Source organism: Bactrocera neohumeralis, unplaced genomic scaffold (genome assembly GCF_024586455.1).
Source record: "Bactrocera neohumeralis isolate Rockhampton unplaced genomic scaffold, APGP_CSIRO_Bneo_wtdbg2-racon-allhic-juicebox.fasta_v2 cluster09, whole genome shotgun sequence".
In the NCBI taxonomy this organism is placed as follows: domain Eukaryota; kingdom Metazoa; phylum Arthropoda; class Insecta; order Diptera; family Tephritidae; genus Bactrocera; species Bactrocera neohumeralis.
Window position 1 is genome coordinate 27555489 of NW_026089622.1, and position 120463 is coordinate 27675951.

The 120463-nt window shown below is 37.6% G+C and overlaps 3 protein-coding genes and 3 pseudogenes across 4 annotated transcripts; 3 read left to right on the forward strand and 3 right to left on the reverse strand.

Moving 5' to 3' along the window:
- The first annotated feature begins 488 nt into the window (after positions 1–488).
- On the forward strand, positions 489–2536 carry LOC126764253 (jerky protein homolog-like; annotated as a pseudogene).
- A 28508-nt stretch (positions 2537–31044) lies between these two features.
- Positions 31045–33436, forward strand: LOC126764692 (uncharacterized protein K02A2.6-like). Its single transcript, XM_050482345.1, has 4 exons — positions 31045–31443; positions 31591–32323; positions 32396–32559; positions 32843–33436. Exons 1-4 carry the CDS (start codon positions 31330–31332, stop codon positions 33434–33436), a joined length of 1605 nt encoding a protein of 534 aa, XP_050338302.1. The 5' UTR covers positions 31045–31329.
- A 3115-nt stretch (positions 33437–36551) lies between these two features.
- On the forward strand, positions 36552–37147 carry LOC126764693 (uncharacterized; annotated as a pseudogene).
- Positions 37148–56546: 19399 nt separating this feature from the next.
- Positions 56547–57680, reverse strand: LOC126764694 (uncharacterized). The gene has a single exon (XM_050482346.1). The coding sequence runs from the start codon at positions 57678–57680 to the stop codon at positions 56547–56549; it is 1134 nt and encodes a 377-aa protein (XP_050338303.1).
- A 6584-nt stretch (positions 57681–64264) lies between these two features.
- On the reverse strand, positions 64265–65046 carry LOC126764695 (putative nuclease HARBI1; annotated as a pseudogene).
- A 13281-nt stretch (positions 65047–78327) lies between these two features.
- LOC126764056 (uncharacterized protein K02A2.6-like) lies at positions 78328–84980 on the reverse strand. Of its 2 annotated transcripts, none has more exons than XR_007667798.1 (3): positions 84867–84980; positions 79691–80116; positions 78328–79626 (listed from the first exon to the last, which is right to left on the reverse strand). XR_007667798.1 is itself a non-coding variant. In XM_050481812.1 (3 exons), exon 1 carries the CDS (start codon positions 82269–82271, stop codon positions 80619–80621), a length of 1653 nt encoding a protein of 550 aa, XP_050337769.1. In that variant the 5' UTR covers positions 82272–82526; the 3' UTR covers positions 78328–79626; positions 79691–80116; positions 80178–80618. The 2 variants fall into 2 exon arrangements, 1 of the variants encoding a protein (XP_050337769.1); XM_050481812.1 differs by lacking the exon at positions 84867–84980 and adding an exon at positions 80178–82526.
- Positions 84981–120463: the final 35483 nt, after the last annotated feature.

The following is a 120463-nucleotide window of genomic DNA, read 5'->3' on the forward strand; positions in this document are numbered from 1 at the left end:
CAGTTTTCGTATTTGGAGCAAGCCGAGGATTTAAAATTTTCCGGAAGATCTGATTCGTCAGATTCTAGAATTGCGTCATACGCAGCTTGGAGACGTGTCCAGAAATTGCCTAGATTTTCTTTTTTGATTTCTAGTACCGATTCAGAATTGTCCTGAATCAGTGAAAATGAAAATCGAGTGCAGTATCGAATTAAACTGTCACTCTCAGCGATAAACTTAGTATATGAAATGTCTTTAATTTTTTTTTGCTTTGTAGCACCTTGCTTTGAGCGTGTAGCTTCAGCAGGTGTACATGGGCTCTTTTCTTCAGAAATCATTTTTTGTACCTTTAGATATTGAATCGATTTAGATTCTTTAGAATCTCCGTTCATTTAGATAATAGGTAAAAATTGAAAATATGAGACAGAAAAAACTTCTCTCAGTGTATTTATGGTGTTAATAAATACGTTTGAATCTTTAAGATACGCGGTTTGTATGGTTGTTGTATACACAAGTACAGTAGAATCCCGATTATCCGAACACCGATTATCCGAATATCCGATTATCCGGACTCATTCGTCTCGGCTCTAATTGTCAATTTGAAAATGTTTTAACGGTGCAATGAAACATGTTACGACAAGTTTATTTTCGCGTCTGATCGTGTTACGTGTACTCCCGCTTTCATTTGTTTGCGGGATAGTGTTTGTTATAGTTTCATTTTCTTAGATAGCGTTCAACTGAAAGGTTGTCTCTTATTTTTGTCTGCCTTTTTGTGTTAGAAGTTTACAATGTCCAAGCGAAAAAGAGTAGTGTTGTCTCTTAATGACAAAGTGAAGATAATTAAAAGTATAAAAAATGGTGAATCTGGCAGTAAGTTGGCACAAATATATGGTGTAGGAACTTCTACGATATCAGACATTAAAAAGAATTCTGATGCCATAATGAAATTCACCTGCGCGCTTGAGAAAGAAGATGGAAGTTCGCAACGTAAAGTTATGAAAAAGTCTCAAAATGAAATTCTGGAGAATGCAGTTTATACTTGGTTTTTACAAAAGAAAGCATTGGATTTTAATCAAAAACTTGGTGGTGATAATTCTTTCAAAGCGAGCTGTGGATGGTTAGCAAGATTCAAATCTATACATGGCATTCGAGAACTGGAGATTCAAGGAGAGAAACTTTCTGCTAACGTTGCATCAACCGACTCTTTTGTAGACGAGTTAAAAAAATTTCTAGATGAAAAAGAATACGATTTTGATTTTGTATACAATGCAGATGAAACAGGTCTTAATTGGAAAGCTCTACCAAGCAGATCGTTAGCATCGCATCGTGAAAATTCAGCACCTGGGCACAAAGTGAGTAAGGACAGAGTTACAGTTATGGTTTGCGCAAACGCTAATGGAACTCATCGATTGCCACTGCTACTTATTGGTAAATCAAAAAAATCCGCGCTGTTTCAAAAATGTTAAAATCCCCTTAACTTACGCTAACCAAAAAAAAGCATGGATGAACACAGATATTTTTCTTACTTGGTATGAAAATACGTTTATTCCTGAAGTGAAGAAATTTCAAAAGGACGTGGGGAAAGAGGGCGACGTATTGTTGTTGTTAGATAATGCACCAACGCACCCTTCCGCTGAAACACTAAATCGAGAAAATGGGAAGATCACAGTTAAGTTTTTACCCCCTAACGTAACATCGATATTGCAACCAATGGACCAAAGTATCATTGAAACTTTAAAACGTTTATACAGAAAGCAACTATTGCGTCGTCTTTTGACAACAGAGGACAGTGAAATAGAAACGACGTTAAAGTTTTTTAAGGAAACAAATTTGAAAGATTGTTGTTATATGCTGGTAGAAGCGTGGAACTCTGTGGAAATGCAAACATTAAAAAGAGCTTGGAATAAATTATTAAAATTAACACTATCTAATTCCTCGATTAAACCGCATGACGATTTTAAAGAAAAGAACAGAAGCAATGAAAATTCTTAGCATTGGTGAAGGGTGCGATGAAGAAAATATTAAGGAATGGCTGAACTGCGATAGTGAAGACCCTGGATTTCAGATATTAACTGATGAAGAAATCATTGAGGATTTGAACAATAACGAAAGAGAAGATGAAGATGAAGAAGATACTGAAACTGGGGAAGTATGTCAAGTACCATCTCACGCAGAAGCTTTTGAAGCTCTTGATATTGCTTTTAAGTGGTTTGAAAGACAGGATGTATCGGATCCCATACAGTTGTTACAACTGAAACGCACCAGGGACTTGGCCGCAATGAAACGAAATGATTCTTTACGTCAAAGACCAATAACAAGTTATTTCCAACCAAAGTTTTAAATTACATAGGCATTATGTAATACATTATTTATCGTTATAGCTCGGTTGTTATATATCGTACATATGTATTATCTGAACTACACTTGTAAAACTTATTACATAATAAAACTTTATTATATTTTAAATATTGTTTGATTTGCTTTGAAATCGATTATCCGGATTTTCGATTATACGGAATACCCCTGGTTTTAATTGATCCGGATAATCGGGATTCTACTGTATCTAATAACGAACGCGTATTTCGTTTTCCTTAATATAAAATTGTATTTTTGTTGTATCCGCAAGGTAGGAACCAACGAACGAGTGTTTCGTTTTCCTTATTATAAAATTGTATTTTTGTTGTATCCGTATACGCAATGGCCGAACCAACGAGCGAGTTTTTCGTTTTCGTTATCCCTAATAGTTGTGCTATTAGTTTGTTTTGTTTTCTTTCTATTTTATTTATTGTTTTTTCGATTTTATTTATTGCTTCGCACTCGTTCGTTTATAATTGCGTATACGGGCGATAATAAGGAAAGAGAAAAGGGTTAATGACCTTTGTATATAAAAGATTTTTTCCGTTTGCAATCCTGCTTGCTTGTGCTTTAGCAAGAACAAGAGGTATTGCTTGAAATATGCCGATTTGGCCTTTGGATATATGTATGTGAGAACAATTAGAGATACTAACACGTATGTATGTATGTATGTAAAGTATGTGCTGGTTTTGTCTTTCATTATTATTATTTTTTTTTTGATTTGACCGTATATTTTTTTTTTTTTGGGGGTTAAATTAAAATATTTGTAATTGCAATTAGCGCTCCGTTTAGTTTTATTAAAGTTGCAAATTAATTCCCGAAAGTTTGAAATAGTTTTAGTTTAAACGTAGGAAATACAGTCAAAGGCAAACTGTATGCCATATGTCTGTACGTATGATTTTACAATACGAATGACGCGGGAGAAGAAAATTGGTAAGATGCAGGTATGCACCTAAGTACACATTGGAATATGTGCAATTTTGTAGAAATTGATATTTATTAATATTTATACATACATATGTGTGTATGTTGTTTTCCAACATTGGTTGGTACTTATATGTCAATATATGTATAATTAAATATAAAATATGAATATAAGTATTTGCATATATGTACATATGTTGTATTTTCTTATTTATATTTTTCCTTTACTGATTGAATTTGTCCATGCTTTATATTTGCGCAATCGTGCTTATACTTTTTGGAGTATAAGGGGTATTGCCGGAAAATGGGGTCAAGTGTATACTTGAATTTTTTGTTTTTATACTCTCGCAACAATGTTGCTAACGAGAGTATTATAGTTTTGATCACATAACGGTTGTTTGTAAGTCCTAAAACTAAAAGAGTCAGATATAGGGTTATATATACCAAAGTGATCAGGGCGACGAGTAGAGTCGAAATCCGGATGTCTGTCTGTCCGTCCGTCCGTCTGTACGTCCGTCTGTCCGTCCGTCCGTGCAAGCTGAAACTTGAGTAAAAATTGAGATATCATGATGAAACTTGGTACACGTATTCCTTGGCTCCATAAGAAGGTTAAGTTCGAAGATGGGCAAAATCGGCCCACTGCCACGCCCACAAAATGGCGGAAACCGAAAACCTATAAAGTGTCATAACTAAGCCATAAATAAAGATATTAAATGAAATTTGGCACAAGGGATCGCATTAAGGAGGGGCATATTTGGACGCAATTTTTTGGAAAAGTGGGCGTGGCCCCGCCCCCTACTAAGTTTTTTGTACATATCTCGGAAACTACTATAGCTATGTCAACCAAACTCTACAGAGTCGTTTTCTTCAGGCATTCCCATATACAGTTCAAAAATGGAAGAAATCGGATAATAACCACGCCCACCTCCCATACAAAGGTTATGTTGAAAATCACTAAAAGTGCGTTAACCGACTAACAAAAAACGTCAGAAACACTAAATTTAACGGAAGAAATTGCAGAAGGAAGCTGCACCCAGGCTTTTTTTAAAAATTGAAAATGGTCGTGGCCTCGCCCACTTACGGACCAAAAACCATATCTCAGGAACTACTTAACCGATTTCAATGAAATTCGGTATATAATATTTTCTTAACACCCTGATGACATGTACGAAATATGGGTGAAATCGGTTGATAACCACGCCTTCTTCCAATATAACGCTATTTTGAATTCCATCTGATGCCTTTTCTGTATAATACGAGTATATATGTATGTACATTAGGAACCAATGATGATAGCGGAATAAAACTTTAAAAAATACGGTATTTGAAAAATATGTAAATGACGTATAATGAAATCTCGATTATCACTTTATCATGCGAGAGTATAAAATGTTCGGTGACACCCGAACTTAGCCCTTCCTTACTTGTTTTTTTTCAAATTTGTGTGTTTGGATACACAATGGTAAGCGTAAATAGGACCTTTTTTCTTAGATATGTATATGCCAATATATATATATAATTATATATTACATTATATACTGTTCATACATATATTGGAGGTAAATACATATATATGTATAGCGAACCAAACTGCTTTTCGGTTTCCCGGAAATTAACCGTAAATTGAAACAGTTTGTCGGCAACCGTTTCCTTAAAAGGTTTACCCGACTTGAATACAGTTTTTATGAATATAAACTGTACCTGTTACCAACATACATATATGAAAATAAAAATTTTTTAAATAAGAAGTGGAGTCGATACAACTCACTTTGAGCCGCTTCAAGGGGCTAAGGGCTGTGACTGCAATAAAGATGGGGGGATATGCCGATGCCTGTGATCCGTTTCCTTTCCGTTTGTTTTGTTTCCGAACTGCTTCTTGTTGTGTTGTTGCCGATGTTGGTTTCCTTTCCTCGTTTTGAAATATATATATATATATATATATACATATATATTTCTTTTGTTATTTATTCTTTACTTATTGTAAAATTTTTTTGCTTTTTGTTTAAATTAATTTTTGTGGTATTCGCGCCCGATAATTACACTATCATTAAACGCGCCCGTTTTGATATTTGAGCCACTTATATTTTTCGCGCCCGGTGTTTGAAGGGATTTTTATTTTTTGTTTGTTTCCTTTTAACTTTCGGCTTTTGCCACCCAATCTTCTTTTGTTTTGTTGTTTTGCTAATTGCACTTTGGGTTTTTTTTTGTTCTTTTATTTGCTTTTGTAAACAGTTTTTTTTTTTGTTTTTTGGTTTTGGTAACTGCTCTGTTGGCCCATTTTTGAAGTTTTATACTAGTTATACTTTTACTGTAACTGCACTTTATGCTTCACATAAATGCATACATATGTCGGTGTGTATGTAATGTTTTACCTTTTTGTGGTCACCGCAAAATATATGTATATCAACTCTCACTGTTTGGATTTTTTAATGTTTTTTCTCAATAGTGCCTTTCTTTAAGGCTCGAAGGACCATAGATATAATTTGCACCCTTGCACTTACCATTAAATTTTGCAACGTTCACCTTATTTGGAAGTAGAAACGCTCGGGCTTATGTTCTAAATTAAAATTTATTTCCAAAGAGCTGAGTCACGACAAAGGCTTGTCCACTACTTAAAACTGTATGTACCTCGGATTTATATAGAATATCTTTATTATAGTTTATAAAAATTATTATAGTTCATAAAAAGTAGAATACAAAGGGTTCACACGCTTAAATGCTGGCCCGCCACTGTTTTGTTCACTGTGTTATTCACTCTGCTCAGAAATCGAAGCACGCAACTGTCTGGATCACTAAAGGACGGCGATCGAAACGGGCGATAAACGGGCTCGAGAGTAGAAACTGAACTGCTGTGCAGTGGGGACGATCCCTTTTGTTGGCTGGTATCCCGCTGTGTGTAATCGTGTGGTGTGTATGTGCTTGTGTGGGTGTGAGATGCTCTCACCTGTGGGTTGTATTGATGTGGACTGTGGTGTGGTGATGTGGAAGTGAATGTGGTGAGTGTAGCGTGTTAGCGATGTGTGTAGATGTGGTGTGGGGCAGGCGACTAAGGCTCATTTAGCCACACTTATTTAGCAGTAATTTATAATTAAGATATGTTTCGGGTTCCTTACTGTTTTTAACATATTGCAATTTTAGAGATAAAAATATTGGAAAGTGATCAGTAAGCGTATGTTTATATGTAATTGAGTTAATATTATTAATGTTAGTCTTAACGAACATATTATCTATACAAGTTCCATTGTCGTTGTTTGGTCTAGTGGTATCATTGAAATATGAAATGTAATTTAAGTTTGAGAGTTCAGATATGAGTAAGTCCGCGTGATAGTCCATGTCTTTTAAATTTATATTGAAGTTGCCTACTATTATGTGATTTTGATTTTGATATGACTTTCATATTAGGTTCAGCATACTTTTTTATGTTGTCTATAAATTCGTCATGGCATCTATAAACTCCAGTTATTTTTAAATGTGAGTTATTATTAATATTTATATTAGTAGAGATAAAATTGAAGCGACCATTAATATACATACATACTGCGATTATAGTGTATGCTATAATCTTTAATTCAAAAAATTGATAAGTTATTAAATTCCACGTTTCTGTACATACTATAACATGTGGTTTGGATTGTAAACTGTTAAGAAATACCTCAAGTTTCTCATAATTAGCATTTAAGCTTCTAATATTATATCAATATTATCACTAATTTTTACGTTTAGATCTTCTAAGCTAACCGCAGATTCTTCAATTACACATTTTAGTAGTATTAGTAGTAGATAGTTTTGTATTGCGATGTTGGCGCCCTCTCCGGCACTGGTAATTTACCAATATGTGTCGGTATCATGGGCTCACCGGATAATCAGTACACTTAATAATTTTATTCAATTTAAATTTAAGAAATTCACAGGCGCTGACATCAGTTGCTTCATGCCCTATACAGCTACTCTTATTATGCTGTTTATTGTAATACATACAATTGACGCATCTCTTGACAGTACTGGTACACTTGCTGGTGTCATGATTTCCAGCGCAGATTAGACACACAGTTTCATTATTACATTTTTTGCGGCAGTGATTGGCGCGGCCGCAGTTGTAACACATACTTAAGTCAAAAGCATCAAAGACACGACAGCTTTTATACCCGATGTAGACTAGTCTCGATGTCATGACACTAAGATAGATATCAGGAGACACTTCCAATATTATGCTACGCTTGTTTTTGCCAAAGTCAGCAACGATATTATAATCACCGTCAAAGAAAGCACTGTTTCTATTACATAAGTTTTCAACCAGTTCTTCCTTATTCATGTCACTTTCTATATCAAATATTTTTATTTTAGGCGAGTTTAGTTTTTCCTGATCAACTTCATAATTATCACCAAGTTTTTCAGCAAGCACTGTCTTGGTTCTGGAGACATCTTCTTTATTTTTACACTTTACAATAATATCACCTGCTTTTGTTGATCTGAGCATAATTTTTAGTTACTGACTTGTTTTTTGTTCTTATAACAATATCAGGGACCTTTGCCATAACTTTTTCTTTAGTGTTTTCTTTAAGAATTTCAGCATAAGATTTACTTTTGTTTACTCCAGCTTTGCGCAATTCTAAAAGATCATTTAATATTTGATTCTTAGATTTTAATTCTGAGTTTAAGTCCCGCAATAGTTCAATTTCCACTTTGTCGTTGATCAGTTGGGCTTTATCAATACTCCTCACTGTTTTATTTAGTAGTTCTTGAGGGTTTGATGTATCCAACAAAACACTAGCACTGAGACATGTTTTAAGCTCATCTTTTTCACGCAGTTTTACATGTGCGATAATTTTCTTAGCATTTTCATCAAGTCTGGCGTGATCGGCAGAGGTTATGTTTTCAATGTTATGATCAGAACACACCACTAATCGTTTTCCGACATATAGACCCTTTTTACTTTTATACTTGTTAAAATCTCCTTCATGAAAAACACTTTCACAAATAATACAAATTACAATTTTAGGTACTTTTATATTAGAATGACACTTGAAAGTTTCGTCACATTTTTCCGTAGGCTGCACGTTCGCCGCCATTGATCCGCTATGGTTACCATGTATTTGTCGTATTTGTAAGTATATCCAGTAGTTTTTTTCGATATGTCATTCGAATGAAAAATGCCAATCGTTTAGCTTAGTACGCAGCTCTGAAGAAACGTAAAAACTTCATATAAAAAAACGCTTAAGAAACGGTCAAGATACTTTGCTGCGACAAACTTACTTGTGCTAGTACGCAGCTCTCAAGAAATCTAGTACCAATTTTTGATACTTTTTTTCAGTAAAATGTGAATATGGCAAACCTTGTTTTGCGAAGAAACATCAAATCAACAATTGTTTCTTGAAGGAAATTCGAAGTAATCGTCAAATTCATCCTAAATTAGTTGAAATCATTATTATAAAGTATATTCCATATTGAAATGTTGTATAAAACCTACCAATCATCAACAACATTTCTTAAATCTCAATGAAAATATTTATGTTACCATATACATACACACATACATATTACGCACAAAGTTTGTTTTCTTTGTTTATTCTCTCTTGCTCTTCTAATGTAGATCATTCACAATGCGTAACCAGCTGCCAAAATTACTTGAGAAATAATGTATTTTTTTTCTTGAGCAATTACTTAAGAGCTGCGTACCAACCTTAATAGACAAATTTATGAAAATGTGAGTAAATATTTTCAAATTTTAAAGTTTTGTTATAATTTTTAGTAATAAAGAACAAAAACAAGAAATCAATGAATAGAATACCTCATTAAAAAAAAATTAATTTATATGAACAAAATGTTTGTATTTCAGTTTACATTGAAAAAAAAATATTTATAAGGTTAAAGACATATACATTATCAAATAAAATTTAATAAATAATATTTTAATTTGTCTCTTTTCTTTTTTTCAATTGCGCTTCGATTTAGGCTGATATTATAGATATTATGTAATGCTGCACAAACTTTAGCAAATCTTGCCACTTTTGTGGGATGATACCTTTCTCTTTTTAAGATTTCAATGCTACGTTCGACGATACATCTACAAAGAAAATTTTGTTAATGAGGTTTCCTTATTTGTTTTTTTTTTTTAATAACGCAATGGCTACGATCTCTTAGCTATCTCTGCACTATTTTGTTTTATCCCGATCACTTTCACTAAAGCTCAAATAAAAAAACAAAGTCGAATCAATTTTGATATTTAATTAGCTTTTGTTAGTTTATTAAAAATTTGCAACAGTTTTTACAGTTCCACATCTATTGTGAACTGAAAATACAATCCAAAGCAATTTGGATTTTTAAAACTATTGTGAATTGAAAACAAATTGCGATCCATTTGCTATGGTATGTCATAATGCCAATCACCTTGTAAGATTGACGTATCACGGAATTTTCTTTCGTATGTTTGCCGATTCGTGCACGGATGTAACGATTCGACTCCATCAAACCTTCCAGTGGTCAAATCTGACTACACAGTGACTCCTATGCTGACGATCAAATGGAACATTGGTACAAGGGGCGTTTCAAAGTAAGCAGGATTTTTTGATTATTTCGATTCGAAGTGTTAGTGTTATCGGCGTGTAAATGAGCTTCGAACAAAGAGCCAACATTAAATTTATTGATAATTGACTGACGGCCAAAAATTGCTCAGAATCCAACACTCGAAAGACATTATTAAAGAGGTCAAAAAGGACAAAAACTTCCTTTACAATACTGTGACTGGTAAAATGAAACGCCATAGTGCTGAATGGAAGGCACCGGATGAGCCGAAACCTAAAAAAACGGCACGGGGAAGTGAAAAGTGAAGACAATGCTGATTGGTTTTTATGATTCCAAGAGTATTGTCCACAAAGAATTTGTTCCAGCCGGCCAAACCGTTAACGCGGTACTCTCCCTTCGAGTTTTGAATGATTTAGTGCGCCGTATTCGACATGTTCGGCCCGAATAGCGCGAAGATGAAAATTTGCGTTTGTTGCACGATAATGCGCCGTCTCATCGATCGACGCTTGTGACCGATTATTTGACCAAAAATCACATTTTAACCATTTACCACTCCCCGTATTCACCTAATGGCACCGTGCGACTTCTTCCTTATCGGAAAAATGCTTTTGCCCATGAAAGGAATGCGTTATGTAGACGTAGAGACCATTCAAAAGGCTTGTACCGGCATACTGGCGGCCATACCGGCCAACGAGCTAAAAGATTCGTTTGACATGCTTTTGGACCGCGCAAAAGGCTGTATTGAAGCAGAAGTAGACTATTTTGAATAAAATAAATTGATTTTGCCGAAAACATCATTTGTTCTGTTTTTTTAAGTCCTGTTTATTTTGGAGAGTTCCTTTGCTCAATTGTTACCAATAAAACAGATGTGCAAAATTTTTTGTAATTAAAATTGATAAGAGGAGCACTTGGAAATATTACGTAAAAAGATTGAAGTTGGCGCAGCTATTCTGGCTCCTTAGTTCGAGATCCCTCCTCAGTCTGATGATTAAGTTGCTAATTTATAATGTAAAACTTAAGCCGATGTGGCATTTAAATTTGGGCTAGTGCAGCTAATTCAAATTTAAAAGTACTTTAAACTTCTAAGCACCATAGTGGGGGCTACTTTCTATGTGAGAAACGATGTCATCCACCGTGATCTGAAGAACAATCGAAGAATTTAGTAGACGTTACCTCTTCCGCCTGGAGAATCATGAAAATATATTTGTGATTCAAGTGTTGGACAATAGTTTACAACGTAGAAGATTGAAAAGATACCACCTGCTGGACCTCCTCTTTTGATTCAATTAATGTTTAAAATTTTATTTTATTTGTTTGTCATTGTGTTTTCATGAAATTGAGTTATTGGTTTTTATATTTTAACAGATTTTAAATATATTGAAATAATTACAACGATGAAGAACGATGGTTTCTATACCGCAACTATACTCGTTTCAAAAAAGGGAATCCCAATTTATTTTCGGTTAATGTCGACAACATCAACAGGAATGTCACATAGAAGTTCTTATGTCATTTTAAAACAATAAAGGTAATGGGAATAGTGAATACTCTTTCCAACAATAGTCAGATCGAGGTGCTGGTAATTCTTGAAAATAACAATTTTGTTCTTTTCGGTTTTTTTGAACGATGTTTTATATTTATTGTCATCAAATTTAGCACCAAGCTTTTTATCTTTTGGTGTGAAATTATTAATGTTTTCAATAAATTTTACTGGCAAGGTTTTGAATTTACTTTGTCATAAAATTTGATTATATAAACTGGTCTATGTCTTTTAATGTTCTCTTGATGCCTACTGAGATTCTTGTTTTGGCTCACTCATAACCCAGAAATGTGTATGGATGACTTGCCGATCTCCTTAACTTAATTGTTTAAAACAATCATTGCCATAATTTTTATGACGACGGAGATTGGGTTGGACAAATTTAGTTGAGTGAGCTCGTGGAGTTTTTTTTTATTGTAATCTCGTTTTCCAATGCAAATTCTCTTACGACTTTTCTCTATTTTCGATGCATTCTCATAAAACACGATGTTGACGCCGCCCACGCCCAATTTCACTGCAACTTCTGTGTCGGGAGAGCGGTCGCTTCTTCGAAGTTTTAATTTGAACGCAACCAAATTTTGATTTGTAAAAAGTTGCGCCCGGGCTTCTTTTGCGACAAATTAAACTAAATGTGTTATAAGGAAGATTTTGTTCTTTTATTGATTATTTCGCTGAATTATCATTCGAGCCGCATAACGGAAAGTGCATTGATTCGCCTGACTTAGCAACACGCATGATTACAACATATTTTGGACTTGTGCTCTGCAAGCTTTAATATTAACATTATTGCGAAGATAACCCAACAAACCAATGTAAAGGTGAAGTAGATGATAAAGATCAAATAAGTGTTTGTGGATTTTTATTTGTAATTTGATGTAAATAAAGTAACTAAGCACAAATTAATCTTTGTTTGCGTAGATATTCGAAGACTAGGTGTGCAAGTGCATTGAGACGATTACCCAGCAAGCACGTTACAAATAAATTTGCACGAAAATTATTTGATTGCTACTGTACTAGCCTAAAGTGTGATACTGTATATAAAAAATATTAAATGTATTAATTTTTTTTCTTTCGAAAAGTTTGTACGCTTCACAATGAAACAAAGCACTACCTATCATCGCCTCAATTTGTAGTTTGACCGTGATTGGTCCCGAAACTTTCAAACTTATTGTAACATATTTACAAATATTTTTATACTCTTCCAACCAGTTGCTACAGAGTATTATAGTTTAGTTCACCTAACGGTTGGACTTATCACATAAAACTTAACCAGATAGATATAGGGCTATATGTATTATATATATAAATCATATAACCTCCACCGACGACTGAAAATGGATGAAATCGGTGGATAACCTTGCTCTATCCCCATATAACGGTACTCTTAAAAAACTACTAAAAGCGTCATAAATCAATAACTAAGTACGCCAGAGTTATAAAATTTTACAACCGAGATGGTATAAAAGAGCTTAATGGAGGACGGTGTGAAAATTGGACGTTCGGCGTGGCACCGCCCACTTTTTGGTGAAATCCCATATCTCGGGACACGACCAAACCCATTTCGACAAAATTTAGTGCAGAATACATTTTTATATCACGTTGCGAAAATAGGTGATATCGGACTACAACTACGCCTACTTTCCATATAGCACAATTTTAAATTCCACTTGATTCGTTCAGTTCCCAGTACAGAAATCAAGAAGCAATTAATATAACGGGATAAAACTTTGCACGAATAATATCTTTAGTGTGTGCCACCGTATGACCAAAAGTTGTTCAATTCAGACAAAAACTGTTCAAGCCCCTAAGAACCGAATATTTAGACCCCATTTGATCGAAAATATCATTCTCTTATAATGGCATGTCTATAGGTTAAAAATGGGTTGAGTCGGACCAATATGTGAGTTATCCCAATGAAAATAAGAGAGCGTGTTTTATTCATAACAGTGTATCTTTGTGCCTAAAATAGATAAATTTGAGCGAAAACTTGGCCTAGTCACTATATAACTAATATCAGGATTTTCGAACATCCGGCTGACTTTACTTTGTATGATTGGTTTTACACCTTAAAGTATTTCCCTGGTTTTGTTTCTTGAAAGTTGCAAAATATAAAATGTTCGGTTGCACCCAAAGTTAGCCCTTCCTTACTATTTAAATTTTAATTTTGAAGTTTTAGATCCGGTTTTGTGCAACATATTTGCAGTTCCGATTCAATTTATTCAATACAATGATACAATGTATTCCATCAAGGCCTTTACCAGAGCTGCAGATAAACTGGATTTTGAAGAGTCTTTTGATTCCACAGCAAACAACCAAATAGCTCGAGGCCACCTCCGGTGGAAAAGTTATTCCACCTTAATCGAAAAAGCCGAGGTAAGGCAAAAGCTATAGTTTCGAAAGCACTTCTGACGAATGATGGGTTCGCATTGCCTTGGAATAATTTGTTGTATAGTTATGAAAACAAGCGAGTGCTTGTCAACACCCAATTAAATTTATTGTTCAAACTTCCGCATATTTCAACACAATCTGAGGCCGAACTCAGAAATTTACAGCGAGAGATAAATAGCTGCATCAGCTTTACAAATACATGACATCAATATAGATAGCTGGGATGCCATATTTACGTATTTGTGATCTATCAGACTGTCCGACTATGCACTGTCGCTTTGGGAACCATCTCTGGTTTCCGATTCAGAGATATCAAAATGGCTAGAGTTAGACGATTACCAACCAAAGCAGTTAAAACGCTAGAGATAGTATCAAACCTCGAAGGGGAGTTGAGTAATCTACCCAAGGTTGAGTCTGCTGACGATGAAGGTCGGATACCAACCTTGCAATCAAGGATTGGATCCAAAACAATTAATTCCCATCACGCCAAGACAAACAATCTTAAATGTAAACCGTGCTCATCTCAATCGCACCTTTTTAAAACTTGTCAAATATTCATTGAGATGCAGCCAAACGCACGCTTAAAGGCTGCAGAAAACTCCACGTTTGCCTAAACTGTGTATTGGACTCATGTGAAGTTAAAAACTGTAAAAGTATGTTTAATTGTTCTGAAAGAGAGACATCACTCTATGATTCATTGGGATCAGAGGAGGAAATACAGGGTTTGTCAGGAAAGTAATAGGACTGATTTTTTTCCACCGCGACTGTACATCGAAGCATGCGTGCATCGATTGGATTCGGTAGAGAGCATTCCTAGCTAACGAACGAGCGGCTGGAGAGTAAGGACACACATATTAGTGCGACCTGTTTCTGTGAGTTGTGCAAGCCGAAAATGCAGCATTCGTTAGAGCAGAGATACGCGATTAAATTCTGTGAAACTTGGTAAAGGTTGGCGGATGTGTAGAAGTTCACGCAAGTGAGGAAAGTTCTCTGATCGCCATTCACTTGGGAGTGTCCAGAAACGATTCTTTTACATATGGCTCAAGCAGCTCACGACTTCCGGTCTTTGACCAAGTATCCTCTGGGTAGCCTAAGAACATCCGTTTGAAGGCAAGCTAAAGTGAGAAGGCGAAACATCCCCTACATAGGGTTGTGCGCTGGGTTTGGTACCCGCCACGTAAACAACAACCCCAATGAAAGGAAACAACAAGCCTTGGATGACGACCATGGCAAACGAAATAAAGACTACGATATCAGGGCATGCACCTGGAATGTCCGGTCTCTTACTTGGGAAGGTGCCGCTGCCCAGCTGGTTGATGTCCTCGTGAAAATAAAGGCTGACATCACCACCGTCTAATAAATCCGATGGACGGGTCAAGGACTGAGGCGAGTAGGTCCTTGTGGCATTTACTACAGTGGCCATATAAACGAGGGATTCGTGATGGAAGAGAGACTCTATGAGCGCTTGGAGCACACCTATGAGCGCTGCCACCCCCACGTTGTCCAAATCGTGCTTGGCGACTTTAACGCCAGGGTGGGCAAAGAAAGTATCTTCGGCACAACGGTCGGTAAATTCAGCCTCCACGAGGAAACATCCCCAAATGGGTTGAGGCTGATTGACTTCGCCGAGGCCCGGAATATCCGTTATCTGTAGTACTAGATTCCAGCATAAGAAAATTCATCAAGCCACCTGGCTGTCTCCGGATCGAAAAACCCCCAACCAGATCGATCATGTTGTGATAGACGGAAGACACGTCTCCAGTGTTTTAGATGTGCGTGCGCTCCGAGGTCCTAACATCGACTCGGACCACTATCTAGTTGCAGCCAAGATTCGCACCCGCCTCCGTGCAGCAAACAGCGCAGGTCAACAAACACAAGGAAGGTTCGACGACGAGAAGCTGCAATCACAACAGATAGCCGAACGATTTTCTACTCGGTTTGGTAACTCGGTATAATGAAACTGTGGACGGCATTTCAACCTCCTTACGTACAGCTGCTTCCGAAACCATTGGTCTTCGGAAAATGCAAAAGAACAGCTGGTACGACGAGGAGCGCCGTGTCGCAGCGGAGAGAAAACAGGCTGCCTACCACGCGACGTTACGATCGACCAGAACACGTGCGGGATGGGATTGATACCGAGAGTTGAAGAGGGAAGCGAGACGCATTTGCAGACAAAAAAAGAAAGAGGCCGAAATGTGTGAGTACGAAGAGTTTAATAAGCTGACCGACAGGGGTAATTCTCGAAAATTTTACAAAGAGATGCGGCGGCTAACTGAATGTTTCAAGCCCGGAGCATACTCTTGTAGATCCCCCAAAGGTGATCTAGTGACCGATGCCCAGAGCATACTTAAATTATGGAGGGAACACTTCTCCAGCCTGCGGAATGGCAGTGAACTCACAACACCAGGAAAAGGCGAACCCGATTCCTCAATCGATGACGATGGAGCAGACGTTCCATTGCCCGACCATAAAGAAGTTTGAATAGCAATTATCTGTCTGAAGAACAACAAAGCAGCGGGGGCCGATGGATTACCGGCCGAGCTATTCAAACACGGCGGCGAAGAACTGATAAGGAGCATGCATAAGCTTCTTTGCAAAATATGGTTGGACGAGAGCATGCCCAACGATTGGAATTTAAGTGTGCTCTGCCCAATCCACAAAAAGGGATACCTCACAATCTGCGCCAACTACCGTATTAAAACCCACCGTCAACAAATTGATTGGACCTTATCAGTGTGGCTTTAGACCTGGCAATCAACAACCGACCATATATTCACCATGCGCCAAATCTTGGAAAAGACCCGTGAAAAGATAATCGACACACACCACCTCTTCGTCGATTTCAAAGCTGCTTTCGACAGCACGAAAAGGAGCTGCCTCTATGCCGCGATGTCTGAATTTGGTATCCCCGCAAAACTAATACTGATATGAACTTAAAAATGTACAACACTGGAATTCAGTGTTCATGGTTGTCAACCCTGACAGTTTGTAAAACGCAACTTCCTTCTTCTGGATTGCGCTTCCGTCGAGTACAGACGTGCTTTTATATTCGGTATTGTATAATACTTTATTTTAATACACATGTAACTATAATGAATTATAATTAAATAAATACAAACACAACATTTATTGGCGACGAGGATTTAAATTCATCATCTGACCATTTTAAATGAAAAAGCAAAGTGCCGTAGTGTTTTTGTAAAATCTTCAAAATTACAAACGACAGCCTTATACAAGAGCTAGTACAGCAGCAACAAAGATTCGCAGCATCGTTGCTGGAACAGCAGAAACAGTGGATGCAGTCAATTCAGCAGTCCATGTTCAACGCGGACAATCCTAATCGTGTAAAAGAAGCAACACTGGTTCCACCGTTCCACGCATTTAATAAAAACCATCAGAATTGGGAATCCTACCTGGAACAACGTTCTCAACATTTTATGGCCTATTCGGTAAGCAGTCCAGACAAGCAAAAATCGTTTTTTCTATCATGGGCCGGTATGGAATTGTTCGAACTTTTAAAGAATTTATTCGGCGTTGCATCCCTGCAATCGCAAACATACACTCAGTTGACAGACAAATTAACGGAACATTTCCAGTCGAAACGTCATGTAGTCGCAGCTCGTTATGAATTTTTTAAGCGAGAAATGAAGCATACGCAAACGCACCGTGAATGGGTTGCCGAACTGCGTGGAATTGCAAGGGAATGTACATTTAATTGTTCCGCCATGAACTGTTCCGCAAACTTTGTAGATGAAATGATTCGCGATCAAATCATACTTAACACACCATACGATCAAGTCGGCGCAGCTGCTCTTCAAAAATTACAACCATCACTAGAAAACGTACTCTTAATAGCTGAAACATACGAGACAACAACAAAAACAGTAGCAACCATCAAAGAGAATACGAGTTCATCCACCATGCAGGTGAACACAATGCAGACACGCAAAAATTGGAAAAAAACAACTAAAGATGAAATGAAAAGAGAACAGAACATAAATTCTAACGTCAGTCACCGACTAAACCTCGTACTGAGCAGTTGTGTTAGCGTCTTTCTCTGAGTTTATAGCTATTAATATAGCTCTCTTTTGGTGTTCTTTTTTTTTGCACTACGGTCTGCTTACTTAAGTAACGCGATTAATACTTATTTTAAGTGAGAAATATAATCCAATACTTATATCAGTGTATTATAACTTTTCCACTATGCCCCCGGCGGGCTTCCAGTTCGGGGACAACAGGTTTGCTGCGCTGGCCCAAGGTCCCCAACCAAAACGTAAAAAATCGTATCAAAAACTGCAAGATGCTTTTCCTGACTTACCGCCAATAAAAAGTGATGATCCAAAGTATATTGTGATTAAATCCGAGGAGAATTCTACACCCCTTTCGAAGGTTTCTTGTTTTCGTGTTTACAATGCCTTACTTACCGTGAGCAAAGATATAAACAAAATTAGTGAATTACGCGACGGCAGCCTATTACTGCTAGTGAAAAATAAGCAAGTAGCAGAAAAGTTTATAAAAACGAAATGTCTTTTCAACATTGGCGCTGTTAGCGCTAGCTATCATCAACATCTTAATTGTAACAAAGGCACCATTTATGCACCGTTTTTAAACGATGTGCCTGAAAGCGAAATAATAGAAGGACTGAGTTCTTACGAAGTTTCCGCGGTTTATAAGTTCACTCGCAAAGTTGAAGGTGTTATAAAGCCTACTGGTGTTATGCTAATATCATTCAACAGTTATTCCCTTCCAAACAAAATAAACATCGCATGGAGGATGACCTCTGTGCGACCATACGTGCCTAATCCAATGCGCTGCAGGTCATGCCAAAAATTGGGTCATACGCAAAAACATTGTAAGGGTTCCCCAACATGCGAAACTTGCAATTTCCCTTCTCCACACGATAATGACTGCATCCGTTCATCAGTTATGTGTGCGAATTGTTCTGGCGAGCATCGTTCTTCGGACTATAAGTGTCCAAAGTATATGCAAACCAAAGAAATTTTAAAAATAAAGACACTAGAAAAGTGCAGTATGCACGAAGCCCTTAAAAAGTATAGAGAAAATACTTCCCTCCCTTCCCTCACTGCTAGCTTTTCACATGTGCTTCAACCTACAAAAGAGGTATCCTCTGTATCCAACACACCAACAAAAATTTCAGCCATCAACAATATCACAAAATCTAAAAATAATCATAGAATTGCCGACAATGACTTGCCTAGTACATCAAAACAAAACGCAGAGGTCACCTCTGCTCCCAACTCATCAACAAACTCTTTAACTAGAAAAAATCACTCATCAAACGCCAACAACAAACTTTCTTCCATCAACAAGCCTGCATCGATCAGTTCAGACTACAACAACGTCTCACATTCAGCTAAAAATATCAGCGACAACTGTACCCAACAAGCCTCTTTCGAAACTTTCTTAAATCCCAAACTTTTCAGTCCAACAACAGCCTCTCTCATTTCTAACTTAAACAACTCCTTAAACTCGCTTAATAAATATACTGACTTCAACAACGCTGCTACCAACACTACCGTGCAGTCTAATCCACCTAATCACGAAAATCTCTTTCCAACAACAAGCAATTCCAACGATAATAAATACTCTACTCAACATACTGAACAAATAGAAATTGACTCTGAATAAATACGCTTAGCCTTTACTCTCTTTTGAACTAGTACTCAATTGGTGACACTCAGCTTCAACTGACTGCTCATACGAGTTGATATTCTAGCTCTCTTCTGTTTCCCTTTTTCTTTTTTTCCTACATAGATCTTATGATTCCATTATTGCAATGGAATTTAAACGGCTACACTAATAATTACAATGAGCTTCAATTATTAATACAAGATCATTCCCCAGCTATTATACTCTTAAATGAAACTCACATCTCTTTCAACTTGTCGGCTTTTACTCCTAAGCAGTACATTGGCATGTTTCACAATCTTCCACATATTAGCACAGGTAAAAGAGGTATTGCGATTCTCATAAGAAGAGATATTCCACACAAAATTAATGCCATTCAATCCAACTTGCTGGCTATGTCGATCGAAACTATCTTAGTTAAAAAAATCACCATTATCTGCACCTATATTGCACCAGATGAACATTTTACCAGTACAGACATTCTGCAATTAATCAACCAAGCTTCTACTCCTTTAATTTTCGCTGGTGATTTTAATGCATGGAGTCCACTATGGGGCTCTCCAATAGCCAAAAAGAGGGGCAAATGCATTGAAGACGCTTTACTTTCCTCTAACTTAATATGTTTGAATAACGGATCCACGACACACTTTTCCACTCACTCCACTTTTTCCCATGTAGATCTTACAATGTGCACCGACACACTTGCCACACAGTGCGAATGGAGTATACTCGATCACCTGCATGGAAGCGATCACTTCCCCATTGTACTAAAATTGCACCTAGGTTCAACAACTAAAAACCACAAAATCGCTGAATTGCGGGCAAAAAAACAGACAGCTTGGTATGAATACAAACGCGCTCGATCACTAGTCAACTTAATATCTTTCAGGAAAGCCAATGCTCTTTTCCGTCGTTCCGCGAAACAGGCCAAGCGTAAATGTTTTCAGGATTTCACAAGCAAAATAAATCCTTCGTCTAGTCCTAAGTTAATATGGAACGCTTTAAAAAAACTTTCTGGAGTGCCTAGAAATCTAACCATTCAATGCGTAAAGGGGCCAACAGGTTTGGTAACCAATCCATCCGATATTTCCGAGTTATTTGCTAACCACTATTCTGAAACAAGCTCAGATATTTCATTCAGCACACAGTTTCAAACCTCTAAAACCACCACACTGTGCGGCACTTCCTACTCTGTCTCCCCTCTTTCTTTTTCTGCTAAACAAATAGAAACCAGCATTTCACTGTCTGAATTCGAGTTCGTTGCATCTACCGTTAAGGGTAAGTCCCCGGGGCAAGATAAAATTTCTTATCCAATTATCAGACATATGCCAAAAAGCCTCAAGCTCCGATTGGTAAAGCTTTATAACAAAATTTTCAATACTGGTGTCTACCCCCAATTTTGGAAAACGTCCTGTGTCATACCAATACTTAAACCACACAAATCCTCCGATGAACTTGCTAACTATAGGCCGATTTCCCTCCTTCCATGTATGGGCAAAATTTTGGAAAAGATCGTGGCTAACCGCTCGATGTGGTATGCTCAGCGAAACAAGTTTATATCACCGAATCAAGTCGCCTACAAAAAAGGTCAAGGCACGTTAGATGCTTTAATCCAACTAGACTACTTCATTACTAACGCTTTGTCCAGCAAAAACCACGTGTCCGTACTATCTCTGGAGTTTCACAGAGCTTTCGACAAAATTGGAGCCCATATTATTATTCGACAACTAAGAAAATAGGCCAGAATATGATACGTTTTATTACTAACTTTCTCACAAACAGAAAACTCAAAGTCAACGTAAATGGTTTTCTTTCTTCAACACTCCCGCTTTCTAATGGTACGCCGCAAGGCTCACCTCTTTCAGCCTTCCTTTTTATCATTGCTTTCTATGATATTAGTAGGATGATAAAAAATTACAAAGGAGTTAAGCACCAGATCTATGCTGACGATGTCCTAATCTACACAAAAGTCTCTGACGTTAATTTAGCTCAATCCTTATTTACTAATATACTCGCCAGAATTGAGACTTGGTCACTGGAGTCTGGTGCTTCACTTTCCTTAGACTAAACACATATCCTCCATGTATGTAGGAAGCAAAATTGCAACGGTATTTCACTAACCCACAACCAAACTAACATCGAATGTAAAACACAGCTGAAAATACTAGGATTAATTTTTGACTCTAATTATAATTTTAATGCTCACTGTAAATATGTCAGAAACTCGTTAATGTCACGATTAAATATTGTTAAATATCTCTCGTCTAAGCATTCATTTATTCATCCGAACACACTAGTCAATGTTGTCAGAGCTTTGCTAACTTCAAAAATAGATTATGGGCTCCCCATCTATGGCAATTGCTCCAAAAGCAGTATCAACCTTTTAAATGCACCTTACCATTGCGCAATACGGCGAAGTCTCCGGGCCTTTCCAACCTCGCCAATAAAAACGATAATGGCTGAATCTGGTTTACCAACTATTCAAAATAAAATTATAGATTCTTCGCTTCAAATTCTTGCGAAAACGGCCGAGAACACCAACCCATTACTAAATACAACTATCACGCATGCCACGAAAAAAAGAAAAACTCCAAGAATACAATCGGCTATTTCGAGATGCTTAAGTTTCGCTGCAGAAAATAATATTTTACGTAACGCAACACGCAAATTCACCACTCGACATCCTCCCTGTCTGATCAATGATAAAATACTACAGAATAAGCTTATGTTTTTGTCCAAGCAAAACACACCAAACGAAGTCTTTCAACAAACCTTTGCTGAACTGGAATCTAATTATACAAATAATGGCTGGAAGCTATTGTTTACGGATGGCTCCAAGTCCATCGATTCCACATCGTTAGCAGTTGTCACTGCCACAGGAGAAATTATTTGCAATTGGCTTCTTCCCTCAACGACCTCTGTATTTACCGCTGAAGGATCTGCTATCCTTCATGCAGTTAATTACGCAAAAAAGACTAAAGGAAAGTTCGTCATCTGTACAGACAGCAAATCGTGTATGTCTGCAATAACGTCTCCTTCCAATCGCAATCCCATAATAGAAGTTATCAGAGACGCGGTCATTGGTGCCCCTCAGAAAATCCAAGTAATGTGGATCCCTGGCCATGCTGGTATTACAGGCAACCACTTTGCAGACCTCGCTGCGAAAAATGTAGCCAGGACTCCTGCCTTAACATACTACGTCTCATCCAAGCAAGACATTCTTAACCTTATTAAGCACAAAAGGCATCAAAAAAACGCAAGCGAATGGAAAACATTTAAACATCACTACGCGGTCATAAACCCAGCCAGAAATCGTATAATCTACTCGTCAACAGTTCCAACTAGCGCAATGAAGACATATACTCGATTAAGGATTGGACACACTATCATAACACACGCCCACTTACTATCGGGTAAAAGCCCATCCATTTGCCCCCTTTGCGATGACACCGCTACTATCAAACACTTACTCACACTCTGTCCGATGCTTCACCCAACAGCCCACAACTCTGGCAACATTGATCTCATAAAACTACTAAGTGAACCTTCAGAAAAAAACGTGATGATTGTATATAGATTTTTAAAAACCAACGATTTGTTAAAATATATTTAAGCAACTTACATCTTTACTAACCCTTAGCAATTAGAATTTTTCACCTAGTTATAATTACAAGACGGCTGAAGGCCTCGTAGCCAGTGCTGCGTTTATGTATTTATATAATAAAACTCTTTTTGTTATATGAATTATTATAAATAAAATAAATAAATACATTCTAACGTAATGAAACAAGTGAAATTAAAGTCATGTGCAGGTTGTAGCATTTCGCACAATAGAGAACAATGTAAATTTCGTAAAGCGATATGCAGAGAACGTATAATATAGAGAAGGTTCAGGGCGTGCCAATTGTCATTTTCTTCTTCTTAATTGGCGAAGACACCGCTTACGCGGTCCAACCTGGTCCTTCCAACGGAGTGGAGGTCTTCCTCTTTCTCTGCTTCCCCCGGCGGGTACAGTTTCGAATACTTTCAGAGCTGGAGTGTTTCCGTCCATTCGGACAACATGACCTAGCCAGCGTAGCCGCTTTCTTTTAATTCGTCATATATCTCGTACAGCTCATCGTTCCATCGAATGAGATATTCGCCGTGGTCAACGCGCAAAGGACCATAAATCTTTCGCAGAACTTTTCTCTCGAAAACTCGCAACGTCGACTCATCAGTTGTTGACATCGTCCAAGCCTCTGCACCATATAGCAGGACGGGAATTATGAGTGACTTATAGAGTTTGGTTTTTGTTTGTCGAGAGAGGACTTTGCTTCTCAATTGCCTACTCGGTCCGAAGTAGCACCTGTTGGCAAGAGTTATCCTGCTTTGGATTTCGAGGCTGACGTTGTTGGTGGTGTTTACGCTGGTTCCAAGATAGATGAAATTATCTACGACTTCAAAGTTATGACTGTCAACAGTGACGTGAGTTCCAAGTCGCGAGTGCGACGACTGTTTGTTTGATGACAGGATATATTTCGTTTTGCCCTCGTTCACTGCCAGACCCATTTGTTTTGCTTCCTTGTCCAGTCTGGAGGAGCCGATGATATCAATATCATCGGCATACGCCAGCAGCTGTACACTCTTATAAAAGATTGTACCTGCTCGATTAAGTTCTGCATCGGAAATTGTTTTCTCCAGCAGCAGGTCGAAGAAGTCGCACAATAGGGAGTCGCCCTGTTTGAAACCTCGTTTGGTATCGAACGGATCGGAGAGGTTCTTCCTGATCCTGACGGAGCTTTTGGTGTTGCTCAACGTCAGTTTACACAGCCGTATTAGTTTTGCGGGGATACCAAATTCAGACATCGCGGCATAAAGGCAGCTCCTTTTCGTGCTGTCGAAAGAAGCTTTGAAATCGACGAACGGACACTGATAAGGTCCAATCAATTTGTTGACGGTGGGCTTTAATCTTTCACACAATACGCTCGATAGAACCTTATATGCGATGTTGAGGAGGCTAATCCCGCGGTAGTTGGCGCAGATTGTGGGGTCACTTTTCTTATGGATTGGGCATAGCACACTTAAATTGCAATCGTTGGGCATGCTTTCGTCCGACCATATTTTACAAAGAAACTGATGCATGCTCCTTATCAGTTCTTCGCCGCCGCGTTTGAATAGCTCGGCCGGCAATCCGTCGGCCCCTGCCGCGTTGTTGTTCTTCAGGCGGGCAATTGCTATTCGAACTTCTTCATGGTCGGGTAATGGAACGTCTGCTTCATCGTCATCGATTGGGGAATCGGGTTCTCCTTCTCCTGGTGTTGTGCGTTCACAGCCATTCAGCAGGCTGGAGAAGTGTTCCCTCCATAATTTAAGTATGCTCTGGGCATCAGATCACCTTTGGGGGTTCTACAAGAGTATGCTCCGGTCTTGAAACCTTCTGTAAGCCGCCGCATTTTTTCGTAGAATTTTCAAGCATTACCCCTGTCGGCCAGCTTATCAAGCTCTTCGTACTCACGCATTTCGGCCTCTTTCTTCTTCTGTCTACAAATGCGTCTCGCTTCCCTCTTCAACTCTCGGCATCTATCCCATCCCGCACGTGTAGTGGTCGATCGTAACGTTGCGTGGTAGGCAGCCCGTTTTCTCTCCGCTGCGACACGGCGCTCCTCGTCGTACCAGCTGTTCTTTTGCATTTTCCGAAGACCAATGGTTTCGGAAGCAGCTGTACGTAAGGAGCTTGAAATGCCGTCCACAGTTTCATTATACCGAGTTGTTGACGAGTGCTCTCAGAGAGCAGGAGTGCAAACCGAGTAGAAAATCGTTCGGCTATCAGTTGTGATTGCAGCTTTTCGTCGTCGAACTTTCCTTGTGTTTGGTGGCGCGCGTTTTTTGCTGCACAAAGGCGGGTGCGAATTTTAGCTGCAACAAGATAGTGGTCCGAGTCGATGTTAGGACCTCGGAGCGCACGCACATCTAAAACACTGGAGACGTGTCTTCCGTCTATCACAACATGATCGATCTGGTTGGTAGTTTTTCGATCCGGAGACAGCCAGGTAGCTTGATGAATCTTCTTATGCTGGAATATAGTACTACAGATAACCTTATGCCGGGCCCCGGCGAAGTCAATCAGCCTCAACCCATTTGGGGATGTTTCGTCGTGGAGGCTGAATTTACCGACCGTAGTGCCAATATACCTTCTTTGCCCACCCTGGCGTTAAAGTCGCCAAGCACGATTTTGACATCGTGGCGGGGGCAGCCTTCATAAGCGCGCTCCAAGCACTCATAGAAGGCATCTTTGGTCACATCGTCCTTCTCTTCCGTCGGGGCGTGGGCGCAGATCAGCGATATGTTGAAGAACCTCGCTTTGATGCGGATTGTGGCTAGACGTTCATTCACCGCAGTGAATGATAGTACTCGGCGACGGAGTCTCTCCCCTACCACGAATCCAACACCAAACTTGCGCTCCTTTATATGGCCACTGTAGTAAATGTCACAAGGACCTACTCGTCTCTGTCCTTGTCCCGTCCATCGCATTTCTTGGACGGCGGTGATGTCAGCCTTTGTTTTTACGGGGACATCAACCAGCTGGGCAGCGGCACCTTCCCAATTAAGGGACCGGACATTCCAGGTGCATGCCCTTAATTCGTAGTCCTTATTTCGTTTGCCATGGTCGTCATCAAAAGGGGGGTCTCTCATCCGAGGCTGGTTATACCTATTCACTGGGGGTGTTTTTTTACGTAGCGGGTCCCAAACCCAGCGCACAACCCTATGCAGGGGATATTTCGCCTTCTCACTTTAGCTCTCCTTCAAACGGAGGTTCTTAGGCTACCCAGAGGATACTTGGTCAAAGACCGGAAGTAGTGAGCTGCTTGAGACATGTGTAAAAGAATCGCTTCTGGCCACTCCCAAGTGAATGGCGATCAGAGAACTTTCCTCACTTGCGTGAACTTCTACACATGACTCCATCCTCCATTGTCATCACGTTCCTCTTTTTGGAGGGGTTGAGTTTTCTATTAGTGGATTTCACCACCAAAATATTATTAGCGGATTTTACCAATATTTAACATGAAGGGGTCGAAAATAGCAGAATTGAGCATTTTCAGTGTTAAATGAGAAAAGTGATGCTAATTTCGATGTTTCCAAATGTACGCTTACAGATTCGCGTGTTTACAATGCGCAAACGACTATGGATATCATTTATAGATATTCTCCATATATTTGATAACAAAGCTCATATGTACTTTTATACTTATCTATGTACATATGTATGCGCAATTTGACCTATTTAATGATAAATTCTATTAAATCTGTTGGAATTTATAATAAAGTCATATATACATATGTATATGGGTCATTAGAGGTTTTGATAACATTTTGAAGACCAAGCCGACACACATATTCGCATATGGATGTATGTAATTATGTACATGTACATAGAAACAGATTTTTAAAAACCATACCCTTAATGATAAACATTTTTTTTTTGATAAAATCCCGTTTTGATAAAATCTTAAAGGTCATATAATTATGTGTGCATGAAAACAGATTTTAACAAGTAAGGAAGGGCTAAGTTCGGGTGTCACCGAACATTTTATACTCTCGCATGGTAAAGTGATAATCGAGATTTCATAATACGTCATTTACATATTTTTCAAATACCGTATTTTTGTAAAGTTTTATTCCGCTATCATCATTGGTTCCTAATGTTTATACTCGTATTATACAGAGAAGGCATCAGATGGAATTCAAAATAGCTTTATATTGGAAGAAGGCGTGGTTGCGAACCGATTTCACCCATATTTCGTACATGTCATCAGGGTGTTAAGAAAATATTATATACCGAATTTCATTGAAATCAGTCTAGTAGCTCCTGAGATATGGTTCTTGGTCCATAAGTAAGCGGCGCCACGCCCATTTTCAATTTTTAAAAAAAGCCTGGGTGCAGCTTCCTTCTGCCACTTCTTCCGTAAAATTTAGTGTTTCTGACGTTTTTTGTTAGTCGGTTATCGCACTTTTAGTGATTTTGAACATAACCTTTGTATGGGAGGTGGGCGTGGTTATTATCCGATTTCTTCCATTTTTGAACTGTACATGGAAATGCCTGAAGGAAACGACTCTGTAGACTTTGGTTGACATAGCTATAGTAGTTTCCGAGATATGTACAAAAAACTTAGTAGGGGGCGGGGCCACGCCCACTTTTCCAAAACAATTGGGTCCAAATATGCCCCTCCCTAATGCGATCCTTTGTGCCAAATTTCACTTTAATATCTTTATTTATGGCTTAGTTATGACACTTTATAGGTTTTCGGTTTCCGCCATTTTGTGGGCGTGGCAGTGGGCCGATTTTGCCCATCTTCGAACTTAACCTTCTTATGGAGCCAAGGAATACGTGTACCAAGTTTCATCATGATATCTCAATTTTTATTCAAGTTACAGCTTGCACGGACGGACGGACAGACGGACGGACGGACGGACAGACGGACGGACGGACGGACAGACGGACGGACAGACGGACGGACAGACAGACATCCGGATTTCGACTCTACTCGTCGCCCTGATCACTTTGGTATATATAACCCTATATCTGACTCTTTTAGTTTTAGGACTTACAAACAACCGTTATGTGAACAAAACTATAATACTCTCGTTAGCAACATTGTTGCGAGAGTATAAAAACCGTACGTATAAAGTTCACATATTCACATATGTATGTATGTAATTTTGTGTTCATGTAAACAAATTTGAAAGAATCATTCCCATAATGTTTGTAAATTTGTCTACACACAACTTTGTATGTAAATATGTATATACAACCATTGTTTCATACAAAAACTCCGTTGTCACGGACAACCAATGAGCTGTGCCGAAAAAAATAAACGAATGGCCGCCGATTGTGACCGCTTTCCTTGCCGCTGTACAGCTTCGCCTACAAACCAGCGTAAATATGTATGTTTGTGTGTGAGCTTGCATACATATCGACGCAGCTGCGTAAAAATATTTCAGAATTACAAAATATTTTTTACATTCTTTGACAAATACAGTCAATCCTGGTTATGTGTCACAATCAAAGATACAGATATTTATAGTTAGTTAAAAATAAAAATATAATATGGTACATAAGCAGACTGCGGATACTTAAATGAGTCGTACTTAAAACAGTAAGTTCTAGGTATTTCAAAAAACAAATCGTGAGATGCAGCAAGATATAATATAGGCTGTAAGAGTGATGAGGGAGGGATTTGATTATCATTTAAGCGGAGTACTACTTAATCGGGATTGACTGTACACAAAAATCAGACGAATATTGAATATTTTCTTTGAAAAATTTCTAGACTTGGAATTCAACAAATAAACTATGTTGTTTATTTTATTCTAATATTTTTTAATACTTATATTTCCGATGTTGTCACTTTTTCCTTCCCATACATTGCTGAAATATATTCAATTTATGATTTTTAGCTTTTGAAATCGTCGCGAAAAGACGCTTGTAGGCAAGGCATGCTCGGGGAGATGTAATGGCGTCTGCTTTTATGAATGAATCGAATATGCTTTTTGAAAGTAAGTTTGCGTTCATGAATGAAAATTTTGTTGTTGCGTAATTTACTATAAATTTTGACGTCGACAATTTGGCTGCCATATTGGTTTCTGATGCTTTTTCAAACGATTGTTGTTTTTGTAAAACAATATTTGTAATTTTTGCGGCTGACATATCCACATGTGAACGCATGTAAGTATGTATGTTGTGCATGCATCGTTTGTGTGGGAAAGTCATATGCACATATTTACATGTGTACTCATATTGTAAGTATGTATGATGATTTTTGAGACTATTGTTGTTTTTCCAGAAGAATGTTTGTATTTTTTGATTTACATGCGTACGCATATATTATTTGTGTGAGAATGTCATACGTACATACATACATATGTGTGTACGTAAATATAGAGAAGCACGCGCTTTTTATATTACTGATAAATGATAATATCTTGATTTGAAATTGATTTGTACTTGCATACATACATATCTGCAGGATAGATGTGTATGAAAGTTTTAAATGATAAGAGGTATGATTTCATATATTATCATGGTAATATATTATGTTTTTAGGATATTACGATAATATTTCATATATGTGTATATAATATATATGCATACGAAATTATATAATATTATCAAAGATAAGGAATGTTTAAAAAGTAGCTCATTTGCCCATTAACTACAAATATTACCATGAAAATAGCATGATTTAATAATAATGCAAAATTATATTCATATCAATTGATATGATAGCATGTAAAAGTATAAAAATATAAGCCAAAAGGCCAACATGCGTCTGTAAAAGCAATGTATATTTCTGAGCATAATTTTCATTCAATGCTCAGCTCTGTTCACTCATCTCTGTTAAAATTTCTCCTGCCGAGCCAAAAGTGGTGAAATCCACTAATAGAAAATTCATGGCTCTTGACAGTTCACACGCTTGTCCGTAGTTGAACCTTCTCTATATTATACATTCTCTGCGATATGTAATAAATGTGCCAAAAAAGGACACATTGCTGCAGTTTGTATGTCAAATCAGAGCAAAAGTATTATAAGAAGCACAACGATTCCAGATCGAGAATGGAATCAAAACAAACAAGAAAATGAACAATATGTTAGTACTTTGGATGCAGTGAACATTGTAAATGGCATAATAGAAGATGAAGCAAATAAAAAATATATCAATTTAGAAATCTTTAACAAAGTAAAACAGTTTCAATTAGATTCGGGCGCAACCGTTTCAATAATCAATTTAAAGACGTAGAACATATTGTACAAATGAGCATCCTCCCCCAGGCATCCACATACACACCACACGATCACACCACATCAACTTCACAACATTGACACGCACCTTCATCATACCCACGTCACAAACCACCAAAGCTTACATTCCACCCTCAACCAACCACATCACACCAGCTGATTCCACACACAAAAGAAAAGAAAAGGGGACCAAAAGGACAACCGCAACTCACTTCGCTTTCGATATTAGCAGCAACCGTTCCACGTGTGCGAACCATTTTTGAACGGCGTTTTTTTCCATCCTCCAATTTCAACATTTTTCATCAAGTCGACGTTATGCGTGTGCGAACACTTTTGAACGGCGTTTTGTCCATCCTCCAGTTTGAACACATTTTTCATCAAGTCGGAGTACGCGTGTGCGAACCATTTTTGAACGGCGTTTTTGTCCATCCTCCAATCTCAACATTTTTCATCAAGTCGACGTTACGCGTGTGCGAACATTTTTGAACGGCGTTTTGTCCATCCTCCAGTTTCAACACATTTTTCATCAAGTCGGAGTTACGCGTGTGCGAACACTTTTGAACGGCGTTTTGTCCATCCTCCAATCTCAACATTTTTCATCAAGTCGACGTTACGCGTGTGCGAACATCTTTTGAACGGCGTTTTTACCATCCTCCAGTTTCAACATTTTTTCATCCTGAGTCGGAATTATCAACCGCTACAAGCATTTCTTTAAAATTTTTATAAAACCAAACTTGGTGGTCATCGAGAAGGTGAGTGTGAAGATTAAGAATTCGAAGTGCGCCGCAAAGGGTGAGGTAGTGAAAAATACACATATTGAATAGACCGAAATTAGAAAAGTGTACAAAGACATTATATGCATTTGAACAGCAGCCTATTCCAATATTAGGTGAATTGCACACCTAAATGTGGAAATAAGCAAAAGCGCATTGCTGTAATAGTTGCAAATATAGAAAATGCTAACAATCTATTTGGGCTAGATTTATTCAAAGAATTCGGTTTTGAAATTACGCAAATTGATAACGTAGTTGATAAAGGCGAATATATCAAACAAATTGAAGATTTATGCAATAAATATGAAACAGTATTTAACAATACAAATGCTGGCGTGATAAAAAATTTTAAAGCAAGTATACGTATGTAGACCACTGCCATACCAAAATTTTATAAAAGCAGGCAAATACCGTTCGCGCAAATGTCAAAATTCCGTGAGGAAGCAGATAGGCTTATTAATACCGGAATTTGGAAACCGGTAAAATTTAGTAACTGGGTGTCACCAATCGTCTTAGCACCAAAACCAGATGGGTCGGTAAGAATATGCGGTGATTTTAAAGTAACAATTAATTCACAATTACATATTGAGTAACATCCATTGCCAACACGAGAGTCGCTATTACATACAATACGACACGGTACACATTTTTCAAAATTAGATTTAAAAGATGCTTATTTACAGATGGAGTTGGATGAAGATTCCAAACAAGTAATGGTAGTCAATACACCTTTAGGATTGTTCCAGTATCAACGACTTCAATATGGTATTGCCAGCGCACCCGCAATTTTTCAGCGTTATCTTGAACAACTCCTCAATGGTATAGAAGGATGTGGAAATTATTTGGATGACATTATTATAACCGCACCGTCATTGCAAGAACATGTAAAACGAGTAGAGCAAGTAATAAAAATTCTCGAAGACAACGGTATCAAGTGCAAAAAGGAAAAATGTTTCTTTTTGAAAGAAGAAATTGAGTACTTGGGTAGAAGAGTAAGCGCTAAGGGAATCCTTCCAGACTATTCAGGCATTCAAGCAGTTAAGCAACTGAAACCACCTATGAATATAACGCAACTAGAAGCTTTTATAGGTAAAGTGAATTACTATTGCAATTTTATTCCAAATTTTTCTCAGTTAGCCGCTCCACTAAATAAGCTACGCCGCAAAAATGTACATTTTACATGGAGCTCAGAGCAGCCACAAGCTTTTAAAGATCTTAAATTACATATAATTAATGCTACGCAGTTGGCACATTTCAATGAACAATTACCAAATACGCTAGCAACCGACGCCTCATCTTTTGGCAATGGCGCCGTTCTTTCGCACATTTATCCTGACGGAAATGAACGTCCAATAGCATTTGCATCTAAAACTATGGATAAGCATCAACTTAAATATAGTCAAATTGAAAAAGAAGGTTTAGCAATAGTGTTCGGAGTTAAGAAGTTCCACCAATACTTATATGGGAGAAATTTTTTGCTAATTACAGACCATAAACCTCTCATAAATATTTTTAATCCAAGCAAGCATCTACCGCAAATGACTTCGCATCGTATTCAGCGTTGGGTAATCATACTTATGGCATATCAATTCGATATCAAGTATCGTAATACACACGCACATGGTAATGCGGATGCATTCTCTCGTTTACCTGTAAGTACCGATATTCAATTTGATACATCGGAAGCATGCTACAATGTTACACACATACATACAATTACCAATAAATGCTGATATTATTCGTAAGCATACAGAACGAGACGAAATACTACGTAAAGTTAAACATTTTGTTAAATCAGGTTGGCCTACAGAACTATCGCCAGGTGATAACGAAATTAGACCATATTTTCATCGGAGATTAGCTTTAACTTTTCACGAAAATCTTCTCTGCTTACACGCATACGTAAAACGTATTGTTATTCCAAAATCATTACAGCAAAATATTCTAGAACTCTTACATGATGGACATTCGGGAACCGTAAGAATGAAGCAATTAGCACGACATCACGTTTGGTGGCCAAACATCGATGACGACATAGCCAAAGTGACACGTCAATGTGAAATTTGTAAAGTTGGCAATCCAACTCCTACACGTCAATACCTTAGTTGGCCAGAAGCAAAAGCACCATGGGAACGCGTTCATATCGACTTCGCTGGCCCTATATTCGATTCTATGTGGCTTATATGCATAGACGCTTATTCGCAATTTCCATTCGTAACACAGTTATCTTCAACTACAACAGATAATACTATACATTCTTTAAAATCAATTTTTGCCATAGAAGGTTTTCCCAATACACTGGTTAGTGATAATGGACCTCAGCTAACATCCGACGCATTACAACAATTTTGCAAGTTACATGGTATTACGAACATAACAACTGCACCGTTTCATCCAGCATCCAGCGCACCATCGCAATTAGAGGAAAATGTTGCTGAAGATCAGAATTCAAGCAATCCGATTCGTAGAAGCAACCGATCGCGACAACAGGTTACTCGTTTCACAGCTCCTGATTTTAGAAATAAATAAATTAGTCTATAATTAAGAGGGGGGATGTGATATGAACTTAAAAATGTACAACACTGGATTTCAGTGTTCATAGTTGTCAACCCTGACAGTTTGTAAAACGCAACTTCCTTCTTCTGGATTGCGCTACCTTCGAGTACAGACGTGCTTTTATATTCGGTATTGTATAACACTTTATTTTAATACACATGTAATTATAATGAATTATAATTAAATAAATACAAACACAACAAATACGGCTGTGTAAACTGACGTTGAGCGACACCGAAAGCTCCGTCAGGGTCGGGAAGGACCTCTCCGAGCCGTTCGATACCAAACGAGGTTTCAGACAAGGCGACTCCCTATCGTGCGGCTTCTTCAATCTGCTGCTGGAGAAAATAATTCGCGCTGCAGAACTTAATCGAGCAGATACAATCTTTTATAAGAGTGTACAGCTGCTGGCGTATGCCGATGATATTGATATCATCAGCCTCAACACCCGAGCCGTTAGTTCTGCTTTCTCCAGACTGGACAAGGAAGCAAAGCAAATGGTTCTGTCAGTGAACGAGGGCAAGACGAAATATCTCCTGTCATCAAACAAACGCACTCGCAACTTGGCACTCACGTCATTGTTGACAGTCATATCTTTGAAGTCGTAGATAGTTTCGTATATTTAGGAACCAGCGTAAACACCACCAACAATGTCAGCCTGGAAATCCAACGCAGGATAAATCTTGCCAACAGGTGCTCGGACTGAGTAGGCAACTGAAAAGTAAAGCCCTCTCTCCACGAACAAAAACCAAACTCTATAAGTCACTCATAATTCCCGCTCTGCTTTATGGTGCAGAGGTCTGGACGATGACGCCAACTGATGAGTCGACGTAGCGAGTTTTCGAGAGAAAAGTTCTGCGAATGATTTATTGTGCTTTGTGCATTGGTCACGGCGAATATCGCATTCGATGTAACGATGAAATATGATGTATGAGATATATGACGACATTGACATAGTTCAGCGAATTTAAAGACAGCGGCTACGCTGGCTAGGTCATGTTGTCCGAATGGACGAAAACACTCCAGCTCTGAAAGTATTCGACGCCTTACACACCAGGAGAAGCAGAGGCAGAGGAAGACCTCTACTCCGTTTGAAGGACCAGGTGGAGAAGGACCTGGCTACGCTTGGAATATCCAATTGGCGCCACGTAGCGAAAAGAAGAAACGACTGGCGCGCTGTCGTTAACTCGGCTATAATCGCGTAAGCGGTGTCTACGCCAATTAAGAAGAAGAAGAAACTTGGTAAATCTGCTACAGAGACGTTTGATAGGATCAAGCAGGCTGGCCCAGATGTTGTTTCAGAAAGAAGTAGGATGTTTCTGTGGCGCCAGGCCTTTTTGGAGGGCCGGGAAGAGGTGGCTGATGAAGACCCTGATGAGAAACCTGCAACTTCGACAAACACCGACAATGTGACTCGTGTGCGCAAAGTTTTGACTGACCGTCAACTAAGTATTCGTTTAATTGCCCATATGTTAAATTTATTAAAATATGTGGTTCATGATATTGTGACGTAGCACTTGAACACGCGCGAAGATGGACCCAAAAGTGCTCACCGATGATGACCAGAAATTACGGCGAGTGGAACAGTGCCAAGAAAATTTGAACATGTGTGAAAGTGATCCCCAATTTTTGAATAATGTAATCACAGGTGACGAGTCATGAATCTGTGAGTATGATACCGAGGCAAAGATGCAAAGCTTCAAGCAGCATGCACCTCGGCTCTCAAGGAAGCTGTGCATCGACGAAGAATGATCCAATTTTGAAAGTTTTTAAATAATTGTAATGATTGCTTCAATAATTGTTTTTAAATCGACTTGCTCCTATTATTTTCTGGACAAACCCTGTTGCGTCATATGTTTCAACTAGATATTTTTAGATAATCAGCTTTCCAAATTTTGGGAGTTAGAATAAATACCTAAAATACAATTTCTCAGCGTTGAAGAACAATATTGTGACAGCTTATATTCATAAACAAGCATTAGAAACAGAGAAGGGCGTTACATTTTTTCACTGCCATTTAAAGTTGTTCCAGCAGAAACTAATCTTGGAGCATCTCGTCATATTACTTTGAAACAGTACTTCCGAAGTGAAACATCTCTCAATAAACAAAACCATGTTAAAAAAGAATACAGCAAAGTCTTGAGAGGGTACATATACTTCGGTCATATGCAACGAATTCCACACAAAATGGCAGAACGTTCGTACAAAAGTTACTATCTCCCTCACCACGCCGTTTACAAACCTGAAAGTAAAACCTCTAAACTTAGAGTCGTTTTCAATGCTTCATGTCTCAATCCAATGGTATAAGTTTAAATGACATTTTGTACACCGGTTCAGCACTCCAAGCTGATCTCACTCTTATGATCACCAAATGGCGACTTTTTAAATTTCTGTTCCATGCTAATATTGAAAAAATGTATCGTCGAATTTTGGTCAACCCCAAACATACATCCTATCAATGAATTAGAGAATTAGAGATTCTTTGGGCGGGGAGGTCAATGAGTTTCAATTAATTCGGGCTCAATGGTGCACCGTATCTAGCAATCCGTACCCTGATGCAACTAGCTGAAGACTCAAAATCAGTGTTCCCTTTAGCTGCAAAAATAAGAGGAGCTATTACAGACGTAGACGACATCTTATCTAGTGCTCATGAAGTCTCCACCGCAATTGATTCAAGAGACTAGCTGATTAAACTATTAGCCTCAGACGGCTTACCATTTAGAAAGTGGACATCAAACAGCAAGAGAATTCTGAAAGACATACCTAACGATCATCTTTTGACCACAGATTTTCTGGAATTTGACAACAGTAGCGAAACCAAAACATTGGGAATTCGATTCACAACGATCGGACAACTTTTAATTTTCCACTAAGCCTCTTTCACTAAAAGAGAAGTTTTGTCCATGATAGCCAAATAGTTCGTCCCAGCAGGATGGTTAAGTCCAGTAATCTTTGTTGCTAAAATTTTAATGAAGGACATTTGGTTAAAAACACCCGATTGGGAGGAAACTTTGGCCTCCAAATCTCTCAAGCAGTGGAGGACATTTTTAAAAAACTACCCACATATAAACACTATCAGGATCCCGCGATGGGTATGTTATACACCGAACTGTCAAGTACAGTTCTATGGATTCTGCGATGCCTCAGAAAAGCCGTACGCCGCAGCGATCTAATTGCGTGTGCAGGTGAAAGACCGCGAGATTAAAACAGGCTTACTTTTAGCAAAAACTAAGGTCGCTCCTGTTAAAACCATCTCAATACCTATATTAGAACTATCTGGTTCTCTTGTGTTAGCTAAAATGGTTGAATATCTTCAACCGAAACTGGACATCGTATATCAGGGAATATATTTTTGCAAGCCGCAATGTACTTGGTCGACATCCGTTTGCGAATCGAATATCAAAAATTTGCGAGAATACAAAAACTGGAGGCATGTCAACTAAGATAATCCCGCCGCCCTGGCTAGCAGAGGAATCTCCCCTCGAGATTTGCAGCCGAACGATCTTTGGTGGTGTGGTCCTAAGTGAGTAAAACTTCAACCATTCCAGCGGCCAAAACAAAATTCTGCAGAAGACGTTGAGACCACCCTGGAGGCTAAGAGCATTCGAGTGTATCATGCATCAGTTATTGGAACCGAAGACGTTTTGGGACGTTTTTTCAAATTTTCAAGAGTACTCCGCGTAATTTCTCGAATCTTCAGATTCTACAACAGAATTTTTCCAAATTACTAAACCCTTACATCGCCTGAAATGCTCTTTCAGTTAACTCAAAAGGCACATTTTGCTTCTGAATGCTCAGATTTAACTAAAAATCTTCCCATTAATAATAAATCTTCGATTCTATCATTAAATCCCTTTATTGATGATAACAGAGTCATAAAAGAAGGAGGACTCTTAACCAATGTTCCCTCTCTCAGCTTCGATGAGCAGCACCCAATTATACTTGTACTATCATACAACTGTCAATTCTCAAAATTATTTGTCAAATTTATTCATATTACTTCCATCTACAGAGGCAATCAACTAGTCCTGCGGCTTGTACGAATGCAATTTTGGATCCTCCAGGCAAAGAACCTAATTCGCACAGTGATACAAAATTGTAAGATCTGCGTTTTATTCAAAAAGCGAGAGCAAACACAACTTATGGCATCACTTCCTGAGGCACGAACAAATCTCAGAAAGCCCTTTGAGTCAACCGGAGTAGATTTCACTGGTCCATTCTACATCTAAAGCTTTACAGGAAGAGCTTGCCTGATAACAAAGGGATATGTATGCGTTTTTGTTTGATTTTCAACAATGGCTATCCATCTTGAAGTCACAAGTAATTTATCTACAGCCGCATTCATGAGTGCTCACGCAAGATTTGTATCATATTGTATTCGGACAATAGCATTAACTTCGTTGATTTCAAAACCTTCTTGAAGACATGCCCTGACTTAAAATGGCATTTCATTCCTGCAGGTGCTCCTCATATGGGAGGCTTGTTTTAAAATTCATTATAAAAAATTGTTAGGTTCTATGAAGTACACATTCGAGGAACTTTCTACGCCATTAACTCGGAAAGAAGCATGTCTAAACTCTTGGCTCTCAGGCAATTTACTGATCGGTGTTCCCCTGGTAGTAACGGCAGAACCAGAAGTCACTAGAGCGTTAACTCGAAAAGAAGCATGTCTAAACTCTCGGCTCTCAGGCAATTTACTGATCGGTGTTCCCCTGGCAGCAACGGCAGAACCAGAAGTCACTAGAGCCCGCTATCATTAGCAAACCGATGGCAAAAATTAAAGGCCTAATTCAGCACTTTTGTCAGAGATGGAGACCTAATACTTAAAGGAACTACAAAAACGAAAAAAATGGAAACATTCTCAACAGAACGTCCAAGTCAACGACCTAGTGGCAGATAGTGATGAAAATTTACCTCCAAATGAGTGAAGAGGTTCATCAAAATATATCTAACCCAACGAGTTCAGGATGTGGACATCCAAACTCAACGCGGCTTAATTTGTGGACCTATCACAAAGATTGTCATTTTACCAATCAATGTTAATTTTATTTTATACATTCACACCTTGATAATTTTTTTTTTCATTTAGGAAATTATTCAAAATGATGGCCACCAGTTCTCCATTTTGCATAGACAGTCATCTTCTTCGCTGGTGCCCAAAGCTTCGTCAGATGTCCCCAGAAATTAAGTTGAGAACAACATTAATTCACCTCTATTGCAGCAATTGCCTCGCCTCGAACCACTCAAAGGATGAATGCGACGGGGTAATACGCTGTAAACGTTGGGACAGCCCATGCCATATAATGGAACTAAATACGTTCCGCCAGCCACCCCATCGGAAAGGAAGGTGTGGACGAGGCGCTTGACGTCAAGGGAATGCGCGTCGTATCATCAAGGATAGGCCCGCAACACTGCCTAGGATATATAATATCCGGCTTCATATAATATCGGCGCAATAAAGTCCACTGACTGTCGACGCCTCTCACATTTACCACCTAACCAGGATCGAGTTAGACTCACGGCATGTGGTAACTTCTATGCAGATTGGTGGCATGGCAACCGAGTGAGACTCGATTCGTTTTAGCGGCATTTTCCGGACGGAACCAGATTCGAATCTTCCCGTCGGCCACCCCATCTGCAAAGAAGACGTGGGAGAGGAGGTCGCCGCCGAAACAAAGTACCACTTACCAGAGGAAGTAATGGAACCAGTCGCCCGTTAGTTTTAAGTACAGTTGGCCATGTGAAAAACAGTCAACGATTTTAATACATTTTCTCCGGTACCACATCCTGTGAGTATAGTGTACTCTATTATAAAAGTTTTCAGCGATTTTACCAGCAAACGCGTGCCATTGCAAAGTTTAGGTGGATTCATGTATCTTAATAAAATAACAGAACAACCTAGTTTCAACATCATTTTGTGAGGAGGGAGTCCAGACGGGCTCAAAGAGTTCAAAAAGAACTGTAGGAAAATAAATAACTTCTTCCAAATCGAGAACAGTATCGGCCGAGTAGTATTTTTCATCGGCGCATCAATATTTGAAAGAATCAAGTTATTTATCTTATCTACTTGTTAGTTAGTTGATGGCAGAATCGACCTTTCTTTGAACCAAGATGTTGTGTTATAACTTATGTTATCATTGTAAGGATAGATATTGTTGACTAACTCTTGGATGTTGTCTATCAAAACACAAAGGTTTTCTAGGTCAATTCTTCGTCAACTTTGTGGTAACTCTCTGGAAATAGCCTGTTCTCACGTGAAGATGACGAAACCCTCATATTAGTTTTAAGCTCTACTTTATTGACAGAATGGTAGGATTTGACAGAAATCTTCGCCCTTAGGTGTAATTTCGTTGCGCAAGTCGCGCATTGCCCTATCCAGTGCTTCCAAAGACGTCTTGTTTGACATGGTAGCTTCGTCCAGACTATTAATGATCAGTCGCGCATCAATTTTCCTGCATTGCTCTATTTAGAAACACTACAGACGCTTTTATTGTCATCGGTGGCGATTTTCAACAGGGGCTTGAATGTAGAGTGTGCTTTTCGGTCTCCTTCCAAAAACGTAGTGGCAATGCCAGTTGACGCAACAGCTAAAGCAGTTTTTCCGGTAGATCTCACTTTTTTAAAAAACAGATTGAATAAAATGTTTTTCCTGTACCTCCTGGGGCATCAATGAAAAAAAATTTCCTTTCATTGTTATCACTTGTTGATAGTAATATAGTGAAAAGTTTTTATATAGCCGAGTTAACAACAGCGCGCCAGTCGTTTCTTCTTTTCGCTACTTGGCGCCAATTGGATATTCCAAGCGTAGCCAGGTCCTTCTCCACCTGGTCCTTCAAACGGAGTGGAGGTCTTCCTCTTTCTCTGCTTCTCACAGCGGGTACTGCGTCCAATACTTTCAGAGCTGGAGTGTTTTCGTCCATTAGGACAACATGACCTGGCCAGTCTTTTGATTCACTGAACTATGTCAATGTCGTCGTATATCTTGTACAGCTCATCATTCCATCGAATGAGATATTCGCCGTGGCCAACGCGCAAAGGACCATAAATCTTTCGCAGAACTTTTCTCTCGAAAACTCGCAACGTCGACTCATCAGTTGTTGTCATCGTCCAGGCCTCTGCACCATATAGCAGGACGGGAATTGTGAGTGACTTATAGAGTTTGGTTTTTGTTCGTGGAGAGAGGACTTTACCTCTCAATTGCCTCCGCAGTAGCACCTGTTGGAAAGAGTTATCCTGCGTTGGATTTCCAGGCTGACATTGTTGGTGGTGTTTACGCTGGTTCCTAATATACGAAACTATCCACAACTTCAAAGTTATGACTGCCAACAGTGACGTGCGAGCCAAGTCGCGAGTGCGGCGACTGTTTGTTTGATGACAGGAGATATTTCGTCTTGCCCTCGTTCACTGCCAGACCCATTTGCTTTGCTTCCTTCTCCAGCCTGGAGAAAGCAGAATTAACGGCTCGGGTGTTGAGGCCGATGATATCAATATCATCGGCATACGCCAGCAGCTGTACACTCTTATAAAAGATTGTACCTTCTCTATTTAGTTCTGCATCGCAAATTGTTTTCTCCAGCAGCAGGTCGAAGAAGTCGCACGATAGGGAGTCGGCCTGTTTGAAACCTCGTTTGGTATCGAACGGATCGGAGAGGTTCTTCCCGATCCTGACGGAGCTTTTGGTGTTGCTCAACGTCAGTTCACAGCCGTATTAGTTTTGCGGGGATACCAAATTCAGACATCGCGGCATAAAGGCAGTTCTTTTTCGTGATGTCGAAAGCAGCATTGAAATCGACGAAGAAGTGGTGTGTGTCGATTCTCCTTTCACGGGTCTTTTCAAAGATTTGGGACATGGTGAAAATCTAGTCGGTTGTTGATTTTCCAGGTCTAAAGCCACTCTGATAAGGTCCAATCAGATTGTTGACGGTGGGCTTTAATCTTTCACACAATACGCTCGATAGAACCTTATATGCGATGTTGAGGAGGCTTATCCCACGGTAGTTGGCGCAGATTGTGGGGTCTCACTTTTTTGTGGATTGAGCATAGCACACTTAAATTCCAATCGTTGGGCATGCTTTCGTCCGACTATATTTTACAAAGAAGATGATGCATGCTCCTTATCAGTTCTTCGCCGCCGTGTTTGAATAGCTCGGCCGGCAATCCATCGGCCCCCGCCGCTTTGTTGTTCTTCAGGGGGTAATTGCTATTCGAACTTCTTCATGGTCGGGTAATGGAACGTCTGCTCCATCGTCATCGATTGGGGAATGGGGTTCTCCTTCTCCTGGTGTTGTGCGTTCACTGCCATTCAGCAGGCTGGAGAAGTGTTCCCTTCATAATTTAAGTATGCTCTGCGCATCAGTGACTATATCACCTTTGGGGGTTCTACAAGAGTATGCTGCGGTCTTGAAACCTTCTGTAAGCCGCCGCATTTTTTCGTAGAATTTTCGAGCATTACCCCTGTCGGCCAGCTTATCAAGCTCTTCGTACTCACGCATTTCAGCCTCTTTCTTCTTCTGTCTACAAATGCGTCTCGATTCCCTTTTCAACTCTCGGTATCTATCCCATCCCGCACGTGTTGTGGTCGATCTTAACGTTGCGAGGTAGGCAGCCCGTTTTCTCTCCGCTGCGACACGGCACTCCTCGTCGTAAAAGCTGTTCTTTTGCACTTTCCGAAAACCAATGGCTTCGGTTGCAGCTGTACGTAAGGAATTTGAAATGCGGTCCCCCAGTTCCCTTATACCGAGTTGTTGACGGGTGCACGCACTTCTAAAATACTGGAGACGTGTCTTCCGTCTATAACAACATGATCGATCTGGTTGGTGGTTTTTCGATCCGGAGACAGCCAGGTGGCTTGATGAATTTTCTTATGCTGGAATCTATTACTAGAGATAGCAGATATTTCGGGCCCAGGCGAAGTCGATGAGCCTCAACCCAGTTGTGGATGTTTCCTCGTGGAGGCTTAATTTACCCACCGTCGTGCCGAAGATACTTTCTTTACCCACTGGTGTTAAATTCGCCAAGCACGATTTTGACAACGTGGCGGCGTTCATAGGTGTGCTCCAAGCGCTCATAGAGTCTCTCTCCCATCAGGAATCCCTCACCAAACTTGCGCTCCTTTATATGGCCACTGTAGTAAATGCCACAAGGACCTTCTCGTCTCAGTCCTTGTCCCGTCCATCGCATTTCTTGGACGGTGGTGATGTCAGCCTTTATTTTCACGAGGACAACAACCAGCTGGGCAGCGGCACCTTCCCAATTAAGAGACCGGACATTCCAGGTGCATGCCCTCAATTCGTAGTCCTTATTTCGTAAAGTGGTTCAAGTGGGGGGAGAATTTCTTCTAATTTGACCTTCTTTGTAAGCAACACATATTCGGAAGGAATGTCCTTAAATTTCAATACCAAGCAATATTCACACACTACTGACATAGTACCTATTGATACTATACGATCTGGCTTGTAAGAAATCGAAGGATCATAATTCAAGGCAGAATTTTCTTTATTTACGCATGAATTAGTAACTTGTGCTGATCATTCTCTGGCTCTCTGTGTTCGATGTATATCCCTTTCTCGGCCGCGGCCAATCTCACGCTCAACTGAAGATTCTCTCTCAGCTCGATATCTAGCCCGGAGCTGACTAATTCAAGCCTCACGCTCTACTGGCGATTTTCTGTCCTTCTGAACAGTATGCCTATCTTGATCACGGCTGCGGCGAACCTCACGCTCTACTGATGGTTCTTTCTCTCTCTCAGCTCTATATCTGTCCCGAGCCTGACTGTGGCGAGCCTCACGTTCCGTTGACGATTCTTCATTTTTTTCCTGAACGCACTCTTTTGGCATCACCTGTATTACGACCTTTGTTCGAACGACAACGTCTTCTAGACATGACTTTATAATTTCTGTATTAGTAGTATGTGTCGTAGTAAAAAATATCTATATAATCGCATAATGTTTCTCTTGTGTATTCAGCACTGTTAGTTAAATCTGAGTTAGTAGTATTTTCAAAAGGAGCGGATAATAGGGAACGATCCGTCGGTTATCAACATCATGGTTTCGGACGGTAGAATTTTGCCCACGCTGTTCTGGCGATAGGCGACGATATTTGAGATATCCGTCATCGCTAGTACTTGTTTGAGCTTGGAACGACTTCGGAAATTTTTTGCTGCATTTAGAATCCCGCATACATAAAGAATTCGGGTGTAAAGTCCAGCAAGGCCCGTGTACCATATGTTTCTTTACGATTTCGTATAGTATATGATTTTCATCTTTATCCGGTAATTCAGCTGAAATAACCCTGTCAATTTGATTTGGTCTAATTTTGTTCACTAACCACACCAGCAGGTGTACATGTGGCAAGCTACGTTTCTGCCATTCTATTGTGTACATGTGACATCGCGGCAGTCCGAATATATGAGACTTATTAATGAGATGCAGGAGTTTCTATACTTTTAAATGGAAGACACTGTTAACTACTATATCGTATGTGTCTTGCGGAGTTAAATTGGTGTTAATATTTTCTTTGATTTCGGATGAATTTAGGTTACATGTTGAAGTTATAATAAATCAGGTTTGCCGCAATTTCTGACGTAAATCATGGCGTCTTGCGATTTTTCGTATAAATATGAGGAAGGTAGTATAACCAACTGCCCAATGCCATTGCGGTGTTCATTGGCTTGTAAAGCATCTTGAAGATGAACGTAACTTTCAGCTCTCAATTTAGTTTGATTATTACGGATGTAGACCAATCTCTCGTATTAAACTTTTGCATATTGATCTACTAAGTTGGTTTATTACATTTTATATCTACGTTAAAGTGTTAAAATTGTTATGTCTTGTCATTTTACGGTAGCAATAGTAGTTCATACAGGACACTGTTTTACGCAGAGGTCTACCACCGATTGGGTCAACTTGAGAAATATTAATGGTGAATAATACACCCTTGCACTTACCACTTGCTTTGAAACTTTCACCCTGTTTGGGAGTCGAAACGCTTGGAATTATAGTATTCTTTGTTTTGGAATTTATTTCAAAAAAAGCTTAAACACGACAAATGCTTTATCCATTAATTAAGAATATATATGTATATGTACATCGGGTTAGTGCAGAATATAGTTCACCAGCTTTATTCTGACACGCAAATATTTTAACCAATCGGATTAGAATATATAAAAATAAATAAAAAAAAAAGTTCACATGCTTGAATGCTGGCCCGCCACTGTTTTAATCACTCGGATTAGAATAGGAGAAAGGGTTCACAAGAGTAAATGATGACACGCAACTGTCTGGATCACTAAAAGGATGCGTAGCAGGACGGCGATCGAAATTGGCGATGTACGGGCTCGATAGTAGTAAATTCAAACTGAACTGCTGTGCAGCGGGGACGATCCCTTTTGTTGGCTGGCATCCAGCTCCGTGTAATCGAGTGTGGTGTGTATGTGATTGTGTGGGTGGGAGATGCTCTCACATGTGGGTTGTATTGATGTGGACTGCGGTGTGGTGATGTCGAGCTGAATGTGGTGAGTGTAGCGTGTTAGCGATGTGTGTAGATAAGGTTTGGGGCAGGCGACTAAGGCTCATTTAGCCATCCCGGCCCCCTATGCGAATATTTCAGCCTAGAATTCGCTGCAGTTGCTGAAGCGTGGCTACAACACTGCAGAGGCTTGAGGTGCGGCGCGGACGCGGTCTCTGTTGCTGGCGTCGTGCTGTTGTCCCATCCCTGTGGCTCTGCTACTAGCGTGGGTGTTGACGGCAATGCTACCGTTCCACTCCGAGGCGCCGTTGGTGTGGTTGTTCGGGACGTTGCAACTGGGGAAGCCGCTTGGCGTGGCACATTGACAGCCGTATATGTATATATATTTATATAAATTTTGCTTATTTTTTTTTACATTCGGTTTGTTTTAGCGGTTTATCGGTTTTCGTTTCGCGGTTATCGGTGGTCGGTAAGAAGCATAGTTTGACGAGCGGTTTTTTTAGCTTTCCTGATTGCGTACAGAGATCGACTACGCGAATATGACCGTCGAAGCCTGGATAAAGCTTCTCTATGCGGCCCAGCCGCCATTCAGTAGGTGGCAGACAATCGTTATGAATCAGGACACAATCTCCAACTTTGGGCGCATTTTCTGTACTTTGTCATAGGTCCCTCTTGTGGAGGTCCTTTATATAGTCTTCATTCTATCGGCTACTGAAATTAAGATGGAGAATTTTAATTCTTTCCCATATATTTTATAATTAAATTTATAGCTGTTGGCTAGCTTCTTGAAATGAGATTTGAAGCTCTTTACAGCTGATTCCCATAAACCACCCATATGAGGAGCGCTTGGAGTCATAAATTGCCAATTGATACTTTGAGGGGCGTACTTTTGTACGATATCAGGGGACACTCGTTTTAAGAAATCCACAAACTGTTCTTCTGTGGCTCGTTGGGTTCCTATGAATGTTTTGCCATTATCGCTCATGATTTTGGATGGGAAGCCACGTCGAGCGACGAAGCGAGTAAATGCCGCGAGAAAAGCATCCGTCGTCAGAGTAATACACAGCTCAAGATATACTGCCTTTGTCGTGAAACATACAAAGACAGCCACATAGCCTTTCATGAGAGTGGGAGATCTTAGCATGGACGCCTTTATTTGAAAAGGCCCAGCAAAATCGACACCTGTGGTCGTGAAAGGCAGAGCGAAATTGCAGCGTTCAGGTGGATGTGCTGCCATAATCTGCGTTCGCATTTTTTGCTTATGCATAGTGCAGATCTTGCACATGAAAATGCATTTTTTGATCTGGGGCTTAAGACGGGGAATATAATATAAGGCGATGTTCGGCGTGCAACATTAATATATGAATGTAAGTCAGGAATAATTTGGCAAAAGGAGATTTCTCAGGTATTATGATGGGGTGGCGTTCGTTGTAGGTCTGACTTGAATTAGCGAGCCGACCATTGGCACGAAGCAGACCTTTCGTGTCTAAAAATGGGTTTAGATTCTTATTATCTATCGGCTTTGACTCTCTGAGTAATGATGTGTCGCGACTGAAGTAGCGCGTTTGGGTTGATGCGATAAGCGCGACCTTTGCTTTTTGTAAGTCCTGGTGCGTCAATGTATCGCAATGGGTGTAAGTTACACCTTTAAATTTAAGTTTAAGTTGCTCTATGAACTTGAGCATATATGCGACTTCTCTGGGGCTTCGGGGGAACGATGAAAATCGTTCAAGGATCTTATTATCATCCACTATTGTTTGATAGGTGTCGATTTTTCGACTTTCTGGGGCGATTATGTTGCGCATTGCCGATTGTGGCCAATAATCTGTGGACTCGGTTAACCATCGAGGGCCATTCCACCAGAGCGTGGTGGTGGTAAGATCCAGGGGTTTGCACCCTCTTGTACCTAGATCAGCAGGATTGTGGGCACTGGCTACGTCTCACCATTTTGCTGCTCCTGCTAGGTCAAGTATTTGAGAGGTTCGATTAGAAATATATGTTTTCCACAAGCGAGCAGAGCGCCACAGAGTTCAAGTCGGGACCACTTTTCTAAGCGAAGAGGTTTCACTTGTTCGTCTCAGCCTGTTCCGTGTAGAGATAATTCTTGAATCAGGATTTTCGCTTGTATCATAATTGGCGAAAGCCATTGATTAAATAAATACACCTTTTATTGAGAGCACACGCCATGCTTTAGTTAAAAAGAAGATGCCTGTATACATTTTGTTTTCTTTTGGTAACAATTTTATTTATAACAATAAATTGATATTTACACAGTTACCAAATATTTTATAAAGTTAATTAACTAAATATCGGCGAGACTCCAATGACGTAGATGATTTAATGGTGGAGGCGATCGAGTTTTCGCGAATCAGGATATTAGCGAATTTTATATGTATACGAGGTATGACAATTAAGTAATGAGCTGATTTCATAAACACCGTATATTTGAAAATATTCTACAACTCTGCCATCCCCTTCAAAGTAGACTCCTTGGGCAGCTAATCAGCGATTCCAGCGCATTTTCCATGCTTCGTAACCCGCGTGTACCCTCGTCACGGCCGCTTGGATGTCCGTAATCGACTCAAAATGGGTTCCGTTGACCACCGATTTTGTTTTAGGAAACAACAAAAAGTCACAGGGTGACATGTCGGGCGAATAAGGCGGCTGTTGCAACACGGCGATCCCTTTAGAGGCCAAATACTGGGACACGCTGAGGGCGGTGTGGCACGGCGCGTTGTCGTGATGAAGGATCCAGTTACGAGCGATGTCTGGGCGCACCCTGTTGACTCGTTTTCGCAATCTTTCGAGTACTTGGCAATAGTAGACTTGATTCACAGTTTTCCCCGGTGGAACGAATTCTTTGTGGACGATTCCACGGCTATCAAAAAAGGCAATAATCATCGTTTTCACCTCCGACTTGCTCATGCGAACTTTTTTCGGGAAGGGGGGGCGAGCGGAGACAACCATTGTGAGCTTTGGCGTTTGGTTTCCGGGTCCTGGGCACGACTAAGAGCACTATCACCATACACTCTTACAATTTTAGCGTACGTTTCCGAAGCTGTTTCGCCCAATCTGGCGCAAAATTTTATCGCGATGCGTTGCTCTTGATTTCGTTTTTCCATTTTCGTGACGAGCACTACAAACACACGTCTACTCAACTTGACGCAGCAGGCGAACTAAACAAGCTAGAGCGATGGTACATATATCAATGGAGAGGGGAGGGATGCCGGAAAAAGAGAAAGGGAATTTCAAGGTCACAGGTTTACCACAAGCGCGGCAATAAAATGAGTGTGTGACGAATTGTCCAAATCCTTTTTGTTGGTTTAGCGGCATGGGATGTCTTCATGTGGTGACCGCTTGCTGGGTGTGGTGATGTTCTTGATTGTGATGTGATGTATTGTCATCAGCTGTGGTGAATTAAGCGGTCTTATTGGGTGCGCCAGTTTTTCGGGATAAAGTGGGTGTGTTCTTAACTCATTTAAACATCCTGGGCCCCCTAGGTGAATATTTTGCCTAGTATTGTGTATGTATATGCGATGGAATGTATATCGGCGTACTGTTAGTAGAATACCCGAGGCGTCAGAATAAATGCTGAAAATGGCTTTGGTTTTAAACATATTTTAGAATGTATTTGATTTTACGTTCATACGATAAGAAACCATATATTGCGCATTTACGAGAGTTTGTACCTGCTTTTCGTAGTTATAATATAAAGCGGTTGTTTCTTTGATAATTATTATGCTGACTACTATTTATTACTTGCTTTTTCTGGATTATCGCCAAATAAATCGGCTTATGTAGGATAGTATCTCCACGTGTGCGTCATATAGGGCCAGAATGGGTACTCCTTAGCCCTCGATTAGGACTATGAAATTAGAGGGATCTTGCGAGGGAGGTGCCGTGAATAGAGAACGGTTTCGATTCGTGGAGTAGATAATTCTTTATAAATGCTTTGTGTAGCTGATTCCCATAACCCACCCATATGAGGAGCGCTTGGATAGATGGGATAAGAGCGACCTTTACCTTTTTGTAAGTGATGTAAGTGGTGATCCCTTAACTTGCTTTTGAAATTTTATTTATTTGAAAATTCAAGCCTCTGTGGTGTAATATTGTATGAAAAGTGTCGATTTCTTTTTATACTCTCGCAACAATGTTGCTAAGGAGAGTATTATAGTTTTTTTCACATAACGGTTGTTTGTAATTCCTAAAACTAAAAGAGTCAGATATAGGGTTATATATACCAAAGTGATCAGGGCGACGAGTAGAGTTGAAATCCGGATGTCTGTCTGTCCGTCCGTCCGTCCGTGCAAGCTGTAACTTGAGTAAAAATTGAGATATCATGATGAAACTTGGTACACGTATTTTTGGCTCCATAAGAAGGTTAAGTTCGAAGATGGGCAGAATCGGCCAACTGCCACGCCCACAAAATGGCGGAAACCGAAAACCTATAAAGTGTCATAACTAAGCCATAAATAAAGATATTAGAGTGAAATTTGGCAGAAAGGATTACATTAAGGAGGGCATATTTGGACGTAATTTTTTTGGAAAAGTGGGCGTGACCCCGCCCACTACTAAGTTTTTTGTACAAAACTCGGAAACTACTAGAGCTATGTCTACCAAACTCTATACAATAGTTTCCTTCAGCCATTTCCATATACAGTTCAAAAATGGAAGAAATCGGATAATACCCACGCCCACCTCCCATACAAAGGTTATGTTGAAAATCACTAAAAGTGCGTTAACCGACTAGCAAAAAACGTCAGAAACACTAAATTTTACGGAAGAAATGGTAGAAGGAAGCTGCACCCAGGCTTTTTTTAAAAATCGAAAATGGGTGTGGCGTCGCCCACTTATGGACCAAAAACCATATCTCGGGAACTACTATACCGATTTCAATGAAATTCGGTATATAATTTTTTCTTAACACCTTGATGACATGTACGAAATATGGGTGAAATCGGTTCACAACCACGCCTTCTTCCAATATAACGCTATTTTGAATTCCATCTGATACCTTCTCTGTATAATATATGTATGTACATTAGGAACCAATGATAATAGCGGAATAAAACTTTACACAAATACGGTATTTGAAAAATATGTAAATGACTAATAATGAAATCTCGATTATCACTTTATCGTGCGAGAGTATAAAATGTTCGGTGACATCCGAACTTAGCCCTTCCTTACTTGTTTTTTTTACTTTTTGAGACATTTTTGTTATATTTTATGTTTAAGTGCGTAAGCACTAATTTGACGTTTAGCATCGCGCTACATAGCTTGAGATTTTTTAAGCAGGATTTTTGTATCATTATTGGCGAAAGCCATCCTGCGGAGTTGAAAAGTTACGAACATATATTTGTGTTTTTATATGAGGTTTTCAGAGGGAATCTGACCTTGTTTTTTCTATCTTTATGTGGGGTACGGATATTGGGTGATTTTGGCTCTAGTTAGCTCGTACGACGTACCGGCCATTATTTGATCGAGTAGTTATGCCTTTAGAGAAGTCCTCACAATACCGATCTTTAATTCGTTTTGTATGTTTTTTGCAATGGTATTATTTTTATTTATATTTTATTTTGAATTTTTAATTACTAATCAACCGAGTTTTTTATATATTAAAATATTCGGACATCAAATTAAAAAAAAGTGAAATAAAAGTGTGCGAAAAAGTTAAGAATATTGAAAAAATGGATAGCAAACTGTGCGTTGTTTATCTTCTGCCATCTAAAAATATTGAAATTTGTTTTTGTTAATATACTTGCACATAATTTAATTAGCAATATAAAAACTGTTTAACTCTGAAGCTGTAAACACAAAAAAGGCGGCAGATTTCAAGCGACATCTATCAAAGAATAGCAGAAACTAGCCATTTTTGGGCAGTGTTGCCTACTCAAATTTGGTAAATTCAGCTAAATGCACGAAATTCTTTTGCATTACAAACTTGCATTAACATGGGTCAAATGCGCAAGTAAATGTAAATTAAGCCCACTGATGCATATTAGTGCTGTCGTCTTTCAGGACTATTAAGCAATTGAGAGCTCGTTAGAGAGCAATCCTAATTGTTTTTGTTTGCCAAAGAACAAGGGGTATGCCGGTTAATTGCTAATGTGGACTTAGATTATGTGTGTAAATGTTTTAGTACAAGTATTGTTGAAGTTTAATAGCGTTCGCGGAAGATGAATTATATAAAGCTGATTAAAATGAAAAGCGTGCTATGCGGTCGAATTCCTTTATTGAAGAGGGAGATAAAACGGAAGTTGGTTTGACAGCAAGCACATAAGTGCTGCCCAGGAAGCTTCAAACATATGTTTAGAAAGATGATGACATATAGGCGCGACATACCGGCCGCCTTGAACAACAGTTCAAAAAAGTACAATTTTAATTAAAATCTAAGAATATGATATAGAAAATATGTCCCCCTTTGTTGGTAGTAGCGATAGCTTGATCACGGGCCTTAACAGCTCTCCTTCGGATGTCTTCAAATTTACAACCCGAACTTGACCATCCGTCCCTGGGGAAGTGCCAATAACACGGCAAAGCTTCCATTTAGTTGGGGGCGCGTTGCCTTCATGTATGATAACGATATCATCTTTCTGCAAATTCGGCGTTGAACGTATCCATTTCGAACGACGTTGAAGACTTACAAGATACTCGTCTCGCCATCGATTCCAGAAATGCTGTCTAATTGACACAATTATTTGCCAACGTTGAAATATAGTTCCCTTGAAGACCTCAACGTCAGGGTCGGGAAGTCCCTTTAGCGGTTCACCAATTATGAAGTGTCCAGGAGTGAGGACTTCAAAGTCATTTACATTTGTAGGAATAAAGCAAATAGGACGCGAGTTTACACAGGCTTCAACTTCAGTCAGTACTGTTGCAAATTCTTCGTAAGTTAGAAGCGAAGTATCTAACTCCCGCTTAAGATGATATTTGATACGTTTTATACCAGCCTCCCAGAAGCCACCCATGTGAGGGGCGTTTGGAGGATTGAAATGCCAAAATATTTGGGCGTTTGCGAAATATGGTGACACTCTTTCATCGCGAATGCAGCGTTCATAGGCTAATCGTAATTCCTTTTCAGCACCCACGAAGTTAGTGCCGTTGTCAGAGTAAATGTGCTGACAGTACCCTCTCCGGTTAGTAAAACGTTTGAAAGCAGCGATGAAAGCAATTGAAGAAAGGTCTCCAGCAATTTCGAGATGCATTGCACTAGTACTCATGCAAATAAATGAGCATATTGTCACCTTAAATGCAAAATAACGTAACATCACTTTTCGTAGGCTTACAGGAGAAGCAAAAAACCGTATAAAAAGAAAACCACTTGAGATATTGAAACAAAATTTTCAAATCTGAATTAACATGAACCTATAAGTATATTTTAGAAAAAAAATAATAAAAAAATTAAGCAAATTTTATAGTAGGTGTCTTACGTTATTTTGAAATTTCATTTCTGAAACAAAATAACGTATGATCAATCCAAATTTGTATAAAAATTAAAAATTTTAATATCAATAGTTTTTTTTAATTTTAAATAAAAACAGTTGCAAGTTTTTCATATTTCATGTTATTTTTATTATTAATATGTACATAAGAACCAGAAAAAATTTAAATATTTCGAGCTAAAAAATGAGGATAATGTTTAATTATTATTTAGTGAAAAACTAATTATTCAAAATGTATATTATCATACAAGTAATAACAGTCTGCTGGAATTAAAGCTTTTAGGTCCTGCAGATGTTGCCATTTCTTCTTAGTTATTCTTAAATTTTGCAAAAGAATAGGCTGCTGAATTCCTAAAAAAGCACGGGTCTGATCACTTGGAGCATGGAGTCGCTGAACCGAACTCTGGCGGCTCCTTCTCTACTCATATACCGAAGGAGTTGTGGGTGGGAAGAAGCCGTTAGAGAAAAGGGACAGGGAGCTTCTTCACGGATGGGACAAAAGTGGAGGGGTCTACTGTCAGGAGCTCTCTATCAAATCCAGTTTCTCCAACTTCCTAAGTATTGCAGTGTCTTCCAGGCCGAGATTGGAGCCATTAAGGTAGCAGTAGATTTACTACTCCGGAGTGCAGCTTCCTTCAGAGGAGTGACCATCGACTCAGATAGCAGAGCGACGATTCCATCCTTTAACTCATTAAGAATGAGAGAATTCAGAGCTGATCGAAGACCTAACCTCGCTATCAATAGCATTGAGTGCCTTTGTGATAAGAATGATATGAGTGCCAAACCACAGCGGAATCGCAGGAAACATGAGCTAGCAAGAAGAGGTCCCCTAGAATCGCTATCGGTAGAATGGGAGCGGATCTGTGCTCCCGTATCCTATTCTATTACTGCTGGGCCACAATTTTTACAAACGCTGTTGAAAGAGTCTTTTGTCCCAAGATCGTTCGCATGAGATCTAGTGATTTCTTTGTCCTCAGTAAGGCAGCCTTTCCCTAGTTTTGGGGCTTGAAACACGCCATTGCCCTATTGGCTTCCACGCAGTAAGGCTGGGAATCCTACCAGACGCCATCTGCAGAAGCTGTATGGAAGACGATTAGGTGGAAATAATTCAACACTTCCTTCTTGGCTGTCTTGCGTTAGGGAGGTCAGGACTTAATCACTTGGGGGCGCATACCTTCAGACATCCCACCTGGCGGGAAGCGTTTTGTTAATTTATAAGTTCGAACACAGGAGTTCTTCTTTTCTATGGCCTCACAAAGGACTACATATATGTATATAGTAGTCCACGTTCGATCAACGATGTAGCCTAAACTAACCAAAGCACAGTGAACTTAATCACTAAAAATAAGCATAAACAATAAATGAAGGCTAACTTCGATATAAAAAAAACACTGTTATATTTACATACTTGAGTGATGATACGTTATTTTGTTTAACGAAATAAAGCACTTGATGATACGTTTTTTTGAATATTTATTATAGCTTGGGTATTTTTGATCGCAGAATCTTAAAATTTGCGACACATATGTATGTAATATGATGTGGTGAATCGTAATCAGTAAAAAAATCAATTTTGAATTTTTTGATGATACGTTATTTTGCATTTCAGGTGACGATATGTACTATATGCCTTTGTAGATTTTGTTAGACTATTATAGGATGCTTAACATAATCCGAAAGCGGTGCGTTTTTGATGCAGCCTCCTACTCGTAGGATACCATTTGCGTCTAGAAAAGATTGCAAGACTACAATCTTTTCTAGACTGCTTCGTGGATGTATTGGCTTATTTTCTCTGCAATTAGAAATTTCCTTTTTAAAAACAATAAATTGAGTATACTTTACTAATGCTGTTTCAGCGTTTTGAATTTCAGCGCAGGACAAGCTGCCGGACTTCCGTATCCCGGCGTTAGCCCTTGCGTTATTGATGAAGCGTAATAAATAAGCGGTGATGCGTTTAAGTTTGCTGAATGAATGATACTTCGTCAAAAAATCTCAATCGTCGGTAGTTAGCGTCAGCAATGTTACAGCCTTGCTGGATTTTAGCTCGAGATCTGTAGTGTGTGATTCTGCAGAAATCGGCCAGCTACTGTTGTTCTCATGTAGCCATTGCGGACCATGCCACCAAAGTTGATGTGTGAGAAGCTGCGATGGTAATATGCCACTTGAAGCGTAATCAGCGGGATTGTGCTCTGACACAAAGTGCCTCCAGTGCGTTGCTGGTAGAACATCTTGTACTGCAGCGACGCGATTGGCCCCGAATACTGACTAACGACTAGGGCTGCCTTGTAACCACGCTAAGGTAATCATTGAGCCCGTCCATGCGTATAATTTTGAGAAGGTGTGGTTCAGATTTGATTGAACTTGCTTCACTAGCTTTGCTCCCAAATGAGCTGCACAAAGCTCGAGTCGTGGTAACGAAATAGTTTTCAGAGGTGTTATTCTTGTTTTCGCTGCTACTAGTACAACCTTAATCGTACCGTCCGGAAATTGTGTGCGACAATAAAGTGCGGCTGCGTATGCGACTTCTGATGCGTCGGTAAAAATAAGGAAAAACTGAGAGTCAGAAGTTTTGCTAGTTCCTAACCAGCGGCTTAGTTTTAGCTCTGATAGTTGCGGTATTTCACGACGATGTGCCAACCTTCTTCTTCTTCTTAATTGGCGTAGACACCGCTTACGCGATTATAGCCGAGTTAACAACAGCGCGCCAGTCGTTTCTTCTTTTCGCTACCAACCAACTGTGCCAACCAGTCCCTCGCAATTTCTGAAGGAATTGGTTCCTCCCAATCCACATTTGAGCGCTAAAGTTTATGTAACCAAATCTTAGAGCGTATTGTACAGGCGCGATCAAACCCAGTGGATCGAATACCTTACCTGAGTCGGAGCTTTGTAAGTTTAGGAGGCAGGTCGTTAAAACTCACTGCTATAGAAAGCCAATCGTTGTTTGTATGCCATATGGTACCAAGAGTGCGCATTTGGTCTTCATCGGCTAAGAGATGCGAAATTTGTTTAAATGCGTGTGATATCATATCTCTAAGCATTTGAGAATTAGTTCCCCATTTGCGTAGTTCGAACCCACTTTCAGAGAGGGCGTGGGAAACGTTTTTTTGAAATAAAGCGAGTTGACTTAACAGCATGATGTGATGCTGAGGCGACTCCATAAGTGACCCTTAAAAGACGATAATCACGAACTGGATCTGCTGGATTCGAACGCCAAACTATGCGTTGATAATCTGTGTCCTCTTTAGCGACATAAACTTGGCGGTACATCTTTTCGATATCGGCTATGATTCCGAAACGGTGAGTGTGAAAGCGAACCAAAATAGAAAATAGATCTTGTTGTAGCTCTGGGCCTAACATGAGGGCCGTTTAAAGAATTCCCAGAGGTTGACTTCATAAATGCGTTGAAAACTACTCGAAGTTTCGTTGTTTGACTTGTGGTCTTTACCACCGCATGATGTGGCATATAGTAGAGTTTATCTGTTGTCGTCTCAGCTGGTTCCATGTGTCCCATAGAGGTGAGTTCATCCATAAATACAGTATACTCTTTACGAAGTTGTTCGGTAGCTGCAAATCTTCTTTCCATGCGGAGTAATGCTCGAATAGCTGCTTCTCGCGATTCACCTATCAATACGTTTTTCTTCAAAGGTAAACGCACGATGAAGCGACCATCCGATACACGCTCGGTCGTATCGTTGTATAGTTCTCACACATAGATTCTTCAGGTGGAAAGAATTTGCGGGCGGGTAGTTCTTCGAGTTCCCAAAACTTGTGGATGAGTTGAGTTAAATGAAGGTTGGAATGCCATTGGTGTGCCCCGTTCACCCTTACGGAGTCCGTGTAGTAGAAATTTGTCCATTTTATCCATTCCAATTAAAATGTCTATTGGTCCGGGCTGGGAATAATTGCGGTCGCCTAGTGGCAAATCCGTAAGATGCGGCCAAGAAGTCGTCGGTAAAGTGGAGGTTGGAAGATCGTTAATAATTTTCGGTAAGATGAGCGTACTTACTTGAAATTTAGTATCAAGCGTTCGCGTTGATATGGAGAATGTAACTCCCTTTGCACGGCCTCCTTGTAGTGACCCAATCCCAGTGACGTGAACGGATGACAGCGTTCTGGGAAGGTGAAGGCGTTGGACACACGCCTCGGTGACGAACGAGGCATGCGAGCCGTTGTCAAGAAGTGCGCGAGCGGGTTGCCAACCCGGTATAATCTTGTGCCATAATTTCGGCGGTTGCTAATAGTATGACGCGATCAGCGTCGGCGTAGTGTGCAGTTACATTTAAACGTTGTTCATTTGAAAGAGTATTAAGCTTTGCCGGTTGATTGGTAAAGTTTTCGTGAAGTAAGATGTGATGATGTCGTTGGCATATGCGACACGACGATATGCTATGACAGTTAGCGAGGCTATGCCCTTTGCTGAGACAATTTATACACGTACCTAACCTCGTAGTAGCAGTTAGTTTACCCTTGGAGTCGAGTTGGCTGAACTGTGAGCAAACGTAGATTTTATGATCACCATTGCAAAAAGAACAATGCGGCCCCTTTGTAGCGGCTGATGTAGCGATATTTACTTCTGGCTCTGTAAATGCCGTATGGAAAACATTCTTTGTTGTTGTTGTTGTCTTTGCGGTAGTGTTGAGTAATGGTACCATCTCCAGTGAGCGTGAGCGGTTTTCAAGAAATTCTCGAAGAACGGAGAAGGATGGTAGATCATCCATGACGAGCGATAACTCCCATTGCTTACGGGTTTCATGTGCTAACTTTGAAACGGTTAGGTTAACAAGCCAGTCATCCCAGAATTCGACTGGTCGTTCGAGTGCACGTAGTGCACCAACGTGTTGAAGTATAGAATTTAGTACTTCCTTTATTCCCTTAGCTGTATCCTTGGCTGCCCTCCCAATTGCCATGAATGCTTTGATGTGGCTGTCCACCATGACACGCATGACCTTGTACCTCGCGGTCAATAAGTCCCAAGCTTCAGTGTATTTGCTATTATATACTGCTAAGCTACTCACCAAATCGAATGCTTCCCCATTCAAACAGTTTCGTAAATAGTGTAATTTTTGTCCGTCCGACAAATTAACATTCGTATGAATAAGTGAGCAAAAAGCATCATGAAAAGGAAGCCATTGAGTGGGATCACCACTAAATGACGCCAACTGTAGCTTTGGAAGCGGTACAGGAGCAATTGAATCAGGAACGGTAGTTTGCAATGTCTGCTGCCTTTGAGTTGCGCACAGGCGTTTCAAGTTAGCTTTGGCGGTGTTGTACCACTCCTCATCTTGTATGCGTGCCTGCTCCTCCATGGGAACGTTCTCGTCACCACATGTGAGTTCCACCTCTTGTTGTGCCACGCAAAACCGAACCCATTGCTCCTCCAACAATTGGATGTAAGTAGTTATTACCTCAGTGCCTACCGACAGGGCATCCACTTTGCTAGATAGTGTTAGATAGCATTTAGCGCGGAGTCGCGAATTTTAGCCGAAGACATCATTAATATTAAAAATGCGGAAAAATATTGAAAATAATAGCGAATTTTCGCAATATCATTAATATGCGATGATATCTGCCCCGAAGGACCAAAATATGTTGAAGTTTAATAGCGTTCGCGGAAGATGAATTATATAAACGCGGATTGAAATGAAAAGTGTGTTATGCGGTCGAATTCCTTTATTGAAGAGAGAGATACAACAGAAGCTGGTTTGACAGCAAGCACATAAGTGCTGCCCAGGAAGCTTCAAACATATGTGTAGAAAGATGATGCCAGATAGGCGCGAAAAAGAATATAAATACGTATATTTGAATGTTTTTCGAATTAATAATTTTTGTTTATTCGAACTTTTTGTATGTTTATGTTTTAATTAAAAATAAATTTAGCACCGCTTAGTTATTAGAAAATTTTGCCTTTATTGTTTTTTTTGATAAATTGTTTAAAATTTAATAGTTTAGTAGGGTATATACAAAGTGGCAGATTCTATGCCGTATGTAAGCATAAGGTACGCTTCTATATTTTTGGTATAGAAGAAGAGTGCGAAACGGAATTGTTAACTTGCCAGTTTTTTTTTGTTTTATGAACTTATGTACTTATTTATGTAGGTTTGTAAATTGGTTTTGGTATGAATATTATTGTTGTAAAACAACATGCATATACATGTTTATTTATTTGTTATCTTTTTATACTCTCGCAACAATGTTGCTAAGGAGAGTATTATAGTTTTGTTCACATAACGGTTGTTTGCAAGTACTAAAACTAAAAGAGTCAGAGATAGGGTTATGTATACCAAAGTGATCAGGGTGACGAGTAGAGTCGAAATCCGGATGTCTGTCCGTCTGTCTGTCCGTCCGTCCGTCCGTGCAAGCTGTAACTTGAGTAAAAATTGAGATATCATGATGAAACTTGGTACACGTATTCCTTGTCTCCATAAGAAGGTTAAGTTCGAAGATGGGAAAATCGGCCCACTGCCACGCCCACAAAATGGCGAAAACCGAAAACCTATAAAGTGTCATAACTAAGCCATAAATAAAGATATTAAAGTGAAATTTGGCAAAAAGGATCGCATTAGGGAGGGGCATATTTGGACGCAGTTTTTTTGGAAAAGTGGGCGTGGCCCCGCCCCCTACTAAGTTTTTTGTACATATCTCATAAACTACTATAGCTATGTCAACCAAACTCTACAAAGTCGTTTTCTTCAGGCATTTCTATATACAGTTCAAAAATGGAAGAAATCGGATAATAACCACGCCCACCTCCCATACAAAGGTTATGTTGAAAATCACTAAAAGTCCGTTAACCGACTAACAAAAAACGTCAGAAACACTAAATTTTACGAAGAAATGGCAGAAGAAAGCTGCACCCAGGCGTTTTTTAAAAATTGAAAATGGGCGTGGCCTCGCCCACTTATGGACCAAAAACCATATCTCAGAAACTACTATACCGATTTCAATGAAATTCGGTATATAATATTTTCTTAACACCCTGATGACACGTACGAAATATGGGTGAAATCGGTTCACAACCACGCCTTCTTCCAATATAACGCTATTTCGAATTCTATCTGATGCCTTCTCTGTATAATATATGTATACATTAGGAACCAATGATGATAGCGGAATAAAACTTTACAAAAATACGGTATTTGAAAAATATATAAATGACGTATAATGAAATCTCGATTATCACTTTATCATGCGAGAGTATAAAATGTTCGGTGACACCCGAACTTAGCCCTTCCTTACTTGTTGTGTTATATTTTCGTTTTGCCTTAGATTACTTTTTTAGACTCACTCCTGCCTGTTGCTTAATTAAGCATAAGGGGAATTGTCGAAAAGTATTACAAATAAATACTTAAATTTGTATTAATCTTTATGAATTTTAAATAGATGTGTTTTAAAACACATAGGTGAATATAGAAGGCAGGGGACTTTTATTTACTAATTATATGTCCGCCAAAATCGCAAAATAAAGCCATAACTTAAAACAGTTCGGTACTATAAATTTTTAAACCGTTTTGTTTTTTCTTTTTTAATTATTATTACAGTTTTTGTGCAAAAACACTGCAATCTTTAGCATACATAAATGCATCATGAAATACAGTGGACCAATAAAGTTTTCATACACCTAGTTCTATTAAATTCCGACTCGTTTATTTGTTATAAAATGAATAAATTTTGTGTTTTTTTTCTATCCATTTCAAAAGATGCATATTTAACATTAAATTTAGCATATCAAAATATGTTTTTTTACACAAATAAAACAAATTAATGCTAAAGCTAAAAATGGGCATAATTTATATTAAAAAAGTTTACGTACACTAATGATTATTTACATAAATCAGAAGTAATTACAATAGTTTTAGCAGTTTTTTGCCCACATTTTGGTGCTATTGTTGTCCCTATACATCCATGTATGCTCCCACTCAATTTCTATTATTATTTTCGGATATTTTGACCCACTAAGTCCGTGATTCAGCTTTTTGGCTTTATTTTGATGAAATTCGATATTTTCGGATACGATTTTCCGAAAAGTTCCAGATATTTTGAATAGGATTAATGTGTGGTGATTGCGGGACCTATAGAGTTATTTTAAATTCCATAACAACCCTGCACGTACAAGATAAGCCGAGTGTTTTGGGTCGTTAACTTGTTGTAAATAGAAGTGGCCGCTATTACAGCCGATTTAAGCACACTTAAAATTAAAATTTTTTTCATAAAATGTTCAGATACATATGTTCATTAATTTTTTTTACTAATAAAGACCAAATGTCCAACCTCAGATGGTATCATATACCCCCAAACCATAACATTCCCCCCACAGTGCTTTACCGTTGGCAATGCATTTTTTCTTGCGATTCCTCATAGATCATTCTCCACACTTTTCGTGATCTATTCGAACCAAATACAGGAGCATACATCGATATCTTTGGACAATAGCAACAAAATGTAGGCCAAAAACAGCTAAAACTATTGTAATTACTTTTGATTTATATAAATAATCATTAGTGTACGTAAACTTTTTTGATATAAATTAATTTTAGTTTAAGCATTAATTTTTTTATTTGTGTAAAAAAAAATATTTTGATATGCTAAATTTAATGTTAAATATACATCTTTTGAAATGGATAGAAAAAAACCACAAAATTTATTCATTTTATAACAAATAACTAGGTGTATGTAAACTTTATTGGTCCACTGTAAATGAAAAGCAAACGATACGACTCACTCTATCCTTCATCAAGAGTTTTTGAGGGGATAATATACTTCTGTGCGAGTGTATCTGCGGGTATTCAGGCCTTTGACGCCAATTCCTTATCCTCCGCTTCCTGTTGACTGTACCTGGTTTTAGTGTGTTTGTTTTTTGTTTATTCTAGTTTGTTTTAAATTCGCGCCCGTTTAATTTGTTTTTATTTCTATTTTGTGTTTGGTTTTCGCGTTCGGTTTACGGTTCCAATTTTTAAACCATTTGTGTTTTTGGCACGAAATTTAAATATCTTCCTTGGAAAATATGTTTTTATTTTTCTGCACTCTTTTGAATTATATGTGTTTTATATGTACATATTTTTTATGTGTATGCACTTATTTTGAGAGCCGCTACACTTTATTTAATTTCAACACACTAGGCTCTTTTGGTTTGATTGTTGTTTTTTGTTTGTGTCACTGCACTTTGTAACTTCGTTTTTTTTTATTTTGTCAGCACACTACTATATGTATATTTATTTGATCAAGTTTTTTTTGTTTTGTTTGTTTGGGTCGCTGCTTTTTCTGTTCGTTATATATGTATGTAAGTACATATGTTTTTTTGTTTTTTTTTTGTCACTGCACTTGGTTATCTTTTAGTTTTTGTCACCACAATTAAGTATTGTTATTCTTAATAATTTTAGAGTATTCTTATTTAGAATTCGAAGGTGCCTAAGGGTAAGACTCGAAGGACCATGAATAATGCACCCTTGCACTTTCATTTTTCAAAAAAAAAAGCTGAAACACGACAAATGCTTTATCCACTAATTAAGAATATATGTATATACATCGGATTTGTACAGAATATAGTTCACCAGCTTTATGCTGACACGCAAATATTTAAATCAATCGGATTAGAAAATATAAAAATTAGAATAAAAAAAGGTTCACACGCTTAAATGCTGGAACACCACTGTTTTAATCACTCGGATTAGAATATGAGAAAGGGTTCACAAGCGTAAGTGATGACATGCAACTGTCTGGATCACTAAAAGGATGCGTAGTCGACGATCGAAATTGGCGATGTACGGGCTCGATAGTAAATTCAAACTGAACTGCTATGCAGCGGAGACGATCTCATTTGTTGCTGGCATCCCGTTCTGTGTAGTCGAGTGTGGTGTGTATGTGATTTTGTGGGTGTGAGATGCTCTCACATGTGGGTTGTACTGATGTGGACTGTGGTGAGTGTAGTGTGTAGCGTGTTAGCCATGTGTGTAGATGAGGTTTGGGGCAGGCGACTAATGCCGGTATTCTGCTTGTCACGATTGTCTCTAATTGTCACAATCGTAATTTAGTGACTCAGTCAGTCAGGAGTCTAATTTTTGTATTCTGGCAGATACAGGTTCAAAAATATTCACCAAATAGTATGGTGAAAAGAAGGGCAGCAATCAGCTGTTTAGTTTAGCTGATTAGAGATGAGTGCAAGTGCACAATCGTAATGTATGAAACGATTACATGCAATTAGTTTTTTTTTCATAAAATTTCAGCAGTAAAACTTCTTCTTAATAATTGCACAGTACAATTATTGAAAACTAATACTGAAATAGTTTATAATAAATGCTTAACATATGCATTTTATCTGAATCAATTGTTAAGTAAATATGAAAAAATTTAGCAACATAGTTATCGATTAACACATGTGTTCATCCTTATATTTGATAATAATGGAAAAGGAAGGTAAGTAATTGTAAACAATATAAATTTCAATATTTTATGATTATTATACTATGTATAATATATCTTTTTTACAGATCATAATAAAGTGTTGCGCACCTCGAAGGAGCAAATAGAGTGCTATCTCAACTTTGTGCGGGTTCACCCGGAGATAAAGTTACACAAAAACGACCCATCGCGGCCGAAAAGAATGGAGGAGCTTTGGGCGGAACTCTCCGTGCAATTAAATGCCCACCCGGAACCTCATATAATGGAGAGAGGTAATATTTAACCATAGATATTGGCATATGTATGTATTTATGTCCTTTGATTTACATAATCTGAGCCATTTAAAAAACCAAATAAGGTTGCGTGCAAGGAAAGCCAAGGCGCACAAGATGGTGACAGGTGGCGGTCCCAGCCTAACAAGTGAGCTCTCTTAAACGGAGTAGAGAGCGTTAGAAACGTTAGGGTCAATTACGGTTGATGGGTTGGCTGATGTACCAGCCATTGGCACTGAGGTAAGAATAGCAAGAAAGGCCAATACGAGTGGGCAGAATTTATAATTGTTTTTTTCTTTTTCTAAATTAGGAAGAAGTAGTTTTCACAGCTGCACCGTCACCTCTAAATACGACTTCGGATGCGTCCAATGATTGCACTCCGTCATCGTCCCGTAGTAAAAAAAATACGACGGACGAAATGTTCCGAAATTATATGGATTTAATGAAAGGAAAAGCCGAGGAGGAGAGAGCTTTCCGTATTCAAACTTTAGATTCCATTAATAAACACACCGAATCCATTAATAATTTAGCGGCAGCGATGGTGTTGCTTGCTCAGACCATCGTAAAAAACACCGAAGATTGTACAAAAAAGTAAAAAATGTGCTTTTTTATGTACATATGAATTATTTTATTGTTATGTTTTTTGTACAAAAAAGTGAAAGTGAAAAATGTTCCTTTTTATGTATATCAATTATTTATTGTTATGTTTATTTATTTTATAAATGAAATAAATGAAGTTTGAATTGAAATATATATGTTGAATTTTAATTATTTAATGTGTTAATGCACCTTTGACGTGCTGCTCTGCCTCGAGTGTAATACTCCCCCGAATGGATTTCTGAGATTGCTCCCACATTTTCAGGAGGTGATCGATCTGGCAATATTTCGGTTTAATTTAGAAAAATTCTCTTGAAATGCAACGAAAGCGTGATTTTAAAACTCCAAATGCTCCTTCAATCGTGTTTCTTGCTCTTGTGTGCCTAGTATTGAAGTTTTGTTCATTTGGTATTTCAGGGTTTGCCACCGGTGTAAGAAGCCATGGCTCCAATGGATATCCCGAGTCACCCAAAAGGCATTTAAAAGCTCCATCAGAGTGTTCTCTTATTAGCTTTATCCTTGCTGGCGAAGTAGTCCATATACCGGAGTCATGACATGAACCGGGAAATTTTGCATTCACGTGCCGGAAAATTAGTTCATCGTCACAAACCTATTGGGAAAATTGATTAACAATTATTTATTAATTAGTTATTAAATATAATACTTACCGCTTCAACATTAATGCTATATTAATCTTTTCTGTTCATATAATCATGCGGTATCCGTACAACTGTGTTTGACAAGGCAGGTGCAATTATGCCAACATGAGTGCAATCAATTGCTCCAATTACACCCTTTATTCCAAATTTCGAATAAAATCTGGAATAAAATTATTGTAAATTGGAATTCAACTTACCCAGTCTTAATTCTATTGTATTCTTCAACAGAATTAGGAAAACGCACTTCGCCGTGTTTACGCTCCACCACCAATTTACAAATATATTCGAAACAACGGGAAATGGTGGGTTGGCTCATCACCGCGAAATATGCATTTCCCACGCAACACTGATATGAGCCATTGCATAAAAAATATAAAACTGAAATTTGATTGCACGAAAACATACTGTTTCTTTAAGGTTAAAATGCAACTCACCCGAAGTTCAAATGGAATCGATGTTTGCTGTTGGTCATACGGCTTGAGTTGATTAATGAGATCCCAGCACAAAGATTTGGAAATCGGCAGAACTTCCTGAATGTGTTCTCTTCGTATAAAAACGGATATTTTTTGTTTCGAAAAACAGTCAGATTGCGCCTGCGAATGTAGCTAGAAGATATGCAGCTTATTATCCATTATTGCAAAATTATAAATATTAATACATTACCTCTCTTCCTCCTCTCGTTTTTTCATCATAAGGTAAAATAGTCCAACTTCATCAGCCATTGTTGTGTTCTTTTTTTCTATGACCTGCTGCAATGCATATAACAAGTTAGATACTGATATGGCTCAATTAGAGATGAGACTATCTCGCCAGAATACCAAACAGTCTCAAAATAGATTTCACCACAGATTCGTCTCTATTAAAGACTTGAGACTGCTCGCAGAATACCGGCATTAGCCAAATGGCGTAACCATTTTCTCCACGACATAGAGGTTATTGTAAGCTGCCATAAGATCTGTGCAGCTCTGAAATTTTTTACAAATTATTATCACGACTATGCAATACAATACCTCTTTTTCAAATTGAGAGAAGACTGTATGTAGCAATTATGAGAATATAACATATATTGGAAAGATCTAACCAAATCTCTATCAATTGGCTCTGCAACACTTGAACACCGCGTAGATGCTTGTGTATCTGGATCTGCAATAAAATATATTTGTAAAGTGGTTCAAGTGGAGGGAAAATTTCTTCGAATTTGACTTTTCCTTAAAGCAACACATTCCTTTCGATTCGTCCTTGAATTTCAATCTTCCTTGTAAGAAATCGAAGGTTCATAATTCATGGCAGAATTCGATGCCTATCCCTTTCTCGGCCGCGGCGAACCTCACTACTGAAGATTCTCTCGCTCTCTCAGCTCTATATCTAGCACGAAACTGACTAAGTCGAGCCTCACGCTCTACTGACGATTCTCTGTCCTCACGCTCTACTAATGGTTCTTTCTCTCTCTCAGCTCTATATCTATCCTGAGCCTGACTGTGGCGAGCCTCACGTTCCGTTGACGATTCTTCATTTTTTTCTGAACGTACTCTTTTGGCATCACCTGTATTACCACCTATGTTCGAACGACAACGTCTTCTAGACATGACTTTATAATTTCTGTATTAGTAGTATGTGTCGTAGTAAAAAATATCTATATACTTACTTACCATTTAGAAACAAATGATAAACAATAATCAAAACAAACAAACGATTTTTGTTTCTGAATAAAATATTATTATTAAATTTTTGTGTCAATTCATTTTATTACTCGTATGACAGAAAATACCAAAAATAAAAGAAAAAACAAAAAACACATGCGAAAGCGGTAGCACATGAAAATTTTAATAAGCTCTGCTCTGATATCGCTTTCAAGCAATAGCGTAGCTTTTCAAACGCTGCTTAGTACAGCCTGCGTTTGCAATCTAAGCGGAAAAAATGTAATTTTTTGCGACATCACATTAGAAATCTCAAAATAGCAGTATTTCTCCACTATTTAGTGGATGTTATTATACATACATATAAACCTTCCTCTTCAATCACTCTATCTATTAAAAAAAACCGCATCAAAATCCGTTGCGTAGTGTACAAATACCATATGTGTATCACCAAATACCAGGAAAATACCATATGAGCAATGTAGTATTTTGCTGGTAACAATACTACATATGATGTTTCATTGTGGTATTTGTATAAGGTAACAGGTAAAAAACTTTGCTAAAAGCTTTTACACAAAAGCTCTTCGAAATATTCTGTCAAAATGACTTAAAAAATTAATTATTCAAATGGAAAACAAAATATTTTTCACAATTTTTCTTCCGGAAAAGCAAAAAATGCTTTATTTTATGTCAGATTTTTAGGGAGTCTTTTAACTAATCGTTTTTTTGTGATGAAAATACATTAACTTTATAGCATTTTAAATAATTGCACTTATTTTCTCCATAACACACATTTACATATTTATTGTTTACATTTTTTTTTGAAATATTTAATGCCTATGAAACAAAGCTAGTATTTGAGTTTACTACATTGCCATGTGTGTCACCAACGTAGTAAACAGAATACCATGATACCTTTACTATGGTATTGTTACTACATGTCTGTCTCGGGTATAAGAGGAAGTATGATTCCTATCGACCCAACCTGTTAATAATTGAATCATGTTCGTTATTTTCGCGTGAAGAGCTCTATATTATTGAGTAGATTTCTGATTATTTTGAAATCAGTATTATTCCCCGTAATATTTTTGAGATATTTCGAGCAACGTTTAAGTCTCTTTTATGAAGTAATTTTCAGTATTAGTGATATTAAGGTTCTATTCCCTTAGGAGCATTCGAACGATACGCTACAATAGGAAATAAGCTGTTTGACATAAACGACTCAAACCATTCTAATATCCGTATATAACTAAAAATCTTTTCTCATCGGAATTTATTATATTTGATTTGTAATTAATCATGTATATATAATAGCCCTGCCAGACGAGCAAAATTAATGCGCCTTAAGCAACACTAATGCGCATTGAAATTTTATGGTGACAGACGGCAGACTTGTGCATTTAGACAGGTGATAGTGAAATTTGTTCATTTATTAAAAAAAAGTGAAATAAAAGTGTGCGAAAAAGTTAAGAATATTGGAAAAATGGATAGCAACCTGTGCATTGTTTATTTTCTGCCATATAAAAATATTAAAATTTGTTTTTGTTAATATACTTGTACATACATAATTTAATTAGCAATATAAAAACTGTTTACCTCTGAAGCTGTAAACACAAACAAGGCGGCAGATTTCAAGCGACATCTGTCAAACAATAGCAGAAATTTGGTAAATTCAGCTAAATGCACTGAATTCTTGTGCATTACAAACTTGCATTAACATGGGTCAAATGCGCAAGTAAATGTAAATTAATCCCGCTAATGCATATTAGCGCTGTCGTCTGTCAGGGCTATAAGTTAACGCAAGTAGCTCCTCTGAAGCAAGAAAGCTAGCGTTTTGCTTTGGGCCTAGTTTTAAGTTTACTTAGATTTAAGTATTCAGTTCTGTAAAATAACTCAACTGGTGCAGCCGACGCTCGCCATTAATAAACAAAAGAAATAAATAAAATAAGCTCAATGCTTATTAATTGGAGTCCAATGGAAAAATCAATAAAACAAAGTGGAACCCATTAAAAAACAAAAAAAAAATAAGTAATAAAATAAATTAAAGTCGAATTCGCCGCTTCGTGAAAAAGTGAACCGTAAACACACAACTTTCATCAGGAGCAGAAGTGAACCAGCTGCAATTAATCAGAAGCAGATATACTATATCACCAACTTTACTTATATAAACTCAATAATGTAAGTAAATTTGGTTTGGTCTAACAAATTATATGTCTTTCAGAGAAATTTACGAAATTTTAGATATGGTAAAGTCAGTATCAGACTTTCAAGCGAAACACGAGACGTACGTCTCATGGCGTAAAAATGCTCACACAGCCAATAAGTTTTCGAAAATTAAGTCTTCATCAAGGAAATTTGACAATAATTCAATACTATGAGCAAATCGACCGTAAACTAACGCTTCTGATTAACACACGACAGCACCTTGGCAGAACAGATGCACTAAGACTATTTATTTGAGGTACAAAGAAACCTTGAGGTTACATTACTTTTGCGGCAGGTCCAAAATATTTGCGAACAGCGTTAGCCTTGACTCTAATCATGAGTGCGTTACGTTCACGTTAACCAATGGACAGCAAACAAATATAAAGATCTGTCCTTATGTATCACCTTCGAATCAGATCATTACACAGTACAACAGCTAATCTGGGGGTGAGAAATTCCTAGTCAGGGTGATGGTACTAGGTCAGTATAGTAAAACCCTCAAAGGGTTTGGCGTTCGTATGTGTCAGTTTTTTTTATGACCTTTTAAATTTTTTTCTTATCTTGATGTTTTTTCGCTGAGTTGTAACATTTTGGCAAAAACGTAGTTTTTTTTACGAACGCCAAACCCTTTGAGGGTTTCACTATACTTACCTAGTACCATCACCCTGTCTTGGAATTTCTCACCACCCAGACAATAATCCCAAAAATATTCCACAGTGTTAAAATACCAAATAGCAAATACAATTCAGCAATGGATTAATCATATTTCATACAAGTATAATAAAGGTGCTTCTACTCAAGAGGAATTAGAACATCAAACTACAGCCTACAACTAAGCTGATGACATTAGAAATAAAATCAATCAATGTGGGGAATTGAATTTTTTAGGAATGGCTCCCAACGATAGCAGGCAGAAACACAAATCCACTTATTGACACAGGAGATTAAAAAAATTACATTGAATCTTTAACCAAAATAAAAAAACGTGACAGCAGTAAAGGATTCTTTCCTAGTTAAGTAACTTCAGAGTTTTAACTCTATTTAAAGTACATAATACAACGACATTTTTTTTTATAGTGAAATTATTATAAAAAGAACAGGCGAATTTGCCGACTCTAATATCGCTCTCCCTATTAATGCTAACATATTTGCTACTTTCTAAATGGAAAATTAAGAAGCGGTACACTCCAGATTTTATGCTTACCTAATGGGAATTTCTGACTTTATAAATATCGAAATTAGAGAAATAATATCATTGGTAGAAAAAGATTAGACCAGTGGTTTCCAAACTTATTTTGTCTACCGCCCACTTTGAGAATAAATATTTTTTTAGCGCCCCCATTTTTTCACCTATTTAAAAACCACTATAACTTCAAATTAATTATTGTGACCTATATATGTACATACATTAACGGAGAATTCTAAACGAAACTTTTACTATAACCAGCAACTTGAAACCTAAGCGCAGTAGGTAACATACAACGGCGCTTAGGTCTCAAGTTAACTCTTACGGGCTCCACCTGCCAATAAGAATGATTATTGAAACACAACTTTATAGTATTAAAACAGAGAATATTTTATTAAAAATAAAACTAAAATAATCCATCCATATATAAAAACTAATGTGAAGGATGAATCTGATGCTGGTTAATAAGTTAATATCAGGTTCCAATTTACTCAAGAACAGTCGCAAGTCGCCACGTTCGGTAACAAGCAAACGATTTCTATTTTTAGTAAGCAGTGTTGTCACAGCACTAAATCCACGTTCACACAAATATGACGATGGGAATGCTATCAAGAATCGTTGAACGATTGACCACAATCCAGGGTACAATTGCGAGATCGGTTTTTGTAGCCAAAATTCTTGGTAACCATTTTTGAACTTGATTTTTATTTCCTCGTTTGTTGTCAATTCTATAAGTTCTTCTTCTATCTGAGGTGACATTGCTGTGTTGACATTTGAAAACGGATCCAACACCCAGTCTGGTATTTCCAAGTTCAAAATGTTCTGGTATCGTTCGGTGAAGTCAATGTGGAGGTTTTCCAATTGTTGGCAGTAGGCAAACAATTCGTCGTTACTGCATGATAATAATAAATTCGCAAAATTGTGAAACTCACGTCTGCCCAGATTCTTTTTGTGTAGAAGCAGTTTGGCTGCGAAAGCAGCAACGACGTTTTTTGTTTTAATAAAATTTAGGTTATCGCCTTGCAGTTGGAGATTCATGTCGTTGAACAATTTATACAGGTCTGTCATGTAAGCTTTATCATTCTTTGATTTTATGAGCTTGTCTTGAAATTCTGTATCTTAAGTTTCCAAGAACTCTATAACAGAGTCAAACAGGTTGTAGAATCGAGTCAGACAATTGCCTCTTGATAGCCAACGAACTTCAGTATGAAACAACAAACGACTGAAATCCTCGTCATTAGTAACACAAAGCTGATGAAATAATCTATCATTCAAAGAGCTGTTGCGGATTTTATTGACTGCTTTGATGACATATTGCAGTGATTGAAATAGTTTTTCACTTAAGTTTCTAGCAACTTAATGTTGTCTATGAATACACCAAGGACATCTGGATTTTTATTTTTTAAGTACGCTATGAAGCCTTTATGGCACCCTGTCATAGCCGGAGCGCCATCCGTAGCAACTGAAATAATATTTTTCAAAGGAATTTCTTTCTCATCGCAAAACTTTTCCAATATATTGAATATGGTTTCGCTTGATCTCAGGTGATCGTACAATGATTCTTCAATGTTTCCAGCCATTTCATCAATTCGTCTTTGCACAGAATTATTACTCAAAGAAATTTTTCGCATAATATCTGCGGCCGGTTTATGAAGCACAGTAGTTATTACTTCATTTGTTGCTGGCAATATTAACTCTTCTTCGATGTTATGTGGTTTGCCTTTTTGAGCAATTAACAAAGAGATATTGTACGAAGCTCGAAGTCCGTCGTCATCTTGCTTAGCAGCCGCCGAAAATAGTTTTGCTACACTTGGCTGAGTATTATGCTTCTTCTCTAGGTCTTCTGTGTTACATTCTTGTCTTTCTTATCTGGATGCATTTTATTCAAATGATCTTGCAGTCTTGAAGGCTTCATTGCTTCATTTGAAAGTGTTTAGACATAGAAGACACAAAGGCGACGATGGGTTTGTGGGATTTTCAATGAATCCGAATTTAATATATTCCGCACAGTATTGCCGTCTCTTTTTTTTACTTCCGACATTGTTTTGCTTTGAGAAATACGTTCGACTTCGCGAGTAGTGTAAAGGAGTCGTAAGTACTGCTCATCTATTGCGCGCAAAACCACAAATGAAAATAAAATAAATATTACATTGTTTATATAGAAATGCTTAAGCAGCACGCACCGACAGGAGGAAAACAAACATGCATAAACTCGTTTATCTCATTCGACGCTCATCGTACACAACAAGACCGAACACAACAAGTCGAAGCAAGTATGTATTCAATGATACAGGAATGCACAATTTGAGTTATTTAACAAAAACTTGTTATAACATGATAGATGTCTACGAGTCCTAATAACTATTAAAATGCGAAAGTGTAAAGTAGGACAGATATATGAACTGCGCGGAGAGATTTTCAAAATATAGAACCGAGTTTGAGCAATCTTTTAATTCATATTAGTTGATGTTCACAAGTTGCTGTTGAAAGTCGAGACCTCATGCAGTCGTTGCTAATAAAATTACAAATCACCCCCCAGGCCTCTACACAACGACCCCATTTTCTTTCTGGGTCTCTTACCGCCCCCCTTGACACCTGCAGCGCCCACAAGGGAGAGTTATCGCCCCCTTTGGGAAACACTGGATTAGACGAACAAGGAAAAAACTACTACTCAATGACTTTAGAAAACTGAACTGAACTGTGTAATTATTTTTTTCCAAATTTATCTTTTAAGTATTTTAATTATATTTTTATTATCTGCTCGAAAACTTTCGGACGACCGACACGCTTAATTTCGCTTCGAATAATGAGTCATAACATGATTGATCATGACACTGCCGTTATTTTATTGTTCCCGAATTCAAATTGATCAACAAGATGTGTATTTTAAAGAGGTTTTTGTGTATTTGACTTTTTAAACGATGTCGAACATAGAAGTTGCTTATAAGCAACTTTGGGGCTGAAAGGGTTAACTTGTATCGATAAATTTTCAAAATTCGTCATAGTGCTTCTTATAGTTTCGAGAACAATAATTGACATACAAGGCGTGTTCCAAAGTAAACAGGATTTTTGAATCTACCGCCCCCTGGTGGCGCCATCTACATATGTATATGTCGACTGGTGCGTTAGAATCTGCTATCTTTATTGATTGTCTAGCGGGAATTTCATCGCATTTCATTGATTGGAAATGAAGTTATTGAGTTCTAAGTATCAGTATGTTTGTGTTATCAGTGCGAAAATGAGCTTTGAACAAAAGTCAACATTAAATTTTGTTTTAAAATTGGTAAAACTTTTACCGAAACGTTTCAATTGATTAAAAGTTGTGGCGATGATTGCCTATCCCATAGCAGAGTGCACGAGTGGTTTCAACGTTTTGAAAGTGATCGTGAGGACATAAATCAACATGTGGGCCAATCAAAACCAGTGATCACCGGAAATTCCATCGAAACTGTGAGTGAATTCATCAAAAATCAGGCGAAATCATCATTGAAATTCGTGGAAATGGAATTAAACATTTCCAAAACATCGATTTATCGCGTTTTGACCGAACATTTGGGCTTACGAAAGGTGGGTGCACGGCTTGTTCCGCAGAAATTGACTAATGATCAAAAAGTGCTCAGAATCCCAGATTCGAAGGACATCATTAAAGGGATCAAAAAAGACAAAACCTTCCTTCACAATATTGTTACTGGTGACGAAACGTAGTGTTTCTAATATGATCCCGAAACGAAACTCCAGAGTGCTGAATGAAAGGCACCGGACGAGCCGAAACCCAAAAAATTGCGCATAGAGAAGTCAAAAGTGAAGACAATGCTGATTTGTTTTATAATTCCAAGGTTATTGTCCACAAAGAATTTGTGCGACTTCTTCCTTTTCGGAAAAATGCATTTGCCCATGAAAGGACGTAGAGGCCACTCAAAAGGTTTACGTCGGCATACTGGCGGCCAAACCGGTCAACGAGCTAAAACACTTGTTCGACATGCTTTTGGACCGTACAATAATCTGTATTGAAGCAAAAGGAGACTTTTTTGAATAAAATAAATTGATTTTGCCGAAAAAACCATTTGTTATTTTTTTTAAGTCCTGTTTTCTTTGGAAATCACCTTTTAAAACCACTAGAACAATTTTGAGGCTTATGAATTTTTACCACATACCAGTATTATATTTTGTGACAATAAACTATCTTTCAATTCTGGAACAATAAAATCAATCTTAGAAAATTTTAATGTTCAGAAACTCCTCTCCACTCCATGGTAGGTCAAATAGACTGGCAGGAAAGTTTCATAGCACTCTCTCGGAAATTTGTAGGTGCTTGAAATTGGAAAAAAAAGAATAACAAAACGAGTTTAATTCCGAGTAAAACTGTTTTGTTAAAAACTACTAAAAACGCGGTAAGTCAATAGATTCGTCAGATTTTACACCCAAAATGACACAAGAGGGCTTTATAGGAGTCAGTTTCAACTAAATTCGGTAGAGATTTCTTACATTCCTATGTCAGAGTATGAAAGTGAGCGAACAATCACTCCTATGACATATGACACAATTTAAATTCCATTTGATTCTTTCATTTTCCAGTATACAAATTAAACACCAAAACAAATATCGGGATATACCTTTGCACAAATAATGCCTTAAAGTTATTCCATCTCGAGCTTAAAAATTGTCAAAATTAGAGGATAACTGTATTCTCGAATTTCCGGCTTACTTAATACTGCATATATCGGCCAATAGCCGAGTTATCTTAATAAAATCGAGTTAGGGTGTTTTTTAGTAATGGTACGTCTTGAATAAAAATGTTTTCCTCCTCCTGCTAATGTATAATTTTTACTTTACGAAACTCCTTGCGCCCACGCTGATAATTGCACGATATTGGTGGTGGGGCGTTGAAATCGATGACATGCTTTCGAAAAGAAAGTGCAAGCCACACAACACAAATCTACAGCGACTATATTTATCATTCGACATTCTGTACTCCTTCATTCTATAAACGACCAGCGACCAAAAGTAAAGAAGAGCAACAAAATTTCTAAAACACTAGCCTAGGGTTATGGCTGCCACAGAATTTCTCTCGAACCCCTTCATAGTGAGGTCTGCAAGATTCCGGTTGAGGTACATAATGAACTCCTCTTCAAACAGCCAAAAACTCTCTCTCCTCTGCCAAAACTTCTTTGCAGTCATCTGCTTGAACTAGAAATGCTGCCTGGGAATGTCAAGAGAACATTCCCACAATATGTCGACGAACTTCAATAATAAACCTGCGCGGAGTTATTAACAAAAAATAAAAGTTTATTTCTCTTGCAACCAGTTGCTACAGAGTATTATACTTATAGTTTTGCTCTACCTAACAGTTGTATGTATCACGATCTGTATCTCGATGAAACTTGGTATGTGGGTTCTTAGTGCAAAAAAATTTTGAGTTCGTAGATGGGCGTAATCGGACCACTGCCACGCCCACAAACCGAAAACATATAAAGTGCCATAACTTAACACTAAATTAAGATATAAAACTCATATTTGGCAGAGAGGATCCCAGTAGCAAGGGGCATCTGTTGCAAAAATATTTTGAAAAAGTGGGCGTGGCCCCGCTCTCTAACCTGTTTAATGTACATATTTCCTAAGCCATTCAAGCTACAACAACAAGTTTCTTTTTATTCTTTACAGGCGTAGACACCACTTACGCGATTATAGCCGAGTTAACAACAGCACGCCAGTCATTTTTTTTGGCTACGTGGCGCCTATTGGATATTCAAAGCCAGGTCCTTCTTCACTTTGTCCTTCCAACGGAGTGGAGGTCTTCCTTTTCCTTTGCTTTCCCCGACGGGTACTGCGTCGAATACTTTCAGAGCTGGAGTTCATTCGGTCAACATGACTTAGCCAGCGTAGTCGCTGTCTCTTAATTCGCTTAACTATGTCAATGTCGTCATATATCTCATACGGCTCATCGTTTCATCGCATCGAGATTCGCCGTGGCCAACGCGCAAAAGACCATAAATCTTTCGCAGAACTTTTCTCTCGAAAACTCGCAACGTCGACTCATCAGTTGGTGTTATCGTCCAAGCCTCTGCATCATATAGCAGAACGAAAATTATGAGTGACTTATAGAGTTTGGTTTTTGTTCGTCGAGAAAGGACTTCACTTCTCAATTGCCTACTCAGTCCGAAGTAGCACCTGTTGGCAAGAGCTATCCTAAGTTGGATTTTCAGGCTGACATTGTTGGTGGTGTTTACGCTGGTTCTAAGATAGACGATACCAATATCATCGACCATATTTTACAAAGAAGCTGATGCATGCTCTTTGTTTAAATATTTCGGCCGGCAATCTATCGGCCCCGCCGCTTTGTTGTTCTTCAGACGGGTATTTGCTATTCGAACTTCTTAATGGTCGGGCAATGGAACGTCTGCTCCATCGTAATCGATTGGGAATCGGGTTCGCCTTCTCCTGGAGTTTTGCGTTCACTGCCATTCAGCAGGCTGGAGAATTGTTCCCTCCATAATTTAAGTATGCTCTGGGCAACGGTCGCTAGATCACCTTTGGGGGTTCTACAAGAGTATGCTCCGATCTTGAAACCTTCAGTTAGCCACGAAGTCAATCAGCCTCAACCCATTTAGGGATGTTTCGTCGTGGAGGCTGAAATTGCCAAATATACCTTCTTTGCCCACCCTGGCGTTAAAGTCGCCAAGCACGATTTTGACATCGTGGTGGGGGCAGCTCTCAATGCGCGCTCCAAGCGCTCATAGAAGGCATCTTTGTTCACATCGTCCTTCTCTTCCGTCGGGGCGTGGGCGCAAACCAGCGATATGTTGAAGAACCTCGCTTTGATGCCGGAGTGAATGATAGTACTCGGCGACGGAGCCTCTCTCCCACCACGAATCCAACACCAAACTTGCTCTCCTTTATATGGCCACTATAGTAAATGCCACAAGGACCTACCCGCGTCTACACATTATTATAAATGCACTTCATCAAGCTAACATGAAGATTACCACTGAAAAGTCACACTTCTTTAAAGACTCAGTGGAATATATAGGGCACATAATTAAATACAATAAAATCACCGTCGAGCCCGTAAAAATACAAGCTATAAAAGATTTTCCCTCTCCTACATCACTGAAGGAGCTTAGATCTTTTCTAGGTTTCGCAAACCATTATCGAAAATTCATAAAAAATATTGCAGGGATTGTTAAACCACTTACCACGTTTCTCAGAGGAGACAACGGTGGCATATCAAAAAATCAAAGCGCAAAAATTAAAATCACATTAGATGAACCTGAAATAGCAGCATTAGCAGAATAAAAGAGGAACCTTAAGCTCAGGTTGAACTTTTCCAACCTTTGAATTAACCACAGACGCTAGTAACTTTGCAATAGGAGCTGTATTATCACAAAATAAAAAACCAATATTATTTATTTCACGAACACTTAGTCAAACCGAACAGAATTACTCTACAAATGAGAAAGAGTTACTCGCAATTGTGTGGTCCTTACAGAAACTCCGAAATTACTTATATGGCATATCAGACTTAACTATATATACCGATCATAAATTTTTAATTTATCACAAGAAACCCCAATACAAAATTAAAAAGATGGAAAAATTTCATCGAAGAATATGGTGCTAAAATCACTTACAAACCTGGACATCAGAACGTTGTTGCCGATGCACTTTCCCATCAACAAATTAATAACACATTTAATTCTGATAATTCCCAACATTCATAAACAACCATTAAATTGCAACAAAACCACACATTCCGTTACCAACGAGAAACCCGAGGACGCGTTTTTTAAATAAAGGGGGTATCCCGACATCCAAGAACGAATACAACAAAACCAGGAATGAGTCTTGCGTCATCATAATCGCAATCGAAAGCAGTTGAACTATAATCCAGGAGACGTAATATTTTCCAAGACGCACAAACGTAATACGAACGTAAGAAAATATTTGAAGCACGTTGTAAAAAAAGATAACGGAAAGACTTTAACGATTAAAAAGGACGGATTATCCAAAAGGATAACATAAGAGTAAAGACATGCCGGAAAAATTTTCTTTTTACTTTTCCCTATCGCATTATGCGGCAATATAATTTTAAGTTACAAAAAATATGTTCTCGTAGAAATTGGCCCCGTATACATATATAAAAATAGTTCCTTTCTATATCATATTTCAAATTTATTAAAAATACTTGCATGCTATGAAGACATAATGAGATCTTCTTATAATTTAGAAAAACAGCCCGAAACCAAAATATTAATTAATAAAATAGAAACATTAAAACATCAAAAAATTACCAAAACCAAATACCTATAGACCCAAAAGATCTCTTAACTTTCTTGGTTCAGTACTCAAATTTATAACTGGTACACCAGATCATGACGACCTTATCGAAATAAAAACTTCAATTAATATGCTAATAGAAAATAATAACAAACAAAAGAGCATTCATTCACAGTTTGAAAGAATTCTTTAAACACTCGATCCTAAAGCAATAAATGAGAATTTAATAATAGGAGAAATTTATAACGAATTACAAACAATAACTAATGCTTTTATTAAAAAAAAAAATAAAAATAAATAGGCCAACATTCATTTTGCTTCTTTGAATTTATCAACTGATTCTAGTTAATTTGTGTGCGCTGAATTCAAATCTGTAATCAGTTTGTCTCTATCAGCTCTAGTTTTCATGATATACCTTTTTTATACCCTCCACTTATGACCTCCAATTATGACCGTCTGTCAGTTTTTCCAAACATTTTTTTAATCAAAATTTCTTATATACAGCTATAGCAGTTGCCAAAAGAACATTCTTTTCGGAAAACAAGTTTTTACCCAAAATTTCTTTTTCATATAAATTTTTTATTTGCTGTTATAGTTATTGCCAAAACAAAGCCAAAATTTTTTAAGTATTTAAAAAGTAAATCTTTTCCATAGGAATATAAAAAAAATAAAAAGAAGTAAAACTGTTTCATACAAATTTATTAAAATAAAAAAATGCTCCCAAAGCATTATAAATATAATATATATATGTACATATACATATATAATTCTAGTTACCGAATGTAAAGCTTCTTTTAAGAGACAATCTGGAATGAACAGCCGGATCAGAGTCTATTTGGAAATTCCAACAGTAGTCTGCCATCATATGTGTATCCCACCTTCCCTGGTACCGATTCTCCATAATTTTGATATCTTGGTGAAACCTTTCTCCTTGTTCTTCGCTTAAATTACCCAAATTTTCGGGAAATCGGTCCAAGTGATTGTGCAAATAATGGATTTTAATACTCATGTTGCAGCCAAGGTCTCTGAACTTATCCAGCATATTCTCCACTAATTGAACATAATTTGGAGCTTTATTATTTCCCAAGAAATTTTTTATAACCTGCACGAATGATGCCCACGCATTTCGTTCAGTTACGGTCATTGGCTTCTAAAAATCGTGTTCATTCATAAACTGCCTTATTTGGGGACCGTCAAAAACTCCTCCTCTAATCTTATCTCTACTTAGATTAGGCATTTTGCTGCAAATATATGCAAAACATTCCCCATGGCGATTCAGAGCCTTAATAAACTGCTTAATGAGTCCTAATTTGATGCACAACGGTGGTATTTTTATTATTTAATATTTTTATCGTCAACAATCATTTTTTCTCTCGAAGGCCAATATTTTTGCCCCCGATGTTGTTGCTTGGATCTGCTATCCCAGAGACACAAAAAGCAAGGGTACTTAGTATAACCACTCCGTTGTCCAAGAAGAAAATTGACCATTTTAAGATCAACACAAATGATCCATTGGTGGTCTTGGTATTTTATCTTTTTCATCACTAATGCAATTTTGTTATATATATTCCTCATTCATTGTTGTGGAGTGCGCAATTGGAATTGATGCATACACATTACCATTGTGCAATAAGGCGCACTTCAAACTTCTCTTGGAACTGTCCACGAAAAGACGCCAATCGCTAGGTAGATAGTTGGATAGCCCCATTTCCTGCATAAGACCATTTATATTAATACAAAACACCATATTGCCTTCCTTAGTAAAAAATGTTAAAAAAATCTTTATCCCTGGTTTGGTATTAAGTTATTTTTGTTCCACGTTCTAACAATTTCCTATCATTTAACCTCTGAGCTAACACTTCAGACGCTTCTTTTGATAAGGCCAAATCTCGAATTAAGTTATTCAACTCGCATTGATTAAAACGTTGAGGAATAATTACTGCGTCTTCGATATTCCGAACTCGGCTCTGGAAAATCATTCAGTTTTGGAATGGGAACATCTTCGGAATGGGGAATTGGACAGCGTGCTGACGGTAAATTGGGATACTGCCATTTATTTCGATTTTTCCTATTAATAACAGCAATACTCACTAAACAGAAGTAACAGTCGTCCAAATGATTTCTGGGCTCTCTCCAAACTATCGGCACACCAAACTTAAGCATATTTCGTTTTCCTTGAGTCCACTGTCGCAAATTTACACAGCAAGTATTGCACACAATGTGTGGAGCCCAGCTTTTATATTGGTCACCAAGATCAACTCCAAAGTAATCTAAATACGATTTTTTAACAAATTCCGAAATAGGTCTTATGTTTTCTTTAAAGGTGTATTCTCCACAAATGTAACAAAGTGTGTCAGCGAAATTTTTACATCGTCTTCTATTGGAAGTCATTTCTATTTAGCTCAAAACTTTTTAATAAACTTTGCAAACTGCAATAAACCACTTTTTACAAGCAACTAACTTCCGAATTAACCGAATTCATCAAAAAAGCATATCTTAAGCGAACTGGTTTGATTCCTATAAGTTGACTGGAAGGTAAAATATACTTATCATTATAATCATTATTGTAAGAACCTACTTGTTTGCGTTATTAATAAAAGAATCGTCAATAGTATAATACTCCAAAGATTTAGTTTTTTACGTCTTCACAGCTTCACGGTATATATAGTACTCAACTAGAACGTGCACACATGCACGCAATTCACTCGGCATTGGCAGGCTCTCGCTGTTCGCTCTCTGGTTCGGTTCTCCAAATCCCTCCTTTATTACAAAGCTTCAAGCGTATTTTGGATCCGTCGTCAGGCCTGCTACTTCCAGAAGTATTGGTCCGAAGTTCGTTGTGACTGTCAGTGGTTGATGGTTGAGGGAGAGGTGTGGATGTGGCAGGGGGTGTTATTCCAGACACTGCAGTTTGAGTTAAGTTTTCGCCTTGGATCTGAAGTGGTACCTTCTTAACGTGGCTTATATTCCTACGAACGCGTTTTCCGTCAGCCGCTACTATCACTTCATTTTCACAACACTATACGACTTCGTATTCCGTGGAGTCAAACGTGGGTGTAAGTTTATGTGAGGCCACAACGTTGCGAAGTAATACTTTGTCTCCCGGCTTTATATCAGATGGTTTTGCTCTGCGGGTCGTATCCCCCTTCCTTTTCCCTTTTTGTTTATTTATCATATCCAAGTCTCGCGCTGCCGAGTCTAAAATATCATCAGATATATCTTGCATCCCCGGTATCTTGTCTCGAATCGTGCGGTTAAACATCAGTTCAGTTGGTGCGGATCCGGTAGTACCATGAGGGGTAACATTATACATTAAAATGAAATTTTCAAGTTCTTTTAGATAGTTAAGTTTTTTTGAATGGGCGATTTTCAAGCGTTTCACCAACGACTTATTCATATTTTCAACTTCACCGTTCGTTTGAGGCCAATAGGGTGGTGTCGTGATTAGGGTGATGTTGTTATATTTGCAATATTTCCTAAACTCTGTGCTAATAAATTGCCTTCCATTATCTGCTCTTAATGATTTAGGTAATCCTAAGCGACAAAAAATTGCTTGGAAAGCGTTAATTATTTCATCAGAGGTAATTTTCCTCAAGAATTTTATTTCTTGGTAGCGTGAATAATAATCAATTAAGACGAGTAGATATTCGTTATTCGGTAGCGGTCCCAACAGGTCTGTAGCTACACATTGCCAAGGGCCATTTGGAAATACATGCCTTTGCATCGGCGCAGGATTATTTGGACGTGAAACCATTAAACAGTCACGACAATTTTTCACAAAGGTTTCTACTTCTCTGTCAATTAAAGGCCACCACACTTTTGCCCTCAACCTTCTTTTCATGGCGGATTCACCAGGGTGTCCTTCATGAGCTAGCTCCAAAACCTTTGCCCGTAGGTCTGTTGGTATAACTACCCGGGTGCCGCGCAAGATTATATCACCAACTGTTGTTAATTCGTGTCTAAATGGAAAGTATCTATTGATAGTATTTGATGGCCAGCTGTCACATTTAATATACTCCATGGCTTCAATCATTTCTTCATCCCTTGAACCCTTCTCTGAGATTTCGCTTATGGTCAATGCTGTTGGAGTTGAATTGGAAATTATGTGAAAAATAGATTTCTCTACGTTGTCACCAAAGGACTTCGCTCTTTCCAATTTCCATAACCTCGAAAGAGAGTCCGCAATGTTTTCTTTTCCGGAGCGGTATATAACTTTAAATTTAAACGACTGAAGCCTTAAGAGCCACCGTTCAATTCTCGCAGGTGGTTTTGAAGTTGGCTTAAATATGGTTTCAAGAGGCTTCTGATCGGTGACCAATTCAAAGTCTAGTCTTACTAAGTAGTAATAGAACCTCTCGACAGCCCATACAAGCGCCAAACTTTCTTTTTCTGTTTGAGAATATCTTTTTTCTACCTCCGAAAGGCTTTTACTGGCAAAAGAAATAATATTCGGTTCATTGTTAGAATTGAACTGTATAAGGACTGCACCCAAAGCCACAGGACTCGCATCCGCAATGACCCTTGTTTTATTTGAGGGATCAAAATATGATAAGGTGGGTATGTTTGACAACAGATGTTTCAGTTTTGCAAAAGCGTTTTGTTGTGTGGGGCCCCATATAAATTTTGTATCTAACTTCAGTAGCTTTCTCAGCGGCTCTGTCGTATCAGCCATATCCGGTATAAATTTTCCAATGTACGTGATGAGGCCAAGAAAGCTTCTTGTTTCTTCTTTTGTTTGCGGTGCTCTAAACTCCAAAATTGTTTTAATTTTGTCCGGGTCCGGAAATATACCTACATCCGACAATACGTGACCCAAAAAATTAAGTTTTCTTTCCCCCCAAACGCATTTTTCATCATTGAGTAAAACATTGTTGTTCTTCAAAACCTTAAGTACATTTTCAACGGCTGAGTCATGATCTTTTTCCGATTTTCCATATACGATAATATCGTCTAAATAATTCAAGCAATTTTGACTCGTCGAGAGTAGCTCCTCGAAAACCCGCTGAAAATTTCTGGGGCGGAATTGATGCCAAACATTAATCTTTTGTAACGAAACAAACCTTTATGTGTTATGAATGTTGTAATTTCTCGACTTGATTCTTCAAGTTCCAATTGGTAATACGCCCATTTAAGATCAAGTCGAGAAAATATTTTTGCATCGCTCAGTTTCGTCATAAAGGTATCGAACGTGGGCAGAGGGTAGTTTTCTCGTAGCACAGCTTTATTGGCCCTACGCATATCGACACAAAGACGCATTTCACCATGATCCTTTATAACTACGACAATTGGTGAGATCCATTGAGTTGGACCCCTAACTGGCTCTATGATATCCTTGGCGAGCGCTTCTTCTAATTTCTTCTCAACTTGTTTCTCTAGGGCAACTGGAATGCGACGTAAAGGCTGTTTGACTGGTTTAATGGATTTATCAAACGATAGCTTTATCTTAATATTGAAAATTTTAGGAAACGGTTCTATTTTCTCAATTCTATTTACGTCAAGCCCCAATATCAATACCTTGATTTGAATGGCAGTATCTCGGCCGAGAAGAGATTGTTTCCCATCTTTTATTACATAAAAAGTAGCTATAATTTCCGTACCCTTTCTCACCCCTATTGGTGCCTCGAAAACATATAAGACTGTTAAAATTTTATTAGCTGCATAACCCTTAAATTGATTTGCTGACTCCGTGCGGATGTTCCACATGGTTGCTTTACTGGCATTCAACGCATTCCAAACGTCTTGACCTAACAAGTTAAACCTAGATCCTGAATCTATTATCATAGGGACAGTATGTCCACCAATGTGGCAACTTATCAACTCGTTCGTCGATTTGCACGATTCCACTTGAAGGCAATCATATTCTAGGGAATCATCTGATGAGTCGTTGTTAGCTTTTTCGATACACCTAACTTTTGACGGATGTAATCGGCGCTGTTTCGAATTATTGTATTTTTCGTCGCCGAGTTTTCTTTTAAAACTCTTTGTTTTGCATTTGCGTGAGTAATGCCCTATTAATCCACATTTATTGCATTTAGCATTTCTTGCTGGAGAATGAATGTCAGAGCTCACGTGCCCCGCCTGCCCACATCTACCACACTCACCCCCATTATTCCTGCTCCCTTTTGATTTTGCAACCACCCTGTTCACTTCTTCACCCTCTTTTTTAGGCAACATGTCCTGCGATTGTTTATATATCTGCTCATGAATCTGGCAAGCATCAATAATTTCTTTAAAGTCGTGTTCTTTTTCAAGTAAGTGTTTTTTAAGCTCCACTGGAGCCCACGACTCAATGAGTTTATCTTTTAAAGCGATGTCTTCTATTTCGCTTTTTGATTCGCCAAAATGACATTTAGAAGCTTGGTACCTCAAACGCAACAAGAAATTGTTAAAATTTTCGTTCTCCAAAGGCGCTATGTTTCTAAATATGTGTCTCTCAAATGACGAGTTTCGTTTTGGCGAAAAGAAATTATTTAATTTCTCGACTAAAATATTAAATACATCGACCGGCTGTTCAGGGTCAACTTCCGCAATGGCCCCAGGGATATTATATATTACCTCTTGTAGTTGTGGCCCACCTAAGTGAAGCAGTTTGTTTCTTCGCTTTACCTCATTTGTAATATCTTCCGATTGAAGATATAGAGTAAACGATTTCCATTTTTCCCACTCGCTTCGTAATAACGCCCTATCAATGCAATCGCACAGGAATGGTTTAATTTCGCTCATCTTGCTTGCTTTTATTTCTTCTTTAGCCAATTTAATGCCCCGGACAGAAGTATATTTTACCAGTTCAGTGGTTTTTAATTTCCAATTAAATGTTTTTCCAATTTAATGGCCACTGTATTTGTCGCTCAACAAACCAATTTAATGGGCAGCCTCTTTACTTATTCAGTTGCGCCAATTGAATGGCCTAAAAAAAAGAAACGTCAAATGTTTATTTAATTTTCTCGCCAAATTTCCAATCTAATGGAACAAACCTTTTCTTATTTTTGTTGTTTGCTACGTCTCTTATAGACAGTTGTGCTGGTTTGCTGAATGTAGAGAAATATTTTCTCCTTCGCAATTACATCAACCATGTACTTATATCAACTCGTTGCTTTTGACTCGCTGCTTTTGACTCGCCAAGAAAAATCCGATGCAGAAAAACCGATGCTATTATTTGCGTGGAAGAAATTAAAAAAAAATTTAGTTTAGTTTTTTTTTTTCAGCTGAAAGAAAATGTTCTGCTACTACACATAGTCCCATCCTCGTCGCCACTGTAAGAACCTACTTGTTTGCGTTATTAATAAAAGAATCGTCAATAGTATAATACTCCAAAGATTTAGTTTTTTACGTCTTCACAGCTTCACGGTATATATAGTACTCAACTAGAACGTGCACACATGCACGCAATTCACTCGGCATTGGCAGGCTCTCGCTGTTAGAGCTGCTAGAGCTGATAGAGGCAAGCTGTGTTATCAAAGTGTTTCAAAATGTAAGAATTTTTTCAGTATATTTGTAAATCAGAACATTCTGATAATTATACTATCAAAATATGAAACGATAAATCAGCACAATGTAAAACAATTCATGAAAATAACGCTCCACTCCAAATCATAGAAAACGGTCACATCTTGACAGATTATGAGCATTCTTGGAATAATATGCCAATATCTGGTCGATGAGTTATTTGAGATCGAAATGAGCCATTTACAATAACAGCAATTAGCAGAAAAATAGCGAGGACGCTCCATTTTAAGAAGGAGCGAGTTAGCGACGCTGAAGATAGCCTAAGTAAATTTCACACTTAACCTAAACAAACAATAAAATTCCCGCATTATAAACACAACAGACAGAATTCCATAACGAAAAACCGATAAGCATAATAAAACTATCTTTGTTCTAGCAAGTAAGCAAACATTCGCATAAGTATAAATAGCACTAAGATTATAAAATGTAGCTAGTAAGAAATTATGAGTAAATAAAAAAGGCAACACGAAAATAAGTGTACTACCCAAATAAATATAATTTCTTTTACTCGCGACAAACAACAGTTTGTTAACTCGCTCTTTCATTTGTAAACACGGATTGGAAAAATACGTCGCTCTCATTTGTAAACACGCGGTGGTAAAATACGTGCAACTTTATTTCCTAAATTTATATTATCCGCCGATTGTTCTTCAACTGATCTATTAAATTGACGATCATGGACCGATTGCGTGTTACGAGCTACACAAAGTAATTTGTAGGTTAGGGTGGTTGTTAATGACCGTACGTGTAAATTTAATAGAAAAAGTTGTAAGAAATATACTCACTTCGATTCCGCACTAAATTCTCAAAATTTATAGTGTTTTCTGCACACTTCAAAACTCTTAGAACACTTATTATTTTTCATATAATATTTTAATTAGCACATGATTTAAAATCACACAATAGTAATACAAGACTACGAAATATCTTTTTCAATTTGATCGCAGCACCAACTGTTGGGATAAATTAAAATTAAAATAGAATAATACTGAATATTCGATACTGCGATGGTAGGGCAGTCTGCGGGACTCAAAGAAATCGGAATTGTGCCATTTCGGTATACAATGTATGCACCTAAAGAAGTCTTTTTTCCGTAAATTATATTGATGCTTACACCGTTATTACAATAATCTGCAGCAACAATAACCAAATAAAATTTCTGTTTTCCGATATTTCTCCACTTATCTTTCCTATATTTTTTAAATATGTATGGATATTTAGTATAAAAGTACTTGTCATAACACAACTATTTAAAAGAACAGAACTTATTCGCTTTTCGGCTCATGCTATAATGAAGCTAAAACAATTTTCTGCACCAGCAATCGTCATGCCGTTGCTCTCTTAAGTCACTTTGGCTCCCAACAACTCACTTAAAGCAAACCTAACGTTTTTAAGGACAGTACCAAAAATGATCACAGCCGGCAAGATAACTTGCGCTGGCACCGTCTGGCTAGCGGGGGCTCGTACGAAAATAATGGTGCCCTGAGTTATTGAGCGATTTGTAGATATGTACTTACACTCGACGCCAATAGGTTAGACGCAACCGTACTTGCGTTAATATTTAGCTAATAACTTGAACCAAATTGTGAATCTAAACCATTCTCGAATCCCCTTGAACGCATACAAAAAATTTCATCAAAATCGGTCGAGTCGTTTAAGAGAAGTTTAGTGACATACACACGAACACAAGAAATACATATAAAAGAAAAATAGTTTAAGACGATTGTGACGATTGCTGTCACATTAGCACAGCTTGGAGCATTTTTTTGGTCAGATTAGAAGTAGGGGAGGTACTAGATTTAAACTTTTCATGTTCTCTAGTTTATTTAGGAAGTCGTGGGGCTTACGTTACGTAGATATCGTAACAAAAGGAAACTGTGAGCTGCCTTTAGAGCCCGAGGCCACAGGCTTTTCAGAACATATTCACAATGTTCTGTTTAATGTGTGCAATGATTCCCTTTTTATCAAACGCCGAACACTCCATTGTTAGATCCATCACTTTAGATAGTATTTTGGAAAATAAATTTTTAAAAGAAAATGGATTCAATTATTTTTGTGGTTGTCTTTTTTTTCAAAATTTTTAAAATGCGCACAAATGAAGTTCATTCACATGAACCAGATCGATAAATGCCACTTAGTGAAGCCGCCGGAAGAATTTGTTGCATTTATTATAAGTCAATAAGTGAGTAAGTCAAAAACACGTGCAAAAAGTGATAATAGGAAACCGAAAATTTAATTAAAAAGTGTTTTCGATAATGTGCTGAAATATGTATTCCGTGTATATTTCAGTGTGAAGATGTTAAAATTAAGTTTTCGATAACAGTAAAAAGTATTAACATAGTATGTGTGTTTTGAAAGTAGTTTTCGTTATATCTAAATTTCAATCAAATAAATTTTTTCAAAGTAACGACTTATCATTGAATATTTATGATAGTTATAGAATCGGAAAAATCGAAATTTTAAACATTGAACGGCTTTATTAAAATAAAGGTTAATTTTTTCGGAACTTTTTGCACTAGTATTATTATAATATATATTTTATGATTATATTTAACATTTTGTATATTAATTTTTTTTCTTTTCATAGGCGTAAATTTTGGCTCAAACGTTTAGGTGTTTTTGAAGAACTCATTGAAAAAACACCTTAACACATTTTTACGTGTGGGCGCCATTTTTCCGAAAAAATGCGTAACGCAAAAAAATTGTGTCCGTGAGCCGTTCCGGACATTAATTTAATTATTGAGCAAATATTTATGGCCCCAAATTCTTTTCTTGAAAATCCTATAGATTTGGGCGTTAAAGATCATGTTCCCCAAATGGAAGGTTTTGCCTCAAGTGAAATCCGCTTTTAGAAAGGGAAGACCGCGATATAATTTTAGAGCCTGTGCCACTTCTTGAGGAAGAACTATTGAATAGCAGTGATGAAGCGCGCAACCAAGAACAAAAAGAAAATAGGATTAAAAAAAAAATTGGATGGAAAAAAAGGAGTTTAAAGGCTCAGTTGCTCCAAATGGCAACTGAATTAAAAAGATGTAGGGAAATGTTAAGAAATAGTTCATTTCGGCAAAAGTCGGATCCTCCTGAGATAGTTTGCAGTTAGGTGCTTTTTATGATATTTTTTTTTTTCAAATTTGAAAAAAAGGAAATTTGATAGGGTGATAGGTCGATGAAAATCGCACATCTAGAATAGCCACAACTGCAGTGACCATAATGGTGCAAGGCATGTGTGTTCAAAGAGGATGTCTTCTAGAAATATATTCTTGAAGACATTACCCAACTTCAAAATATAGGACTAGTTCCTTGCCATTTTGTTTGTGACCAGGGAATCAATTTTCAAAATGTAGCTAATTTGTTTGGTGTTTCAATGTCACGGCATCTTTTTTAACGTTAACGTTTTTTTAATAAATTATTCGATATTTTTAATATCAGTTTCACTTGTACACACTAAACAAATTTTTGTAGGTTCTCCAGAGCAAAAACATTTTTTAGATGAGGCAGAAAAAGTTTTAAAAACAATTCAAGTCGTAGATGAGTAAGGAAACAACACAACACAAACATTGATTAATATATATAAAATACTAGGACCCGACAGACGTTGTCCTGTACACACGTCTTTAATTCGAAAATTTCAAACTTTTTTCAATAAGCTATAACAATCTAACCTCATTACAGACACATTTATCAGAATTCAACTAATCCAAAGCGTGTGATTATGTATTTTCTATATAAGCGAAATGAAATATAAGCTACGTTTAGTAAAAAATTTAAGTCGTTTTAATGTTAAAAAACTTACACCCAAACTATTTTATTTTATGACACATATTTTTTGTAATTTACATAAACTTAGTTTATCGTAATGCCATTGGATGTAAAATATTTTTGATTAATCCTTGAGGCGTATAAACAAACAAATTCGATGGTTTTCCAACTCTAGAACATGCAACATATAAATGACCGTGAGGGAAACACGGATTTTCTGGCAATGCATCGATGTTTGACCTGACAACAGCAAATTTTTAATTTCATCCCAGTTTGGATTACATGTCACTGTGATAAAAAGATCTTGTCGGTCGTATGCACGTACATAAGTCATAGCGTCTTGAATGTATTCTTTCATATGACGCGGACTACCAATGTTTGACGATGAGAGGATATATGCAGTGCCGATGTTGTTGATGTCATTTGTTGCATCTACTTTACCGATTACGGTATCACGCAAATTAATGTACCCCTCAGTACGAAATTTTATATATCGTAATCTCTCACTTTCGATTTTTACATACATACATATAAACAATGTACTGATTAAATAGGTGTCTGCATGGGAAAATGTTGTTGTCTTCATTAGCACGAATCATCAACCGATATACGTAGAAGTTCATAGCACTAACTGTATTCATCAGTTCTTCAGCTGCAAATGGATATACATATTTATGAGATAAACAGAAGTTATTGACTGCTTATTGAAAAAATTGTAAGATAATCTATAGATTGTACTTGTAGTTGGATTCCTTTGATTAAAATTTAAATGATTCCCAAAATATTAACGGATACTGCAAAACATCGTAAGAACGATGATTGTCTTGAATTATTTGCATCGTATTATCTCTGCGTTGCATGCGTATGTTTCCACGTTCACATGGGTCACCAGCCATAACAACTGAAACTTCATTAACAGTTGGAATATTATATGTGTCTGCGTGCTCTCCATAGGGCACTTTGTCTCCTTTAATGACAATGTCCTTTTGCAGTGTATTAGAAAAGGTTTTGAAGAATTGAACCAATTGGCTATGATTTTTCAAAAACGTTTCCAAAATGTCCACAATTTTTCGTTCCTCCATCTGCTCTAGATGGTTGTAAGCACAGCGTATATGTGACTCTTTCTAATCATTTCCCATAAAATAAATTTGTAAAAATTTTGGATCGGCATCAGGTATTGGAAGCAATGAAGTGATTCGATGGTATACTTGACCTTGAATCTTGAATGTAGATTCAAAATTCCGACTATCTTCATGATGAACAATTTTTGTTGCTCCAAATGACGCCATTTGTAATCATGAATCAATTTCGATTGAGATGTGGTTAAAGGCTCCGGTGGTATATTGAGTGGTGGCAGTGAAATTTTCTCAGATGGCCAACATAAACCAGCTGATTCACCTTTGTACTCTTTGACCATACTATCGATTGTGATTAATGGAAATGACGAATAGTTTATTTCAGGATTATATTTAAACGCGAGACGATTAAGTGATGCTCGTGCCAATGCTCGATTATCCTGCATTCGTTCCCCTCGTTGTCCGAAGGCAGGGATGGGCAAATTTTTAGCAAGCAAAGTTAGCAAAGTGCGAATGAAGGCTTGATGAGGGGAATATCAGTTTACGGAAGGAAGGGCATAAAATCAATAACATTCATCCGATACTTGATGTTCATCGCAGAATGGTTGCGACCATGGATAATGGGATGCCAAACTTATTTCAGTGTGAGAGCGCCTCAAAATAAGCGTTTTTTATAACATTTTCCATTATGGCCTGATCGAACAAAATAAGAATTTTTGGGCATTTAAATTAAGACACCCAACATTTACTACGATTGCAAAATACTATATATTGGACTTCTAATATATGGCGAAACTTCTTAAATCCTTTTTTATGATTTTATGGTATATTAAAACAACTAACTTTTGATCTTTCAATACTTAATAAGATGAATTAAGCCTGTTCGTTCTCAATTAATGTTACTGTTACTTATTTATAAAACATTTATAAAACATATTGGTATAAAACATTTGGCCGTGGGAGAAGCACGGTTCTTCCAAATTGACGCCGCACACTTGAAACGTTTGCCCTTGCGATTTGTTGATGGTCATCGCAAAGGCAAGACGTACTGGGAACTGCAAGCGCTTAAATTCAAACGGCATGTCCGTTGGAATCATGGGAATGCGTGGTAAGAGTACAACTTCACCTGCTGCCTTGCCATTTAGTATTGTTGCTTCAATCAAATTTGGCCACAATTTTTTGACTGAAAGTCTTGTGCCATTACACAAAGTCGGTGACTTCAGATTTCGTAGAAGTATAATGGGTGAACCGACTTTCAGGACCAAACGATGCTGTGGCAGACCAGGGGGATCCAAAGAATTCAAGAATTCATTTGGATAATTGACTACTTCATCTTGATTTAAAACGCTATCAATCGATGTACATATATGTTGTAGCTTCTCCTGGCAGTTTTTCTTGAATGGCAAAAGTGATTTCGTTGACGTGTACATTTTTCAGTGCCAATATTGCGCGTTCACTTAAATAATCGTGGCGTTGATAGTGTTGAACAATATTCGGAAATACACTTTCAATCAATTCTTTTTCGATTGTGAAAGTGTACAAAAGTTGTTCGGCAATGTGATCAAACCGGTATCATCGATTGGTATTTTGCCTTCGCCAATGTCCAACAACTGCTTCGAAAACGCCGCTGCGGATCGATCATTTTGCAATTGGACTCGCATGTTGATGGTAAGAGTCAGCCTTTGAACATGTCTCCACAAAACTGACGATTTTAAACACACCTTTATTTCGTAGGCAGGAGTTGATCGAGGAATTACTGACAAAGTTTGCCGAAAATCGCCGGATAATAAGATTAATGCTCCGCCAAAAATTTGTTACTTTTGGCGTAAATCTTGCATTGTTCTATTGAATGCTTCTAATGACTTTTTGTTAGCCATTGCGCACTCATCCCATAGAACTATTCCAGCTCCTCGCAAAACTTTTGCCATTGTTGAATTCCTCGATATGTTGCATGTTGGTGTTTCAACGACTTGTATGTTCAACGGTAATTTCAACGCAGAATGTGCAGTTCGGCCGCCATCAAGTAGAGTAGCAGCGATGTCTGACGAAGCAATTGCCAGCGCAATTTTCTGCTGTGACCGTATAGTAGCAAGAATCAAAGAGATCAGAAACGTTTTCCCTGTACCACCGGGCGCATCAAGAAAGTAGAATCCACCGGCGTTATTGTCAACCGCTCGTATAATCTTATCATAAACATTTTTCTGCTGAATATTCAATTTGGTAATGTTAGCTTGTATGAAAGCACGCAATTCATTGCAATCGTATTGTTGTTCACGTTGAAGCTCATGGTCAATGACTGGGCGCAGTAATGCCAAGTTGCGCTAATGCCTTATTCGCAATTGTAAGGCACAGATCTTCAACCAATATCAAAGCAGAATTATACATTTGTAACGTATATAGCAAGTCTGCGTCCGATGCTCGATTACGCGCCAAAATTAATAAGTCCTCGGCCATGCAGTCTTTGTACTTATTCCACAGTTATTGCGGATTTGACGGAAGGCATGTAGATATTATTATGGCGAATAGTACGCGTATTTGTTTTGGATGAGATGTGAGTGATGCGTCATGAAGTGCGGTGTCCCAATGCATATCATCTTCTAACAAATGCAATCGCTGACATGCTTCACGATACGTCGCACACAACTGACCGTCAACAGTTTTCATATCATCAAATGATCTTGGTCCGCGCACGTTGACTAATAGCAGACGCAAATAAAAACATTCGGCGTTGTTCGGATGGATGGTGTAAATGCGTTTTATGGCATCGGTTTTACGGGCATTTGGATAACCGTCAACACGCTCCCCTTGCTTTCGTCGTTGAAATGTTTTCGATGATGGATTCCAGTGAAATATTGTGGTATTTCGGAATATAGCAATGTTCTTGCAAATTCATCGTTTTCAGACAACTCGAAAAAGGTAGTTAGTGTTGTCCCCGGTGGTCGTGCTAGAGTATGCATATTTGAAGTACATAAATAAAAATGGAAAAATTAACCTAAAACTACATCTTAAACTATGTATTTTACCCACACACACATATGCAATAAGACCCACCAACAGTGTATTTGCGAACCGCATGGAAGCACTTACGAAACAATAACAATATTAACTTGCTTTGTGTGTGTTGCACGGTCAGCAGAAAACACAAAATCGGTTCGAATAAATGTAGTAAATCCATGGAATTAAATCTGGAAAAAACACACAATGTTGAAACACTTTTTTTTACACACACCGCGCATTTTCAAGCGACAATCGAACGGCATGGCATCACATATGAAACAACAACAATACTCACTTGCTTTGTGTTGTACGCAGAATGTTAATCACGTTGAAATCTGAGAAAAATACACACAATGTTGAAACATTTTTTTGATACACTCAGTGCATTCGGAACACTTACGTTTTGTATGTCTTGTTAGCTTGACAGTCATCCATAGAAAGAACGAATGCCAGGCAAAAACGATCAACATGCGATGTCAAGGTTTTTTATTAATTGTAAACATCCGCCAGTTGTTTCTTTTTTTGTTTTTTTTTTGCACAACGTGCAATGATACACACATTAAATTTCTTATGTGCACCCTCCAAACAGACCCCAATCACCCCTGAAAATTTCATTGAAATCGGGCAAGCCGTCTAGGAGGAGTATGCGAACAGGAAGTTTTGCCACTTAATTTTATATATATAGATTTCGTATTTTCTTTGATTTTCATTGTATAAATTTTTATTAGCGATCATGAGCGGCGGCAACAAATTCCTCCGTTCACATATATTTTTGGTATAATTTCAATCTGGCCGTTCCAGTCATTCCAATTGCAAAACCTACCCAATCCAGTCAACTGTCAAAGTTCGGTAGGTGAGCGGTTCTCACATTTCCAGTGACAGGAGAGTTGGGGATCTCTTTATCTCTGGTTGCGACAGTACTAACATCATAAATAACTTGATACGAGTCCCTTTGGTTCGAGAGAGAGCTGTCAAAACTCGCATTTTTTATAACATTTGCCAATGATGCCACTGCTGAAATATATTAGATTGGGCATTTTATAAACAACTTTTGGGCATTTTGCAGATTCCACATTACCACTGAGGTATGCAAATTAACTTTCCTGGTGTGGGAAGTATTAAAAAAATATATTCCGTTCCGCTACGCGCGGTAGAAATTAAACAAAGTGTTGGTTTGAGTGACAATATATGGTGCGCTTTGATCATCAAGATGATCACTCAATACGCTTGCCGATTATACACTGATCTTTATTAGTAAAAGCACTTATATTTATATTCTTATAATTCTATGCTTATTACTAAAGATGCTTTGGCATTACATTAAGTGATGAAATGCCAGAGCATTGGATTTCCAATTATTCTCATTATCAAAACAAATAATGGAATATTGGATTTTGCTTACTTATCAAAACAAGTGATATATTGATTTCTTATTAATTAAAGTATTCTGCTGACCAAGCAGTAATACTGTGAGAAGATACAATTTGTTTACATTTATCGTTAAGTATCTGTGTGGCTGCTGCCGTTAACTCCCCCCTCTCTAAGATGAATCGTCCCCGATTCAGTATCATTTTTTGATATTTTGTAAATGCTCTCTAAAATAGCATTATATGACAATTCTTGAAATTTTAATTTTTTGCTTTGCTTATTGGTTTTATATATTTTTTTTAATTTTAAAATCTTATAGATTATGTATATTGTTATTAATAGTACAAGTATTACAATTATGTACCAGAAAAGTGAATGATTTTTAGATTCTTTAATTCTTTCACTCAAAATATTTATGTTTTCAAATTCAAATTCTTTGTTTTTTGTTTCAATGTATTCTATAATTTCAAAGTTATTAATATGATTATTTTTTATGTTGACGAAATAAAATTGAAAGCCGACGATGTTCATTCAACGACAGTTTATTAGCAACTACTTCTTGTATAGACAGAGTTTTCGGTATTCATTAAAATAGAAAAGTACTGACTTAGAATATTCGAACATACGAGTGTTGCCAGAGTTTATATTATATATTCAACACTCCTCCTCAACAATTGTATGTTTTACATATTTACACAAATATTTCTTTATTATTACTATTTTAACCCCAAGATCTCTGTAAATTTACAATGATTAACCCTTTTTAAATTTTTCGTTAATACATCTGCTACCATAGCATTACTTGGACAATAGTTTAATTCAATTTCATTATTACTGTAAACATCTCTTATATGATGAAATTTAATGTCTATGTGCTTACTACGAGCATGATAAACAGGATTTTTTACTAAGCTCATCGCGCTCATATTGTCACCGTTGATCACGATCGAACCACCCTTATCGTACATTTTCATTTCTGTCCACAACTTATTTAGATAAACAGATTCTTTCGCTGCTGCCGAGAGCGCCATATACTCGGCTTCCGTGCTGCTCAAAGCCACTGTTGGTTGCTTTCTTGACTCCCAACTAAAAACGCTGCCACCAAGGAAAAATGCATAGCCTGTATATGACTTGCGGTCTGTTGCGTCACCACCCCAATCGGCATCTACGTAGCCCTTCATCCACTCGCCAGTTTTTCTGTAGTGCAACTTCAAATTTATAGTCGCTTTCAGGTATCGCAAAACATGCTTTGCCGCTGCAAGATGCTCACAATGTGGATCGGAATTTCGCTGCGCTAATTTGCACACCGAGTGCAATATGTCGGGTCTTGTGTTCACCGCGATAAACATTAGTGAACCTATTAGACTCTGATACTCAGCTGCGTTGACCTTTCGACAGTTGCTTTTATTACAATTGACTTGAAAGCTTGGTTCAAGTGGTGTATATACTGGACGACACACATCCATGTCATATTTATGCAATAGTTGTTGCAATTGTTGTTTTTGGCAAATTGATATCGCCCCAACTGAACCAACTCGCTCGATCTCCATACCCAAGAATTTGTTAATGGGACCCTTGTCAACAATCTGAAAAATACTAGAAATTTGTTGTTTTATCTGCATCAACTCACCAAGATCTGAACAAGCAATCATCAGATCGTCAACGTATACTGCAATTATATTCAATTTGCGCCCTTGATTTTTAGTATACAAGCACGGCTCGCTGTTACATGCAGAAAACCCCATTTCTTTTAAAACTTCATCAAGCCTTGAGTTCCAAACTCTGCCTGACTGCTTAAGGCCGTACAATGATTTTTTTAGCTTCAAAACGCGGTCGTTGTCTTGCTGAAACATCTCTGGCTGTCTCATATAAATGTCATCTTCTAGCTTGCCATTCAAATAAGCCGTCGACACGTCAAGCTGATGAACATGTAACTCGTATTCGGCCGCTATAGCCAACACCATTCTTATAGTTGCATATCTCACGACAGGTGAGAAAATCTCGTTGTAGTTAACGCCATACGTTTGCCCGCAACCTTTTGCTACTAGCCTCGCCTTGTACCGCTCGATGTCACCATTTGCGTTTGTTTTTACCGCAAATACCCACTTGCAGCCAATAACTTTATGGCCCTTCGGTACCGCTGCTTGCTCCCATGTATCGTTGTTAACTAAAGCGTTATACTCCTCCTGCATAGCGCACCACCATTCATGCGCCTGTTTGCTGTTCATTGCTTCTTCAACTGATACTGGTACTTTAACATTTTCAGTATATGCTAAGTTTACTGCACTTTGTTGTTTTCTTGGTCTGCCAGGTAAACCAGTTCTAATTAACCGTGGCCTACCACGCCGCATATGACACTGCTGATGTTCAGGACAATCGCGCATTTCATCATCGATTGAACTGTTACTCTCTACAGCGTCTTCATAATCGGACTGCTCTTCTTCTTCTGCTACATCTTGAATCGGATCAGCTCCTTCCAATGTAAACTGTGCGACCTCCATTGGCGAAAAATGTTCACCCTTATTTTTCCCCATCAAAATTGTTTCATCGAATTTTACATCGCGTTTGTTGACGAAATAAAATTGAAAGCCGACGATGTTCATTCAACGACAGTTTATTAGCAACTACTTCTTGTATAGACAGAGTTTTCGGTATTCATTAAAATAGAAAAGTACTGACTTAGAATATTCGAACATACGAGTGTTGCCAGAGTTTATATTATATATTCAACACTCCTCCTCAACAATTGTATGTTTTACATATTTACACAAATATTTCTTTATTATTACTATTTTAACCCCAAGATCTCTGTAAATTTACAATGATTAACCCTTTTTAAATTTTTCGTTAATACATCTGCTACCATAGCATTACTTGGACAATAGTTTAATTCAATTTCATTATTACTGTAAACATCTCTTATATGATGAAATTTAATGTCTATGTGCTTACTACGAGCATGATAAACAGGATTTTTTACTAAGCTCATCGCGCTCATATTGTCACCGTTGATCACGATCGAACCACCCTTATCGTACATTTTCATTTCTGTCCACAACTTATTTAGATAAACAGATTCTTTCGCTGCTGCCGAGAGCGCCATATACTCGGCTTCCGTGCTGCTCAAAGCCACTGTTGGTTGCTTTCTTGACTCCCAACTAAAAACGCTGCCACCAAGGAAAAATGCATAGCCTGTATATGACTTGCGGTCTGTTGCGTCACCACCCCAATCGGCATCTACGTAGCCCTTCATCCACTCGCCAGTTTTTCTGTAGTGCAACTTCAAATTTATAGTCGCTTTCAGGTATCGCAAAACATGCTTTGCCGCTGCAAGATGCTCACAATGTGGATCGGAATTTCGCTGCGCTAATTTGCACACCGAGTGCAATATGTCGGGTCTTGTGTTCACCGCGATAAACATTAGTGAACCTATTAGACTCTGATACTCAGCTGCGTTGACCTTTCGACAGTTGCTTTTATTACAATTGACTTGAAAGCTTGGTTCAAGTGGTGTATATACTGGACGACACACATCCATGTCATATTTATGCAATAGTTGTTGCAATTGTTGTTTTTGGCAAATTGATATCGCCCCAACTGAACCAACTCGCTCGATCTCCATACCCAAGAATTTGTTAATGGGACCCTTGTCAACAATCTGAAAAATACTAGAAATTTGTTGTTTTATCTGCATCAACTCACCAAGATCTGAACAAGCAATCATCAGATCGTCAACGTATACTGCAATTATATTCAATTTGCGCCCTTGATTTTTAGTATACAAGCACGGCTCGCTGTTACATGCAGAAAACCCCATTTCTTTTAAAACTTCATCAAGCCTTGAGTTCCAAACTCTGCCTGACTGCTTAAGGCCGTACAATGATTTTTTTAGCTTCAAAACGCGGTCGTTGTCTTGCTGAAACATCTCTGGCTGTCTCATATAAATGTCATCTTCTAGCTTGCCATTCAAATAAGCCGTCGACACGTCAAGCTGATGAACATGTAACTCGTATTCGGCCGCTATAGCCAACACCATTCTTATAGTTGCATATCTCACGACAGGTGAGAAAATCTCGTTGTAGTTAACGCCATACGTTTGCCCGCAACCTTTTGCTACTAGCCTCGCCTTGTACCGCTCGATGTCACCATTTGCGTTTGTTTTTACCGCAAATACCCACTTGCAGCCAATAACTTTATGGCCCTTCGGTACCGCTGCTTGCTCCCATGTATCGTTGTTAACTAAAGCGTTATACTCCTCCTGCATAGCGCACCACCATTCATGCGCCTGCTTGCTGTTCATTGCTTCTTCAACTGATACTGGTACTTTAACATTTTCAGTATATGCTAAGTTTACTGCACTTTGTTGTTTTCTTGGTCTGCCAGGTAAACCAGTTCTAATTAACCGTGGCCTACCACGCCGCATCTGCTGATGTTCAGGACAATCGCGCATTTCATCATCGATTGAACTGTTACTCTCTACAGCGTCTTCATAATCGGACTGCTCTTCTTCTTCTGCTACATCTTGAATCGGATCAGCTCCTTCCAATGTAAACTGTGCGACCTCCATTGGCGAAAAATGTTCACCCTTATTTTTCCCCATCAAAATTGTTTCATCGAATTTTACATCGCGTTTAACAATTACCGTTCGCGTTTTTGTATCAAAGAGGCGATATGCTTTCGATGCACTGTCGTACCCTACCATGACGTACTCGTTGCCTTTTTGCTGAAATTTGCTATGCTGCGATTTGTTCAAGGCTATCGCAAGACATCCAAACACTTTGAAATGCTTTACCACAGGCTTTCGTTCAACCCATATTTCGTATGGAGTAACACCATCCAGGGCTTTAGATGGCGACCGATTTCGAATGTACACTGCACAATTTATTGCCTCTGCCCAGTAACTCTCACTCAGCCCTGAATGTACCAGCATACAACGCGCCATCTCTACCAGCGTTCTGTTAGCACGTTCTGCCACACCATTCTGCTGTGGAGTATATGGGACTGTGAGCTGGTGCCTTATGCCACATTCACCCAAAAATCTTTTAAAATTATTATTAACATATTCACGGCCATTATCCGTGCGTAATGTTTTTATTTTGTTACCGGTTTGTAACTCGACCATTGCTTTAAATAATTTAAAGTTTTCAAACACTTGGTCTTTTGTTTTCAAAAAATATACAAACATCGACCTCGATTTATCGTCTATAAAGGTCAGAAAATATCGTGACCCACCGTGCGATCGCGTACTAAACGGACCACAAACATCCGAATGCACCAAGTCTAAAATGTTTTTTGCACGATTTTCTGAAGCTACAAACGGTTGAGAACATATTTTGCTCTTAACGCATGACACACACACAATATCGTTTGCATTTGATATCGAATCTATTCCATTCACAATGTTTTTATTTGAAAGTTCACTTAGGCTTCGAAAATTAATATGCCCATATCTATTATGCCACATTACAGTATTTTCGGCTCTAGTTATATTACACGACTGTATTTTGTCTCGTATTACATACAAACTATTTTCTTTATTTGCTTTAAATATAACAGAATTGTCTTCTTTATCTCGCACTACTGCACAACCATTTTCGAATGTTGCTTTAAACCCTTTCTCATCAATTTTTGGTATTGATATAAAGTTCATTTGCAAATCTGGTACATACAAACATTTCGTCAGTTTAAAATTCCAACCAGACGTTTTTACAACAACGTCGCCAATGCCTTTGGCATCAACGGAGTATTTCCCTGCTAATTCTATTCTTTCGCTATGCTCGTTCATTCGCACAAATAAGTGTTCATCTGTACACATATGCGACGTCGCGCCGCTGTCGATACACCAAACGTTAGAATTCTGCTGCTGCCGCTTTGCCTCCGCAAAAATTGCTAACGATTTCTCCTTTGCCTTCTCTTCTCTGCACTGTGCCGCATAATGCCCCTTCTTACCGCAGTTGAAGCATTTGAAGTTGCGCTTCGCTTTGCTCCTACTGTGTTCGGTTTGCGTACTCGTTCTTTCTCCTTCGCTGCGATTGTTACTAAGCGTTTTGGTTTCGTTGTATTTCTTTGAATTTGCGCGTGCAGCGCATGCTTGTGTGTTTTCGAAACCGTTATGGCTCGCGTCTGTACAGTTGTCTCTGCGACGCTCGCCTTCTTCCGCTACTTTTATTTTCAACGCGTCCAATTTTGGCAAATTATCCCTTGCTTCCAATGCTACTACAAGGTTCTCGTAACTTCCAGGTAAGCTTGCCAACAGCATGATTACCAATAGTTCTTCCTGTAACTCGATGGTTACTTCTGCCAACTCGTCGACAATTTTTGAAAATTTATTCATATGCTCGCGCACATCTTCGCCCTCAGACATTCGTAGACCAATCAGCCTCTTAAACAGTGAGACTTTTCGTACGGGACCACTTGATTTGTTCAAATCTTTTAGCGCTCTCCACACTTGTGGCGCTGTTGTAAACTTTTTTATGTGATTAAGGCTGGTTGCTTTTACACACAACATTATAGTTGCGATCGCTTTATTGTTTTTCACCAACCATTCTGCCCTATTCTCCGCTGTTTCCGTTAACTCTTCGGAAACCACTGGCCACAAATCTTGATGCACAAGAACACTACGCATTTGCAGACACCAAGTGTCATAATTGCTTGCGTCTAGTTTTTCGATATTGAAATTCATTCTTTCAGTCATTACTACACTTACGATTTTTTACAAAAAACTGTTCACGGTTTGCTTAATTTATTTCGCGGCACTATTTGTAACGTTTTACAATTATCCGCGTTGTTACTGCCCAGCCTGCGTTTGGCCTGGGCCCATAACCTGTTGACGAAATAAAATTGAAAGCCGACGATGTTCATTCAACGACAGTTTATTAGCAACTACTTCTTGTATAGACAGAGTTTTCGGTATTCATTAAAATAGAAAAGTACTGACTTAGAATATTCGAACATACGAGTGTTGCCAGAGTTTATATTATATATTCAACATTTTAAATAATTCCAAATTTTACAATCAATATTTTCGTAAGTTATATTATCAATATTTGTATAATTTTCAAATGTTACAAGGTAAACTCCATTTATGGCAGAGTCATCTATAGTATGATTTCCAGAGACTAATATTGCTCCTTCTTTAATTATATCTATGTCTTTATGTTTTTCTTTAATTTTTTTACATTTCCCTTTTTTATTGGACAAAATATCTGATAGGCAAGTATTTTTATTATTAATTTTACAATAAGTATTTATCATTTCTCTTTTGCAATTTTTAATATTTATATATTCTTTTTTGCATTTTGCAATTTCATTATTAATTATTAATTTACCATCTTTTTGTGGAATTGCTCTTACTTCATAATATTTGCAATCATATATAATTTTTGGATACTTAATATATATAACTATTACATCTTTATTTTGTACTATTTTAAAATTTGAAATATCTATTATATCAGTTATTGTCAATCGTCCATGTTCATTCTTAATTATACTTTTAATCTCGTCTAAATTTAAAATTGTCGGGTTCAAAATTCCTATTTTTCCTATAGCTATTGTATTAATCATATTTTGTAATTCAGTTATTAGGAATTGATTTTTCCGTTTCATTAGAATTTTAATTTTTGAGTTTTCATTAATGTTATTGATTGTTTCAGTTAATTGGTTAATAATTCCAAAAATTTTAGAATTTGTTGTGTATTGTTTATTATTATTGTTAATTAATTCGTTTAATTTATTATTTACTAACACTAGGTCGTCATGGTCTGGTGTTCCTGCTATCCACTTCCATAATGTACCTATTTCATTTATTCCTCTCCTATATCTTGTATCTTTAATTTGTAGTTGTTCTAATAAAGTTTCTATGAGTTCTATTTCTGGATCTGTGTCTAAATCATTAATATATGCCTTGTCTTGTTCATTATTTTGTTCAAAATTTTTATATCTGAGTTTTTATTATAATAATTTGTGTCTGAACTTATAAGTTCTCTAAAGTATGTTAAATTAGTGATGTGGAAAATATCTCCGTAGTCACTATACAGGGCTACATCTCCGTCTTCTAATAATACGTAATCTTCTCTTGTGTAGTCCACAATATCTGCTTTTGCTATTGTTAGCAATATTAAAATTATTATTGTCATCATTTTCTAAAAAAGTAAATAAGTATTCGTTTAGGACTTTATATTATCCTTGTGCACTATTCTATTTCTCTGATTCATTTTGACCTAATTTCTTAAATCCTCTTTTTCTTTTTTTTTTATACCTGAGATTCAGCTTATTTCTTTATCTTATTATGTTTTCATAAATTATTTCTCCAGGGTGAAATGGGAAGCTTGTATCATTGCCTGAATACATTTGAGAATTTTTTTCTTTTACATGTGTTTGAAGCTCAGTTATTTCTTCGAAATTATTTTCATCGTTAATATTGAAATTATTTATTTTTAAAATATTAGTACCTCCTTTTTTTGGAGTATATTTTTTTATTTTAATGTCGGCATTATCTTCGACTGGCGTGCTAGGATTTTCTTGTCCCAAGTAATCAAAATGTTGTATTTTTATATTTTTATTTGGTTTTTCACCATTCGTTTTTTGTTTTATTTTACCGGTAAGAACTTCGGCTGGCGTTTTAGAGAACTTTTCCTCTAAAGTAATTTTGTTTACGTTTTCCTCTTCTATATTGCCGGTATTATCATCGGCTGGCGTTGTAGAACTTCTTTGTTCCACAATATATTTTTTATTTAATTTGCCGGTATTATCATCGGCTGGCGTTGTAGAACTTCTTTGTTCCACAATATATTTTTTATTTAATTTGCCGGTATTATCATCGGCTGGCGTTGTAGAACTTCTTTGTTCCACAATATATTTTTTATTTAATTTGCCGGTATTATCATCGGCTGGCGTTGTAGAACTTCTTTGTTCCACAATATATTTTTTATTTAATTTGCCGGTATTATCATCGGCTGGCGTTGTAGAACTTCTTTGTTCCACAATATATTTTTTATTTAATTTGCCGGTATTATCATCGGCTGGCGCTTTAGAAGTCTTTGCTTCCAAAGTAATTTCGTCCTCCTTAACAATCTTTAACTCATCCTTACTTTCTTGATGCTCATATTCGCATTCTAAGCTAAATATATCCTCCTCTTTTTCATTATTTATTATTAACTTCTTTTTTTCCAAGTGAATCACTGCATTAATGTCCTTCAAAAATTTGTATCCAATTAATAGGTCTGCTTCCAAATTTTCAATTTCGTAGAATATTTGTTTTTTACCGAATAATGTGATAATGTGATAATAGCGTATTATCGAAAATCCATTAATTGTTTTTACTCTCTTTTGTATATCCAATTTATTTTTATTTTTGTATATTCCCGATTTAATATAGCAACTAGTTGCTCCTGTATCTATTAATATTTTAAAGTTTTGACCAGTAATCCTGTCATCTAGAAATATATATGGCAGAGTTAATTTTGGCCTAAAAAATGATCCTCCTTAATATTATTAATGCGCTGTGTCTTAGTCGGTGGCTGCACATTCTGTTGTGTACTTCCATGTGGCCTTTTTTCCAAATTGTTTTGATTAAATGTTGTTGGCTTTTGCAGCATACGGTTGCGTGTATGGATGCTTGAGTCGACATCCATTGGTGTAGGTCGTGGTTGGTTATTCTGATAACCCATTCTTTGGTTGTAATTTCTTTGTGGTTGGGCTTGTGGGAACCGTAAATTATTATTCAAATTGCCATTATTGAATCTGTTGTTATTATAAGTATATTGCCCGTTATTATTGTTAGGTTTTGAATTGTTTTGGTTTTTTCCAAATTGTAATGCGAAGGACGCTCGCATATTGTTAGACTCTAACTCTTGTGCTTTTGCTAAAGCATTTGGTAAATCGCTTGGCGATAGAGAAAATAGTATATTAGCTAAATTTCCGTTTAGTCCCGTTATAAATGTGCGTAAAGCATCCCGCCTATTTTTAGCATTGAATTCCTTAGTTACGGCGCTATCTGATCCGTAAGTCATTATGGTTTTATTTATTAGCAAGGTTAATTTCTCATTAACCTTATTATAATATTCAATTATAGAGTAATTGCCTTGACGCAGAATACTCATTTCTTGCTCGATTATATGAGCTGGTCGCTTATCGGCGTAAGCGAAATCTAATCGTGCTAGAATAGCATCAAAATTTAGGACTGTTCCGTGGTTGGACAAGATGTCATTAGCATCGTGAGTGATTTTATTTCTTAATATAGTTAATGCAGCAAAATACCTACGGCTGCCTCTTATGTATAAGCTCATTGCGTTGTTAGCCGATTCCCTCCAGCTAACATATTTATTTTGCTTTCCCCCAAATTCTGGTAAAGATTTTATTACTTCTAGGGATTCGTCACAGCGAATCTCTGAATTTATTACTTCAGGTTTGTAATCTGTTATTGTTGTCGACTTCGTTAAGTCTTCTATTTGTCTGCGCATTTCAGATATTTCTAATCTAAGTGATGCATTCGTTGCGGCAATTAGTCTTGCGACTAAGGTCTCATTTTCGCTAGTTAGAGCCATTTTTATTTATTAATTTTCCTTTTCTTTAAATATGGGCAATTTTCAATTTTATGGTTGCTTTTACAATAATCGCAATAATGCAACCTTTCGTATTTTGGAGCACTTGTATTACTCCCCATTTAAAACAAATATTCCTTTTTTGATACTTCTATCATCTCTATAGTTTCAGACATAACTGTCTCCTGATTATAATAATCCTCAAGTGTGGCCTTCTTATCTTTTCCTATATATTTAAAAACTTTCTCCATACATTTAATTTTAAGTTTATCTTTATTCACATCCCTTTCTTTTTTGTTAATGCTGTCGACTAATACAAATCCTTCAAGATTTCTAACTATTCTGTCTATTTCGTTATAGTCCAAGTCAGTTGGTAGAGCATCCGTCATTTTGTTTTTTAATTCTTTCCCTAATTTTATTTTAATTTTTATTTTTTGATCCTTTCTAGGAAAGGAGACTCTTCTATTCTGGAGGGTCTGAAGTTCAGAATCGCAGAATTGAGTTTTATTATAAACCGGAGGGTCCCCCTTGCGGTGGTGAATCGCGGTTTTTTTTTTATATTTTATTATTTGGCTGGTCGAGCCTTTATTTAAAATTTTTAAGATTTAATTTTGTACTTTTTTATTTTTGATCCTTTCTAGGAAAGGAGACTCTTTTATTCTGGAGGGTCTGAAGTTCAGAATCGCAGAATTGAGTTTTTGTTATAAACCGGAGGGTCCCCCTTGCGGTGGTGAATCGCGGTTTCAAAATATTTTATTACTTGGCTGGTCGAGCCTTCAATGATTCTTAATAGTTTAAACTTAATTGCTAAAATTGATTGTCTTATATATTAATGTACTAATATATTTGATAAATGTGAATAATAAAATCTTACTCCTTCTTCTCCTCGTCTCTTGTGGTGTGTTGTAATTTCCTTAGTCCTTGGTTTCCCTCGATGGCTACGCCGCTGCTTGACGTGCAATGCCTAATGATGTTTTTTTTGTTTTTTAAATATTTGTATTTTGTGATTTAAGTCACTCTTTACTTTTTTATTCACTGTTAATTTTTTAAAAAATTTGTTCTTATTTATTCTGCGATTGTCACAACACAACAAGCAATGAAGTTTTTGCTCACTTTACTTCAAGTTTGGTTTGGCTTTTCTCCCTATTCTTGGGATACTTGTTTTTTCTTTTTAATTTTTAATGCGTTATTCACATATGTACTACCTCTCGCACGAGGTTTATGCACGTTTACCGGTTAGTGTTCACTAATCGCGACCGTTATGGTTCTAGGGATACATTTCTCTCCCTTTATACGACGAACACATGCCTTAACGTTGGGCGCCAATTAACTTTCCTGGTGTGGGAAGTATTAAAAAAATATATTCCGTTCCGCTACGCGCGGTAGAAATTAAACAAAGTGTTGGTTTGAGTGACAATATATGGTGCGCTTTGATCATCAAGATGATCACTCAATACGCTTGCCGATTATACACTGATCTTTATTAGTAAAAGCACTTATATTTATATTCTTATAATTCTATGCTTATTACTAAAGATGCTTTGGCATTACATTGAAGTGATGAAATGCCATTATCAAAACAAATAATGGAATATTGGATTTTGCTTATTATCAAAACAAGTGATATTTGATTTCATTATCAAAATTCAAATAATGGAAAGATATTTGTTTACATTTATCGTTAAGTCAAAACAAATAGTGATATATTGATTTCACTCATATATATAAATAATTTTACACACTACTCACATCTAATTTTACAAAATTTTAACAACGCACTAATTTAGGCAGTTCGTTTTAGCGCTGCTCTTCTGGCATCCCGCCTTTTGCACTAACTGCTGGGTGACGGGACCCTGATTGTGTTTTGTTGCCAACTCAGAAAACAGATCAGGGTTCGCTGCCAGCTGACAAGCGAGAGAACAAGAAAAGAGATTCTGATTAATTTATCTATGCTAACATGGTACACAAATTAAAGAGCTGAAATTTACTTCATATCGAAATTGTACAGTTGTGTGAACAAAATGAGGTAAACATATTTTGCAGGTTTTAGAGTTTCGCAATAATATTTGTTTTTATTTATCTTTGTATCTTGGAAAATTCTAATCAATGTTAGGAAAGAATTATATAAGTTATACTTGTACTTAAAAAAAAATTTATTTAATTAAAAAAACAAGCACATTTTAAAACTTGACAATACCTTATAGTTGTTCCCAGGGATAATGTGACGACCAACTTATTTCAGTGTGAGAGCGCCTCAAAATAAGCGTTTTTTATAACATTTTCCATTGTGGCCAAATCGAACGTAATAAGAATTTTTGGGCATTTAAATTAAAATTCCTAATTGCACTTTCCACATCACCCAGGAGGTATGCAAAACGGCGCGTTACCGAAGTTAATTTTGGGTGCTCGATTACGCTTTAGGCTTATATCACCTATTAATAAATTTATTTACATAAATAAACAAAACGATAACAATTCATTAGCATATAACGAAAAAAACAAAACAATAACAAGTCATGTAAAAAATATATAAAAATATCACAATAACAAATTATTTACATATATACAAATGCCTACATTTAAATCCCAAATTCTAATTTTGCTTTAAAAAAAATTGTTTTTTAATTTTAGAGCCTCTTTAACCTTCATGTTTTGAAAAGTATTTGGATAGATATGAGCATCGGTTAATTTATGCGCATAACGATAACTCGACTTAGAGTCGGTTTCATAAAAGTGAACAATATCCGACCAACTTACCCGACAATTTTTAAAGAAAACCGTATGTCTTAAATTTTGTGAACAGGCACGACTACCTTTTGTCAAATTAGGGATATCGTAAAAAATATACACTTCCTTGCCATTAACATTAAAAAAGGCCGTGACGCTGAAACATCTAACAAATTAGCGAAATACTGAAAATTGGTGCCCTGGTCGCAAGCAAAATGGCAAGGAATCAGTCCAATATTTTGCAGTTGGGTAATGGCTTCAAGAATGTATATCTTGAGGACATCCCCTTTGCAGGAACCTTTAACGAAAAAGAAGCCAATGGGTGGGACCAAGGGTCTCCACCTATACCTTGCACTATTATGGTCATTGCAGTTGTTGCTAATCTAGAAGTGCGATTTTCATCGCCATAGTCCTCAATACCTATCACCCTATCGAATTTGCTATCATACTGCAATCGACATTTCAGTGACATTTTATCACATGAAACCGACACGAACTTTTGTCCGAAAGTGAATCCCCTATTCCTAATCTCTAATGATTTTATGTCTTTTTTGGGTGCAACCTGGGAAACGAGGCCAGTCTGTAACAAAATTTTCGAAAGTACTTTCGGATGGAAAATCTAATGGGTGCTTTAGGCTGAACCCACACCGGGTTAGTCAAAAACGTCTTTGACTAATAAAACACAACACCATCTTGTGCTCTAACCCACACTAAGCGAAGCACAATGCGACCTTTTCTCTTTTTGTCTCGCTTGGTGTGCATTGAAATCAAACGAAAAAAGAAGAAAGCGAATCAGTTTTTGCAAAGATGTCGTCGGTTTTGTAATTATATATTAGGCTCCATGCCTCGATCAAAAACACTAATTTCTCCGCGTCAATGTTCATTTTAACAACTTGTATGCAGAATAAAAGCACAAAGAAAATGCGTAGTTTTGACTATGAAAACCAACGGTTCAGATATAAGCAACGAAACGTGTTTTTCTGTCGCGTCTTGTCTGTTCCATTCGGTGTGGGCTGCGCCGTAGCTCAGCATGTATGGATCAACAACAAAAACGGTTTTGTCGCATTTGGTGTGCGTTGGCTGTATGAAAATACATAAGAAGTTCGACAACAGCTTTTCAAACAAGTCAAAGCGCGAACATGAGTTTTCGTTTCGTCTTGTTCGGTGTGGGTTGTCACATATGAAGCTATGGGCTGTTGCGTATGAGACAAAAAAAAACTTTTTTGACAAACCCGGTGTGGGTTCAGCCTTAAGAGTCGATAAGCAACTGGCGACAAAAAAATACACCCAAAACTATCGTTTTAAAAAAAAATGTTATATCGCCGACCGTCAGTATGGCGATTACTATTTATAAAATACTCCTAATTCAAGCACCTAACTGACAAGGAACTTTACTAAAAACTAATGAAAGAGGGTCTGACTTTTCTTAAATGAGCTATTCGTTAACTGTCCCTCACATTTTTCTAACTCTTTTACACCCAACTTTATTTTCAAAATCCTATTATCTTTCCTGAATTTCTTCTTCCTCTCTGTAGCTGCTGTCAGCTGTTTGCGCTACCGTACGTAGGTTGCTATATATATTTCTGGCCTACTATTGCAAATAGGCATATTTATCAACGAAAATGTTTTTTTTTTAATTTTTTTTTTTTTTTTTTTGTCGATTGCTGTTTTGTTTCGGGCTCATACGCATAGATCCATGATTCATCACCTGTGACGATCTTATAAACGTCTTTTGAAGCACCGCGATCGTATTTTTTCAGCATTTCTTTACACCAATCCACACGAGCCTGTTTTTGAGCGATTGTCAAATTGTGCGGGATCCAACGGGAACTAACCTTTTTTACGGCTAGGTGTTCATGCAATATCGAATGTATGCTGGTGGGAGAAATGCATAGGCATGCCTCTATCTGAAGGTATGTTACATGACGGTCTTGCATTATCAGTTCACGTACGGCATCGATGTTTTCTGGCACAACGGCTGTTTTTGGACGACCTTCACGGAATTCATCTTTGAGCTAGCGTCGGCCACGATTGAATTCGTTGCACCAGTTTTTCACAGTGCTACAGGATGGTGCTTCATAGCCATACAAAGATTTTAGTTCATCGATGCACTCTCGTCGTAATAATCCACGTCGAAAGTTGTGAAAAAAAATGAAATGAAAATGAACGAAAATTTCACGAGTTAATTCCATTTTTTTAAAAAATTAAATTCGAGATGAATTTTTAATTCCCGAAATGTAAATAAAACAATTCACGATTAAATGACAAAACGTTCTGAGTGATGTTATGCTAAAAATGTCAAACTTTCCAATGGAAATGTCAGATTGCACCTGGCAACACTTAGTGTTGCCCTAGGCCAGAATATATATAGCAGCCCTCGTATTAAAATAAAGGTTACACCTTCCTCAAAAAATTGAAGAGGCTCTAAAATTCTAACCTCATTTTCCCTTTCAATAATTGAAAAAGGTGCCTCGATGCGATTCCCTTTCAATAATTGAAAAAAGGTGCCTCGATGCACTGTGTGCATTTGAAACAGCTTCTTCAACTTGGGGAGCAAAATCTTCGAAACCCATTAAAATTGTATTTTTTAAATCAGAATTTGGGACTTCAAATGTAGGCTCAACTATTAAATTCATATCGGGAACGGCCCTCGAACGCATATAAACTTATCTATTCAAATGAACCGGTATATTCGTTACATTTAAATATTTAAAAAATTAAATTCCAAAAGATCGAAATTTATCGAAACCTTTTCTTACGCTTTTTTTTATTTCAAAATATCGAAATGTATGGATAATTCTATTACACTTTTTCTGTTTTTTTTTTTTTAAATTGTAACACCGGATTTTTATTATTTATTATTTAGTAACTTTTAGCACTACTTATTGTCTATTAAAATTACTTACCGTTCGAGATCCGTCCGTTTCCTCGTTAGGAAATCTAAATACTGTGTTTCCCTCGCTGAAGCCCACAATGCACTTTTTCCATAATGGTGTTTTCGGCATTTTTGCTGAAAATTAATATGTGTTTTATATAATTATCTACGCAAATTACATTAAGGGCATTTACGTTTATATTTGCTGATTTATCCTTGTATTTCAGTGATATATTTAATTTTCTTCAGTGATATATTTTCGTTTCTTCACTTAAAATTTTTTACTAATTCTTTTTTCTTCGAAGAAACGATGGCCGTTACGAATTCCTACCTTCTAATATTATTTTGGCGGGATCTCAATCCGGTCGTCTCTTTTCTTCCAATTGCGACACGGTAAAGCCTACCCAATCCAGTCAACTGTCAAAGTTCGGTAGGTTAGCGGCTCTCACATTTCCAGTGACAGGAGAGTTAGGGATCTCTTTATCTCTGGTTTTTCCTCTTTTGTTCACAACAGTTAGTGGTGGTGATGGCATTTGTAAAAATTAATTTTCTCACGTATAAAACGTATATATGCAAGAAAGTTTTATATAGTATCTACATATAAAAAAGGAAAATATATATTTTCTTTAGAAATACTGAAGTTCCATTTAATGAAAATGCTTATATAAATACATGATTTGTGATATTTTTCAGTTCGGTTGTTTTACCAAAATACTCAAAGAATTGAGGTTTTTTTCTATAATTGTTTTATTAAATTTTAAAGATCTAAGTTGCCTCTGGAAATATATTAAAATAATAATACGCACTTTAGAAAGGGAACACATATTTTCCAAAAAAATAAAAAATCATCAACCAAAAATATATTTACGGCATGGCATTATTAATGGAGAGTGGCTAAGCACACAAATATAATACAATCGCTAATAAAAAATGTGTGTCAAAGTAAACAGGACTTAAAAAAGACAGAACGGATGGTTTTTTCGGCAAAATCAATTTACTTTATTCATAATAGTCTTCTGCTTCAATACAGCTTTTTGCACGGTCCAAAAGCATGTCGAACGAGGGTTTTAGCTCGTTGGCCGGTATGACCGCCAGTATGCCAGTGCAAGCCTTTTGAATGGCCTCTACGTCTGCATAACGCTTTCCTTTCATGGGCAAATGCATTTTTCCGAGAAGGAAGAAGTCGCACGATGCCATATCTGGTGAATACGGGGGAGTGGTTAATGGTTAAAATGTGATTTTTGGTCCTTCGAATGTTGGATTCAGAGCAATTTTTGGTCGTCAGTAAATTTATACGGAACAAACCGTGCACACACCTTTCGTAAGCCCAAATGTTACGTCAAAATGCGATAAATCGATGTTTTCGAGATGTTCAGTTCCATTTCTATGAACTTCAATGATGATTTCGGCTTATTGTTGATGAATTCACTAGCAGTTTCGATGGAATAGTATTTTGGAAATTAACTTTTTAAAAGAAAATGCATTCCATTATTTTTGCAGTTATCTTTGTTTGAAAATTTTTAAAATGCGCACATGTGAAATTCCTTCACTCATCTTCCTACACCAAAACCAAATTGATAAATGCAACTTAGTGAAGCCGCCTGAAGAATTTGTTGCATTTATTAATAAGTTAGAAGTAAAATTTGTTGAGGAATTTGACTGAAATTGTCATAAAATAGAAGTAGGAGAAATTCTTTTTACTAAATTAAAGTATAATATTGTGTAGTGAAGACTGTGACCCTATAGTAGTTATTGTTCTATTTTTTGGAATTGGGTCAAACCACGTCAAGTGGTCCATGAAAATTTCGAAAAATCTCCTATTTTTAAAATTAGCAGTTCCCAAGGAAGGGAACCAAACGCATATTTTTTTTTGTTATGTTATTGAAGGTTTAAATTTAGAGCTGGATAAAATTGTAAAATTATTTTCTCATAAACTACTTGAGATAAATCGATGAAATTTTGTGAATTCAAAGAAAATTGTTTATTATAAATATTTTTTCATGGTCTTTTCTTTCAAATAATAATATTTTATATAATTTTTTGTTAAACAATTGAAATTTTTTAAGGGTTCTTCACGCTAAAAAAAATTGAAAAGTAAGTGACACAACGCGGAAAATATTCACCTTTAATAATCTGGAAAGAAGTTTTGTTCATTCATGCCATTCAGGGGCGGATCCAGAGTAGAATTTCGGTGGGGGAACTTTATAATTTTGTAATTGATTTAAGAAATGTTTAACTTTAATCTGTAATTATATTTGTTATACATATTTCAACATTTATTTCACAGCATAAAAGCAATACGGTGTTTGCTCATTTTACTAAATCTTTCTATTATTTATTCTGGTTCCACAGCAATTTCGTAGTTTATGTTGAGGAGTGCTATACCGTTCAATCTTTTCTGGAGCATCGTTGTTCTGAGTCAAGTCTTAATTCGACGCAAAGAAGGAAAAGATCGTTCAGCGCTAGCATTTATGGCTGGCAAAGTGCTGAGGCTTTCTAAGGAAAAAAGCTCTTGTGTTCTCGCAGTCATTTTCATTTTCCATAATTGATGAAATAGCGTTACTTCTGCTTAGAGTCATTTTTTGCAGTTCTTTGTTTCCGGGCAAGATTTTCGCAAAACGTCTAATTAGGCATTAAATGAGTACAGTTAAATCTTTTTCTTCCAAATTTAGGTTAAATTTTGGTAAGAGCTGACTCAAATTGAAACTTTCAAGAACTTCATCGTTTATAAATCTGGCAATCCGTGTCAATGAGTGGGATGTATGCAAAAACCTTGTAAAGGTCTTCACAGCTTTGAGATGGGTGATTGTTTCGATGACTCTGACAACCACATGTTCCGGATTTTTCCACTTCAACATCTTATTTATCAACCATCTGTGTAGCATTTGAAAAAATTTCATTAAAGTGATGATCAGCATGCATTCTTCGCTTGTTCAGAGTTGCAACCAATGTTGTTATGACGTGTTTATGACCTTGCGAAATCATGGCCGATTGATTCGTTCTGCAGAATCACACTAAGTGGCTGCGTCAGTGACAAAACATCACTGAGACTGAAAATTCCAATAATAAATTCGAACTTGCGCAGTACTGGGTTTAGTCCCAACGCTTTTACTGCAGTCGTTCTATTCTTCCATTTGCTTGTTTTTGTCAGTACTTGAACGATTTTTGGAAGGGTGACTGTGAATTGATGAACGGCATCATGTATTTGTACCCAACTTGTCTCACAATTTTCCTGCCTAGAATTGAGCTAATACAATCTTACGTTTCGGTCTTGAAACTTAGAAAAATGTTGTAACTTCTCTGAATATTTCAAATATCTTTTCAATCAAAGCAATTTGTTCAATTTATGGGAAAAACGTGGTATCATTTCAGCGTTTGTAGCTTCTTTTTGCATTTTCTTTACGGATCCGCGATATCCCAACATAACAATACGACCATCTGTACCTATTGCAACGCATTTCTGAACATCCAGCCCCATTTTTTTCATGTCTTTCAAAACCAATTGTCCTAGCAGCTTCCATTATTGAAATTTCCTCATTAATTTTTTCTTGAATACTTATTTACTTCAGCACTTATATACTTCAATACTTATACTACAGTGATCAAATTGAAAGGAGAATTTTCAATTTATACTACGGGTGTTTTTCGAATCGGTATTTTTTTTCTGTAAGTTTGTAATACTGTTAGCTAAATTTCACGTCAAAATATTCATTAGTATTTGAGATACTCGTCGTTTTGTGAGGATCTAAAAGTGAATTCTTCGATTTTTACTATGTCTGAATTTATTGAACAAATAAGTGCGATAATGCACCATCTCATACTGCATTGGTTATTTGTGATCATTTCGCCACATTTTCAACTAAAATCGTGCCTCCACCGCATTCGCCTTATTTACCCTCGTGTAACTTCTGGCTATTCAGCAACAGCACATGACCACTCTGAGGACACCGTTTTAATTCAATTGAGGATATAGGAAAAGCTGAATCGAAGAAGGCTCTGATGGTCATCACGACGGAGGATTTCTCCAAGTGCTATGATGACTGGAAAATTCGTTGGCATAAATGTTTTGCGGTGGGAGAGGATTACTTTAAAGGAGATGAAATGGACAAAATTCACCTTTCAATTTGATCACAGTAGTATTTCCTTATACATGTTATACATATGTACATTGTACTTTTTACTTTTGGGCGTCTCAAATCCTTGACCTTGTGGGATCAGCCACTTGGCGACATATGGCCAGTGCTGACAATCCTGCCGACCTAGGTACAAGGGGGTGCAAGCCTCTGCACCTTGCAACCACCACTCTTTGATGGAATGGCCCTCGATGGTTAAAAGAATCCCCCGATTCTTGGCCACGTTCGCCCATACGCAATATAATTGCCCCCGAAAGTCGAAAAATCGACTCCTTTCACACGACATTGGATGATACTGACATCCTTGAGCGATTTTCATTATACCCTCGAGCCCTCAGGGTAATCGCTTACGTGCTCAACTTTATAGAGCGACTCAAACTTAGAATTAAGGGAATGCGCACAGTATATCCCCAAGGCGATACATTGACGCACTTAGACCTAGAAAAGGCAAAGGTCGCTCTTATCACTTATACTCAGTCACGCCACTTCAGCTGCGAGAGAATCGAAGCCGATTAACAAAAAGAGCTCACTCTAAGTACTAAATCCATTTCTGGATACGAAAGGTCTGCCTCGTGCTAATGGTCGGCTTGCTAACTCAAGCCTGACATGTAACGAACGCCATCCTCTAATAATACCAGAGAAGTCTGGACTTGCAACATTGCAACTCAAGTATGTACATATACTAATGTTGCACGCGGAACATCGCCTATTGCAATATATGCATTTTCATGTGCAAGATCTGCACTATGCATAAACAGAAGATGAGGACGCAGATTATGGCAGCACTTCCACCGGAACGCTGCAACTTCGCTCTGCCTTTCACTATCACAGGTGTTGATTTTGCTGGGCCTTTTCAGATAAAGGCGTCCATGCTAAGGTCTCCTACCATAATGAAAAGCTACGTGGCTGTCTTTGTCTGTTTTACGACAAAAGCAGTGCACCTCGAGCTATGTACTAATCTGACAAAAGAGGCTTTTCTCGCGGCATTTGCTCGCTTCGTCGGACGACGCGGTTTTCCGTCCAAACTTATGAGCGACAATGGAAAAACCTTTATCGGAGCTCAAAGAGCCACAGAAAAACAGTTTGTGGACTTTATTAAACAAGTCTCCCCTGAGATTGTACAAAAGTATGCCCCCCAAGGCATTAATTGGCAATTCATCCCCCCAAGAGCTCCTCATATGGGTGGTTTATGGGAATCAGCTGTAAAAAGCTTCAAATCCCACTTAAAAAAGGTAGCTGGAAACTACAAATTTAATTACGAAGAATTTACAACTCTATTAATTCGCATTGAAGCCGTTCTCAATTCACGGCCACTAACAACACTCTCGCAAGATCCCTCAGATCTCACAGCCCTAACACCAGGGCACTTTCTCAAAGGAGCACCCATTCTGGCCACACCTGAGCCAGGCGTGGAGTCGCTATCCTTATTAAATCGATGGGAAAGAATTAAAATTCTCTATCATAATTTCAGTCGCAGATTGAAAGAAGACTATTTAAAGGACCTCCACAAGAGGTATCGATGGAAAACATCAGAAATGCGCCAAAGCTGGAGATTGTGTACTTATTAACGACGATTGTCTCCCACCTACCGAGTGGCGACTTGGCCGTATAGAAAAGCTCCAATATGGCTCAGAGGGCCACATCCGGGTCGTTGATCTTCGTACTCAAAACGGAATACTCACCAGACCGCTGGTTAAATTATGCTTTCTACCAACCGCGGATAATAACGAAAATCCGATACTAAATAATCCGAACATAATGCCGAAACACAAATAGAAATAAAATCAATCAATCAATGAAAACAAATCATTAAAATCGCAACCCGCAACGAACCGTTGACAATAACAATAAAAATTACAAAAAAAAAATGGTCGTTCAATACGACGACCCAGTCATGCCACATAACGTGGCACAATCGCATATTCCATTTATATACTACCATGTATATTCAAATATAATATTTTACAGAGATCAGGGTCGGTTACCAACGTGGCACGTGGCACGTACTGGGCCTACTCCTCCGCCCCGCCCAACCAATGCTACGGTATCGACTGCCGCTTCTGGTAGTGGCTCACGAGCAGCCCCATCAACTCCATCCGCTCAATTCGAGCCAAAGAGAAGGTAGAACGTGATAGCAATAACAAAAAGGTGCTAGTGTTAATTGAGCCCGAAATACAACAGGGCTGCACTCCTACCTACCTACATACCTATTAGAATTAGAATTTGAGGATTAAATATTGGCATTTATTTATATGTATATCATTATAGTTATAAGTATTATATATATATAATTTTAATATTTATTTTTCTGTTGATATTGTTTTTGTTAATTTTATTTAATATGTATATAACTTAATTGTTATGGTTTTGTTTTTTTATGTAAATAAATTGTTAATGGGTGATATAGACCTATTGGGGGAATGAAATGATCATAAAAAACGTTCATTTTGAGGCGCTCTCACACTGGAATAAGTTGGACATCTCTTTATCTCTGTTTAAAACATATGGAACAGACTGAGGTCCATAATCCCATCTACTTGAGCGATTTGGTACGTGCACATGGCACCAGTGATGCATACGCAAGTTAGCCTCTGCACTTTCGTCAGCTGTTTCCTCACAGATGTGAGTAAGACTCTTGACGCCAATGATCATGCTATAAGAGAGTAGGGAAAGTGACAATTCACAGTACTTTCCTATCTCCCAACTGTACGTTCACATTAAAACCATTATGGCCGCCCCTGGTGAGTATGGGTGGAGAGAGGTCGAAACGGGTTGCGCAAAACAAAAAAACGCTGTAATAATAATTTACATTTTATAGCATAAAATACTATTTTATTTAAATATACTATTTTCAATTTTTGTGAAATTTATTGCTCTTGACAAAAAATTAAATTATACCATCTTGATATGGATAAATATGTGGTATATTCTTAAGCGCTTTAACTAACTTATTAATGGACAAACTTCAAATTTATTTTTACAATTAGTGAACCAGAAAAAATAACTATTGTAAAAGAATTTAGTATTATAAGTCGTAAAAGTTATTTTCAACATTATATTTTAAGAGATAAAGAGAGATAATTATTTAACCGATCTTTCCCATAATTTAAGTATATTTTTTTAATCAAAAATTTTATTTACGTCATGACTACCGAAACTATGAAAAAAGTTTAGTAATACATGCACACATACGCATATATGTACATATCTATGGTATACGACTGCTGGAGCAGTCCTCCGGTGATCAGGAAATTGAGCGTTTAAGATTCTGCCTCTTCATTTCAGCGTTTAACGATGGCAATATGTAGAAAATTTTGTTAACAACTCTTTACATAAAAAAATTTCCAATATTTTGTTCTAGATTCAGTTTTTACATATCGTCTTTAATTAATAAGTTCTTTGCAGAATTTGCAAAATCGTCATATTATAATATACGGCATATATATTTCTTTCCTAAAAAAAATTTGAACTTATCGTACGGAACCCAATTAAGCCCTGCTCAATAGCAATCTTGACAAGATATTTGAATATTTTTAAATTAGGTTTAGAGAATCTTAAATCCGGATGATTATGGTAATTATTGTGTGATCGAAGTTTTCTTTTATTACCCGATATTATTCATTTATTATGAAAATCAATTTCGCAAATTACAATATTTGTACTCAGTTTCGTAGAATTCGCATTTTCTGTTTTCCGTTCCTTACATGGTTGGTTATATCCACTTCAAATTTTCAGTGGTGAATATTTATTAATTTGCCACAATTAAAAAATTCATATATATAAAACTTAATAATTCCTATATTTGCTAAAAAACCCGCTAATGAGGAATAAATAATAAAATAACCTGATTTTTTTTAAATATCAAAGTTTTGCATGTAATAAATATTTTTGGGACAACTTTTCCATAAATTTTAACAAAATAACACAATACAATAATTTTCCGGTCAAACAGCGGTCATCTTGGATGCCAATAGAAAATCAATCATAGACTCCCCTTGGCGTTTCTCCATGAACGCCCCTCAGCTATGCTTTTGTTTACATCGCATCAGCTAATCATTTCTCTACTCCCCATTTACGATGCCCATGATACTGCTCCAAAATTGAATAACTTATAATGACGATGTCATCATACATGAGCCCATATTGGTTTCAGCTCATCGTTCCATTGACTGCGGTAGTCGCCGTTGCCAATGCGAAAAAAACCCTCAATCTTCCGCGGAACCTTTCTCTTGAATACTTGAAATGCTGACATATCAGACATTGTCATCGTCCATGCCTCTACCAATATAGCAAGACGAGAATGATGAGTGACTTGTAGAGTTAAGTCTTTGTTGGGCGAGAGAGGACTTTACTTCTCAATTGCCTACTCAGTCCCTAGTAGCACCTATTGGCAAGAATTATTTTGCAATAAATTTCGAGGTTGACATTGTTGTTGGTGTTAATGGTGGTTCCGATATAGACGAAATTTTATACGACTTTGAAGTTACGACGGGTCGGCTTTAGAATACCATCCCAGGATTTAATATGGGTATGGTCGGATAGAGGAGGTTCTCCAGATCAAGAAGTTTACATTACATAGTGCACAAATAGTTTAAATTCATTACTTAACTTATTGTTCAAATCTATTTACTTAAAAATAACGAAGGAACTACAAACTGTCAAATAATCAATGATACACCCTGATGTTGGACCGACTAGGGTATTTTTTTGAAGCGCGGCTGAAGGCCGCCAACGCAAAAAGGAATTTTACGCGAAAAAAAATATTGACACGCCCCGGTGTTGGACAAACTAAATTATTTTTTTGAAGCGCGGCCGAAGACCACCAACACAAAATGTGGTTCTACGCGAAGAAAACTTGAAACACCCCGGTGTTGGATCAACCAGGGTTATTTTTTTGAAGCGCGGCCGAAGGCAGCCAACGCAAAAACGAATTTTACGCGAAAAAAACTTGACACACCCCATTGACGGGTAATAAAAAGATTTTTTGTGATAGACAATTGCAAAAATCCTTTTCTTGGGAATAATCAATTTTCTTTATTCCTTTTAGTGCATTTACAAAAGATGTTGTTAAGGTAACACTGATTATTTGACAGACTGCAACCCTTAGTTGTTGTCAAATAAATAGATTTGAACTATAAGCTTAATATTGATATAAAACTGTTGTTTGAAGAAGCACTGTTTGAGCAGGTGCCCACTTCACTTTTTCGTTGACACACTTCGCACTTTCACAAATTGCAATAAAACACACGGTTAAGGTGTATAAAAGTAATTTCAATGCTGATTTTATATTTTATTAATTTCGATTCTCTAATGTACAACAGAGGATGTTGCGTGTGATGCGAATAATAACCACCAGTTATTCTTATTTGAACGGCTTATCTCATTTAGCCATACCGGCCCCCCTAGGCGAATATTCAGCCTAGCAATCTCTGCAATTGCTGGAGTGTTGCCACTACGTTGCTGAGTCCAGAGGCGAGGCGATGCTGTGGTGCTTTTGGACGACGCCTGGTTGGTGCAACGTGGTGCGAAAGCCATTGGTGGGGCGCAGGCCGGGCTGCAGTAGCTCGGCGTCGTACTGTCCGGTCTCCTCGCGTTGATCTACCCGTGCTTGGGGCAGCTGGCCGACCTGCATCGCGTCGTGGGGTCCTGTGCAGCAGCGTGTGATGTAGTCTGCCACACGTGTGGCATAAATCGGCAGAAGCACACTCCTGCGTCCCATGCGTGTGCGACAGGCAGTTGAGGCAGTGCTCATGTGCCTGTGCCACACGCTGTCGTTGTGTCGGCGTTAGCTCCTTAAAGAGCCCACAGTGTTGTAGTCGATGTTTCCGGTGACATAGCGGGCATCGGATGCGACGCGGCTCGACTTGAGCGGATGGCTT

Coding starts and splice junctions, on each gene's coding strand:
- LOC126764692 (XM_050482345.1), top strand. CDS start 31,330: ATGTCAAAATTCCGTGAGGAAGCAGATAGGCTTATTAATACCGGAATT. Junction 32,324..32,395: donor TAGTCAAATTGAAAAAGAAG/GTTTAGCAATAG, acceptor TGCTAATTACAG/ACCATAAACCTCTCATAAAT. Junction 32,560..32,842: donor ATGCATTCTCTCGTTTACCT/GTAAGTACCGAT, acceptor AAATCATTACAG/CAAAATATTCTAGAACTCTT.
- LOC126764694 (XM_050482346.1), bottom strand. CDS start 57,680: ATGGAGGAGCAGGCACGCATACAAGATGAGGAGTGGTACAACACCGCC.
- LOC126764056 (XM_050481812.1), bottom strand. CDS start 82,271: ATGGCTGATACGACAGAGCCGCTGAGAAAGCTACTGAAGTTAGATACA.